At 41.1% G+C, this 104,378-nt stretch overlaps 13 protein-coding genes across 13 annotated transcripts; 10 read left to right on the top strand and 3 right to left on the bottom strand.

Annotated features, from left to right (window-relative positions):
* Window positions 1-6,706: 6,706 nt before the first annotated feature.
* Window positions 6,707-7,672, top strand: LOC117057901 (olfactory receptor 10A7-like). Its single transcript, XM_033168742.1, has one exon. The coding sequence runs from the start codon at window positions 6,707-6,709 to the stop codon at window positions 7,670-7,672; it is 966 nt and encodes a 321-aa protein (XP_033024633.1).
* Window positions 7,673-12,169: 4,497 nt separating this feature from the next.
* On the top strand, window positions 12,170-13,141 carry LOC117057900 (olfactory receptor 10A6-like). The gene has a single exon (XM_033168740.1). It carries the CDS (start codon window positions 12,170-12,172, stop codon window positions 13,139-13,141), a length of 972 nt encoding a protein of 323 aa, XP_033024631.1.
* A 2,217-nt stretch (window positions 13,142-15,358) lies between these two features.
* Window positions 15,359-16,348, top strand: LOC117057899 (olfactory receptor 5B21-like). The gene has a single exon (XM_033168739.1). The coding sequence runs from the start codon at window positions 15,359-15,361 to the stop codon at window positions 16,346-16,348; it is 990 nt and encodes a 329-aa protein (XP_033024630.1).
* Window positions 16,349-26,090: 9,742 nt separating this feature from the next.
* Window positions 26,091-27,035, top strand: LOC117058520 (olfactory receptor 10A4-like). Its single transcript, XM_033169719.1, has one exon. The coding sequence runs from the start codon at window positions 26,091-26,093 to the stop codon at window positions 27,033-27,035; it is 945 nt and encodes a 314-aa protein (XP_033025610.1).
* A 9,038-nt stretch (window positions 27,036-36,073) lies between these two features.
* Window positions 36,074-37,057, top strand: LOC117057898 (olfactory receptor 1-like). The gene has a single exon (XM_033168738.1). The coding sequence runs from the start codon at window positions 36,074-36,076 to the stop codon at window positions 37,055-37,057; it is 984 nt and encodes a 327-aa protein (XP_033024629.1).
* Window positions 37,058-42,032: 4,975 nt separating this feature from the next.
* LOC117057897 (olfactory receptor 10AG1-like) lies at window positions 42,033-43,007 on the top strand. Its single transcript, XM_033168737.1, has one exon. It carries the CDS (start codon window positions 42,054-42,056, stop codon window positions 43,005-43,007), a length of 954 nt encoding a protein of 317 aa, XP_033024628.1. The 5' UTR covers window positions 42,033-42,053.
* Window positions 43,008-46,360: 3,353 nt separating this feature from the next.
* Window positions 46,361-47,290, top strand: LOC117058712 (olfactory receptor 10AG1-like). The gene has a single exon (XM_033170054.1). The coding sequence runs from the start codon at window positions 46,361-46,363 to the stop codon at window positions 47,288-47,290; it is 930 nt and encodes a 309-aa protein (XP_033025945.1).
* A 4,644-nt stretch (window positions 47,291-51,934) lies between these two features.
* LOC117057896 (olfactory receptor 10A2-like) lies at window positions 51,935-53,993 on the bottom strand. Its single transcript, XM_033168736.1, has 2 exons — window positions 53,854-53,993; window positions 51,935-52,889 (listed from the first exon to the last, which is right to left on the bottom strand). The coding sequence occupies exons 1-2, from the start codon at window positions 53,991-53,993 to the stop codon at window positions 51,935-51,937; spliced, it is 1,095 nt and encodes a 364-aa protein (XP_033024627.1).
* Window positions 53,994-56,985: 2,992 nt separating this feature from the next.
* On the bottom strand, window positions 56,986-57,939 carry LOC117059244 (olfactory receptor 10A7-like). The gene has a single exon (XM_033170848.1). The coding sequence runs from the start codon at window positions 57,937-57,939 to the stop codon at window positions 56,986-56,988; it is 954 nt and encodes a 317-aa protein (XP_033026739.1).
* A 2,728-nt stretch (window positions 57,940-60,667) lies between these two features.
* Window positions 60,668-61,621, bottom strand: LOC117059339 (olfactory receptor 10A2-like). Its single transcript, XM_033170999.1, has one exon. It carries the CDS (start codon window positions 61,619-61,621, stop codon window positions 60,668-60,670), a length of 954 nt encoding a protein of 317 aa, XP_033026890.1.
* Window positions 61,622-72,023: 10,402 nt separating this feature from the next.
* LOC117057895 (olfactory receptor 10A7-like) lies at window positions 72,024-72,989 on the top strand. The gene has a single exon (XM_033168735.1). The coding sequence runs from the start codon at window positions 72,108-72,110 to the stop codon at window positions 72,987-72,989; it is 882 nt and encodes a 293-aa protein (XP_033024626.1). The 5' UTR covers window positions 72,024-72,107.
* Window positions 72,990-78,184: 5,195 nt separating this feature from the next.
* On the top strand, window positions 78,185-89,720 carry LOC117057894 (vomeronasal type-2 receptor 26-like). The gene is made up of 6 exons (XM_033168734.1): window positions 78,185-78,195; window positions 80,931-81,219; window positions 83,041-83,925; window positions 85,926-86,153; window positions 87,538-87,664; window positions 88,804-89,720. The coding sequence occupies exons 1-6, from the start codon at window positions 78,185-78,187 to the stop codon at window positions 89,718-89,720; spliced, it is 2,457 nt and encodes an 818-aa protein (XP_033024625.1).
* Window positions 89,721-94,487: 4,767 nt separating this feature from the next.
* On the top strand, window positions 94,488-103,257 carry LOC117057893 (vomeronasal type-2 receptor 26-like). Its single transcript, XM_033168732.1, has 5 exons — window positions 94,488-94,880; window positions 96,206-97,096; window positions 99,034-99,261; window positions 100,698-100,824; window positions 102,353-103,257. The coding sequence occupies exons 1-5, from the start codon at window positions 94,488-94,490 to the stop codon at window positions 103,255-103,257; spliced, it is 2,544 nt and encodes an 847-aa protein (XP_033024623.1).
* Window positions 103,258-104,378: the final 1,121 nt, after the last annotated feature.

The raw sequence follows: 104,378 nt of genomic DNA, 5'->3' as shown, positions 1-104,378 counted from the left end.
CAGGGGAAGTCACCTAGTAAAGATTCGAACTAGAAAAGTTTTTTTTTTTTATAAACAAGAAGAATTGTTGGTGTATTTTATATATGTTTGATTATGTTTGGATTGTGGGGTTGGGTTTGGTCTGTGTTTGTGTATGTGTTGTGTTGTTCTTCGTTTTGTAAAAACCAATAAATTCTTTATAAAAAAAAATTTAAAAAATGGTTTAGACGAAGGATATGTTGCATCTCTCACCTTAGCCCTCTCGACTGTATGTGTAATTAGGGCTTTAAAACCCCCCACTAAGCATTAGTTGCACCACAGTTGTCTCCAGGGACATATCTGGGGTCGGGCTCGTGGTCCCTGGTTTGGCCCATGCTGGATCAACACATTCTGCGGTCCTGTGTTAGACTGGGGGGCTGTGCACAGCTCTGTTTGCTGCTGAAACCTGCAATGAGGACCCAGTCACGAGAACACTCTCACCTCCTGCTGTTTCCAGCAACTGATATATTCAGAAGCATTACTGTCTCCAGCTGTGGCAGTGAAGCATAGCCATCATGTCTGGTAGCCTCAATAGCCTTTTCCTCCTTGAATTTGTCTAATCCTCTTTTCAACCATCCAAGCTGGTGTCCATCCCTGCCTCCTGTGAGAGCAAGTTATATGCACGATAAAGAGAAATCAGATATGGAACCTGAAATTAAGTGGAACCATCTTTTTCAACATCATCAACAACAATAATAATAACTGTCCTTGTGTCTCCCCTATGTGCTCATATCCCAAAGGAAGTGGTTGAGGGGAAAGGGGCTCTATTCCTATTGGAAAAAACTTGCTTCTTTAAGTGCATTTCTTCCACCCACATGTAAAAGGCTCATTATCATAAATGTCTGGGGACACTTTCAACTTCATGATGCGGAATATAAACAATTATATAGAGATGGCCACCTTATTGTGGATTAATGTAGGCCTTGGCATCAGTAAAACAATAACAGAACTCTTTTGATGGGTCAGAGAGAGGTAAGAAAATTTCTGTTAGAAGAAGCTCTAAATGCTGGAGGGGGAAAGATGAAGCAGGAACATGTATTTCAAAACCTTTTTTGCAGATCAATATAAAATAGCTCTTTTTAAAAACAGTGGAAAACTTTACTTTGATAAGATAAAGCAAAATAGATCCAATTACAGATAGATCTAAGCAAAATATGAAGCCATCCTTGTGAATCCAAAACGACCCTTATGAATATGTAGTTATTGTTTGTCAGGAACCTTTTTTCTTTACCAATGGGACTCCTGTGTTATATATATATATATATATATATATATATATATATATATATATCCCTTCTAAGCAACATTAGTTGTGTGAAGTGTGAATGAGATGTGTGAATAAGACATAATAGTAGTAGTAGTAGTAGTAGTAGTAGTAATGTCTGACTAGGAAATGGTCAAATAAAAAAGCTATTCATTATATAGGTAAGTTACTTCAATGTGAGACTCTTTTAAGTTTACTTTAAAACAGTGAAGCCATTAACTTTACTCTCTGTGCTATCTTCTCTAGATGCAGCACACATGGCAAAGAAAGTATGGGAAAATCAAACAACTATTTCTGAATTCATATTCCTGGGATTTGGAGATCAACTTAAACTACAAATTATTCTCTTCCTGCTCTTCTTATTCTGTTATTTGGTGACCATGGCTGGGAACCTCCTCATTGTTGTGCTGGTTGTGACCGATCGACATCTTCACACCCCCATGTACTTCTTCCTAGGGAACCTCTCCTTCTTGGAATCCTGCAGCAGCTCAACCATCCTGCCTAAAATGTTGTCATGCATGCTGACTGGGAAAAAAAGCATATCTATTCAAGCCTGCTTCCTGCAGTTTTTCATCTTTTCTTGCCTGGGTGGTGCTGAATGCTACCTCCTTGCTATGATGTCTTATGACAGGTACTTGGCAATTTGTAAGCCACTCCACTATGCTACTCTAATGAATGGCAGAGTGAGCCTCCAGTTATCCGTTGTGTCTTGGGCAAGTGGAGTTTTGGTTAGCACAAGCTTAACCTTATCACTCTCATGGTTATCCTTTTGTGGTCCCAAGGAAATTGATGATTATTTTTGTGATGTTAGCTCTAGCATACGACATATTTCTTGTAGTGACACTCATTTATTTGAACTATCAGGTTTCATATTTACCTGTATTTTCACCCTACCTCCCTTCCTCCTCACCCTAACCTCCTATATTAACATCATAGCCACAATCCTTAGAATCCCATCCACCACTGGAAGGACAAAGGCCTTCTCCACCTGTTCCTCTCACCTCACAGTGGTTGCCTTGTATTATGGAAGTCTGATGCTTGTCTATATGCTCCCTCGGTCAAAGGATTTGATACATATGAAGAAAGTCTTCTCTCTCTTCTACACAGTCTTGACCCCCATGATCAATCCCCTCATATACAGCCTGAGAAACATGGAAGTGAAGAAGTCCCTGAAAATGTGCTTCAGGAAGGTTCTATTCTACATTACAGCATGACACTGAAACACACACACACACACTATGCATATGCTCACTCAATTAAATTATGAGACAATTATGAGAATTATTTCTTGCTCTTTGCTAATTGTTTTACACATAACGGATACCTTTATCAAATGCTTAGGAAATGGATATATTATGGCTAGGGATTCTTAGGAGAAAGGACTTAAAATAAAACTGCCAGAATTATAATGCCATTACACAAATCAATAGTGTGACTGCATTTGGAATATGATGCATAGTTCTGGTGGCCTCGCCTTACAAAAGGTAGAGTTGAAAAAGGTTCAGAAAAATGGGTAACCAAAATGATCATGGGGCTGGATCAACTCTCCTATTAAGAATGGTTGAAGCATTTGGGAGTGTTTAGTTTTGATAAAAGGTAAGAGGTGACATGATAGACATTTATAAAATTATGCATAACATGGAGAAAGTGGATAGATGATAATTTTTTATCCCCCATTAATAACAATAGAACTCATTGCCATCCAATAAAGCTGAATGTTGGAAGACTTAGGATAGATAAAATACAGTGCTTCTTTAGGCAACCCCTAGTTAAACTATGGAACTCACTCCTGCAGGAGACAGCGATGGTTATCAGCTTGGATGGCTATAGAGGAGGATTGGACAAATTCATGGAGGGCAAGACTTTCAATGTCTATGCTCTATCTCCATGGCAGGAGGCATTATGCTTCTGAACACCAGTTGCTGGAAACTCCGGGAGGGGCGAGAGCTGTTGTACTTGGGTCTGCTTGCTGATTTCCCACAGGCATCTGATTAGATGAGCTAAATGGGCCACTGGCATGATCACACAGGCTCTTCTTGTGAACAAAGTAGACTCATGAAAATTTATATACCTAAGATAGTCATGATTCCAACTTTGAGGTTTTGAAGAGGAAAGGGGTGTGTGTGTGTGTGTTCTGTAATAAAAGGTGTCTAAGTCCTGGTGTTTGCTGTAGCCTATGTATTCTGTATTTTCTAGCAACTCTAAGAAGCAGTATCAACTTTTATTAGTTTCTCACTTTTAATTCCACATTAGCTTCTCTCTTGACTCTATATAGGTGGGCAGACCAGTGCACTGAAGCCTTTCTTTATAGTGAGATTCAACAGCAAAGTGATAACAACACTCCAGCGCCAAGCTCTAGAATAAAAATAATTAGTCTTGTGAAACGATGGTTATTTTGCTATTGTCTAATGGCCCAAACTCTTTCCAAATGTTATGATGACTACATGTAATTGTTAATCACCCCTGTTATCATTTCTTCCATCACCTACATTTATTCAGCATAATTTCTGGAACAACGTACATTCATTATATTTAGGCTCCATATGTGTGACAAGTGCCCAGTTGTGCAAATGGACCAATGTACAAACAATTTAAACATGCTGGGCTTTTGTTCAGAAGCTACAGTGAATGCAGTGGGTGCAAAAGCCCCCATCCCATATGTCAATTTTAACATGTGTGGCAGAAAAATGTCACCAAGTTCCTTTCTTTTGACAGGGCATTTTAAAGCTGCAGAGCAAGTATTTTAATAGTATTGTCCACTGCGCTATAAGATATTTTTGTCCACACTCAGAAGGAAAATGAAATGTACTTTTAATCCAATATACAGTATATCAAATTGTCAACATTAACCTTGGGTATTTAAGTGGATTTCATTGAAAAGAGTAAAGATATATGAGTATAATTAATAAATAGGCAGAATTAATTGAAATACACAGAAACAAGAACAGAATTACAGTGGTACCTCGGGTTACATACACTTCAGGTTACATACGCTTCGGGTTACATACTCCGCTAACCCAGAAATAATGTTTCAGGTTAAGAACTTTGCTTCAGGATAAGAACAGAAATCATGCTCTGGCGGCACAGCTGCAGTGAGAGGTCCCATTAGCTAAAGTGCTGCTTCAGGTTAAGAACAGTTTCAGGTTAAGAACAACCTCTGGAATGGTACAGAGGTACCACTGTATAACCACCCCTTTCAATCTTGTCTTTGTGAAATAATAATAATAATAATAATAATAATAATAATAATAATAATAATATTTATACCCCATCCATCTGGCTGGGTTTCCCCAGCCACTCTGGGCAGCTTACAGCATATATAAAACATAGCAAAACATCAAACATTAAAAACTTCCCAATACAGGGCTGCCTTCATATGACTTCTAAAAGTTATGTAGTTATTTCCTTGACATCTGAAGGGGGAGGGTGCCACCAGCGGTGGAGCAAGCCGATCGGCCGCCTAGGGCAGCACATGTGGCCTGCGCCCAGGGGCAGCGTGAGCCGGGGCAGGATGCTCCGCGGGGCCTCCGAGGAGTCTGCCTGCCTCCTCCCACTCAGCCGCCTTACAGCTGGGGGAGAGGCACTGGGCGGACCATTTGGGGCAGCACGGAGCCTGCGGGCACCCAAGCCACTGCATCACTCCCAGGAGAGCACTCCCAGGAGAGACGCGTGGCTCAGGCGCACTGCAGGCCTCACAGTGAGTGCCACCCGGCCTTTTGTCACCCCTCTCAGTGGTGACACCAGGGACAGCCCACCTCCACCACACTCCCCTTCCTCCACCCCTAGGTGCCACTAACGATATGTATTACTGCCCAAATCATGGAGGTTTCTGTTGTCGAGGGAACATAGATTTACTCTTCTCTGAAACTCTTGATTCCTTTTGTTTCTTTGCTTTATCCATGCATTAATATCACTTGTTATCAGAACTGCCAAGGGACTTTTTCTACCTTGCTGGGTAGATTATAAATAAAAATTCTATAGAGATCATCTCATTATGGACTGATGAATTTGCAAGCAACAAGGCAGGACTCTTTGAAAGAAGCAGCAGGGTAAGAAGGCTTCTAACAGAGGGATAGAGACAGGACATAGAGTAAGTGATTCAAAAAATTTGTGCAATTCCAGAATGCAATAGCTGTTTTCTAGGATGGTCATCATGCCATATACCTGTAAGATCTTAGAACTAAATAAATCAGAGGAATCAGTTGAAAAGTGGATATTAAGTGGATTTTCTTCTTTCTGCCCATTCTGGCACTGACCTTTGCTATGAATGCTTTTTGCCTTAGTTATCTGCAGCAAAAAAGTGGGAGATTACATGAACACATTATATGTGAATAGATTAATAAATTACTTTGCAATGTGCATTGTTTAGAAAGGCATTGATGTGTAATTCCGTGTTCTGATGGGCATCTCATGGCTTTGCTTTTTTCTAAAGTGTTTGTTGATTTTGTTCCAGTTACAGGTGGGTAGCCGTGTTGGTCTGCCATAATTTTCTATTTTGTTGATTTTTTGTGGCTAGATGCCACCTGCATGCAATAAGGCTGCAATTCTAACCATGTTTACTCTAAAGTATATGGGACTTACTCTCAGGTAAGTGGGTGCGGATTGTGGCCTTAATTTTCTTTCTACTTTCCATTAAAAACCAATAAAACACATCATTAATTATCATTGTTTTCAATCACTTTTGTTACCTATAGATTTTATCTTGGCTCCTCGGTTAAAGTCTATGACTGCATTCATTTAAAGCCCATTGCCCACTCAAAACACAAAAACTGGAAACTGCTTGTCAAGGGTGCTGGGAATTGTAGCTGTGTTCCGTAAGCAACAATAGCAGTTAGCCTGTCATTTCTTGGGGAAAGGTACAACAGCAACTTAAAGTCGGAAATAATACTTAGAACAAGTTCATGATGCATATTAAAGTATCTAGTCCAATAAGTCTCTCCAGATGTTTCCGTGGGTCTGCGTGTACTTTAAATATATGCAATGTATGTAGCCCCCCCTATCTCCATGTTGCAACCAAGAAATTAACACAATAAGTCAAAACACAAATTTGCCTCACTCATTATGCAGAAAAGTAGAGATTAACTCAAAGCCAGTCAGAGAACAGCCAAACATTTTCTACTCAACCCTGTGAAAGGTGGCTGCATATGAAAGGCGAGCTGGGAGGGATGCTGTGCTGGCCTGAAATAAGCTATGTGGTGACAGGGATTTTAAAGGCTTTCATCCTGCCCCCCCTTATTGGTCAAGTTCCCAGAGTCAACATGTCCCCATCTTCCTTTGTCCAAAATGAGGTGAGGAAGTGCAAAACCACTTCTACCAAAAGGATGAGTGAACAGTGTTGTGGAGAGTTTCCTCTGGTTTAAAAGGTTGATTTGCAAGACAACACACCAACTTGCAGTTGTAAGTGGTGCATTCTGTTTTCTCCAGATGCAGCATGTGGCAAGCAGAGAGGGACAAAATCAAACAACTGTTTCTGAATTCATACTCTTGGGATTTGGAGATCTCCTCAATCTGCAGGTTGTTCTCTTTGTGCTCTTCTTAACAATCTACCTGGCCACCATGGCTGGGAATCTCCTCATTGTATTTTTGGTTATGGCTGTTCAACATCTCCACACTCCCATGTACTTCTTCCTAGGGAACCTCTCCTTTCTTGAATCCTGCTACAGCTCGACAATTCTGCCCAAGATGTTGACTGTACTTCTGACCGGTGAAAGAACTATATCTATAAAAGCCTGCTTCACACAATTTTTTATATTTTCTTGCTTGGGAGGTTCTGAATGCTACCTCTTGTCTGTGATGTCTTATGACAGGTACTTAGCAGTGTGCAGACCATTACATTATGCCAGTCTCATGAACAGTAGGCTGTGCCTGCAGTTGGCAGCTGGATCCTGGGTAAGTGGACTCCTGGTTGGCACAGGCATAACTGTTAGGGTATCACAGTTAACTTTCTGTGGCCCCAACATCATTGATCATTACTTCTGTGATGTCATACCAGACATAAAACAGATTTCTTGCACCGACACATACTTAGTAGAATTATCTGCCTTCATATTTGTTTGCATTTTCACCCTGCCACCCTTTGTTCTCACAATGGCCTCCTATGCTTACATCATCGCTACAATCCTCAAAATCCCATCTACCACTGGAAGACAAAAGGCCTTCTCCACCTGCTCATCTCACCTCACAGTGGTGGCCCTCTTTTATGGAACGCTGATGCTAGTTTATATGCTCCCAGGATCAAGGAAACTCAGATACACGAAGAAAATATTTTCTCTCTTCTATACTGTCCTAACTCCCATGGTCAATCCCTTGATATACAGCTTGAGAAACAAAGAGGTGAAGGAGGCACTGCAAAGAGTTATTAGGAAGTTCATAGCCTATTCAACGTTTTAGAACACCATGTTTTAAGTTACAGGTAGGTAGCCATGTTGGTCTGCCATAGTCAAAACAAAATAAAAAATAAAAAAATTCCTTCCAGTAGCACCTTAGAGCAGTGTTTTTCAACCTTTTTTGGGCAAAGGCACACTTGTTTCATGAAAAAAATCACGAGGCACACCACCATTAGAAAATGTTAAAAAAATTAACTCTGTGCCTATATTGACTATATATAAAGTAATTCTCTTGAATTTTTCAATTTTTCCCACGGCACACCAGGCAACACCTCGCGGCACACTAGTGTGCCGCGGAACAGTGGTTGAAAAACACTGCCTTAGAGACCAACTAATTTTGTTCTTGGTATGAGCTTTCGTGTGCATGCACACTTCTTCAGATGTTTTAAGTTGTAATGGAACTGGAGAATCAATTACGGTGTGAATAATTTGTATCCATTGGACAGATGTTTCCACTTTTTCATATTTGATATCCCTGTAATTGATTTCTGCAACGTGCAGACACATCTAATTCCTGTTTGCCTTCCCCCCACTGCAACCATCTATTAAAATTTATGACTAAAATGAATACCTTATTTGCTCTTTTATTGATGGATTTGTTTATGGGGAAGTGGCCCAAGGGTTAATATTTCTCTTCATTACCTTCATATTTTTGTATCTCATTTTTTGTTGGAAGCCGCCCAGAGTGGCTGGGGAAATCCAGCCAGATGGGTGGGGTATTAATAATAATAATAATAATAATAATAATAATAATAATAATAATAGTTTAACATAGACAGAGTGCTCAGGGGTGAGATATTCTCTTCACTGAAGGACAAAGGTGATTTTGTAGTTCAAAAACAGGCAACTTGAACTGTTCTTAGAATCATTTGGTAACCTGGGAGGCTGCATGCAATTAGTTGTATATGTTCCCACATTTCACATCACCTAAGAGGTGGGCCACAGCACCCACTTGGAGCCAGATGTTACAAAAGTAGGTGCATGTCCCACCCCCTTAAAAATGATTCTAGCTCATGTATCAAACAAAACTGATAAATAATACACCAAAATGCCAAAAGTAACACCAGATCCATGAGGACAGAATCCTCAGTTTCACTCTAAATTCCACATTAGCTGCTATCTTAATTCAATAAAGGTGGGAAGACCAATGAACTGAAGCCTTTCTTCATAGTTAGATTCATCATTTAAATTAAGCAAGCTTCCAAAGGGCCCTGTCTCAAACCACTGACAACTACCGAAGGAGATCACATCACCTGAGAATATTTATATAATGGAAACTGGGGGGAATAAAAGATTCCATTTTTTCCTATGGTTTTTCTTTTCTTTTTCTTTTCTTTTGTTTACAGCGGTTGGGTCCCCATTTGTTTCTATAGTGTTTTGGAGTATCACATATATTACACATGCATCTCTGTCTCAGATAATGAAAATATTATCCTCTGTAGACTGATATACCTATTAACAGAATAGTCAAGGGATATTCTTTTGCTGTGTGGTCCATAAATAACCACCCAGTGGAGACATTCAACATATTGTGACACTACATAGACATCACAGCTACCAAAGCAAAACTCTTCAGAATAGTGTGGGAAGACAGAAGGGGGAAGGAATGTTAAGGACTATATCAGAATCAATTTACAGTATATATTATTGGGCTCATATACTGGGGTGATATGAAAGATAATGACTGCAGCCCTGGAAGTAAGTTCCGCTGAATCAATGAAGATTAATTTCGAGCAAGATCAACCAAGTCATGAGTATTTCTATAGAGAACAGAAGAATACAATGCAGCCTTGAGTTACAGAATAAATCCTTCTGTCATGATATAAATTCAACATTAAGGTAAAAAAAAAAGTTTCATATGTGGGCACTTCTCTTACACTTTCCCTGACTAACTAGGGGAACCTCAAGCCTGGAGGATAAATGCAGCCCTCCAGAGATTTCCATCTAGCCCTTAACCTTGCTTCAGGCCATATCATCTCTCTCTAGGCTGTACATGTTGTTGTTGTTCAGTCGTTCAGTCGTGTCCGACTCTTCGTGACCCCATGGACCAGAGCACGCCAGGCACGCCTATCCTTCACTGCCTCTCGCAGTTTGGCCAAACTCATGTTAGTAGCTTTGAGAACACTGTCCAACCATCTCATCCTCTGTCATCCCCTTCTTCTTGTGCCCTCCATCTTTCCCAACATCAGGGTCTTTTCTAGGGAGTCTTCTCTTCTCATGAGGTGGCCAAAGTACTGGAGCCTCAACTTCAGGATCTGTCCTTCTAGTGAGCACTCAGGGCTGATTTCTTTGAGAATGGATAGGTTTGATCTTCTGTACATAGCTTAGAATAAAACCAGTTGTACAAAGAAAAAAGACACATCTGCTGTCCTCCCTACTTTTGCCATTTGTATGTGGAGAAAATATGACCAGGCTGAAAGAGGTTCCCCTTCCTTGTTCTACAAGAATTTGCTTGATGTCTTTTTAAAGCCACCTAAGTAAGTGGCCATCAACATATATTGTAGCAGCATATTCCATGAATTAATAATGTGTTTTCTGCAGAGCAGCTTTTTTTGTCTGTCTACTAATGTACTGCTAATCAATTTAATTAGATGACCCTGAATTTTAATGCTGTGTGTGTGTGTGTGTGTGTGTGTAAAAATCGAACTATTTTCTCTCCAGATTAGTTTTGCATGTGTTTAGTCATGCATCCATTCCATCCTGTTTCCATATCAATGTTGTCAACTGCATAAAATTTCACATTTTAAAGTATTTCCCCATAAAATATGCATTTCTGAACACACTGTATCCTAAAAGACATATTTTGTACATATTTTAATTTTAGATAGGTATTTTGTATGCATTTTGAGCCAAGATGTGTATCGCAAAATTCAGAGAAATGTGAAAACTGATGAATAACTGAGTTCTAATCTGTTCATTAGTCAAAAAAAGTGAAAATCAGCTTGGTTCACTTTAAAATTGTGGAATTTAATCCTTTAGAGATAAAGTGAGGAAATATTCTGTCTATTTTTTTTTCTCTGTACCATTCGCAGTTTGTCTATACCTCCAAACTAATCCTAATTTTATCATCCCGGTCCAAGCCCTCTGCTTCTCCCCTGCCCCCAAATATTACATTCAATACCTTTAATCTCTCTTTTTTTGGCAGGGAACATGCTCAAAACTATTTACTATTTCAGTGATTGTTTTCAAAACATTTCTATGATGTACCTTATGTGATAAGATAACTTAACCAGAACTTTGCAGTTTTCCTTACAATGACTGTACCATAGATTTATACATTATTATTCTGGCTGTTGTAGCTGTTGTGGTGTTACACACCACAATATAGTGATTTTTGAGTTCAGGTCCTTATTTAGCCAACCTGGTTTCACTTATACAGAGGGAAGGATCAGCAGGCTTGTAGGAGTCTGAAAATTCATGGAAATACAAAACAACACTGTAGGAAGGGAGTGAAGACCCTGAATGAGAAGACCTTAAACAGACCAAAAAACAAAAACACAAAACCCAAGGATGGTTAGTGGTCCTGAAATAGTACACCATGGGGGAGTGAGCATCAAATCAAATAACCTGGAAGAGTGCAGCATTCCAACCAACCACCCAACAATATATGAAAACAGCACTGCAACATTTCATTTCATAGTCACTTTGATTCCTAATAATTTCCACAAACTGAACCTACCATTCACAACACCACAACACTGAGTTGATGTTGTATTGGGGGCTTCTTGGACTGGAAGCCTACAAAGGGAAATTTGTTTACAGAATTGCACATGCAACATCCATTGCTTTCTGTGTTTCTAGCAGCAGCAGGGATATAGCTGGATAAGTCAGTCTACATTTTGTCTCTGTCAGTTTTACACGTGCTCTCCTATATTAATAGCCACATGAAAATTGCATTTAATATGTATTTTCAAATGTGTTTTCTCTATAAATACGTATTTAATAGATGTCGGCACACTTTTCAAATGAGTTGAACATTCAGGAAGTATGAAACCAAGTGGATTACTAAACCCCAGCAAATAAATTAGTCTGGGCTGTGTGGATCTGCTTAGTTTTTTAATCAGAATTCACAAAAGTTGCATTTGTCAAGCATCCCCAGGCAGCAGTTCCCTGTGCTCTTGAAGAGATAATCTATTTGATGATAAAGACTGATATAATGAAAACAAAGAGCCTGGTTCTCCTCTATATTCACACTTCCCACTGTAAGATCTCTGCTAATATCAGCAAAATTGGATTTTCTCCCATCTGTAGTGAGGTTTCACAGGACATGTCAATGGCAGCAGATAGCAGAAGGCAATCAATCAATCAATCAATCAAAACTTTAGTTTTCAAAATACTGAAAGCTCACAGTGACTTGTCATTAACATTTTACTACTGAGTAAAGAAAAGGTCTTGATGTTCAATCTTTGGAGAGATAATAGCTTCAGAGTTTAAGCATATGAGAACGAGTCTGGTATAATGATATAATGTTAAATATATTGTGTTTGATTTTCTCCAGATGATGCCATTGGCAAAGAGAGAGAAGCAAAATCAAACAACTATTGCTGAGTTCATACTCTTAGGATTTGGAGACCTTAATAAATTGGAATTTCTTCTTTTCCTACTCTTCCTAGTGATCTACTTGGTGACCATGGCTGGAAACCTTCTCATCGTTTTGTTGGTTGTGACTGATCGACAGCTTCACACCCCCATGTATTTCTTTCTAGGGAACCTCTCTTTCTTGGAATGTTGCTACAGCTCAGCAATCCTGCCTAGAATATTATCAAGTCTCTTGACTGGGGGGAAAAGTATATCCATAAAAGCCTGCTTTGTGCAGTTTTATATATTTGCTTGCCTCGGAGGTGCTGAATGCTACTTCCTGTCTGTAATGTCTTACGATAGGTACCTAGCTGTATGTAAACCATTACACTATGCCAGTCTCATGAATGGTAGGTTATGTCTACAGTTGGCAGCCGTGTCTTGGGCAAGTGGAGTTCTGGTGAGCACAAGTACAACACTTTCAGTGTCTTCATTGTCCTTCTGTGGCCCTAATGAAATTGATCATTACCTCTGTGATTTGTCCCCAGTCATCAAAGAAATATCATGCAGCGACACATATGTTGTAGAAATGACCGCATTCATCTTTGCCTGTGCCTTCACACTGCCTCCATTTCTACTCACATTAACATCTTACATTTTCATCATTGTCACAATCCTACAAATCCCTTCCACTACTGGGAGGCAAAAGGCCTTCTCCACCTGCTCATCCCACCTCACTGTAGTGGCTCTCTTTTATGGAACTCTGATGCTGGTCTATATGCTCCCACGGTCCAGCGATCTCAGATATGTGAAGAAAATCTTCTCTCTTTGCTATACAGTCCTGACCCCCATGGTCAATCCCCTCATATACAGCCTGAGAAATAAGGAAGTGAAGGAAGCCATGTGGAAAGGTTTTAGGAAGTTCACCAGCTTCATGACAGATCCAGTTTTTTAACGATCAGAAGAAATGAAAATATTTGTCAATTGAATGTGCATCATTTTGAACAGTGGTAAACTGAATGTGTAAGCCACCATTTTGTTCTACTTAAAAATCCACCTCAAATTTGATACAGTTTATGTATTTAAAATGCTTCTATATGTACTTGGAGACCTTTGGGTAACAAGCAATTGACAAGTCAAATAAATAAATGAAGGAAGGAAGGAAGATAAAGGAACACCAACTTTGCTTCAATTGTACAATGTTAAATTGCTGGTTTGTGATTGAAATGCACTCACAAAATAGGGACAGTGGAAGTAACCTTCCCCATGTGTAGCCCTCATGGGACCACTATGTATTCAGGAATTCTAGTAATGCTTAGGAATGCTTACCTTTAATAATGTGTCCTAAAACTATTCTTTACACAATGGGAGCAGTTTAAGAGAGGAATCATAACTTGAACATGCACCTTGTATGCTAAAGTTCCCATCCATGTGCTATCCCTGGAATGTCCACTTAAAAGAATTTCAGGAATTGTATATGTGAAATTAAGATATATATTTTTTTTGCCCCAACATGTACCATTTTATATTTGTTTACAATGAACATCCTAAACAATTGGAATTTGCTTTAGAATCTATATAAAATGTTTATTGATTGAGCAAGAAAAGGAAAAGAAAAATATTTTGGGTATACAGGCAACTCCCAATTTGTGTGAGGGTTGTTTTCCAGGTAATTGTGTGCTTGTGTGAAACTGCTTGCAATTGAAACACCCTGCTCTATGCCACCCTTGCTCCACATCTACTCTGGCAACCTAAAACATGGGTTGTCTGTACTGGACTCCACAATGCCCCTACAAGATTGTCTAACTCATATAGATGCTGGAGTTGTAATGCTGGAAATACCATATTGAGGCTTTTGACCTGGGAAAACAAGATTTGAATCCCCACTCAGCCATAAAGCTCATTGGGTGACCTTGTGCCAATCCCTGTCTCTCAGCATAACCTATCTCACAGGGTTTTTGTGGGTACTAAATGAGGAGTTGGGAAATGATGTGTGCCATTTTGAGCTCCTTGGAGAAAAAAATATTATTAATAATAATTCCTTTGTTATTGTTGTCCATGTCAGTTTTGTATTGGTGAAATCATTGCTATTTGAGGATGTTCATGAATTTTAGAACTTTATTCCTATATTATCTATAGTGCCTCAGGCTTATACTCTGAACCCAGAAGGATAAATACTCGTCTTCTATTATGCAATGGTCTGAAGAACTGAACAACCTTACTATATTTGAATGTACTTTGTTTAAACACCAACTTTAGATTCCTGTTGAGACATTTGGATGGCATGCATCAATCTGTATGTTTGAATTAAGAGGGATGACTTGATGCTTCTTGTATTGTTAATGTTAAGTTGACACCCCCCTTTTATTCCTTGCATTTTTTTCTTTTGCTGTGCTTTTGCTGCTTTTCTTTGTTTAAAAATTTGCAACAGAAAACACCATTTAACAACATGTGTTATATTTTTCTATCTCTGTAATTAGCAGTGATAATTACAGTGCTTCTGCTAATTATACTGCAGAAGTATTGTAAAGGGAGTTTCTTCATTCTGCTTGCTGTAGATCGGAATGGGCTCATTTATTTAAGTAGTTCCCTCCCAACATTAGAGCATATTGTAGCACAACCAGAGACAGTGTCAGCCTTAAATTGCTTGGTTTCAATGGGAACTGCAGGCAGCAGATTGAGTAGATTAAGGGTGATTTAAAAGAGAACATCCTACAGGAAAACCAAGATGCATGTCAACAACTAGTTTTCCAGAAAACTGCAGTACAGGGATTTTGACAGCATAACAGCTTTTATTAAACACTTGTAATTAAGGTAAAGTGCTTTTCTTTTCTCTTATTAGTGAACTGGTTCTTTTTTTAGTGACTGGGTTTCACACGGTATGAGGGCACTGCAAGGTTGACCATAAAGCCCACAGGAAAGGCCCACTGTCCCTGGTTAAGGGGACAGATATGGGCACTGGGACTGTGTTTAAAAAACAAAACAAAAACAAAAAAACGTTGTTGGGCAGAGACATGTCCCACTGTGAGGCAAATCTCTCTATGCACTTTCTGCAGCAGCTGAAGGAGACTGATAAAATTGAGCTTCCATTGTCTTAGCTTTGTTGATTAAATTGTTGCTCCTTCTCAAAGAGATCTGATGGTTTATTTCATCCCCACACAGAAAGAAACCTATGGGAAGAGCAGGATGGAGAAATCAAACAACTGTCACAGAATTTATCCTGCTAGGATTTGAGGATCTCCCTAAACTGCAAGGTCTTTTTTTCCTGGTATTTCTGATTATTTACTTGGTGACCCTGTGTGGGAACCTTCTCATCACCGTGCTCATTGTGACTGACCGATGCCTTCACACTCCAATGTACTTCTTCTTGGGGAATCTGTCTTGCTTGGAGATCTGCTATAGTTCAGCTGTTCTCCCAAGAATGCTGGCTAGTTTCTTGACCGGCTTGAAAGAGATTTCATTTGCAGGCTGTTTAGTGCAGTATTACGTATTTGCTTGCCTAGCAGGAACTGAATGTTATCTCCTTTCTGCAATGTCTTATGACAGGTACTTAGCAGTTTGTAAACCGCTGCATTATGCATCCCTCATGAATGGCCAGTTGTGCTTCCAGCTCTCAGCTGGGTCTTGGGTATGTGGATTTTTGGTCAGCACCATTACAACCATTTCAATGTCATGGCTATTCTTCTGTGGCCCCAATGAAATAGATCATTATATATGTGACTTAAAAGCCATGCTAAAGCTCTCCTGCAGTGACACCTATTGGGTGGAGCTCATATATATTGTTTTTGCCTGCACATTCACTTTACCTCCTTTCCTGCTCACCATGACCTCATACATTTATATCATAGCCACAATCCTAAGAATCTCATCTACTACTGGAAGGAAAAAAACATTTTCCACCTGCTCTTCTCACCTGTTGGTGGTCAGCCTGTTCTATGGAACACTCATAATGGTCTATATGGTCCCGAGAGTCAGCATCCTAAGGCATCTTCGCAAAGTGTTTTCTCTCTTTTACACTGTCCTCACTCCAATGGTCAACCCCCTCATATACAGCCTAAGGAACAAAGATGTAAATGAAGCCTTGGGGAGAATCCTTGGAAGATGCCCACCTTTCACAATGCCTTTGAAAATCCAATTTGGAAAACTGAAACCATTTAGTTGATAAATTAGATGTGGTTGCGATAACCTCTCATATTTAATGTTTTGCTTTTGTTTCTTGGGATAAAATGTTCTGCTGTCAGATTTGGAAAAGATGTATCAATGGGATCTGTACGTGTTCCTATGAGACTAATGAGGTGCATTAGAATTGTGTAGGGGACCACCCATAGATACGGTGCCAGTGCTGATGTATATGGGAACATTCGCAGCTGGTTGCTATACCTGGTTATTTAATGTAGAAAACATACATATCAAGCAGGACCAAAGAATTTAGCCCAGCATTCCCCCCCCCCAGCAATTTCAGGAATATGGGTATGAAGGAAGCCTTTTTTGTGGAGGCGAATACAGTAAATTTTGAAGATTAACTTGTTAATATAATACAGTGAATGGTACCATTTTCTCTTTACATTAAAAAAAAATTGTTTCCCTGTTATTGGCGGAAAGTTAATAAAGAAGAGGCGAATTCCAAACCTTTTTCTGTATCATTGATTCCCTGCTTTCTCCACTTACTTGGCCCATTTAATAACTTATGAAGATTGCTTATCCCAGTGGCATGAAACCAGAGGTTTATACAGAAATGAGACAGCGCCTGTGAAATTGGCTTGTCTGCAATCTATTAAACTTTCAGAAGCTGGGGAACAATTTCATTTTATCTCCTAAAAACATGTTAAGTGCAAGTATTAATTCTGGGGATAGATATCAAATGTAGTATATTTATTTATAATTATACATATTTATTTATTAAATTTGCGTACCACCTTTCATCTGAAGATCACAGGCGGTTCACAATATAAAAATAAAAAACGAGAACACAAAACAAAGGACAGAAACAGTAACAAACTAATAACCCACCTCCCAAAAAAAACACATTTAAAAGGACATAGAATGTTAATCAGACAAAGCCAAATGCTTGGTTAAAGAGAAGTGTTTTTGCCTGTCTCCTGAAGATATGTAATGAAGGTTGCAGGCAAACCTCCCTGGAGAGAGCATAACACAAAAGAGAAGCCACTGCCGAAAAGATCCATTTTGTGTTGCCACCCTCTGGACCTCCTGTGCAGTGGGCACTTGAAAAAAAGCATCGGATGATGGTCTCAGGGTCCAGGTTTGTTCCTACAGGGAGAGGCGGGCCTTAAGGTATTGCCATCCCGAGCCATTTAAGGCTTTATAGGTCAAAACCAGCACTTTGAATTGGGCCTGGAAACTAATTGTTAGCCAGTGCAGTTGGGTCCTCAGGATTGGTGTACTATTCTCAAACTGTCTTGCCCTGGCGAGCAACCTGGCCACCAAATTCTGCACCAGATGAAGTTTCCAAACCATCTTCAGAAGCAGCCCTGTGTAAAATGCATTGCAGTAACCTAACCTATAGACTACCAGAGCATAGGCGATAGAAGTTAGGCTATTTCTGTACAGACAGGGGTGCAGCTGGGCCACCAGCCAAAGCTGATGGAAAACACTCTGTGCCACCGAGGCCACCTAAGCCTCAAGCAACAGCAATAGATCCAGAAGTAGCTCTAAGCTGTGTATCTACTTGTCCATTTGTGCGAGCAAGATGCCTATTTCTCAGATTCTTTTTTAAATGGTACCTTAGAATAGTTGAGACTTGGAACAAGGAGTTTTCTCCACTCATAATGTACAAATAATGTTAAAGGATTGTATCTACACTTATTCATACGCAGGCCCATTGAAATTAACAAACATGACAACTGGTCCATCCATTTCAGTAGGACTACTATGAGTAGAATTCAATAATAATAATAATAATAATAATAATAATAATAATAATAATAATAATAATAATTTATTTATACCCCGCCCTCCCCGGCCAAGACCGGGCTCAGGGTGGCTAATATCAGGTATAAAAACAATTGATTAAAATACAACTTAAAAACAGGGGGGGGGGGGAAATACAACTTAAAATGCAGCCTCATTTCAGTGGAAGCCCAGATGAAAAACTGTTTGGGGGGAGAAAACGTCAAATCTTCACCAAGGCAAACTTACGTTTCCAATTAATTCATATCATTTCATACTGTTCTAATAACATTTCATTAATTTGTATTAATTTAATGTATTTATATTAAGTAAAATATGCCCCCCGGTGTTTCTGCTATTCCCTAACTATCCATAATGAAGTGGACTTCAATAGCTCCATGTTGACTCTCAGTTTTTACTGGCATGAAACTGAGGCAATCCAAGGGACCATCCCTGGATCTCAAGAAAGTGGTGAGCATCTTGACAGCAGTGATAACCCCTGTCCTCAACCCTTTTATCTACACCCTGAGAAATGAAAAAGGTGAAAGAGGCCCTGAGAGACTTAATCAAAGGAAGGTTACATTCAAATGTACATATGAAAATAAATAAATGATGGAAGGAATACATGTTTTCCATATCTTTTTCAAGATGTAGCTGAAACAATCTCATGAATCCATAACATGGGGTGGGCAGGACAGAGTGGTGGTGCTACTGTTCTGGCAGTGCAGTGGCAGTGATTTCTCCAGGATCTGGATGGAGTTGTGTTGTGGAGAAATCAGGGGAACTCCAGCTTTGTAGTAACATCCTATAGGTATGTGCATACATGTGGGACGTCACCAATCTAGAGTTGCCCATCCTTTGCCCCTATTTCACCTAATCCCAATACCATGCTGACATCAAAAAGGTGTAACTCCACTTCTCACTCACTGGTGATGAGATTAAAGAAAGTTCACATGAAGCATTGGCAAAGACTGTGGGACTTCACTGCACTTCCTTTTTATTTTCCAAAATGAAGTTTTATAACAACTTTAGAAAGTAATAAAGCAATCACAAACTGATTCAGAAATGGAGAGAAATAAAGACTGCCAAATGAGAAACTGAACAAACATGAAATATCTTCCCTAACCCATACTGGATGATTGATGATGATGATGATGCCATTAGATTCCCCCATCTTTTCTCAAATTCTACACAGCTTGATATTTTGCAAATTTTCAGTTGGTCTTAATACATGATTTCCTCATTTTTTAAATGTGATTTTATTTAACAAGACTTGTATACTGCTTGGTCAAAAACCAACAATCTCAAGCCCGTTTAAATAAAATGCTATCTGAAGCATCAAAAGGTCTAACATGGCTGGAAACATTTTGGGTTGTATCCAAACTTAGTCATGCTTACAACAGATCCACTAAACCTAAGGATATTTAAGTTAATCATTATTTCTGTGGGTCTGTTCTAAGCACAGCTACATCTGGACCTAACCCTTTACAAATAGACCAATGGCGTAATCCTATGGCAATATTTGAAGAACTGGACAAGAGATACATAGATAAATAAGTTCCCATAAATATCAAACATAATATACAAATTTGATTCTTTTTTTTCTTTCATAGTAATGGGATTGAAACCTGGACTGCCCCACACCCTGGATATCTGGGTACCAATAAATTGTGTCCTCCTTACCCCCAAACGTTGGCCCTGTAGATATAAAACATGAGGAATGGGTGTATGTATTGGGGGGCTATAACTCTAGGACTTCATTAACTATGCCTTTGAGCAATCTGCTATTAGTTTCTTTAATTAGACCATGTTTCCAATTGGGGAGTTGGCGTAGATGTTTATTAAAGACTGAAAATTGGAATTACAGTTTCTTTACAATTAAAATAAACATTGGAGAACTGTTACAGCAATATATGTTTTCATAAAGTAAGAGGACAATATTTAGTTATTTGGAAAAAGTTTACACATGAAACAAATGTTTGTAAGATTAGCTGCCCCTTCTCATTACAGGACAAATCCTCATCATACTAAGTAATTGGCAAACCTCCCTTTAATTGTAAACTCTCCCAATGGTATTCCAGTCTTCAAATTCAGCTGTTTATTATGAGTCCAGTGTGGCCTGTTGAAGTTTGTGCCTTGGGGCTTTATTTGACAAAGTCTCTCTGAGGTTATGGGCCTTGTGTGTTTGTGGCAACATAAAGTTGTTACCTTCTGACTTAATTAATCCTTAATTGCTCTCTTCTTATTTAATTGGCTGATTAGGACATAGGTTGTGTCTCCTGCACAAAGGTAGTAGATTTCTTCTTAGGTTTACATAGAACAGAATTGTTTGTTTTTCCTTTAAACATATTAACATGCTATGAATAAATGTATTCTGAATGAAACTGGAAGAAACGATAAAATTATTTTCCAGGTCATCCATCCATCCATCCATCCATAAATACATACATAAGAAAGAAGTTGATTTCATCAGTGGTTTAACTGTAAATTTTTGAAGCACAAAATCTTGACATAACAGCCCCCCATCCACATCCCCAAGGGGAATTTAAAATGCAGGCAACTATGATGATCCACATGCTTGTGTGTGTGTGTGTGTGTGTGTGTGTGTGTGTCCTAAGGAGCAGCTGTACATCACACAATGTGTCCAGCTTGTTAGGGTCAGCTAACAGATACAGAACAGTGATCTGGAAAATGATTGTATGACTTTGTACGTTGGACTTTGGCTAGAGAAAAACCTGAATTCCTATCCTAAATTGGCCATAAAGTTTACTGGTCTGACATTTTCACTGTCTGGATGTAGCCTGTTGCAGATGGTTATTATGAGAAATCCCAATATGCTGACCACTTCTGTGGTCAAGGTGCTTTGGATGTCCTGTGTGGTGAGTCTCCAGTAGTTGAAGGCCTCATGGGATTCCCTGGGAGTCTCCACAGTATCATTGGACTTCTGGGAAATGTGGGGCAGCCTGGCCTAGAAAAGGTGGTCCAATTTACAATAGTAGCCCTAATCGAATCAAGAATTCCACGTTCACCCTCCCTTGGGGTTAGGTCTTTTGTCAGGGATGGATGTTTTTTTCTTTTTTTACCCACACCTGATTGGCCTTGGGAGATGAAGATTTTGTGAAATAGGTGTATTGATTGGTTGTCTTTGACACTTATGCAGCTTCATTGGTCACTGTTAGAATTTTGCTTTATAGTCCCTGAGGTGGAGTAACTCGGACATAGGTTTGTACGTGCAAATGCAGACCTTCCCAGTGACCAGTTTACATGGTTGAGCTGGTAATTAGTTCCGCCTCTTGAGCTGCCATTTTGCACCTAGCTCCTGAAGGTAACCTGAAGTTTGCTTAGCTCTTATATGGTACACATGTTGTCATCCGACAGGCTGGGAGGGCTCATTTTGAATGGTTCATATTAAATTATAGGCAGTGCTACAAGTTAATCTTCAAAAGAGGTGCCAGAACTCACCAGGAACACCTCCCTCATTCTCTGAGAATGGCAATGGCACCCACCTGAGAGGTGCCAGAACTGAGTCTCAGTAAGTTCTGGCTAATGAAAGCCAGTCTGTTGCTTTCTAACACATATTTAATGCAAAGAACAGATACCTGCAGGCCCTTTAAAACAGTGAAGAACTTTGGCCACAAGATTGAGTTTGACAGATAGGTTAGTGTGGGGAGTTGAATGAGCTTTGATGGGATGGAGGTTGAAGGGGGTGGAGAGGTTGAGGGCATGGAAAGAACAGTGAGGGTGGGGGAGCTGAAGGAGCTGCAAGAGGTGGGGATTGATGGAACTGCAAGGGTATCAGAGGGTTGACAGAGGTGTGGGGAGATGGCGGCTGAAGGGGGGAAAGGTAAAGGTAAAGGACCCCTGGACAGTTAAGTCCAGTCAAAGGCAACTATGGGGTATAGCAATCATCTCGCTTTCAGGTCGACGGAGCCGGTGTTTGTCCACAGACAGCTTTCCAGGTCATGTGGCCAGCATGACTAAACTACTTCTGGCACAACAGAACATTGTGACCGAAACCGAGTGTATGGAAACACTGTTCACCTTCCTGACGCAGCAGTACCTATTTATCTACTTGCACTGGCATACTTTCGAACTGCTAGGTTGGCAGAAGCTGGGACAGAGCAATTGCAGCTCAATCCGTTGCGGGGATTCGAATTGCCAACCTTCTGATTGGCAAGCCCAAGAGGCTCAGTGTTTTAGACCACAGCGCCACCTGATCAGTGAGGGGATGGTGTATTTTGGCAAGGTGTAAAGAAAGGGGCTTTGATGATGGTGGGGGCAGGCCAGGTTGGCAAGCAATGCGAGCAAGGGTGGTAGCCCCCAGTAGTGTCTATATCAACAATGCACACATTTCTTCACATAGTAACATTGAATATAGCTAAAGGATCATATGGTGGAAACAATGAACAGAACAAGTGACTGTTTGATCATACATGAATAAATATTAAGTAGTATCTGCTGTAAACAGTACTAATAATACTTAGTTGTTTAACAATTATGGTGAATAGTAGTAAGCAACTATAAGAACAGGATGGAGCCTCTAGTGTCCATTGTAGCCATTTGAAGATTTGAATGTGGCAGATGATTAATTATTTTTTTCAACCCATCAAAGAAATATATATGTATGATTTTTCTTGGAGATCCTAAACAATTAATCACAGTTCAACTCTCTAGAGGGTCAATCTCAACAGATGCAAGAAAGGTTGAAAAGCGACTATGGGAAAGGATATGGTGATGATTCTTCCAAACAGCCTGCTTTCCCTGATAAAGGAAAGGTAGAAATCCTCACACTAGGGTGTATTTTAAATAACCTTACCCTTCTAGATTTTTACTAGTAGGTTTCCTGACCACATTTGCCTTAGTTTTGTACCACAGATATCATCGATTTTTGAATAGCGAGGAACAGATGGAGCACAGAAAGCTTTGTGCATTTATAAAGGTGTTTTTGTTTTGTTTTTTGAAGACAACATGGGGTGTTAATTTTGGGTTGTAGATGACATAGGATATTCTACTGCAATGACTTCAGTTGTGTAGCATAGACTTTTAATAAAATGTAGATGTCTGTACTGGTAGATTAAATGGGAAATACACCATTTGTTTCATTCTTCATATGTCACTAATCCCCAAATAATTAAGTCAAGTGTCTTACTATTTGTGTTTCTCCCACAGCTCATCTTGGAACATCCACTTGGGACATCCACTAGCATACTAGTGGAAAAAGGTAACACAGGAGTACTGCAGGAGACTGTATGGCTTGGACATAGGCTAATGCTGTAGTCTGATACCCTCTTACCTGTGAGCATAGATAACCATGGGATTTCAGTGTTAGTGAGTCCCTCAAGCCTTGATATAAATTATATGGATTAAGTGTTTCTGAGACGGAATGCACATCTACATAGTTCCTGGAAATAGCCAGCATTTCTGCTACATGTACTAGAATACATAGTGGTTTCTGCTTCGGAACACATTTGACTGAACTGTGATTGTTTTGTCCTTCACTCCTCTGCCTAATTACTCTTGGTGGATTTACACTGTGGTAAGTATTTTCTAGTCATCATGATGTCAGGTAGTGAAATAACTAATATTGGTTATTTATGTATTTATTATTTATCCAAATTCTATACCGTCCTTCATCTGAGGATCACAGGGTGATTTACAATATAAGAACACAAAATATATACCATAGTATCAAACAAAAAAATACCCCCCTTTAATATGCCATAGATTATTTAAATAGCCAGGTGAGCCTTCCTGGGAGAGTTATGGACATGAGGCATATGACACATGCTGGTTTTAATGTATGTATTGTTGTGAACTTGGAGGGTTAGCCTGCATGGTGCCTGAGTCCCTTCTAGTTTCTGGTGTCCTGGGTCCTGCAAGTGTTAAAAATTTAATGGAGAATTGGACTGTTGAATCAGCCACGCAAGATTCTTGTTGAGTTATTGGCCATAAGTATGGTCATTAGTATAACAAATGAAGTGGCTCTGCGCTAGAGAGTACATGGGTGGACCCCCATGGGCCTCCCTCTCTCACCTAACTGGTAGTGAGGAAAAACAAAGACCAGAGCAGTTGAGTGTGTATGAGATGGGCAAGAAGCAGACAAAAGCCAGAGGGTGAGAGCCATGTTTGTTTCCTGTTTGATCCCAAGGCTGTGAATATGGGAGAAACATGACCTTCTGGGGTGCTTAGGCTCAGGTTGTATATATGTGAAAATAAACCATATATCATGCAGCAGCCACCATCTCTGCTGTCCCTCATTCCAAGGAAACCAAATCCTGGGTAAGTGCCTCAAACTCCTGGAGTCTCACACCTTTCAGAGATTGGGGTAGCATGCGACAATATGCATTGGGGGTTTTGTGTGTGTGCCTAAAATACTGTAAATTGTTTTGAGTTGTCATGGCAAAAAGCAACTAATAAATGTAAATAATCATGATTCAATTGAAACTCCAAAAATCACATTACTTTCATATTTTCTAAATGGGGAGCAGGGGTTTGTATCTTGTTTTTCTTAGCTTAAAATAATTAGGAAGCACCAAGTGATATGTATTCTTGCTTGCACATTTCTAAAACATTAGCTGCTTCACATGACCAGCTTAGCTTTCTTGTCCTTGCCTGTGTCTGGAGTGAAGGAAAGTCTTCCATTAGGACTGGTAAGGTGAGCTTACACAGAATATTGCCTGTGCTGCAAAGTTGCATGTTTAGACCTTTTAACCACCCCCCAGAAATCAATTCAGCCAAGACTCAAATTTTGGTGTGGTTTTTGGCAGAATTTAGTCCACAACTTTAATGATTACAATCAAGTGAGTGGTTGCAGAGGCTCTGGTTCGACTAGCTAGCTGCACCCTTGCAGACAGCGCTGACCCAGAGCTCTGTCATAGGTCAGCCAAGGGTGAACACCAGGAACAGCGAAAAGCGGGACCCCGCCAGTCTCCCACCCGGATGTCCCCCTGGACTCTGGCGTGGGCACAAACCCTCTCAGGTTTGACCAAACCATTGAGTCCCTGGATTCCTTTACCGGAATACCCTTCACATAGGAGTGGCCAGACCCTTCTGCCACCCCTATCACCTGAACCAGAGCCTATCCGCAACCTTACAAGTTGTGACAATTTGCTACGTGGCAGGTGAAACCCAAGTGGCTACAGCCAATCAGCCAAGTGGGGAAAATTCCTGCTGTTCCCCTGTCGCAATGACAGGTGACACATGACGGCATAGCAAGGTCAAGTGCAAGCCCTAAATGCAGGGAGAGGTGGGCAGGTGTTCCAATGCACTAGACCCAAGGGGAAGCTCAGGTAGACGTGCATGGGCTTAAATAGGTCCCTCAATGCTCTTTACTTGTGTCCCATTGGTCAGATTGCTCCCAGCATTGAGGGACCTACCAATAGGGTGTTGTGGCTATCCAAACGATCCCACCCACAACACAGGGTTTGGTTGCCAGGTCGCACCGCAACACATGCCCTCTTTAAGGGAGGACCTGATCTCTTGAGAATTCCTACACCTAGCCCTTTCTTTCTTTCTTTTTTCTTAAAAATGAAGCATTTAGCTTTCTAATAAGATCCTGCTGCTCTGTTTTAACAGCAATATCTGCAGGCAACGTTTTGTACTGCTTTATTTTTGCCAAAGCCCACGGACATAGGGAAAAAGAACTAAAAGGTGCAAAATAAAACAGAAACTGCAGAACAGCAAAGTGATGTGAGACTTTGTGGGAGACCTGATCTGACTCGGACACTTTATTGGTATCAGACTTCAGTTTGAAGAGGAGTAAAGTGCCCTCAAACACCCAACTTTGCTTCATTTTTCAGCCCCTTCCAAGTGCTGCTGCATACCCCTACTAGGTACAATGTTTACTGTCATTATTCACTATTAACATGCATTTGGGTACCGTTTATTTACATTTTTTCTTATTTAAATTATCTAGATGCAACCTGCTGCAGGGGGGAAAAAAGAGTTTTTCTGCATTGAGGGAAAAGATCTTGATTATAATGCTTTGAACTCTCAACATGGATGGTAGGAACCAGTCGTCTGTGTCTCAGTTCATTTTTGAGCCGTTAACTGATGTACATTCTATAAAGATCATCCTATTCCTGCTGGTGCTGACTTTGTACCTTATGATATTGATGGGAAACACTTTCATCATTGTTGCTACTTTAACCAATTCTGCTCTTCATTCCCCCATGTATTTCTTCCTTCGGAATTTATCTTTCTTGGAGATTGGTTACACCTCGACAATAATCCCCAAATTGCTCTCAAATCTTCTGTCAGAAGACATGAGCATCTCATTCATTGGCTGTGCCACACAAATGTATTTCTTTAGTTCCCTTGGAATAGCAGAATGTTGCTTGTTGGCTGCCATGGCATATGATCGCTACGTGGCCATATGTCACCCTTTGCATTACACAGTAATTATGAACAAGACCATTTGTCTGAAGATTTCTGTGGCCTGCTGGCTCATTGGAGTGCTGGTGGTTTTGGTACCAGTAACATTCATATTCACTCTACCTTTCTGTGGGCCCAACAGGATCAACCACTTCTTCTGTGACCTTCCACCACTTCTGAGTCTTGCCTGTTCAGACACTTTTAAGAATGAGATCATAATGTTCACTGTCACTGTAGTCTTCATAATGCTACCCTTTATGCTTATTCTCATCTCCTACACCCATATCCTCCTTACTATCATGAAGATGTCCTCTGCCACCAGCAGAAGCAAAGCCTTCTCTACTTGTTCTTCTCACATCACAGTGGTAACTCTGTTCTATGGAGCTGGAGTTTTAACATATTTAAGACCTAAGTCTGATTCTTCAATGGAAACTGGCAGAGTGCTCTCATTTTTTTACACTGTTGTGTGCCCTATGATGAACCCTTTAATCTATAGCCTCAGGAACAAAGAAGTGAAAGATTATCTGAAGAGGCTGATGGTCAGAAAAAATATTTTTTCTAGATTGTAAAGTTAATTCTACACTTTCCTTACTATTCTAAGTCATACCTGCCAAAGTATTGCAGGTCCTCAGTATCTGTATGTATACAGAATTATACACGTTGTAGAAAGAAAGGAAAGGAAAGGAAAGGAAAGGGGGAAACAAACAAACAAAACAATGCTAAAAGCAATGATAGAATCCAGGTGGAGAAAGTTTTTCAAATATAAAATGATTTCAGCCAGAGAATTACACAGGTCTCTGGTTTGTTTTTGTTTTGGGGGGTTACGTCATTTAAATAAATGAGACATAAACTTGATTTGGTTTAGCTGGAGTATGCTCTAAATGAAATATACAACTCTCTTGCTACAACAGCTCCACTGGTCTGTTTCTGAGGATGCTTCGGGAACTTCAGTTGGTGCAGAATTCAGTGACCAGGTTGCTCACTGGAGCAACATGGGTTGAGCATTGCACACCAATCCTGCCCTAACTGCAGTGACTGCCGTTTAGTTTCGGGGTCCAATTCAAAGTGCTGGTTTAGACCCATAAAGCCTCAAATGGCTCAGAACTGCAAGACCTCAAAGACCACCTCTCGTGTAAACCAACCCAGTCATCATCTGAAGCCCTTCTCCACGTGCCTGCTCCATTTGAGGTCCAGAGGGTGGCAACACGAGAATGGACCTTTTCTGCGGTGGCTCCCCATTTGCGGAACACTCTCTCCAGTGATGTTCAGCTGGCACCTTTATTATGTATCTTTAGGCACCAAGCAAATTTTTTTCTCTTCCATCAGATCTTTGGCTGACTAACTATGTCCTTTTAAATGTGTTTGGGAAAGAGGGCGTTACTTTGCTTTGCTTTTGCTCTTGTTTTTATTATGTAATTTGTAGTTTTAGTCTGTATTTTTATGCTGTGAACCACCCTGAGATCTTTGGATGAAAGGCAGTATACAAATTTAATAAATGAAATAAAAAAGTAAACATGTATTTATTTCATAAAGTTTATATGCTGCTTGATTGTAAAAATAGAAAGCCTCAAATGCATGTGTATCTTTGAAGTATTCAGAATAACCCTGTATGCCTCCAAATATGTTGTTTTTGTTTTGCTGCTCTCTCTCTGTACACATCTCTGCATTTTTGCATCTAGTTCCCATGTGAAATTTAGGTACTTAAACAACAAAGTGTGCAGGGATTTGGAACTAAACAAATGAATCTCCAGTGGCTGGTCTTGATATCAACAAATGATAAGGGATACAAAAACGCACCTTGATTCTTTTTTTCCTGCTAGAAGCTATAGAATAATAATATTCACTTTGCAGTGTACTTCTTTTCTTCCCATCTTAATCTCATATCTTTATATGACTTAAGGACTGAAGATGGGGAGAAAATTGGAATATGACATTTCTGCATAATTCAATCAAATTCAATGTGATTTGATGATTTGAATCCTCCGATTTCTCAATCTACTTCATGAGCTGTAAGTAATTAAGAGCACAGTGGAAGACATCAATGAAATATTGTTTTCTATTTCTGATTGGGAGAGAGAACATTTTGGAAAGTATTCCTGAAACAATAGTGAACAATTTTTTATCCTTTCTAAAGCTGAGCTTATGTCAGATTTAAGAAGGATTTTTTTTGGTGTGTGTGTGTTTTATGCTATGCATGTTTGCCTCTGTCAGGTTTTCTGGGCATCATAGAGTTAATGATGCAAGAGGCGTTCTGATCCTGGGAGTTTAGCCTTGCCCACTGTGATACGGGCACTTTCCTTTGTCTAGAAAAAGGGGAGGTTTGGTTTCACTTTCCCCTTCGCCTCACTCTGTGTTCAGTGTATCGTTACTGCTGGATGTGAGTTTGTTAGTTTGCTGCAAGCATGCAGCTCAAGTCTGTAGGACTTGTGTGTGTGTGCTACTAAATAAAGCCTAGTTTAGTTTAGTAGCACTGGCGTCTGTCAAGTTATTTCACGACGCCACGGAGCAGACCTAAAAGCCATCACGACGCTGCGATTCAACTCTGCTAAACTCTGCAATTGAAGAACGCTCAGGGCGCAGCAGAAGTGTGCCTGGGCGCCATTGATGTCGGAGATGATCGTAAAGGTGATTGATTGCAGTGCCGGCCAGCAGCACTACTTGGGTCAAAGGTTTTATGACCCAATATCAACACTATTCAAAACAGGTTATGGCTTAATGGCTTAATTGCTTTATTGCCAAGAAGCTACGCTTTGATGGCGAGGCGTCCTGAGGAGATTGATTGCCAGGACGGGAGGTCTGCATGTCTGCGGGGCCGGCAGCCGATAGCCCAGCTGGAGGACTGTTTTGTGCCATGCTTTTGAGGCACAAAGCAGGGAAACCTCGCTGGTGAAGAGAAGCCGTTTTCCGGAGCTGGGAGCTGAGAGGCGAGTGCTGAGTTTGCAGCCACGTGAGTTACTTCAAGCCCCAGGGGGGAGATGGCGCAGTCCCATGAGAGTTTCGTGCCACCCTTTCCAAGGTTGGATGGGAGAAATTGGCAAGATTGGGCCAAGAAAATGGAGATTTTTCTGATTGCTAAAGACCTTTGGACTTGTGCTCAGAGCCCACCAGTTCAAGCCCCTGCTGCTGAAGCTGCTGCAGCACTTAAGAAAGACCAGAGGGCTACTGCTCACATAGTCATGGGCATAGAGGAAGAGCTGATGGTGCACATAGACGCTGCCACTAATGCCCACCAAATTTGGGAGTGTCTTAAGCGTGTGTTTCAAAGAACGTCAGCTGGTGCCAAACTTCATACAACTAGACAGCTGTTTGAGTTACGTTTGCAAGAAGGAGGCTGTGTGCGTCAACATGTGGCCAAAATGCTGGCACTCTTCAACAAGTTGAGACAGCTGAATGTTCCTTTCTCAGAGGAACAAAAGGTCTATATCCTTTTGAGCTCACTAGACCCCAGTTATGAGACTCTTTCCCTAACGCTGGAGTCCATGCCTGCAAGCCAGTTGAATCTGGACTATGTTACTGGGAGGCTGCAGGACGAACAGGACCGGAGGCAGAGAGAGAAAGGGAAAGCTGTTAAGGGGGGTTGCTTTTTGCCTAAGCCCAGGAGTGGAGAAAACGCTGAGAGCTCTGTTAAAGCTTTTGCAGCTAAGCGCTGTTATCTGTGCAATTCTGATAAACATCTTCAGGCAGACTGCGATCAGGCTGACTTCAAAGATGGTTTCCATGGCAACCGGGAGATGAAAGGAAGACCACGTCGTGGGAGAAGAGGACCTTCCAGAGCAAGCAGAGGAGGGGCTGGAGCCCACTGCAAAGCAGCTGCATATGCCTTGGTTGGAAAGACAGTTGCTACACCCAAGCTGCGTTGGTTAATAGACAGTGGTGCGGGGAGACATCTCGCGCCACCTAGCAGCCAGTTGCGGAACTGCAGGCCAATCCAAGATGCAACTGCAGTCACTCTGGCTGATTCAACCACAAGACCTGTTACCAAAACTGGTGTTATGTTCATGCCTTGTCTTAATGATGATATTGATGTGTATGTTTTAGATGGTATGAAATTTGGTTTACTTTCTGTTTCAGCTTTAGACAATGCAGGTTATCTGGTCAGTTTTGGGAACCAGGTATGCACCATCTCCAAAGATGGGAAACAATTGGTCCAGGTGAAAGGCCATGATGGGGTGTATATGCTGGAAACTGACAACAGCGCCACAGAGAGGGCGCAGGGTGCTGAAACAAGTAATGGCATCTCTGAGGAGACTCAAGCTCAGTATGCCAACTTACCCACGCATGATCAGTGTTTGCATTTATGGCATCGCAGATTCTCGCACGTGAATTGGAAATACGTGCGCAAGCAGGTAGAGTGCACTGATGGTTGTAAAATGAAGGAGTGCTCCAAGTTTCTAGACTGTAGAGCTTGTAAAAGAGCCAAAGTGCATTCTTGCAGCTACCCATCATCTGATAGGGTGACCAAGCAAGCTTTCGAGCTTGTGCATGCGGATCTCTGTGGTCCGATGGGGGTGCCAAGCATGGGTAATTCTCGTTATGTTCTTTGTCTCACTGATGATTTTAGTCGAGCAGGTTGGATTTTCACGCTCAAAGACAAGGGGCAAACAGCGAAGGAGATTATAGAATGGGTGAAAGCAGTAGAGGTGGAATTTGGAACCCGCGTGAAAGCGTTTCAGACAGACCGAGGCACAGAATTTACTGCATCTAAGCTGCAGGATTTCTTTCGTGCCAAAGGCATCAAGCATAGAAAAACTGCTCCTTATTCTCCTCAAGAGAATGGTGTTTCTGAGAGGCGGAATAGAACAATGCAGGAGGCAGTAGATGCTCTCTTGTTTGATTCAGGCTTGCCAAGATGCTATTGGGCTGAAGCCTGGAGAACTGTCTGCCACACTCTTAACAGGACATACAGTTCCGTGATAGGGACCACGCCCTACTTTCTACTTTATGGAAAGAAGCCCAAGGTCCACTATTTTCGGACTTTCGGGGCAGAAGCTTGGGTTCTTATCCCCAAACATTTACGTAGAAAGGGCAGTCCAAGGTCACAAAAGTTGATTTTCTGTGGCTACGAGACAGGTTCGAAAGCATGGAGATTTGCTTTCCCAGATGGCGATCGTTCACGAGTCATAATCAGCAGGAGCGCTGAGTTTTGTGAGCAGCAAGGCTGGAAAAGGATTCATGGAAATCCTGAGGTGCTCACAGATCCGTTCAGCGATCTTGACTATGAAGATCAGCCAGTTACACCTGCCAGTCGTGCAGAAGGTGGTCAACCTGCTGGTGTTTCGGGCCGCATTCCCGAACACGACCAGGGTGCAGTGTCAGAGGGGGCAATCCCAAAGAGACAGGTGAAGACAGAACCAAGGAGTGCACCCACATCTCCAGAAGTAGCTAGGAGAGGCAAGCGAGGTAGGTCTCCAAGGTCCCCAACTGGGAAGCCCAGTCCAGGGGACATAGCAAGCGCAGTAGGTCGCTTGGTGGTTCACCAGACGCCAGGGACTCCCAGGCTGAGTCTAGCACGTCTGGGTCAGGGGGCGAGTCACCGGTGGTGCCACGGCGTTCCAAGCGCACTACAAAGGGGAAACCTCCTGACAAGTTCCAAGCCACTAATGTTTGGGCCGGTTTTGCTCATTGCGAACCGGAAAGCTTCGCTGAGGTGCAGAGATTACCTCAGGCAGAATCCAGCAAGTGGCAACAAGCAATGGAGAAAGAACTTAGTGCCATGAAATCTCTTGGAGTTTTCACGCTGACCACTTTGCCAGCTGGACAGCAAGCTGTAAGCTGTCGCTGGGTCTATAGATTGAAACCCACCGCAAGTGGAGAGCCACAATATAAGGCTAGATTGGTGGCAAGAGGTTTCAGCCAGAGGCCAGGAGTGCATTACTCACAAGTCTATGCACCCACGTCCCGTAGTGAAACAATGAGATTGCTTCTTGCTGTAGCAGCGCAGAGAGGCGCAGAAGCTGCTCATTTTGACATTGATGTCGCCTACTTAAATGCACCGCTGCAGGAGGAAATCTATATGCTACCTCCTCCGGGTTTTGAGGGCGACAGGTCAGGTCTAGTAAATCTGCTGAGCCGAGAGGCAGCAAAGCCCAGTGTGATGAACAGCTCCAATGTTGGGTGGATGCTGATTGGGCTTGCGGCTCAGACAGGAAGTCAATTTCTGGAATGGTGGTAAAATTTGGAGGTTCGGTAATTGGCTGGAGGTCAAAAAAGCAGAGTTTAATTGCTCTGTCATCCACTGAGGCAGAGTTCAGTGCTCTTTCAGAAATGTGTCGAGAGCTTGAATTCTACAGGTGCCTAGTGCAAGAAGTGTGTGAGAAGTGTTACCTACCCATCACCATATGGGAGGATAACCAGCCATGCCTGAAGCTGGCTGAATCCGGCCAATTCAACGCTCGAACCAAACACCTGGATATTCGGTTCAAAAATGTGCATGAGAGCGTTAGGACAAATGTGGTCAAGCTGAAATACTGTCCTAGCGAAATGAATCTTGCCGATGGATTCACAAAGCCCTTGAGTTTCCAGAAGCACGAAGGTTTCTGTGATGGGTTAAATGTTGAATGAAATGCATATATGTTTACCCAGGATTGCGAACGAGAGGGGGTGTCAGGTTTTCTGGGCATCATAGAGTTAATGATGCAAGAGGCGTTCTGATCCTGGGAGTTTAGCCTTGCCCACTGTGATACGGGCACTTTCCTTTGTCTAGAAAAAGGGGAGGTTTGGTTTCACTTTCCCCTTCGCCTCACTCTGTGTTCAGTGTATCGTTACTGCTGGATGTGAGTTTGTTAGTTTGCTGCAAGCATGCAGCTCAAGTCTGTAGGACTTGTGTGTGTGTGCTACTAAATAAAGCCTAGTTTAGTTTAGTAGCACTGGCGTCTGTCAAGTTATTTCACGACGCCACGGAGCAGACCTAAAAGCCATCACGACGCTGCGATTCAACTCTGCTAAACTCTGCAATTGAAGAACGCTCAGGGCGCAGCAGAAGTGTGCCTGGGCGCCATTGATGTCGGAGATGATCGTAAAGGTGATTGATTGCAGTGCCGGCCAGCAGCACTACTTGGGTCAAAGGTTTTATGACCCAATATCAACACTATTCAAAACAGCCTCTCATTTAACTTAGTTAATTTAGGGGAAGGGACACAGTTCAGCATCTGCTTTGTTTTTTTTTTTTTTTATAAGAATTTATTGACATTTTTACTTATAACCACATACAACCTTAACCACACCTACATTTATACACATACAAAACAAATACAATTACACATCTAATACAAAAATTGCCATGATTTTCCTTCTTAATTAAACATCTCAAAAAAAAAAAAAAATTCCTTTTTCCAATCTTGACAGTTGACTTCCCCTGCCTTTTCACCTTCGAGTTTATATCCATAATCTACTTTTTAACCTCTTCATTTAAAAAATTAAACTTAATTATATATATAAAGAAGAACATTCATCGACTTTATTTATACTACATCCTCATAAATCCTCACAAATCATCCTCATCAAATCTATCTCTTCTGTTCTTTGAACTGCTGCTAATAACATAAAAACTTGAAATATCTCTTTTTATGTTCCAACAGATAATAAAACAAACTATTGTTGACAGTATTCACCCTCCAATTTCAAAGTACCATAACAGATTACTTTAGGTTTTGCTTAATACTTCACCCCACACCCCCTCTGTCCATTCTTCTTCTCCTGATGGCATCAGCACTGAACTTCCATGCAGCTTCCCTCTCCAAACGTCCACAGATCCAGGCATAGTCCAAAGCTCTCCTTGTCACGAGCTCCGAGGTGTCCAACTCTCCCTCTCTCAGCTTCTCCGGTTCTTTGTAGCATTCCTTTTCTTCTTGTAAATACCTTGATTCTCTGTCCCTGGCCCCCGAGCTCACACCTCGGGGACTGGATATAGCAAATCTTGACATCGCCTTGGGGCTGCCACCCCCAACAAGCGAATTTCTTCTCCGAAGTAGCTCATTCATTTCTTCCCATCTTTCCATCCATCCTCTCAGCTCTTTGACAAGATTTTCTTCCAAAGTGTCAAAAGTTTTGTTAGCCTCCTCTGTGGGCAGTTGGTTCCATTTCAGACCCCCACACAAGACTTTGACTTTTCTGTAAAGTAGTTCCACCTTCAAGGCAGTGAGCCTTTGTTCATCTGTTAGTCCAGAGTTCAATACCAGTTCAAGGACGAAACCCAGCATACTGGCAGAGGAGGAGGAAGTGGGTATCATATTTCTTCTCCTGTCTCTTTGTTCGTCGCCATTTTCCTAAGCTGGAGCGCAAACACCGCAACTTTAAATAGAGATATTTTCCGCTAGTTAGCTTCCCAAGAAAAAAGTTTGCCAGTCTCATGTATCGATTTTAAATACTTTATAACCAGTTCTGTGGCAGCAATCCCTCAAATTGGTTAATTTCTTAGGCTCGAAGGGAGGGAGGCAGGCTGCCTTTCTCCTTCCCCCCGGATCGTTCCAAAAACACGATTTCTGCCAAGATTATTTACTCACGACCACCGGGTTCCTTTAGCTCCATTCTTCACAGGTAGAACTTAGACGCTCACCGCGGGCTTTGCCGCCGCATTTGCATCCCGGTTGGGGCATATCCCCGTAAGCCCGGCTCCGTTGTCCCTTCACCCCCACTCCCCCTTTACAGGGGGGCAGGGGAAGGGTTCGGAGCCTCCGCGGGCGCAGCCGGGGAGCCCAGGGTGCGGGACGCTCTTCCCGCACCCCAACCGGAGCCGCGCGCTGCGGTAGCGCGGCTCCTAACCCCCGGGATGGACAAGGCGCTTCGGACCCGAAGCAGCCTTCGACCACCCGGCGATGGCGTCGCCGCCGGAAGTCAGTTCAGCATCTGCTTTGAATGAGAAGATCCCAGATTCAATTCTTGGCATCTCTAGATAGGGCTGGGAAAAACTTCTGCCTAAAATCCTAGTCAGTGTAGACAATACTTAGCTAGATGGACAATACTTAGCTAGATGAACCAATGTTCTGACTCAGTGTAAGACAGCTATTATCTATGCTCCTGATATCATGTTCCATGTTCTTTTTAATATAGTATTCAAGTGAAACTGGTTTGCTAATATGGTCAATGTTAGGAATGCTGAAAGGGTAAAGACTCTATGTATCAGGGATACATAGGGAAGTTGTGGCTCCCCGTATGTTGTTGGAATCCATATCCCATCAACCCCATACTGTGAAATCATTGGTCATACTGACTGGAGCTGATGGATTGTGAAGTCCAACAATATCTATAAATCCTACTGTAAACTTAGGGATTATTGAGGATTTTTGCAAATTCTGATCTGAACTGACATTAAACCACAAGTCCAGAACTAATATGAGGCTCAGAGCCTGGTTAGTAACGGGCTTTTGCCCTTGTGAAAAGTTCTAATGCAGGACTTGACATAAAAATATTATTATTATTAAGCATATTTTGAGAGATTTTTTGAGAATAGGCATTTTGAGGTTTTTTAAAATATATATACATTATTGTGCAGATTTCTCTTTTCATTGCACAGATTAGTGCAGAAATGGAACATTCACAAAAATTTAAGCCAGTGCTTCAAATCAGTGCATCCAAGTCTTTCTCTTTTTTGTTATGGCTTCTTTTAGATATGGAGGATGCTGAAGAATTTCAATGGGAAAATTACACAGAGATGAATGAATTTATACTTCAAGGATTTTCAGACTTCAGGGAATTTCAGCCTTTGCTCATTGCTGTAATATGGACCTTCTACTTAGTGTCTATAATGGGAAATGGTCTTATCTTTACTCTAATAGGAGCCTGTCCGACATTACATACACCTATGTATTTTCTTCTCCGAAATCTGTCCTTCCTAGAGGTCTGCTACACTTCAGTTACTGTGCCCAAGATGTTGGCTAACTTTATGTTGGACACCAGAAGCATCTCCTACCCTGGATGCCTTCTACAGATGTACTTCTTTGCTCTTTCAGGAACTGCTGAGTCCTTCCTTTTGACAGCCATGGCATATGATCGCTATGTAGCAATATGTTACCCCTTGCGTTACTTCCTAATGATGAGCCAGAGAGTGTGTATAGGACTAGTAGCTGGTTCATGGCTTGGTGGGACCATTGTAGCTTTCATACAGGCCATGTTGATGCTCAGGTTAACTTTCTGTCACTCCAACACAATTGACCACTTCTTCTGTGACATTGTGCCATTAATCAAGCTGGCCTGTGGGGACACCTCTGTGAATGAGGTTGAACTTTTGGTGGTTGCTACTTTTGTGGTGATGATCCTTTTCTTGCTGATCCTTATTTCATATATTAATATAATTTCTGCTATTCTTGCAATGCCTTCCGCCGAGGGCAGGCACAAAGCATTCTCCACTTGCTCGTCCCACCTGATGGTGGTCTCTCTGTTCTATGGAGCAGGTAGTGCAATGTATTTAGGGAACACTTCTTCCTCATCAAAAATGGGAAGTAGGAATAATAAATTAATCACCCTTCTCTATGCAGTGGTGACCCCAATGTTAAACCCTATTATCTATAGCCTGAGAAATAAGGAAGTGAAAGGAGCCCTTAAAATGATAATAGGCAGGCTAAGACATATCTTGCATATCAAGCATGAACGTTGATGAGGTTGCTTGTAATTTTGTTCCTTCTAACAGTTAGACATTGTAAATGCAAGATTTGTTTTAATGGTTTCTATCATTTCCTTAGACATTGGTTAAGAAACTATGACCCTTCAGATGTTGAATAACTGCCACCATCCATGACCATTAGCCATGCTGACTGAGGCTGAGCAGAACAGGTGGATGAATGACTAGACAAAATAAATAAGTGTTTTCTATCATGGCTTCCATAAAGAATCACAGGAACTGCACTTTGGTGAGAAAGCAACAGAGAACTTTTCTACTTGAAATTTCATTTCTTCTCACTGAACTAGAAATCCCATGGTCCTCTGAAAGAGAGAATGGCCTGTCAATCATTAGCACAATTCTGATGTGTCAGCCCTACAAATCTTGTGGTAAGCAAGAAGTGTTTTTGAGGGGTTTGCAGTGGTGTAACAACCCCCCCCTTTACCATTCTCCATCAATTAACGAGAACAGAAATTGCATTCAGACACAAGCAAAACTCAAACCTATGACTAGCTGGAATTAATTGCTTGCTGTAAATGTCTAGTGGGCTCACTCTTTGTCATCACTATCCTGCCTGCCCTTTCCACCTGCACAGTGCCTGGACTTTCTTGGGATGGAGGAATGTCAAAGATTGGAACAATTTCCAAGGGGGGAATGCGGGAAAAGCAAGAGCCCTCTCTCACACACAAATGGACATACAGGGGCACGCAGCTATAGAAAAGGCAAGCACTGAAAAAGGGGGGGAGGGGGAAAAAGACAATAATTTATGTTTCAGCTACTCTTACTTAAAAGCAAGGAACATTCCTGAGAAATCCAGAAGCCCACTCAACATGAAAGTCAACTCAATCCATTTATATTGCCCTTCCACATCCTTAATAACTCTCATTTCCCCTCTGCATTCATTTCCTCTAACACTGATCCTCAATTATATCACAGAGCACTTTGCTCACTACTAAGTACATTTCAGTTTTAATGTAAAAGCTGGCGTCACCTGCAGGATACAATATTTTGGTTTGTCCCAAGAACACTCCAGTGATGCATAATGCATTTGGTAGCTCATGTTTAAGTTCACCTCTCTTTGACAGCTGAAGCACCACACCTAATTATGGAGCTGTGTTAGTGGCTGAAGACAATGAGAGTTCACAAAGGGCAATGGGAAGTCTTTGAACATGAAAATAAACAGTGCCATTGAGGGTCATGCACACTGATTTTGGAGGGAAATAACCCAAAGGATCTTGGGGGAAATTACCCCCAAATAGCAGCAAGACACTCAAGGGTTATTGGAAACAATGTGGAAGTTAAAAACAACAAGGCTTGTTTTGCAAAAACTGGTTGACTTGCTGCTGTCAAGGGCAGACCTTGGTCTTTCAAATTCAGTGGCACCCTGTGCGAGGTTAAAATTTGGTCCCGCCCCTCCTTGCACCTCTCGCCTTCTGTTCTGCTCATTTCTCTTCATCATAGTTACAGCAGCCTGTGGCGCCCCCTAGGCTTGGCGCACAGTGCAGTTCAACTGGTCCCACTTCCCTAAATCCGCCACTGCTGCTTTAGTGGCTGCTGTAAAGTATCCAGAATGGAGGCGGGGGAGGTTTAGTCTCTGTGGGTCATGAAAACCTCCTGGTGGCCAAATATGGGCCACAGGTTAGCCATACCTGTTCTACATACAGATCACTAGCAGCTTGCAATAATTTTAAATCACAATGTGAATAAATATGTCTAATAAAGAATTAACAAACTTAGTTGGTCTCTAAGGTGCTACTGGAATAATTTTTATTATTTATTATTTTGTTTTGAAAGAATTAAGAGTTGTTTTCTTTGTTTACATGAGGGGATGGGGTATCACAGTTTGGGATGGATGCATCAGTGTCCTTGTATGGGGGGGGGAGATGCCTGGGTACATGTCAGCAGCCATGCCCCCCCCCCCGCATACAAATCCCCAGTAAGTCACTGCACATTATGACCACTATCAGGTGGTCACAGAGCTGTTCTTAATGATACACTGGTTGATTGTGATAATGAAGACCAGGGAAGACCTTAGAATGCCATACCACACAATTCTTTGTAAACAACAACACTTTGGGGATCACTTCCTTTACTATGATTCTATAGTCCAGAGGTTGTAATGCACATTTGGGGTGCTCAAACTTTTTTTTTTTTTAACGTCTCCCAGGACTCCACCAATTTGGTGCTGGTGGTAAAATCATTTGATGAGTGGAGTGCAGGCAATAGATCTTCCTTCTCAGTTGATTTGCATGGATCATCTTGTGAAGCAGAGACTGCGTTCTCTCCCTCTGTGTGTGTGTGCATACAAGTGTGTGTGAGAGAGTAGGAGTGGCTATCCTCCCATGGTAGAACCTAGTCTGCAATATTAGACTATGCTAGTGAAGGACTTTTTCTCAGTGCCCATGCTATGCAGGCAAAAGCTCCTAGGTTCAAACCACAGCATCTCCAGGTAGGGCTGGGGAAAGATTCCTATCTGAGACCCTGGAGAGTCCAACTTGGTGTGATGCAACTTCATCTGTTCCTATGTAAGTGAATCATATAGTAACTAGCATTCTAGAAGGAATGTCATTGAGTTTTTGACTAGGTAGACATTGGTGCATGGTGTGATGATTGCATAGCAAAGAAAGAAAGAAAGAAAGAAAGAAAGAAAGAAAGAAAGAAAGAGGTGATGTAACCAACAGATATACTCCTACTTCTAATTGGCATCTCCCATTTGATCTAGTAAACGTAGATATAATGAGAACAAACATAAACTGATTCTCTGTTTGCTCTCTTGCCTCCCTTCCACTGCAGAGCAGGAAAGCCCCCACTCTGACTACGGTAACTTTCTGCTCCCTTCAATTTGAGCAAAGCCACTTTTGATCCTTCCTGTAACAGGAAATGCTTGTGATGAGACGGGCCAGTGGAGATTGGAGACTCAAGAGAGACGGAACAAGTAAGCTTTGAACAAAACATCCATGTAGTTTAAGAAGTTTAAAGTAATTTCACTAGATCACTTTTGGGGGGGGGGGGAGGAAAATAGCTTTTTACAAAGTATATATGTAAGTGCTTATGCTCCTGGGATATGATGCGAAGCCACATGAGTCCACCACTTTGCTGAAGCAAGGCGGGTCTGGCCAGCAACTTTGTGAGTGGCCACCTGAACATTTTGCATGTATTGGCCAGTACACTTGAAGGAAGGAATAAGTTAATTTCCTAAGGAGTAATTGCCTGTCCACATGCTTTCCCTTAAATCTCCCAAAGTTAAAGGGCCAGAGACATAATTTTACAAATTAAAGCTAAGCATTCAGGGAGAGGGTCTGGAATATTTCTGAAAGGGTCAAGGCTGTTCTTGTAGCTACAACAACATTTCCTTCCCTGCTCCATTTCCAATACTTGATTGGACTTTGCCTCTCCAGACTCTCAGGTTTAAGAACTGGGATGTGGATCCTGGTGCCCCTCATCTCCCAGACTGCATTCTTGGGTCTTTGTTCATGTACTTCATTTTCACCTAGCTTTTCAGTTATTCAGTTCTTTATGCTTAAGCCAAGAAATTGTTTCTATAACTACATTTAGCACTAATAGATACATTAATGGCTCGAGACTACTGAGGAAGCCCAGAAAACTGTGCTCAGGGAGTAGGCTATCCACCAACCCCAACAAATTGGCCCTGTCGGGGGCGAAATAGCAGCTCTTAAACTTTATGGACTGCAAGGGCGAAACGGGGATAGAACGCTGGCACCCTGACTTACATCTGCACTTCACAGCTACTGGGAATATCATTGAACTTACCTACCTTTTTCTTGAACTTACTTAAAAACAAGAAAAAACAAAAATTGAGTCAAGCAGTTGTAAGAACTTAGTAAAATCTGATACTGCAAGTTCACTTTATTTTAGATAGCTTATAAGTTTTCATGGCACATTGTAAGTGGTTGTCTTATTCACACAAACTTGATAAATGGTGAAATTTGTTTTTGAACAAGAATATTTATTGTGTGAATAATTGTCGCCTATGTGCTGTACGGGTTGTACTATCATTATTAATGGCACAGGTTGTATTTCTTCAGCACCATCTCTCAGGGATTCTGCACTTGCATCCTTCATTGTGCATTCTACATTGTACCTCCTGCACTGAGCAGAAGGTTGAAACAAATGACCTCCAAGGTTACTTCCAAGGTCGCTCCTGACTATGATAATTCTATAGTTCTGTGATACTTTGATTTGATTGCGTCCTTGGCAGTGGCCAACCTAGCCAACCCCTAGGTATGCCCCTGACTCAGAGAATATGACCTTAACAGATAAAAGCATGACATTTCCAACATTCATTATTGGGCTACAGAAAAGCCTCTTACCACCATGGTGATCAAGGTGGGTAACAAAATTCACACATACAGTACAACAATTCTAAACGGATCAGTTAAATTCCCCAGAACATAAACAGCCAAGCAGATAACTAAAACAGAATCAGCATAAAATACCAAACTCAATGAAAAGCCCACCTGAACTACACTCTCTTCACTTAGCCGGGTAGTAGAAGGTAAATAAAAAAATAAAAAATAGGGCAGCGGGGAGGAGGAGATGAAAAACCAGGGAGTAGTTACAGAAAAGTCCTTCTCGTGGCTCCAAAACAATCCAGCACACACTTACATTAGGATGAGGAGAAGAGACTCTTCACCAGATTTTAGTGTGTGGGCATGGATTTTCTATATAGGTCTACATCATACAATAATAAATAAGTCTGCACACTCTAGCAAAGGAATGGGAAAGCTGCACACACACTCTCTTAATGCTGTTGGACTCCAGTTCCCATCTCCCTTGACATTTGCTCATAGTGGTTCATGCTGATAGGACTTGGAGTACAACAACATCTGAAGGGCCACAGGTACTGCATCCCTATGCTAGCAACTTTGAAGAAGACAATTTGTGAGTAGGGGAAGTATATAGAAATTTTGCTTGCACTGGTTAATGTGTCTTCTCTGTCTTGACTATCTCTCTAGACCAAAAGTAACTAAATATGGCACAAGAAAATCACACTGCATTTTCTGACTTCATTCTCCTTGGATACTCAGATCTCCCAGATCTCCAAGGTTTGCTCTTTCTGGTGTTCCTATTCATCTATACGGAAATCCTGATAGGAAATGGACTAATCATCTGCATTACTGTAACTGACCTTGCCCTTCACACCCCTATGTATTTCTTCTTGAAGAACCTGTCTTTTCTGGAGATCTGCTACACCTCAGTCACCCTTCCAAAGATGCTGGTCAATTTCATTGTGGAAAACAAGAGCATTTCGTTCCATGGCTGTGCTGCCCAGATCTATTTCTTGCTTTTACTAGGAGGCACTGAGTGCTTGCTTCTCGCTGCCATGGCTTATGACCGATATGTGGCCATCTGTAACCCTTTACATTATAAACTCATCATGAACAAGCAGTTCTGTTTAGGGCTCATTGCTGGAGCGTTGGCTGTCAATATGCCAATACACGTAGGGCAGACCTATCTAGTGTTCATTTTGCCCTTTTGTGACTCTCGTGAAATCAACAGCTTATTCTGCGATATTCCCCCATTGCTTGAGTTGGCTTGTGCTGACACCAACATTAATAAAGTGAGTGTGTTTGTAGCTGGCATGCTTTTTGTAATCATGCCCTTTTTCCTTATCCTTGCCTCTTATGTCAATATAATCTCTGCTATTCTGAAGATGCCTTCAGCAGAAAGTCGGAAGAAAGTGTTTTCTACTTGCTCCTCACACATCATTGTGGTATCTCTCTTTTATGGCTCAGCAACTATTGTATATTTGAGTCCTAGGTCAAAGGAGACAGAAGACATTAATAAGTTGTCTTCCTTGTTTTATACCATTTTAGTTCCTATGTTTAACCCAATCATATATAGCCTGAGAAACAGGGAAGTGAAGGCTTCCCTGGTGAAATTGCTGTGCAAAAAAAATGTGATACAATGTTTTGAATGTACTTGAAATATTGTGTTGTCGCCAAAACAGTTTCGGAAAATAGAATTTCCATCATCTGGGGCAGTACTGTATAATAGCATCCTAAATTTTAGAAAGCCATAATGGTATATTTCCCCCCAGAATGATAATAAGGAAGATTAGGGTTGCCACATGTCCTCTTTTTTCCAGGCCACATCCACTTTTTCATGAGTAGAGTTGTCATAGTGATCCATAGTTAAAAGTAGAAGTCGGCCAATGTGTCCTATTTCTTGCTCTTCAAAATATGGCAACCCTACCTGAAATTTATACTTCCTGGCCTCTGAACCCCCAAAAAGTGATAGGCAACAATTAAATTTGTTGAGCACTTTAGCAACAGTTTTTCACTCCCTAATCACTTGCACCCATTGCCTCTACCACTTCCCTGCTTCTGGCAATATGATTTGTGACCTTTCCATACCCATTGTTTCTCAATAAGCTATACAACAATGGCTTGTCTTTCCACTAAGGGTTCCTAAGGCAGCAAAGAACAATAACAAATAAAATTGTTGCTGATTAAAATATAAAGAGGAATTGCAATAAAACAGAGTTTGATGTGGACAGAAAAGGCCCTTTTAGTTTTCTCGTCCATCTCCTTTTGGTGGTTCACCAAACACCTCCTTCATTGAGACATTTTGGGGAGATTGATGGATGGATTTACTCAGTGATTTTTTCTATTTAAAAAAATGTTTAGGGGTACTCTCATTTTTGACTCAAGGAAATAGCATTTTATAGAAATAGACCTGTGGGAGGGGGAAAGAAAGAAAGAAGTTCCACTGAAGCTATTTCTAGGGTGGCCTTCTGCCTCCTGGAATAATTCTCACTGGACATTTTATGGTAAATGGTCCTGTGTGTTGTTGAGGGAGGGCAGTTTAGCTGGAAGAAGCTCTGAGGTGGTCATTGCCTGCCTCTTTCTCTCTCCTGGAATTATTCCCATGGGAAGTTGATGGGAGGGTGTTTGAATAGGTGAAGCACATTTCTTTTAAGGATATTTAATGTGCTTTGAAAATTGACATGATTACAAACGTATGTGTACCCTTACTTCTGGGTAACCTATATCAATGCTCCTATATCTCTCGCATCAGAGTAAGTTTTTTCAGGAAAAGTTGCCTAAAGAAACTGCTTCCTGTTGCCAGAATATTAATTAGACATTTTCTAATGAAAGTCCATTACAGTTGAGACAATTTCCCTAGATAACACCCACAACTGTATTTCGAAATATGTGTATGTATACAAATATATAATTGCATATCATTTTTAAGTGTCTTTCTTAAACCTATCCCTTTGGATTAACATAACTGTCAAATGTATTTGAAATATCTAAATGGTTGGTTTGTAATATGTACATTTAGAGTGAGTTGCTTTTCTCTTTGAAAACAAGAGGATACAAAAAGCAAAATGATGCATTCTTATGGACCCTCAAGGAAATAAAAAGTTGAAACTCTTTATTCACAACACAGGTAAGATTATATTTTTGTTCTGCTTAACTGTACATTTGCATCAGGGTTTCAGAAGTGTTGTCAATCACTTTGAGTCTTTTTCTTTTCTTTTCCCTTTTGCATACCTTATAGACAAGTAGATCCCTCCTGTTGTGTTCTTCAAGCTTCCAAACCTATGCACATTTCTCTGGGCGTAGAGCTCACAGAACTAAATATTTATTTATTTATCTGTCTATTTAAAACATTTATATGCTGCCCTTAAGTGAAAAGACATTCTTAAGGCATCTTCCATAGAACACCAATCTGCCACACAATCAGAAACAAATTAATAAAGCAGTCTCCCAGCAAATATTAAAAGAAAGAAACATCCAGTTCAGAATTAAACCAGAACTATAATTAAGACCGAACATAGCCAAAAGCATGATATTCCTTTTTAAAAAGTAGTTAAAACAATTTGTGTTTTGTAGCACCTGTAACAAAGCCAGTTGAGCAGATTGAAGCAGTTGATTAAAAAACTAGTTGTCACGATGCTTTATTTATTTTGACTTTATTATAAAAAATATGTCTGAAATATATAGACTGGGGTAGAAAAAAAAGAACAGCAGAATAGTAATTCAAGCAAGGATAAGTAACACCGCGCTTCTGTTCCCTCATTCTAAATGAATCACTTAGTATAATTACACTTCACTTGTCTATTTTTCCAATCTGGATATGGGTAGAAAAAAAGAGTCTTTTATATATCAATGCAAGCAAGAAAACATCGTGGTTCATTCCATAGTTGAAGGAAAGCTTGTGACATATTCAGCTGTTGTTCACACATTGGGATATAAGCCCTAAGTGAATGCCAGACCACATGAAAGTCCAGTAGCTTAGATTTCCCTTTGACTAGTTTCAGTGTAAAAATCAATTTCTTTGCTATTGTTTTATCTATTTGACCAAGCATCAGTTGTTTACACTTTCTCTAATTTCGAATTCTTAGCTACCTCCACCCAGGCTGCCACTCCAGTTATTTAAATATTTCTAAACCATACTTCCTTGGGAAATATAACAATGCCATAGCAATGTGGTGGACAGCATAAGCAGCGGAAGCGGATATTTTCCCTCCTCTTCTGTTAGAAGCTGATCTTCCTGTGATTGCATTCCCCCATCTTCCGATTCAGACCAGCCCCTGACACAGACAGGCCCAGCTTGGATCCAACTCCTGCAGCAACTCTTGTCAGGGCTGCAGATGCAGCCATGGCTCCATTAATCCCTGCCATCATGTAAAGCCCAACCAAGAAGCACCTGAAGTTTGTATGGTGACCTCAGGCTGGTCTGGTAAAATTTATTGTTGCATGTTGCCCCTTTTATTTTTAAGGGTGCATGAAATACTTGCATGCACAAGAGAAGAAGACATTGGAAAGCAGTGTAGGAGTGACAGTGGGGACGATAGAAAAAATATCATCTACAGACCTCCAGACATTGTTTTGGATGGCAAGTGACAGAATAGCAATGAATAATCAAAGGCATATATTCTGTTCTTAGGTCAAATGCCAATTAAAATAAATATTTGAAATATTTAAATTTATAAAGAGGAATGAAATATTAATAATGTTCATTTTGTAAACTCATAATTGAGCAATTTATCTTAGCACTGTCTGTGTGAAATTTTGTTCTGTTCTGGAGAATGGAACTTTTTTCTGTGTTTGTTAGAATATGGATGAATGCCCAAGACTGATAAAATGGGATTGTGTGGAAGCCAGTGTACAGAATGTGCACACAGAAAAATTGAATCTGCACAACCCATATGGACTTTGTAGTAGCTGAGGTTTTGATAAGGGGAACTATAAAACAAATCTGTTTGGGCTGACTGATTCTCTCTCTCCCCCTGTCATTATCATTTCTTCAGACTAAAGGGATCCAAGTATGGCACGAGATAATCACACTGCATTTTCTGACTTCATTCTCCTTGGATACTCAAATCTCCCAGATCTCCAAGGTTGGCTCTTTTCTGTGTTCCTGATCACATATTCCGGCATTCTAATAGGAAATGGACTAATCATTTACGTTACAATATCTGACCCTGCCCTTCACACTCCTATGTATTTCTTTTTGAGGAATCTGTCTTTCCTGGAGATCTGCTACACTTCAGTCACTGTGCCGAATATGGCAGCCAATTTAGTGGCAGAAAAGAGCAACATTTCATTCATTGGCTGTGCTGTCCAGATCTATTTCCTACTTATACTAGGAGGCACAGAGTGCTTCCTATTGACTGCCATGGCTTATGACCGATATGTGGCCATATGTAACCCCTTGTATTATAAGCTCATCATGACCAAGCAATTCTGTTTGGTACTCATCACTGGATCATTGGTTGTCAATATGTCCATACATGCAGGGCCAATATATCTAGTGTTCACCTTGCCCTTTTGTGACTCTCATGAAATCAATAACTTATTCTGTGATGTACCCCCGCTGCTTGATCTGGCCTGTGCGGACACCAACGTTAACCAGTTAATTGTATTTGCAGCTGCTGTAGTTTTCTTGATCATCCCTTTTTTCCTTATCTTTGCTTCTTATGTGAAAATAATTTCTGCTATTCTGAAGATGCCTTCAGCAGATGGTCGGAAGAAAGCGTTCTCCACTTGTTCCTCACACCTTATTGTCGTATGTCTCTTTTATGGCTCAGCAACTATTGTATATTTGAGTCCTAGGTCAAAGGAGACAGAAGACATTAATAAGTTGCTTTCCTTGTTCTATACCATTTTAGTTCCTATGTTTAACCCCATCATATATAGCCTGAGAAACAGAGAAGTGAAAGTGTCCCTGAGAAAATTGCTGGGTAGAAAAATGTGATACAACAAAATAGTAGTATTGCCTTCTCACACCAAAGACATTTCAATGGCAAGGAGAGATTACAGATATTGAAGGAGAAGAAACAAGTGGGGGCTCCAACATATGTGGGAGGGGGGGCCATGACAGATTACCCCTGAAGAAATGTCACTCTTGACAGAGAAAGCTATTCCCACCTCTAAGGTGAATCAAATTATAATGTATTAAGTTCAATGTGCTTAAATTTTCATGGTCACTGTAAAACAGCAATGTTCTGTGTTTTCTATGCAGCCATTCTTCATCTGTAATCCTTTGCAATTTTACCATACAATGCATATCTGCTTAGAAGTAGAACTCATTAGGGTCAGCAGACTTTAGAGTCCTGTGCATAGTTATGTTGGTAGAGCATGAGACTCTTAATCTCAGGATTGTGGCAGGTTCAAGTCCCACACTGGGGAAAAGATTCCTACATTGCAAGGAGTTGGACTGGATGACCCTCATGGTCCTTTCCAACTTTGCAGTTCTTTGAGTCTATGACTTATTCCCATATACTTTTTAAAAATAGGATTTCAGTCTAAATAAATAAATGTTTTGCCTTTTCATTAAAAACATACATGAAACTCCCTTGGCTGAAACCTGCAAGCACTCCCTTCAGTATTGAAAGCCACAGCAACTGGCAGACATTAAGCAAACCAACCTAAGGGTTGAGTGAAAGATGAACACACATGCACACTTTACATTCAGATACAAAATCTGAGGAATTCTGGATCTTCAATATCTTCTGAAAGAACAATGACAGCACAACAATATTTGGGATGCGTGCCCTAACGTAATGATTCTCAAACATAAAGCAAGATGTGCACCTGTACACTCTATAACACACCATTATGCAACAAGCCATGACTCGCAGTAAAATAACTTCTTTAGAAAGTATTGTGTTTGAGGTCATGCAAAAATTGCATCTCTGGTTGTCAAAGTAGGGTTGAGGGAAAAACGGTATCTTGAAGTTATTGATACTATTTGTGATTAGCGAAGAGGGTATTCACCAAATACCTGTACGATTAGTGGCCTTGACATTCTATAGTGATTTGTGTGGGGTGAAAGAAAACATTAGCAGCATACTCTTCTGAAAATGTTGGCTTTCTTAGGTTGCAGTCCAAGTATGAGAGGTAGGGTGGAGCTTGTTTACCTTATCCAATATCCTTCTGGACTCTTGCTGCAAAGATGAAAACGAAAGCGCCTTTCCTGATAAAGTGGTGCCTCGCAAGACGCAATTAATTCGTTCTGCGAGTGCCGTTGTATAGTGGAAATTTCGTCTTGTGAGGCATGGTCAGAGGAAGCGTGGCTTTATGGAAAAAAATCGCAAAACATTTTCGTTTTCATCTTGTGAGTCACCCTTTCACTAGCGAATGCCTTTTGTCTAGCATGTTTTTAGTCTAACGAGGCATTCGTCTAGCGAGGTACCACTGTATATAGTGGAGGATTTTAAAGGAAGTCTCCCTCTCATTGTATACAATGTGATGAAAATAAAAGGGAGCAAACTATGCCAGTTATTGAATGGACATCCCTGCATGACCAGGAGGCGACAGCCCCAGCCCCCAGGGATCATAAGGAAGGAATAAAGACTCTAACAACGTTATATGGAATTAAAATTAGGCCACAACTTTATTAAACTTCCAAATGCAGGAAGACCTTGGCTTAGGCCTTGGGCATGTATGCCTCCCAGCCCCCCAGCCAGGGGAACTGGGGCTCATCAGGGTAAATGGGATATGTTCTGTGGGACCTAAGTGTAGGCAGGCAGCCAAGCCCATATCCCCGCATGCTGACACATTTCAGTGTATGACCAGTCACACACACACACACACACACACACACACACACACACATATATATATATATATATATATATATATATATATATATATATATATATATATATAATCCCTTTAAAAGGGGGACCATGGAATCGCTGCCGCAGGGGGGGTGAGTCACCACTTCATGCCCCCCCCCATATAGGGAAGAAAAGACTAAAGAATTCCACCCAAGCCCATAACCTCCGAAGTTGTGACGAATTGCTACAGGGAAGACAAAGCCTGCCAATGCAGGAAAATTTCTTCCCGGTCCTTCAACAGCAACCAGACAAGGACTGTAGCAGCGCCTGCTAAATAGGAAGAAAAAGTTAACCTGAAAACAAGAAAAATTAAACAAAGGGAGGGTAGGGAGGGTGAATCTCCAGAGCTGACTGCCTGGCTATTGCTGGCTCCACCCCCCATTTATAAATGGGGCTGGTCCCACCTCCCAGTAAGGGGCCTCATTAATGAGGCTGGGCGTAAGCCTCTGAATAATAACACTGAGAAGCAAGTGTTTTACCACTAAGCTCCCTGGGAACTGTAGTCCCACGCGCGATTCCACAAAGGGCACCCACTAATGGAAGTGATGGATAGCAGACGTTTTGATGCAACATCAGCTACGCTCCCTGCAAACAAATCAGAATAACTGCTCATTAAATAGCCAGCATTGACTAAAGTTAAACCATTGGAGTGTTACAGCGCATGCTGTGACTGTAGAGAGCATTGACCAATATGAGGGAGACATGTTTTAAGGCATCTGGTTTTGCTGCTGCAAGTGCACCATGCCGGTTTTTCTTTTTGCGTTCCTCCCAGCCTTCATTCCTCCTCTGGTCACTTCTGTGGATCCATGACCTGAATGTTTCCAGGCACTGTGACCATCTGCAAGGGGTTCCCACATGGCAGGGTTAATGTTGCCAGCATTCATGTCATGTTTGCAGACATCTTTGTAATGCACAATTGGTCTTCCAACAGGTCTAGTATCTGAAGCCAGCTCCATGTAGAGCATGCCCTTGGGGATCATGCCATCTTCCATTCTGTGGACATGACCAATAGTGTAAATGTCACTGAGACAGAAGTGCAAACATGCTGGGAATGCTGGGTGGGGAGAGCATATCTTTGTTTAAGACTCTCTCCTGCCATGTGATGCCCAAAATCTTCCTGGCACCATGTATATGGAAGTCATTGAGGTGCCACTGCCGGTGGAAGTTGCCTATCATTCACTTCCATAAAGCAGTGTGCTCAACATGCAGGCCTTTGGATTCACCTTTGTATTTTACCTTTATATTGGACGTTAGCATCATATTCTCCCATACCCTTTTGGAGAGGTGAGCTATTGCTGTCTTGCCAATACACTTGCCAATACACAGAATCAATGGAAAAGTTGGTGGTTATTCTGGAGGCCAGGTAGATAAAATCGTCTACCATCTGCCTGGAGTACTGGTGACGATGTCCTGACCTAGGGTGTTCTTTGTCAGGTTGATAGAGAGGACAAACTACATGCAGGTTTGGGCAAAATGGTCAATGAGTCTCTGTAGAGCTTCTTTAGAGTTTGCCAGTCTTGGCGCAGAGACATGCCAGGTTGAACAGACCCCTTCACTCCTTAAATGGGATGGAATGGAAATACAGACTGTCTTCAGTGAAGCTGAAAGCATATGAAAACAACAAGGAGAAGAATATGCCAAAGAGAGTTGGGACAAGAAGACAGCCCTGTTTCACACCACTCTTTATAGGGAAAGCATCCAAGGATGAACCATCATACTGGATGTGCCAGACATATTTTCGTGGAAGGACATGATCATCTTGTGGACGTCCAGCTCTTCCAATATTGTCTTTGTGCCTTCATACATTTTGCAAATGTTGCTGCTGTCAGCAGCAAGTTGAATGAGCTGACACAACTTCAGCCAGTAGTCATTGACACACCTTCTGGGCATCACTCCTTGCCTTTCTCAAGACAGCATTTCCAAAAGGAAACACAGATCCTGTGTTACATGTCATCCCCAATCTCTCCAACAATGAGAGATTACAGGGAGTTCCCTGGAATATCACACTGCTGCAGAGATTGAGGGTGGTATATAACAATATGCTAAGTAAGTAAGTAAGTAAGTTGCATGAAAACAGTCCCTGGTTCAATCCCTCACTTCTCCAGTCAGAAGTATCATGGAGCAGATGATAGAAAAGATCTCTTCCTGAAAACTCACAAATCCACTGCTAGTCAGATAAGACCAACCCCCTTTTTTACTTTGAAGTTAATTTAAAGCCAGTCAACGTTTTAGGTGTGTAAGACAGACCATAGTAAAATATCTTCCCCCCCCTCTCTCATCTATCTGTCTGTCTGTCTATCTGTCTATCTGTCTATCTATATCTATATCTATATCTATATCTATATCTATATCTATCTATCTATCTATCTATCTAATCTATCATCTGTCTGTAGGAGGATTCCCCAGCCGAGCAGAGAGATATCTTGCGGGATTTCTGGTGGTTACAGCAAGAGAGGACCTCACATAATCCTCCTTCACAAAAATTTATTCAATAAAAACTTTTCTACTGTTGTTGTTGTTGTCATTATTTGCACCCCCTCCTCTGACTGGGTTGCCCCAGCAAGTCTGTTAGAGGAGATCCAGGCAAGGTTAGATGAATTAGTTTACCATTTAAATCAATGGGATTTAGATTAAAGCATAATTAAACTAATCCCATTAATTTTAAGGGGACCACAGTTCTACTAAATCATTCTGGATCCAAGCTAATGCTTTCAGAAATCAGTAGGTAAAAGTACAAAACTATTTTGGATCTCCTACAATATGTTGGTTCATTTTTATCACCCAAAAGGCTTTCTATCCCAGAATCTTTTAAAGGCACGTTTTACCTCTTTATTCCTCAAGCTGTATATGAGGGGGTTCAAAATGGGACCGATAACAGTATAGAAAAGTGAGAGATATTTGCCAGTGTTTGGTGAGTAAGTGGAATTGGGCTTCAAATATGTAATACAAGCAGAACCATAGAACAAGGTCACCACAATGAGGTGTGAAGAGCAGGTAGAGAAGGTCTTCTTCCGACCCTCAGAGGAGGTGATCTTCAAAATGGTGGTAATAATGCCAGCGTAAGACATCAAGATCAGGATAAAAGGCAAAGTCCCAAAAATCATAGCCCCCACGAAGACTCCAGTTTCAACCCTAGAGGTGTCCCCACAAGCCAATTTCAGCAAAGGAGGGATGTCACAAAAGAAGTGGTTGATCACATTGGAGCCACAGTAGGAGACAGTAAACACCATGCTGGTGTGACCAAAGGACATCAGAAACCCACTTAACCAAGACACCACAGCTAAAGTAGTATAAACTTTTCGACTCATCAGGATGGGGTAGTGCAAGGGCTTACAAATGGCAACATATCGATCATAGGCCATTGAGGCCAAAAGGAAACATTCTGACCCACCAAGGAAGAATATAAAGTAGGTCTGCAGAGCACATCCGATGAAGGAGATGGATTTGTTTCCAGAAAGGAGGTTGGCCAGCATCTTAGGGACATTGACTGATGTGTAGCAGATCTCCAGAAAAGACAGGTTTCTTAGGAAGAAATACATGGGAGTGTCGAGGACAGGGTCAACCAACGTCAGGAGAATGATGAGAAGGTTTCCTGTCAGAGTGATGATATAGAGTACCAGGAAAGTGAAGAATAATGCACTTTGCAGGTTGGGATCATCAGAAAGACCCAGGAGGATGAATTTAGCTGGTGTTGTACTGTTTTGTAGAATGTGTTCTTTTCTGTTCTGCATCCTGGAAAAAGAACATACATGAACATGAATTTAGGATATGTTAGTTTGGGTATACAGAATCTTTTTATATAGATTATATGTGGAACTCTGTTCAAGGACTGAATAGCTGATCAGGGAATGACCCAAAGGCACATAATGCGGTGTTTAACTTCATTGGAATCAATAGGATATATAAGTGATCTTATAATAAAAATTCTAAATTCTACCTATAGCTTCTGTGTCTTGTTCATATGTGGAGGTATTGTTTTAACCATCATTAAAGAGATTTCTCTGAAATTTCTATCTACATACTGTAATCCTCATTTTCTTTATTAAACATAGCAAGTGCTAACCTTCGGTAGGATTGTTCCTAAATAACATTATTAGAAGGCATCAAACTTGAAAAATAATCTTTGTCCAAGAAATAATTTTGTATCATTCACGAGAAAGAATGTACAAAGTGTGTTCCTTCAGAGTGAAACGTGACAAAGGCTTCAAATGAAAACAATCTGGTACTTACTGAAGCCCTGGAAGGTCACACCCAGCTCTCTGTTCCTGACGACCTAGTTGCACTAGAGATTTCTCAGCCACAGTTATCAAAGGCAGTGATCTTAGGCTGCTTTCAGTGCATTTGCCTCTTCACCATGTTTTATTCTGCCATATTCTTCCCTCTGGGAGCTGTGCTCCAAGACAGATCACAATGAATAATTGACTGAGCAGGCATATGCATTAATATAGGTATTCAGTTATCCATTGTGATATTTCCTTTGAATTAACTTTAAAGCCCTTCATCCTTTGTTCTATGGGGCATATGGCTGTGCAGACATAGAATTATAGGATTGTAGAGTTGGAAGGGACCCAAGGGTCATCTAGTCCAACCCCCTGGAAGGGGGGTTTGGGGAGGGGTAGTACCTCTGTTGGTAGACACCTGATTCTTCTGGGGTAGTTTGTTCCCCTTTGGTCCCCACCCTGCACTCAGCTGTTACCTGTGGTTCCTAGAAGCTGTGTTCTGGGACAACTCCTGCAGCTGAGCTGGTGCCAAATGTATTGCTGTTTTCCTCTTGACCACATCAGTGGGGTTGAGAAGTGGGTCTTGTAATATGGGCAGCCCAGAACATCCATTCATTTCTGCCAATTCAGTGGTTTGATTATATTTGATGCCAACAAATATAATGGGGAAACACTTTCTTGACCACATCGTATAACCTCCAGCAAACAAACAAGAATTAATGCTCAGTTCCCCATCATTTTCCAGGCACAAATCAGAGATTTAGATCTCTGTGTCCTTGGTCCCCCACCCCACCCCATGCCAGAGCTTTCCCCACGAAAACCCACTCTTTCAGGCAGAATCGGTGCAAATGCCAGTTTGGGTTTTCTGAAGTTTGACATTTGCTCCAACTAAATTTTAAAGAGTGGATTTTCATGAGGAAGCTCTGGAGGAGGTGGTCTGGTAGCATTCAGAAAGGAAGCTACAAAATGCAGAGCATGTCTGGAAAGTGTGGAGAAACAGTAAGTGTGGATGATGCCTAGCCTTGCCACAAATTTCGACAAAGAAATCAGTATGAATGGCCAATAAGCAGGTCATGTAGAACTAACCTTACTAGCAAGCTGGACCACTAAAATCCTTACTCCCCCCCCCAAGAGAGTGATGTGTTTGATGATACATAGATGATAGATAGATAGATAGATGATAGATAGATAGAGAGATAGAGATAGAGATAGAGATAGAGATAGAGATAGAGATAGAGATAGAGATAGAGATGATAGATAGATATGATAGATTTACATATTCTACTTTGGCAATTATAAGTCTTTGAAAGGGCTATAGGGGTGATTTTCATGAATGACTGAGACCAGGCTTGGTTTCACCAATAAAATTTGAAGTTGTCACCATGTAGCATACAAAGCAAAGTTGGTAAAAGGTATAGAGAGCCAGTGTGGTGTAGTGATTAAGAGCGGTAGTCTTGTAATCTGGGGAACCAGGTTCGTGTCTCCGCTCCTCCACATACAGCTGCTGGGTGACCTTGGGCTAGTCACACTTCTTTGAAGTCCCCTCCCCCACTTGCTTAATATGTCGTCCCCCCCCCCAATGGGTGATTTCAGAGGATCCAAGTCAGGCAACAAGGAAGGGATACACCAAGAACACATAGCTTCCCTGGATCTTCTCTGAGCCAAATGTAGCTTTCCCGTCTTTGGCAGATCCCAATCTTATCACATGCAGAATTGCTCCAAAATGTTGTAGACACATACCGGTAAGTGAAAAATTCCCTTTGGGTCCAGCAGAAACACCCATGTTAACTCACACAGTCATTTTTATGAAGTTTATTAAGAGCTAAGCAGAAAGGAAGAGGACAAATGGAAGACAGAAATTTGCTTCAACAAAATAAACAAAATGAAAAATCAACCCACAGGTTATCCCATGCCTGCCTATCATAGTATCATAGAATTTTAGAGTTGGAAAGGACCCTGAGGGTCAACTGGTTAAACCTCATGCAGTAGCTATCTTACTGCAGCTAGCCTTTGGGCCTCATTCTGTGCAAAGTAGCAGCATTGATTGCAGACCCTCCAATATGTCTTCAATGAAAAGAGGGACATCCGTTTGTTTGTTTGTTTGTTTTTATTGGTGTTGCTGCTGCTGCTGTCATTATCAATCCCCTGCCCATCTGACTTGGTTGCCCCAGCCACTCTGGTGGCTTCCAACATATATAAAAACTGAATAAAATGTTTAAAAACTTCCCTATACAGGGCAACCTTCAAATGTCTTCTAAAGGCTGTATCTCCTTGGCTCGGGGGTTGCCTAACTCCATACCTCCAACATTTCTCCAATGAAAATAGGGACATCCTAAGGAAAAGCAGGGCATTCTGGGATCAAATGAGAAACTGAGACAGCTTCTGTAAATCCAGGACTATCCATGTAAAAAAGGGAAACGTGGGGGGTCTGTGATGGTCAGGTAAGATGAGGGGCGTTGAGAGACTATGGGCTATATGACAACAGTTCACTTCTAAGAGGTTTGATCCAGGTAGCTCTTGATTGATATCTGGCACTGTCCAGACAATCACAAGACAGTCAGGAGCCAAGGGGATGCCAATCAGCACTAATTTAGTCTCTGCAAATGTTGGAAGTTAATGCAGATGAAAGTTGGGTTTGGGGTTCTTTGTACTGGCTGATACAGACAAATGGAAACACCTCTGGAACAGAAGCATGCTAAGAGAAATCCAAAGGGAGGGAATTATTGCATTTTGAGTTCATGTGACAAAATGTGGGCAGTATCCCTGCATATGATTCTTTCCTGCCATTTAAAATGTAATGCAGCGTGGTGGTATAGCAATTAAAAAAAAAAAAAAAACAGTTCTGGAATGCAGCAGCTATTGCAGTGCAAAAGGAATGTTAGAAATTGGGACAGAAGCACTAGCAACATGACCGGAAAAACTCATGCAATAAACCCTACATTTGAACATAGCTGCCAACTTTTATCTTTTTTTAAGGGAAATTCCCTTATTCCAAATAGGATTCCTTTCAAGAAAAGGGAAAAGTTGACAGCTATGCATCTGAATGCAGCTTGGCAGAAGTTCCCCAGGGTTTCAGGAAAATATTTCCCATCACTGCTTGGACAGAACACGGGATCTTTTGCATACAAAGCATGTGATCTACCCTTGGGCTCTGATGGTAGGGGATGAAGGGACAGGAAACTTTCTGTCAGAGAAGGACTTTCATGTTAAGTTATATTAGGTTCCAAGTTAAATTGAGGATGATTCTCACTTCCCCCAATAGTTTTCCATCCATTCCCCAACACAAGTTGTTTAGGAAGAATCCTCAACCCTCACAGAGATATCTGTTGGGGGATTTCTGGTGATTTCACTATTTCCTCACACAAATTTATTTACTATAAATTATCCCACTCTTTAAGTTGTTAGGTAGATATAGGCAAGGTTAGATGAATTAATTTCCCATTTAAATCAAGGATCATATATTAAAGCATAATTAACTTAATCCCATTAATTTTAAGGGGACCTTAGTTCAACTAAATCATTCTGGATCCAAGCTATTGCTTTCAGAAATTAGTAGGTACAAGTCCCTACCTATTTTGGAACTCCCAAAATATGTCAGTCCATTTTTATCACCCAAAGGGTCTTCTATCCCAAATTCTTCTAAAGGCAAGTTTTACCTCTTTATTCCTCAAGCTGTATATGAGGGGGTTCAAAATGGGACCGATAACAGTATAGAAAAGTGAGAGATATTTGTCAGTGTTTGGTGAGTAAGTGGAATTGGGCTTCAAATATGTAATACAAGCAGAACCATAGAACAAGGTCACCACAATGAGGTGTGAAGAGCAGGTAGAGAAGGTCTTCTTCCGACCCTCAGAGGAGGTGATCTTCAAAATGGTGGTAATAATGCCAGTGTAAGATATCAAGATCAGTATAAAAGGCAAAGTCCCAAAAATCATAGTCGCCACAAAGACTGCAATTTCAACCCTTGAGGTGTCCCCACAAGCCAATTTCAGCAAAGGAGGGATGTCACAAAAGAAGTGGTTGATCACATTGGAGCCACAGTAGGAAAGAGTAAACATCATGCTGGTGTGACCAAAGGACATCAGAAACCCACTTAACCAAGACACCACAGCTAAAGTAGTATAAACTTTTCGACTCATCAGGATGGGGTAGTGCAAGGGCTTACAAATGGCAACATATCGATCATAAGCCATTGAGGCCAAAAGGAAACATTCTGACCCACCAAGGAAGAATATAAAGTAGGTCTGCAGAGCACATCCGATGAAGGAGATGGATTTATTTCCAGAAAGGAGGTTTGCCAGCATCTTAGGGACGTTGACTGATGTGTAGCAGATCTCCAGAAAAGACAAGTTTCTTAGGAAGAAATACATGGGAGTGTGGAGGGCAGGGTCAACCAACGTCAGGAAAACGATGAGAAGGTTTCCTGTCAGAGTGATGATATAGAGTACCAGGAAAGTGGAGAATAATGCACTTTGCAGGTTGGGATCATCAGAAAGACCCAGGAGGAGGAATTTAGCTGGTGTTGTACTGTTTTGTAGAATGTGTTCTTTTCTATTCTGCATCCTGGAAAAAGAACATACGTGAACATGAATTTAGGATATGTTTCTTTGGGTATACAGAATCTTTTTATATAGATTATATGTGGAACTCTGTTCAAGGACTGAATAGCTGATCAGGGAACGATCCAAAGGCACATACTGCAGTGTTTAACTTCATTGGAATCAATAGGATATAGAAGTGATCTTATAATAAAAATTCTAAATTCTACCTATAGCTTCTGTGTCTTGTTCATATGTGGAGGTATTGTTTTAACCATCATTAAAGAGATTTCTCTGAAATTTCTATCTATATAATCCTCATTTTCTTTATTAAACATTGCAAGTGCTAACCTTCGGTTGGATTGTTCCTAAATAACATTATTAGAAGGCATCAAACTTGGAAAATAATCTTTGTCGAAGAAATAATTTCGTATCATTCACGAGAAAGAATGTACAAAGTGTGTTCCTTCAGAGTGAAACATGACAAAGGCTTCAAAAGAAAACAATCTGGTACTTACTGAAGCCCTGGAAGGTCATACCCAGCTCTCTGTTCCTGACGACCTAGTTGCACTAGAGATTTCTCAGCCACAGTTATCGAAGGCAGTGATCTTAGGCTGCTTTCAATGTATTTGCCTCTTCACCATGTTTTATTCTGCCATATTCTTCCCTCTGGGAGCTGTGCTCCAAGACAGATCACAATGAATAACTGACTGAGCAGGCAGATGCATTAATGTAGCTATTCAGGTATCCATTGCGATATTTCCTTTGAATTAACTTTAAAGCCCTTCATCCTTTGTTCTATGGGGCATATGGCTGTGCAGACAAAGAATTATAGGATTGTAGAGTTGGAAGGGACCCAAGGGTCATCTAGTCCAACCCCCTGCATGGGGTGTATGGGGAGGGGTAGTACCTCTGTTGGTAAACACCTGATTCATCTGGGGTAGTGTGTTCCCCTTTGGTCCCCACCCTGCACTCAGTTGTTACCTGTGGTTCCTAGAAGCTGTGTTCTGGGACAACTCCTGCAGCTGAGCTGGTGCCAAATGTATTGCTGTTTTCCTCTCGACCACATCAGTGGGGTTGAGAAGTGGGTTTTGTAATATGGGCAGCCCAGAACATCCAAACACACTGCTTAGGCTTGTGCCCTTGGGAGGTCACTTCAATGCTGCCAATTCAATGGTTTGATTATCTCCTGAGGCAGAGGCCAGCAAATATAATGAGAAAATACTTTCTTGACCATGTTGTAGAACCTCCTGCAAACAAACAATAATTAATGTTCAGTAAATAGCTGATGTTGTCTACGGGTTTATCTACAATTACCTTTTCCTTATCATTTTTCAGGCATAGGTCCAAGATCTAAATCTCTGCATCCTTGTGGGGTTCCCCCCCCCACACACACACACCAGGGCTTTCACCACGAACACCCACTCTTTCCAGCAGAATCAGAGCAAATGTCAATTTGAGTTTTCTGAGGTTTGAAATTTCCTCCAATTCAACTTTGAAGAGTGGGCTTTCATGAGGAAGCTCTGGGGAAGGTAATGTGGAAGCATTCAAAAAGGAAGCTTTAAACTTCCAACCATGTCTGGAAAGCATGGAGAAAGGATAAGTGTGGATGATGCCTAAACTTGCCACAAACTTTGTACCTGTACAAATAAATCAGTTTCAATGCTCAATAAACAGGTCATCTCGAACTGACCTTACTAGCAAGCTGGACCACTAAAATCCTTACTCCCCCCCCCCAAGAGAGTGATGTGTTTGATGATACATAGATGATAGATAGATATAGATTAGATAGATAGATAGATAGATAGATGATAGATAGATAGATAGATAGATAGATAGATAGATAGATAGATAGATATTCTACATTGGCCATTATAAGTTGTTGAAAAGGTTACAGGGGTGATTTTCATGAATGACTGAGACCAGGCTCGATTTCACCAATAAAAGTTGTAGTTACCACCATTTGGAATACAAAGCAAAGTTGGTAAAAGGAGTGGTGATTGGTGAGAACTTTTATTCCCTTCCTTCCACCTCTGTCAGTCTGGGTGCATGCCAGTTATTCCAGAACTAGCAAGTTAGCTGCCCCCCCCCACCTGCTTAACATGCTCTGCCCCCAAATGGGTGATTTCAGAAGATCCAAGCCAGGTAACAAGGAGGGGAGACACAGAGAGCACCTAGCCTTCCTGGATCTTCTCTTAGCCCAATGTAGCTTTCCCTTCTTCTGCAGACCTCAATCTTAACACATGTAGCATTGCTCCAAAATGTTGTAGACACGTAAGTGCAAAATTCCCTTTGGGTCCGCCAGAAATACACACAATAACACACAGTCATTCTTATGAAGTTTATTAAGAGCTAAGCAGAATGTAAGAGGTCAAATGGAAGACAGAAAGTTGCTTCAACAAAATAAACCCAATTTGTTCAGGAGGAATCCTCAACCCTCGCAGAGATAGCTTTTGAGGGATTTTCTGGTGATTTCAGTAGGAGGGAATCACAATCTTTCCTCACACAAATTTATTTACTATAAATAATCCCACTCTTTAAGTTGTTAGGTAGATACAGGCAAGGTTAGATGAATTAAACTCCCATTTAAATCAAGGATCATATATTAAAGCATAATTAACTTAACCCCATTAATTGTAAGGGGACCTCAGTTCAACTAAATCATTCTGGATCCAAGCTAATGCTTTCAGAAATTAGTAGGTACAAGTCCCAACCTATTTTGAAACTCCCACAATATGTCAGTTCATTTTAATCACCCAAAAGGCTTTCTATCCCAGATTCTTTTAAAGGCACATTTTACCTCTTTATTCCTCAAGCTGTATATGAGGGGGTTCAAAATGGGACCGATAACAGTATAGAAAAGTGAGAGATATTTGTCAGTGTTTGGTGAGTAAGTGGAATTGGGCTTCAAATATGTAATACAAGCAGAACCATAGAACAAGGTCACCACAATGAGGTGTGAAGAGCAGGTAGAGAAGGTCTTCTTCCGACCCTCAGAGGAGGAGATCTTCAAAATGGTGGTAATAATGCCAGCATAAGACATCAATATCAGGATAAAAGGCAAAGTCACAAAAATCATAGCCACCACAAAGACTGCAATTTCAACCCTTGAGGTGTCCCCACAAGCCAATTTCAGCAAAGGAGGGATGTCACAAAAGAAGTGGTTGATCACATTGGAGCCACAGTAGGAGAGAGTAAACACCATGCTGGTGTGACCAAAGGACATCAGAAACCCACTTAACCAAGACGCAACAGCTAAAGTAGTATAAACTTTTTGGCTCATCAGGATGGGGTAGTGCAAGGGCTTACAAATGGCAACATATCGATCATAGGCCATTGAGGCCAAGAGGAAACATTCTGACCCACCAAGGAAGAATATAAAGTAGGTCTGCAGAGCACATCCGATGAAGGAGATGGATTTATTTCCAGAAAGGAGGTTGGCCAGCATCTTAGGGACATTCACCGATGTGTAGCTGATCTCCAGAAAAGACAGGTTTCTTAGGAAGAAGTACATGGGGGTGTGTAGAGCAGGGTCAACCAATGTCAGAAGAATGATGAGAAGGTTTCCTGTCAGAGTGATGATATAGATTACCAGGAAAGTGAAGAATAATGCACTTTGCAAGTTTGGATCATCAGAAAGACCCCGGAGGATGAATTTAGCTGGTGTTGTACTGTTTTGTAGAATGTGTTCTTTTCTGTTCTGCATCCTGGAAAAAGAACATACATGAACTTGAATTTAGGATATAATTGTTTCTACAAAATCTTTTTATGTAGTGTATATGTGGAACTCTGTTATAAGAGTGCCTAGCAGATCAGGGAATGATCCAAGTCACATAGCATAGTTCTAAATAGAAGTTACTTAGGTTTGGTTCTAGCATTGCCTTTATGTTAAATCTTCTATGGATTATACTTAAGCTTTCATGAACTCTTTGAAGAATGAGTGGAATATAAGTAGATGAAGTGTTTTTAACTACTGATATCTCGTGTAAATTTTATATTATAAATAGGTCATCTAGCTACTGTACATCAGTTTTAAGCCCTATTTTTTAATGCTAGAATAGAATAAGGTATTTAACTGAAATCAATTGGATTTAGAAGTGATCTTATAATAAACATTCTAAATTATGCCTATAGCTTCCATGTCTTCTTAATATGGGAAAGTTTTATTTTAATCATCATTAAACGATTTCACTGAAAATGTCATTCATATAATCCTCATTTTCTTTATTAAAAACAGGATTTATATGTGCCAACCTTTGGTAGGATTGTTCCTCAATAAATGCATCAAACTTGAAAAATAATCATTGTCCAAGAAATAATTTAGTATCACTCATGAGAAGGAGTGTACTAAGTGTGAAACATGCCAAAGCCTTCAAAAGAAAATAATCTCGTACTTACGGAATACCTGGAAGGTCACACCCAGCTCTATGCTCTTGACTCACCAGTGGCACTAGTGATTTTTCAGCCAGTGATAGAAGGCAAGGATCTTAGGCTGTTTGCAATGTATTTGCCTCTTCACCAGCCACAATGCCCATGTTTTATTCTCCCATATTCCTCCCTCTGGGAGCTGTGCTCCAAAACAGATCACAATGAATGAAGGTTGGAGTGGCCACATGCATTATTAAAGTTATTCAGGTATCCATTGTGACAGTTCTTTTTAAATCCTTTGCTCGAAAGGACACACGACTGTATTGAAATGTACTGGTCTCTGTACACATTCGCAAGTTTGTTGCATGTCACCACTTTATTGCACGATTTGTTTGCTTCCATCCTTTATCCACCTACCTGAGCCTTTTTGATCTCAAGGGAATTTACTTCTGAGTAGAAATGTACTGGAATGCCATGTTAGTGTTTCTTCCCCCCTCCCCCTTTGCTTAATATTGACTTATAATATTTGCTTTTAATTTTCGCATACCATTTTGAGTGATCCATACAAACAAAATGGAAACCAGCAACAGCAATTGGATGTGAACCCAGCCCATTGTTAGGGGTGTTTCTTTCCTGATACCACATAGCAATATTTTGTTTTTCTTATTTCCAGCTCCTTTGTCTATTTCCACCAAACTCTAAGGAATTTTTCTTCTACTGTGTCTAAACCATTCGTGTATTTAAACTGAAGAATGATGAAGAAAAGAAAGCCTCGTTATTGGGCTCAGAGTACAGCCAGGAAGGTTAGGTCTTCCCTACTGACCTGCCTTGGGTCCTCCCTATCTGGGGAAAATCACCCCTATCTGGGGGCAGAGGATGTTAAGCAGGTGTGGTGGCAGCTTACTTGATAGCTCTGGCCTGACTGGGCTATCCAGACTGGCAGTTGTGGAAGGAAGGGAATTAAAGTTTTCCCCTGCTTCCATTGTACTTCTTACTGACTTTGCCTTATATGTCACATTGGGCCAATACAGCCTTTCTTGGTGAAACCAAGCCTGGTCTAAGTCATTTGTGAAAATTGCTCTTTCAAAGAGTTATAATGACCAATGTAGTCATTATATATGCAAACATATAATCTCCCAGACATGGAGATTATAAGAAATCTTTTGAAATAACAAAGTAAGGATTTAGGTGGTTCAGCTTGCTTGTAAGGTCACTTCTAGATGACCTGTTTACTGAGCATTCATCCTGACTTCTTTGTACAATATTTGTGGCCAGGTTAGGCAACACCAGCTATTTATTGAGTATTCATTCTGGACTGCTATATACATTGCCCATGCTTGCACCCTGGGGTTGTCAGGGATACCAACTTGAATAAAATATGGGGGGGCAGGTAAATCCTGCCCCACATCATTGATCGCATGGCACACACACACCATTTGAATGGCAATGCCTATCAACATTTTGGGGGGGGCCTCAAATATTTTATTGGGGAGGCTGAAGGGACCTCGGCCCCTATGAGCTGGCTGCTGAAATTTGGAACCCAAAGTCCACCAGTCCCTGGGGCAATCCAGGGCTGCCTTGATTCACTTTCCCAGATTGTCCTGATTCAGTTCAGGATTGTGGGTCTGTGTGGGCTGTATGCACAGACCTAATGAATAGCTGCTGGTGTTTCTAAAGGGAGAGAAAAACTTTATAGGCAATTTAATATATCATGTATTTTTTATTATTTAATTCATTTATTTAATAAAAGTTATACATCGCTTGATTGTAAAGACAAACTTCAAAGTCATTAACAAAGAGAATAAAACGATCAGGAAAAACAGTTAATATCAACTATTGAAAATATTAAAAAAATGAAATCAGCAGTAAACTAAGAACAGATGAGACATACACCAACACCCTAGATGTTTGGGTAGGCTTGTCTAAACGAAAATGTTTCTTAGCAGGCACAAAATAGATTACAATGAAGGTGCCTGCCTGATGTCAATAGGCAGGAAGTTCCAAAGTGTTGGTGCTGCCACACTAAAATATTGATTTTGATCTTTTATTTAGGCCCTTTTGTTACTTTTGTGGCATGATTGCTGCTTCTGTGTACCTCAGCTCCAATTGTAACTGCATGTTTCTGTCATGTAATTCTACTCAGTATTGATCCAGAGTAGAGTCCAATGTATAGTTAGCAGAGTAACCACTTAAACATGTTGCAGGGTTCCCAAAAAAATAGACAAGAGGCAATTGCAGAACTTTACTGCTACTGAAGGCGAATGAGCTTAATGGTCACAAATCCAATACATTCAGGATTGGCACTGTCCATAAGAAATCCAGTTGCAGCAGACTTAACTTAAACTTACAATAACTTATAAGTGTAAACCTTAACATAATAATAATAATAATAATAATAATAATAATAATAATAATAATAATAATAATTTATTTGTACCCCGCCTATCTGGCTGGGTCTCCCCAGCCACTCTGGGCGGCTTCCACCAAACATTAAAATACATTTAAAATATCACAGTTTTAAAACGTCCCTAAACAGGGCTGCCTTCAGGTATTTTCTGAATTTCAGGTAGTTGTTTATTCCCTTGACTTCTGATGGGAGGGCGTTCCACAGGGCGGGCGCCACTATCGAGAAGGCCCTCTGCCAGGTTCCCTGTAGTTTTGCTTCTCGCAGTGAGGGAACCGACAGAAGGCCCTCGGCGCTGGATCTCAGTTCTATACTATGTATAGAACACAACACCAAAAGAGATAGAAAAGAGACAGAAAAGAGATAGAAAGAGAAAGTGAAACCCAGGCTCCTTCGGGCCTTAGTTTTACACTCAGCATGACCATAGCTGTCAACCCTCCCTGCTGTTCCCCACTGCTATGTACATAGCTGTCAACCCTCCCTGCTGTTTCCCAATGCTATAATAAGGGAATTTCCCACAAAAAAGGGAAAGGTTGACAGCTATGAGCATAACCTTGACAGAAGAGATAAGAGAACCAGTTCAAACCAGCTGTACTCAGCTTCTCTGAAGGAATAACACAAATATCATGAAGTTTCTTTCATACAGAGAAGCTTCCAGAACTCTCTTGAATTAATTAGAATAGGAAAGATCTCTACACATCAGATCAATACTTTCTGCACTAAGAAATGCAGTCTCAACCTAGTGCAGGGGTGAGGAGTCTGTTGTCCTTTGGAAGTTGTTGGACTGCAGCTCCCATCGTTCCTAACCACTGAGGCCAACAGCAACCAGAGGACAAAAGATACCCTACCCCTGCTCTGGCAACACCCATTTCTGAAGGGATAAAGGACAATTGGGTCAGAAAAATAACCTAGAGATTTGGCCCTTAAGAGGTGCGTAGCCATTTCCAAAGAGATTGAATGTCTAATTAGTCAGACACCAAAATGAATGTTTCCTATGCCTACAAACTGTCTGCTTTTGGCCAACAAACTGCTAAGGGCATGTTTCATTTGTCTGTTCCTCAGGCTGTAGATAACAGGATTGAACATGGCTGGAGCCACAGTATAGGTGAGGGAGAGAAGCTTGTCTGTAAGAGCTGAATAACTAGAACTTGGCCTCAAGTATGTGAACACAGCTGTGCCAAAGAAGAGGGCCACAGAGAGCAAATGTGAGGAGCACGTACCAAGAGCCTTTTGCCTACCATCTGCTGCAGTGATTTTCAAAATGGCTAGAAATATGAGAATGTAGGAGACCAGGATAAATATGAATGGTGTGATGAGAACCAGGAAGACAGTTAGAATTCTCTCCACCTCGTTTATGTAGGAAGTTGGGCAGTGCAATCTCACTAATAGGCGGATATCACAGAAGAAGTGATTGATGATATCTGGGCCACAGAAAGGGAGGGAAAATACCAACCATGTCTCCATAAGCGATATGGACAACCCACTGAGCCAGCATCCAGAAACCAACAGGAAGCAAGCCCTCCTGGTCATGAGCCTCATATAATGCAAAGGGTGGCAGATGGCCAGGTAGCGGTCATATGCCATAATAGCCAGGAGGTAACACACAGCAGCTCCAAGGAAAACATAGAAGAACAGCTGCATGGCACAGCCAAAGAATGAGATAGTCTTTTTCTCTGACATTAGGTTCACAAGCATTTGAGGAAGAGTCACAGATGCATAGCAGATATCCAAAAGAGACAAATGTCTAAGGAAGAAGTACATGGGTGTATGCAGAGTGCGATTTGATATAGTGGCAGCCAAAACCAGCAGATTCCCCACCACTATGAACAGGTAGATTAGCAGAAAGGCAGCAAAGAGCACAGATTGCAAATCATATCTGTGTGAGATTCCCAGGAGCACAAATTCAAATGTGGTGGTGCTTATGTTCCTTTTTGTGGTTTCTTCTGCATGCTCCTCCTGCAAGGATTTTAAAAAAGCAACTGTGATATGTGAATTTCTTATATAAGGACATGCAAAGGAAAATGTTTCAACCCAACCTTAGTTTTGGAACTGATTATTTTCCACCTTTGTAACAAAAGAGAAAGAGACAGCTATAGGCGTTAAAATGTTGGACTAGTACTAAGCCATGAAGCTAACAGGATGACCTTGTATTGGTCATTTTCCCTCAGCCTAAGGGACTACCATATTTGTCCATGTAGAAGACACCCCCATGTATAAGACGACCCCTATTTTTGGGTGCCAAAAGATTGAAATCAATACTTTTTAGTTGTTGAGCTTTTGGGGGGATATCACAAAAAGATCCCCTGATTGATCCACCACCCTGGTTGATGGAAGTGATATCTTATTTCAGTGTCACTAAGATATGCATTTTTATGCACACTTTCTTTAAAGATTTTCTTCTTTATTTTTTTTTTGCTTCAGAATTATTTTTCAAATTTCAGAGAAATGCAAAGGATACCTGCATCTTGGTTTGTGATTGTTCTTGGAAACACAAATTAGATAGGTAACTGTGTGAGATCTGAACTGAATATCTCCCCCATCCATACCGAGCAGATGTAAAACTGAAACAGATTGTAAATAAGGCTGTTCCATCTATCTATAAGTGTAGGACGTTTATAGAAAATATATTCTCTGAAAGCCATGGATATAAGAATCAGAATATTTTCAGTCTCTGCAAGAGAGATCAGAAGTACCCTCACTTGCATGCATTGTATTGTCTGGCACTTTAGTCTATCTCTAACCCAACTGTATAAAGAAAAGCTAGAGTCCAGGGAAGTTAACAAATTCTCTCTCTCTCTCTCTCTCTCTCTCTCTCTCTCTCTCTCTCTGTGTGTGTGTGTAAGAGACAAGTGGATCCCCAAAAGTAAAATTCTATATACCTGGGAAGAACTCCCATTGAAGTAAATAGAATTTAGTTCTGAGTAGAGATATCACATGACTGGGTAAAACACTGTTGGATTTAGTACCAAAAGAGCAGGCATAGAGTTATGTTGCACACCTCTCTCATTAAACCATTGGAACATCGATTGGAAAGGCCATCATTCAGCAGCGGAGTATTGGCTTTCCATGAAGATGCTCTCATGTTCAATCCCTGGCATCTCCAGGTAGGACTGGGAAGAGATAATATTGAGCTAGATGAAGCATTGATCTGACTCGCCATAAGGCAACTTCCTGTGTTCCTTTTTTCTTTTTTTAAAGAAAGTGTTTTGCATTCTGTCATACAGTATATCATGAATTGTATCTAGCACACTGTGCTAATTCTAATATATGGTTCATCCCTTGGCATTTCCAGTTAAAAGGCCTAGGCAGCAATTGATGGGAAATAGACCTCTTTCACTGTTACTTCAGAGTGACAAAGTCGGGAAGATTTGATGGGTATATTGTCCAAAGCGATAAGTTGTAAAGTATAAAAAACTAATAGGTTTGCCAGTTGTCTGAGCTTGGCTTGTTCCTGTGCCTGTTACAGTCTCTGACAGCTGTTTATTCTGCACAAATCACATTTACAAAGTATTAGCCTTTGAATGACAAGAACATATTTGCCTGGCCAAAACTATTATGCAAGTAGAAAGTTATCATTGCAAACATCCAAATAAGGGTGGAGAAGAAATTTGGTTCAGCTCTCATTATAATGCAAAACCACCCAATTTACACTTCCCAGGACATTGTGTGAACCAAAAGGCACCCCTACATCCAAATATTGTATCAGTAATATTGCAATTCATAGTTGTGGATATCCAGCCAACAAGTTGCAGTTTTAGAAATAATAATTCCACACTTACCTGTGGAAAGCCAAACATGATGTGAATGTTGTATGTGAATTCCGGAAGCCCTGCAGTCTAGACAGTTATGAGTAGAATGGTAGGTAATTGATTTCTGTAACCAGCTTAGATTGTTTCCAGCAATATATAGAAGAAAGAAAAGAACTGGAATCAACAGTATGCTTATTTGAATAGCAAATCATCTTGACACATTCCAATTAATTACCAGCTAGGGCATTAAAGCCTTGATTCATGAAAGGAGTGCTGAAGTCCTCATAAACTTTCATAACTAACACATTTGTACATATGCTTTTACAGTTCTATCTGCCCATTTGTCTATTTAAGCTTTGACCCCACTGTTCAGCCCAAAACAGAGCAGTCTTCTTCTTCTTCTTCTTCTTCTTCTTCTTCTTCTTCTTCTTCTTCTTCTTCTTCTTCTTCTTCTTCAGATGGCACCTGTTGCCAGGTTTATAATTACAAAAAAGCAACACAAAACAAAAAATGGTTGGGAATGGAAGAGCAAATTCAACAAGCATCAGTTCTTAAAGCTGTCAAGTCCTTATAAGCACCAGCTAGAATGGAAACAGATTAGGGAGAGGTGGGGCCAAAATATGCTGGTCCCTCATCAGAGCTAATGTGGTAGCTCTGCTACGAAATACTCTCAGTTCTGCAGCCTGGTGGAATGATAGTCACTTAGTGTCAGTTAAGGAAGAGGAAAAGTCACAGGTAGCTTAGCCTCTCAGCAAAGCCAATTGAGTGACCCTTCTCTTCTCTCCTACTACAGTGATGCCAACTGGATTTCCTGGGCCTGGTACATTGTCTCCAAAACCCTGGCAATCTATTGGCAGAAACTGCAGTTTATGAACCTATATTAACATAATCTAGCCTACCTCACAGGTTTAAGGGTGGGCTAGAACAAAAATAAAAATTGTGATTAAAAACAGTTTTAAAAATAAATTACAATTACAGTGGTACCTCGGGTTAAAAACTTAGTTCGTTCCAGAGGTCCGTTCTTAACCTGAAACTGTTCTTAACCTAAGATACCACTTTAGCTAATGGGATCTCCTGCTGCCGCCGCACCGCCAGCGTGTGATTTCTGTTCTCATCCTGAAGCAAAGTTCTTAACCTGAGGTACTATTTCTGGGTTAGCAGAGTCTGTAACCTGGAGCTTCTGTAACCCGAGGTACCACTGTGCAGGAACAGGGTGAATTCCAGTGCTTTGTTTTTTAAAAAAAATGTTTAGGGGTACTGCTCATTTTGACTCAAGAAAATCACCATTTTATAGTTCAAATCGGGAAAAATAAATACAGTAAATGGACAAAAGTACAATGATTCACAAAATGCTTGGGGGTATGCGTACCCCTGCACCCCCTCAGAAAAAAAACACTGGTGAATCCCATTACAATGACAGAAGTGGCACACAGCTTTGATGTCCTGAATGGAACAGCAAGATACAAATATGTCATTTACAGTAGTATCTTGCTTTAACTGCAACATTTCATAGTCCAGACATTTAAATCAAAATATCAAAATCAAGAAGAGGAAGAAGAAGTAGCAGTATTCCAACTCTTGTCGTTGTAACTTGTGCAAGTGTACAGTGTTTGCTGATTCATTTTGTAGTTGGTATTTTTGTTTATGGTTAATATATACTAATAAATAAGAGAGGTGGCAAGAAGACCAGTAGTGGCTGTATGGGTGACATTGGAAACCTGCTCAATTACCGGTACAACAGCACTGTTTTTTCAATGTAGCAAAGGAGAACTCACAAATGTGAGGAAGGAAGGATAATATCTAATATATACTCTCCTAACATTTAATCACATCCCAACAAATTGGTTCCCTCCTTTTCCCACCTCTCCACACTACTGGGACTATTTTGATTGACAACTGAAGGAGTGTGACTGACTCCTACCCAGGTGCAGAGGCGGAACAAGGTGGGTGCAGTGGGTGCCTGGGTGTTATCCCTGAGGGAGGTTGACATCGCCGCCCCACCCCTCAGGACACTCGCGGTGGGTGGAACACACCTCCAGGACACTCACCACAGTCAGCGCCCCCCTGGGATGCTTGCCCCTCCCCCTGGGACATTCGCCCTGCCTCCCTGGGATGCTCAAGATGATCATCCCACCCCCACGGGTGGATAGCCCTGCCCCCAGATGCATGCCACTCTGGGTGCCAGAGCAGCTAGCTCCTCGTCTGCCTAGGTGAGGAAGTGAAAAATAAAATTGTAGCCAAATTAGGGTATTATTGGGTTTAGGACACCTTTTAGGAATATGTCAGAACTTTATGGTGAATGATGGACAGTGGGTTATGGGTGTACATGCTGGGGTTTTCATCCAAGGCTCCCATAGCAGGGAGGGAGTCATTTCCTCTCCATCCTTTGCTGCATGCACAGGGGCCTAGAGGGACGTTTCTCTGCCAGAGTTAAATTATATCCTCCCCTGTCTATACTTTCTGAATTTAGTTAATTTATTGGCACTTCATCAATTTTTTGTTATATTTCAAAAAATATAACCTTCATCCCAGAGTTTGGTCCCATGAGTCATTTTTATGGCTGTCCAGTTGTTATGCACATTAACTGCTCAAATTATATCCCCCTTATGAGAACTTAGCATCTGTTAAGAAACAGATATAGTCATACAGTATTACGATTCTCTTAAACGAGTCACACAATTGGCCCATCTAGTTCAGTATTGTTGACACCAGCTCTCTGGGTTTTCAAACATGAATCTTTCCCAAACCCACCCATTTGAGACACAAAGGAATGTACCCGGGGGCTTCTGCACACAAAGCACTGAACCCTGGGCCTTCCCCATATAAAATACAATGGAGAACAACACTGACAACACATATAATGTTATCTCTATAGACAAGAAACAATTAACCAGTGGCCTGTTCTGTAGAGTGCTTCGTCCCCATTGGCATGCTTTCAGACCACCCATGTGTATAACTAATCTCTTAACCACCAGAGTCTACAGGGGACACCTCCATAGAATCTCTCCATGCATTGTGTGATATAGCACTGTCTCATGCATAGAAGCATCTGCTTCAGGAACCTGGCACAGATATTTGTTCTCATCTCAGAGGTAAGTCTTTCTTTTCTTTTGAAATGCTCACTAAACCTCACTGTGGTGGGTTCTTTCACAAGACAAAGGCACACTGGTATAGGAGGAACGAAGAGTACTTGACTTGATCACATGGAGCAAATGACCAAAAAGCATGCCTTTCACAAGTATTTTTAAAACCGTAATCCTATATATTTCTATACCAACCTTCAATGATATCCCCAGAACAGTTTATAAGAACTGAGGGGGAAACTGTAGGGATTGCCAGTAGAGAAGGATGAGTGAACTCCCCCCCCCCATGTTGAACTGCAGTTCCCATCAACCCCAAACAGCATAACGAGTGGTCAGGGATGATGGAAGCAGTAGTGCAACGACACCCAGACCACTGCAAGTTCCCCATCTCTATGTTAAGGTGATCCGTATAATTATAAATAAACTGAATTGTCTGGAAAGTAATTTTTGTTTCTCCATTTCCTTTTTTAGATGACTTATATTCTGGAATACAAACTGGTAAATCATACCCTGACACCTGATTTCATTTTCATTGAATTCTCTAATAGCTCTGGAACACAAGTGTTATTCTGTGTTGGGTTCCTTGCTATGTATACCCTGACACTTTTGGGAAATGGCCTGATTATCACCCTCACCTTGGTTGACTCAGCCCTTCACACACCCATGTATTTCTTCTTAAGGAACTTGTCCTTCTTAGAGATTTGCTACACCTCGGTGACCCTCCCCAAGATGGTGGTCAATTTTATGTCTGAGTCTAAGAGCATCTCCTTTGCTGGGTGTGCTGCTCAGATGTATTTTCTTCTCTCGCTTGGAACAGTTGAGTGCTATCTGTTGGCTGCCATGGCCTATGACCGCTACATGGCCATCTGTTCCCCACTGCATTATCCACTGATTATGAACCAAAAAGCTTGTGCTCAGATGACAGTGGCCTCCTGGCTATGTGGCATTGTGATGCCTCTTGGCAACGTAGTTTGGATATTCACCTTGCCCTACTGTGGTCCCAATAAGATTAACCACTTCTTCTGTGATGTGCCACCAGTGCTGAAGATGGCTTGCACTGATACCACAAGGAATGAGATGTCAATTCTTGCATTCAGTGTGTTAATCACATTATCTCCGTTCCTGCTGGTGCTGGTTTCCTACATTCGAATCCTTTTCACTGTACTGAACATGCCATCAGCTGAAAGTAGGCACAAAGCCTTCTCTACTTGCTCATCACATCTCATAGTGGTTACCTTGTTCTACGGTTCTGCCAGTGCCATGTACCTGCGTCCCAAATCCAGTCACATTGAGGACATAGACAGGCTAGTTGCTCTATTCTATTCCATTGTCACACCCATGCTGAATCCTATGATCTATAGTCTGAGGAACAAGGAAGTGAAAGATGCCCTGTGGAGGTTGAGAGGGAAGAACATGCTTCTCTGTAAACTCGGTAAATATATTTGTTGGAAAAGAAGTTGTAAAAAATGAATAATTCATTTCTTATTTTGTTTTCTTTTGCTTTTGTTTCTCTGGGACCCCTACAGTAGCTCTTTTTCCCAAATGTGCCCTGACCTACTTCCCAGACCTGCTTTTTCTTCCTGGTCCTTCATATATTTTAATTCTCTGCACAATATTTCTATTTGCTTGAGTGTATATTTAATGTAGCACAATGTAGTACATATTTAATGTCAGAAGAACCTCTAAACATAGGACCTCAGGTGATGAGTGGTTAGTCTTAATTAATTGTCAGGGTTGAATTAAGATTGTCTAGGGCAGGCATTGGCAACCTTCGGCTCTCCAGATGTTTCGGACTACAATTCCCATCATCCCTGACCACCGGTCCTGTTAGTTAGGGATCATGGGAGTTGTAGGCCAAACCATCTGGAGAGCCGAAGGTTGCCTATGCCTGGCTAGGGTTTTTTTTTAATATATGCTAGTGGGGAACATAGGTGTTGGGAGCAAAGCAACAACACTTGAAATAGGTTACCTTAACCAGGGGTGGCCTATAGACAGAAATGAAACCTTCCTTCTCACTGATTCCTTCTCTTCTAGGAACTAATGTTGGTAAAGTGGATTACTTCATTTCATGCTTTTATTTCCTTCTTGCTTATTCTCCAAGTTTAGTGAGTTCGAGCCAGTTACAGTATGATTTAGCATGTGCTAGTGTTAGCTCCATCTTGGTGACATGTAAAATCTATACTTACTATAGAATGGCTTTGTTTGCCTTGAGTAATAAACCTCAAGTGTTCTTTATTCTTTCAACTAGCAGTCATACCAGACTAGCTCTTTCTGCACACTGCTTCAATATGTTTACCAAACTCCAGCAACAGGAAGCTCCCTTACCTTGAGTCAAACTATTAGTCTGTTTAGCTCACTGACTGGCAGTGACTCTCCAGGGTTTCAGGTAGGAGTCCTTCCCAGCCCTACCTGAAGATGCCAGTGATTAAACCTAAGACCTTCCACTTTACCAATGAACTGCAGCCCTTTCACATAATAGCTAAAATTTAGCAAACCATTACAATGTCAAACTGCTCCTTTACACAATTGTCCATAGCAATTCTATTGCACTTTAAGCATTAGAACTTCACTTTTCATAAATGAGTATAATTAATATTATAGACATTAGCTGGGTAGTACCAATTTACATCCCAGAGGGTATGACTCTGATAATTTAGTTTGCTCACATGGGAATCCTAAAAGATCTCATTTAATGGTTGCCGTCAAACAAACCCTTTCAGTTAAAACTGCCCTCCAGAAAGACATGTGTACAGTTTCCTCATGATATGGACCAAATACTGTGCAGGTAAAAATGGTCAACTTTCAATAAATAATATTATAAATTCTCCTACATTTTAACAAGTCCCTTGGTGACTAGTCAGTTCGCATTTTGGAAATACCGTCTTTTAAATAAAGCCCCTGGGGCGTATTAAAACCCTCATAATTACACTTCATGAATAGATGGGCTTCTGAATAAATCAAACAATATAATTCCATTGAGGATTTTTTCCCAAAAATGTACCGTATTTCTTCGTTTTGATCTCAAAATGAGATGTTTCAGTGATGCAGAACAATTTCTTAACCCTAACAAAATCAAAGGGGCTTCAAATTTCCCATTAATTTCTATTATGGAAGTTCCTATAAAGTTAATTATCCCAAATACATGGTATCGCAGTTGGTTTGCAAACCTACTACTTGAATACTATGCATGTTGCCATAATATGAGGAATGGTTGCAGATGAAATTTTGTCTCTTTCACACATCATATCAAGAAAACAGTCAATTGCTCAATTTCAGTTTTTGGACTGTACTAGCAAGCAGTAGGGGCAATCAATATCACACGTGATGTAAGACGTGGCATGTTGCCATCACCCTCGCAAGCTGTTGCCTCTGGCCATGGATGAGATCCAGGCACTCTTGGAGGAAATTGATTTTCATCATCTGAAGCCCTTCTTCTTGTGCCCCTCCATGAGACGTCTGGAGGGAGGCGACCTGAGAATGGGTTTTTTTCTGTGTTGGCTCCATGTTTGGGGAATGTTCTCCTCAGGGAGACTTGCCTGGCATCTTCATTGTGTATATTTAAGTGTCAGGAGAAAGCATTCTTCTTCTCCCATGCCTTTGACTAATTAAATAATCTATGGACTTTTAAACTGTGTGTGTATGGGTGTGTGTGTTGTGTATTTTGGTGTTTTCTACTGTAAAGCACCCTGTGATCCTTGAATGAAGGGCAATATATAAATATAATAAATGGATAAGAAATAAATACTGGTATTTTAGGTGAGAAAATGCTAATTGTTAAAGATGTTGAAAATTAAATGATGAGATGCAAGTAAAAAAGGACAGGGAATTGGAATTCAGAATGGGGGTGGGGGAAAGTCCACATTGTATTTGGTATTTTGGAAATGCATTGAATATTTGGGAAATTGTAAATATAAAAACTTGAAAATAAAATTTATAAAAAAGAAAAGAAAATGCTAATTGTCTGTGATCTCATGAAACAGCAGGCCCATATTAAAATAATGAGCATTCACACTTTAAAATGTGGGTGCCCTTTGTGGGATTGCGAGCGGTGCTATAGTTCCCAGGGAACTTACTAGTAGAGAGGGGACTGGCTTGCCTCTCAGTGTTATTATTTGGAGGTTCATGCCCAGCCTCAGTAATCAAAATTCTTGCTGGGAGGTGGGGCCAGCCCCATTTATAATTAGGGGGTGGAGCCGACAATAGCCAGGCAGTCGGATCTGGAGATTCACCCTCCCTACCCTTCCTTTTCTGTTTCTGACCAAACTGCAGGAAGCAGTGGAAGAGAGGAGTGCCTGGCGTGCTCTGGTCCATGGGGTCACAAAGAGTCGGACACGACTAAACGACTAAATAACAACAACCCTCCCTTTGTTTTATGTTTCTTGTTTGCAGGTTAACTTTTTCTTCCTGTTTAGTAGGCGCTGCTACGGTCTTTGAATGGTTGCTGTTGAAGGACCAGGAATAAATTTTCCTGCATTGGCAGGTTTTGTCTTCCTTGTGTAGCAATTTGTCACAACTTTGGTGGTTATAGCCTTGGGTGGAATCCTTTAGTCTTTTCTTCCCTATATGGGTGGGGTGGGGTGTGTGAAGTGGTGATTCACCCCCCTGCGGCAGCGATTCCAGGCTCCCCCTCTTAAAGGGGTTATATAATGGGTGTCACTGGCCATACACCGAAAGGCTGTCAGTGAACTACACTACCTGTGGGGATATAGGCTGGGCTGCCTGCTACATGTACATCTCGCAGTGCACCCCATTTCCCATTTACGCTGATGTTTCCCAGTACCCCCACCTGGGGGGCTGGGAGGGGTACACGCCCAAGGCCTAAGCCAAGGTCTTCCTACATTCGGAAGTTTAATAAAGTTGTGTCCTAATTTTTAATTCCATAACATTGTCAGAGTCCTTATTTCTTTCTTATGATCCCTGGGGGCTGGGGCTGTCGTGCCTGGTCACTCAAAATAAATACAAAAGCATTTCCTTCCATGTTTAATGTGTGAGTCTTAAATAAGTTAATTTTCATCTGTAAGTATAAATGCACAGAATAACGATTCCACTGATATTAGATCTATTCTCCTCTACAACTACTGGCCTGCCTTATTTGTGTTACCCTGTTTTGTCCTGTGGGCATCTAAGGACAGGACAGCTCCTGGTGAGCGTGCAACAAGGTTGGGTCTTAGAAACATTTCCTCCCAACATAAATGGTAAGTGGAAAATAGGTTGCAATGTCCCGACCCCCCCCCACCAGAGGAAAATAAAATGACACATGACACAATATATAAGGTTAATGGGTAGAAAAGGCCACAACTTTATTGGTTACAGATGATGAGCGGTATTGGCTTATTGGATCTAACCGATTATATCCAACTCCAGCCTGTGTGCTGGAAGTCTGGGAAGGGATTACCACCAGCAGAGGGAGTCCTGCTGATGCACATTAACTAGGTACTCGACCTCAGGTCACCGATAGCAGTCATTATGTGTAAATTGCCTTCAGATGGTGGTTTAGTAGGTGATTCATAAATTAATGGCAATAATAATAATAATAATAATATTAAAAAATACAGAGATAGACATGTCAATGTAATGTGTGAAACACACACAGAGTGGTGGTGAACAAGAAGGAGAGAGTGTGTGAATTTGTGGCATGTGAGAAATGTATGTGTTGACAGACTCAGGCAGAGTTCTCATACAGCTTCAACAAGCTTCTTTCCCCCCCTGTTGAATCTTTTGATTAAAGATCCTCCTTTCCCTTTTAAATCCAGTTCTCAAATCCAGCTATACATTGTATTGGTGATACCATGATATATGAATTTACATTGCCTACTCATTGACTTTCATATTTGATAATGGAGTGCTATTTGGTGGCCGCCTGTATTTATAGTAACAATTATCTTTAAAATATATATAATAAGGGAATGGAAATTATAATACATAGTTATCAAAAATAAAGCTGATCTGAATACCTTCGAAATTATAAAATAAAAATAAAAATGGAGCATTACAATACTGAAATGGAGCATATTATGAATTCAGAAACATTCTAAATTATCAGTAAATAGTTTGCATGAAAGAAAATTGAGAAATAAAGTACCGGTAGTTTCAATAAGCTTAGCAAGTGTGAAAAATTATTAAAAAGAAATGAAATAAAATATTGAAAAATAATTAATATTTTAATTCAAATTCATATTCTTCACCCCAATTTAAATTTTTAACAAAAGCAGAAGCTTGGGAAAATCAAGAAGAAAGTCATATTGAATATTTGCAAATACCCATTTCCCTTGAAAAAGTCAAACAAGTTAATAAAGCCTGAAGGTGAGGAGAGGGTATAGCCTCCACAGTCAGGGCGTCCTTGTACCAGTTTTGACTACATTATCTGGGTTTTTTTTCAACAAGATGGGCTTATTCCTGACTATTGGAAATTATCCAAATATGTTTTATTACCTAAACCCAACATTGATACTGCAATTCTTGAATCATAAAGGGCATTCTCTTTTATTCATGTGAATCTTAAATTATTTACCATTGTTCTAGAAAACTGCTTATCAAACCTGACTCCAAAATATTTAAAAGTAGATCAGATTTAAAATGATTAATTTTGGATCCCAAACATAGACTATTTACTTTGATTTACTACACTAAACCAAAGGGTATTTAGTTGGCACTGGTGTCACGTGATGCCACAAAGGTATTTGGCAAATTGGAATGGACTTATCTATTCAAAATTAACCTTTTATTAAGTGGCTGTGTGCTTCCATATCACTTCTTAACATACCGGTAGATTGGACCGAAAACTATTCCTTTCATCATTTCAACCATTTTTGCTTCCAAACCTTAGTAAGAAAAGATGGAACGCAAGTAGGAGTTGAGCTGTTCCCCCTTTGCCATCATCTCTGTTCCATAAAATGTCCTTGTATTTCCCCTCTTGCCAAACGTTTGTCTATTTCTTACCATCCCACTCTTAATGGAATTTTTTTTAAAAAAATAGTTTAGAGTAGAGATCAATTAGAGATATGCAAAGATATCTGAAGAGGACATGGAAGAAGAATCAAGGCAATGGTCCATAGGAATATTTCCAATGCCTACTCATTGACTTACATATTTGATAATGGGGCGGGGACTATTTGTGAGTCCTTGCTTGACCTAGCAGTCTCTTTTCAGGTTTGGATCCCTTTAACTTTAAACTTAGGTGACACGCACTGAAAGGTGATTCTGCCAAAAACGTGTTTTCTTCCCTAGAATAGCAGAGGAGGGGAAAATCAAATTATTTTATCATACATGACAATCCCTATGATGAATAAAACCCATTTTCTGCTAGGCTCCAGACAAGCCTCTTTAATTGTTGCTCTTGCTTTTGGCCTTAATTATCAAAATCACATGCAGGTATTATTTCTCTTAAGATATAACAATTACGTGTTCTTCTTCAAGAATTGCTCAGAGGATACACAATAGAGTACTTGCAATTAGCGAGAGGACTGTAATGGAGAAATTCTCCTAGGAATTCCAGTGGCCAATAAGAAAATAAATCACATACATTGTGAAGGATGGCATAAATATACCTCTTATTCAACACCAGGACTAGGGAGTAGAGAACAACAAGTGTATGTCAGATTGATTTCTGTCTATGGTTGTTGGGCTTGGGTAGATCTGCAAATTCGTCATTCAAGTCAGGCGGTTGCTATCACAGAGATTCTAAGCCTACAGCTGTAGATACAAATAGAGGGATGTGTGAGCTGAGGTTAGATTTGTACACAGAATGTTGACATTAGTCATTTTGAAGATAGAAACAGATCAACTGAATTTAGATTTGCATTGAGAATGATGATATTAGTAATTTTGTTGTTGTTGTTATTGCTGCTGCCTCACATAGCATGCAAGGCTCAAGATGTTCAGTGTAGAAAGTGGCGTTCCACACCGATTCATCCCAGGTTTCATCAACGTGGAGATTTCACCTATGGAGCTATCGTTTATCAGAGTGGTGTTTCTCTGTCTCCAATTACCTTGAACAGACATCCTGAATGGGAACAATTACCGAAAATGTTTGTATAAGGAATCATTTCTCCTTCCTACTTTGTCTCTCTTATGTTACATTCCACAGCAGAAAATAAAGAGACTGAGCTTTGGTTCTTTGCAACCCTGATTCTAAAACAGAAACTTTGAAAAGACTAGACTAGGGAGAGATAGTGGAACGTCCACAGAAATCTTAAGTTTTAATCTTCCAGACATTGACATGTTCTTTTGTGCAATAGCAAAATCAATTAATTAATTATAGGAATTTTTTATTCCATCTCCCCGTATGCAAATATCCACTGAATATGAACTGGGGCTTTGAAATGTCACCTGACTTTTATAGCATTGTTTTCTTGACTCATGTGCATTTCCATCCTCTTTCCTTCTGTATCTCTCCATCACCATGTTGTCTTCCAAAGCATGATTTTCATGCTGTTGAAGAGTGATGACAGCAGTCCCCAGTTAAGTTATGATATTGAATTTTTATATCATTTTTATAATTAGTTAGTTCTTATTCTGATTTATATGAAAATTATTTCATTTAGGCTGCATACTTTTTGAAGTATTCTAATTGTTCATTATGACTTTTGTCATGTTTCTAATTCTGTAAATTTGTCATGATATAAGAGCAAGCCAAGAGATTCCTGTAGAGTAGATTACACAAGAGGTCCCTTCCTACTCTTCTAGGATTCTATGTTGTAAGCTGCTTTGAGCATGGCTTTAACTATGGAAAGGCATACAAATAAAATGGTGGTGGTGAAGTTGATATGGTATCTTTGGCTCACTCTTGTGTTCTGGAGTAAATAATATATAGTAATGAAGAACAATAACTAAAAAAAATTGGGGGACATTCCTATGCACAATAAACTGGATGAGAGCAGGCCAGTGTGGATTAAGCTGAGGTAAAGATACACCACATCCAAGCCACATTTAACAGCAGAGCTGCTGCTGCTGCTCCTCAGCCTAAGCCTGGCCAGTGGTGGATTTGGGAGTCTCAGATTTCATGGGTTCCCTCTGCCTCTCACCTTCCATTCTACTTCATAGTTGCGGCACACCCTCTGGCTCCGTGTGCAGTTCGAGCGAACAAGTTGAGATGCCCAAAATCTGCCTCTAGGCTGGCAGTAGGAACATAAGAGTTTAGCATATTTTTTTATGTTGGCTTGCCAGGTAATGTGTCTTAGTGGAATATCCTTACTCACCCCCACTTTGGTCCTGCCCTCCCATTCCTCTGGAACGACCATTTTTCCAGCTTCAGCTCAACAACCCTCAGCTCAGCCAGCTAAGACTCAGAGATCTGTTGCATTCTAAGATGCTCATCCAAGGGGATCTTGCTATAGGATTGCCACTGTAGAAAATAGGAGCTTCAGAAAGAGCAGAATATACTTGTGACACAATTTGCAACTCTCTTTGTAGAGGAGTGACAGAGTACTATCAGCGTCTTCTGGCTTTGGCTTTTGCTGTAAAGGAGGTTAATGAAAATCCAAAGATTTTACCCAATATTTCACTGGGATTCAATATCTATGATAACACTTTACTAGCTAGGTGGACGACTCCTGCTGCGATGCAATTTATTTCACCAAAGGACAGACTTCTCCCCAACTTTTTGTGTGGGGTCCATGAAAATTTATTGACAATCACTGCAGATGTTACTAATTCCTACTTTCCTATACCACAAATATTTGCTATCTACAAGATTCCTCAGGTAAGAGTGTATGTGTGTAAGGATACAAAACAAATATTTACAATGTGAATACTGCTTTTCATTTCAGAAGTTGTTTTGGATCCATGCAAATTAGTTTTTTTAATTTTTTTATTAAATTTCAATTAAAACAATTAAAATTATTCAAACAGGATTTGGTGACAATACAATGGAACTTCGGTTGTCCCAACTTAATGTGTTCTGGAAGTCCATTTGGCTTCGGAGGCACAACTTCTGATTGGCTGTTCCAATGGCAAGAGCCAATCGGAAGCAACTTGCCTGCCACATCAGATGTTCGGCTTCCAAAAAAGACTTGTGGCTACAGAAGCGTTCAACAACCAAGGTTTGACTGCATAAGTAATGCATATATATTTTAAAATATTCTGTTTTTAAAAAATCAAATAAAAAAGAAAATCATGCAAAAATGTATAAAATACTGAGTTATCAAACAAGATGTGATGACGGTGTAAGTAATCCCTATACAATTATAGATGACTGATGAACATAGCAGACATAAAATAAACCAAATCAGGGCTTTGAATGGATTGAAGGTAGCAGTTAGAGCTTTTCATAGAATAGACATAATGGCTAACTAAGGCAGAATTACAAAAGGTAGACTCTATTTTGCAAAGGGAAGGTGATTAAAATATTCAGATGCCCTGACTCAATTTATCAACAACATTCATTGAAATTAACGGGACTGATGTTTTATCAAGGTGCCTTTTCAACCCTCTTTAAAGCTGCTAGGAGGGTGGAACAGGACGGTGACTTTCTCATTCCTCCCCCTGTTGATCAAAAGGAGGGGGTAATTCCCTGGGTTGTTCTTTTGCAAGAAAGCCAAGCAGAAGACAGGACTGGTGCAAGCACAGAAAAGCTGCTACATAGAGAGACAGGAGAGTGGACACAGTGTGCTCCCACCTTTTCCTAAAAGGCACAACCGGCAATCAGGAATTATTATTATTATTATTATTATTATTATTATTATTATTATTAGCCATTCAACTGATTGGTTTGCCCCAGTTACTCTGTGCGGCTTCCAGAATATTATGAAACTACAGTACAATGCCACACATTGAAGTATTCCTTATACAGGACTGATTTCAGGTGTATTCTAAAATTCAGATAGTTTTCTAGTTCCTTGACATTTGACAGGAGGGTGTTACACAGGGCGGGCACCACTACCAAGAAGGCACTCCCTGGTTCCCTGGAACCTCACTTTCCACAATGAGGGAACTACTAGAAGGCCCTTGCAGCTGCAACTCAGTATCCTAACAATGGGGGTGGAGACGCTTTGCCTGGTGTATATAATAGAGGCCATGTATGAAAGCCAAGAATTTTTTGGTGTCATACAACTTGCAGGAATATGTGGTTGCCTTTACCTGATTTGTCCAACTCCTGCGTCCTTCCAAATATGCCTTATTTGCCTTGGAAATTCAGCTTCTGGTGAATCTTATGTAAATCCCTAATGTATCTCATCATGAGTATCTTAAATATCTTAATCCTAATTGATTTGCAAGTTTGCTTCTAATGCGACTTCAATTAATAAGACAGTGGAGTGAATTGAGATTTTCTGGATAACATGTGAGATTTAAAATTGTATTTGATGTAAAACTGGAGAATTTACTGAACCTTGATAAACCTAAAGAAAAAAATACATTACAAAGTATGAATGATCATTCAGATATATACATGGTGTTTTATTAAGAAATACAACACTGTACAAATGTGTTTGCAATCCCTGAAGCCTTCCCCCCTCCCCATAGAAGCACCACCAATGTAAACTAAAAAATCTTTTTTTTTCCCACACCCGCAATATATGTTTAGCTCATATATGATTCTGCTTCAATCATACTGGAGAACACTGAACTCCCTTCCTTCTACAAAATGGTCCCAAAGAGACTTGATCAGTTCAGGGGGATTCTCAAATTACTTGACCACTTCCAATGGAGATGGATTGGATTATTTGCTACAGATGGAGTGACTTTACAATGGTTCATACAGAAGATGGTTCCAGAATTTTCCAACCATAGCATTTGTTTTGCATTCCTTGACTCATTCGCTAGTTTTGAATATGATGTTGAGAAAGGAAACTTTGACAGAAGTGCAATGTATTTGTCTGATAAGATCATAAACAGCGAAGCCAACATTTTGGTCTTCCATGGAGAGGCTACAAATATGATCTTTTTGACATATTTTCTGTCCAAAGGAATCAAGCCCCAAATACAAAATCCAAAAGGAAAAGTCTTCATTCTGACAATCGGGATGGAGTTAAAAACCTACCTCTGGAATTATGACTATGACATCCGAGATTTCTCTGGTGCTTTATCATTTGCACTTCAGTCTAATGAACTTCAAGGATTCCAACACTTTATTCAGAACAGAAACCCTTCTAATGCTGAAGGAGATACTTTTATTAAAGATTTCTGGACAGATCAATTTCACTGTATATCCCAAGATATTGTTCTGGACCGTTTTGTATTGGGTAATTACTCTGGAAGAGCTTATTCTTCTCCGTGCACTGGAGAGGAGAAACTAGAGAGCCTTCCTGAGCATGTCTTCCCAAAGAGTGTAACAGGCCACAGCTACAGCTTTTACAATAGTGTCTATATTGTGGCTCATGCCTTACATGCCATGATTGCATCCAGATCCAGAAGCAAAGCAGGGATGAAGAGAGAAAGAAGGAGCCTTCATAATCATCAGCCATGGCAGGTGACAGAGTCCAAACTTGAATCAAGGGCTGTTTGTTCTACTTTTTTTTTATTAATTTCTGTGATATTTAATTGTACATCTGAATTGTTTGTTAAGGGGGGTTTGGACTGGATGGCCCTTGTGGTCTCTTCCAACTCTATGATTCTAAGAAAAAATTGTTTGTTAGGAAGGTTTTCTTATTCAGGTTCTTAGATTCGCTATTTTGCTGACAGAATCCCCCAGTATCTTTGCTTCTTTGTTGCCCACTGCCCATGTGGAGATGTGGATGGGAACTTGCATTGCTCTGTGTAGTGAGTTCCCCCCCCCCTACTTTCTGGAAGAGGGAATGATAGGGACCATTCCATCCATACAGCTAATTTCTATATACCACATTTGGAGCAGTTGGCCTGAATGTTTTCTTCCATTCAGCAGCTTTTCTGAATGGTTGTATGAATGCTCAAATATGGACTGTGTGTGTGTGTGTGTGTGTGTGTGTGTGTTGATGTGATTATGTGCATGATTGGGTGAGATTCATTTGAGCAGAGAGAGTGTGATAGGTGCAAGTGTGGTGTGTGAAGGAGAAATGAAGAGAGGGAAATGTAAAAGGGCATATGAGAAAGAGTGGTGTGCTTGAGAGATGTACATGGTGTGTGGTTCCAGACTCAGACAGAGCTCTAATGTTGCATCAAGAAGAAACAAATGGAGAATAGGTCCTATATACTAGCATCAGCTTCATTTGAGTACGAGAGTATTAACAACACTTTATTTTTTATCATTTACTAGTGGTTTAAGCCCATTAAAATAACAGGCGCTAGAACATACTGGTATGTGGTCACATTTTTAGGGAGGCAGGATGAGCTCCTTCAACCCTCCACCCCACCCCGCAGATGGTGGAGTGGTGGCATCCAGTTCACCTCCTCTCCAGCCACCACAATTCCTTTCTCCCCACACAAAGGGATGGGTGGGTCTCTCTCCCATAGGAGACACCCCATACCATCTCTTCCACCCCCTCACCCCATCCTTCACTCCACTTCCCCCAACACACCCCTCACCCACCAAGCCTTTCTCCTCACAGGCCGCCATGATGCGTAGAGGGGGGAGGCGAAGGGGACGGGGCACACGGGGACACCGGAAGCGGACTGAACAGCGTACGTGGTGGCGGTGGCACCGGGAGACCGCGGAAGGCGGGGTTTGCGTGTGAGGGGAAGCGGGGAGCATGCGCCCCCGCGCACTGAGAGGCAGGCGCGTGAGCGAGAGAGAGAGAGCGTGCAAGAGGGGGAGGGGGAGCCGTTGTGGAAGCCCCCGGTTCCTGCGCAGTGGTGTCCGCCGCTGTTGGCCGGTTGCGCCGCGCCTCCGCCAACGCCTGGCCGGTGGGTGTTTCTCTCACGGAGAGAGAGAGAGAGGGAAAAGAGCGTGAGGCGCCACGGGCGGGTGCCGCCGGAGGGCGTCCGTCGCAAGGGGGTGGTGTGCGGTGAGGTGGAGAAGAGAGGGGAGGGGGCGGGCTGCTCTGGGCCGCTCCCGGGCCGCTAGTCTTCGAGGCTCGGCTTTCAGCGGTGAAAGCGGCAGCATGGCCTCCCTTCTCGGCCTCCCCTCAGCCTCTGGAGTGCCGGCGTTCAGATTCAACCGCCCCGCTTGAACTGCCGACGCTGCTCCCGGCCCGATCTCTCTGCTCCAATCCCTGTGTCCGCGAGGCACATGCGCAGTAGCGCAAACCCAGAGACACAGGGACTGGATGCAGAGACACTTGAGTTTTATATATATATATATAGATTTTTGTTCCTTCCTTCAGTTTTTATTAATTTTCTGTTCAATTTTTAAAAAGATATATTCCTCTCCCAACTCTAACACTGTTTCAAATCTAGCTTTATTAACATTATCTCCATCAAGAGGGCATTATCCTCCACAGTGGCCTTCATTGAAGTGATTTGTGTTTTTTTGGTTGTTTTTTTGGTTGTTTTTTGTTTGTTTTTGTCTGGCTGTGCCATTCTCTTAAATAGCTCCCTTTTCTGCTTTTGTTCCAGCTCTACCGTTTTTTGAAAGCTGTGTCATTTAACAACAGTGTTGAGGAGAAGATTTCCTTTGACCAGAATGGGGAGCTCATTCAAAAGTATGACATTATCAATTTGGTCACATATCCAAACCAATCTTTCAAGAGAGTGAAAGTTGGAAGGATGGATCCCCGAGCTCCTCCTGGTGAACTTTTGAGCATCAATGAGGATGTCATAGTTTGGAACAGCTGGTTTAATCAGGTATGACATCAATGCAGATATTTGGGAAAGTGTTCCAGTTCTTGATGAGGGTGAGTCCTTTGATCAAAGCCCAACCCTGAACTCAATTTTTTCCTCCACCACAACCCTCTGAGGAGAGATTTCATGGAAGATTCCCCATTGCATGAAAATGTTACTCTCATTCAAGCAAAAATAAAAAGCAGCCCTAAGCAGACTTTATCCACTGAGTAAGAGGGCGTAGTGTGTGCTTCAAAATGTATATATTTGTAAAATGAACTATATTGACAGATGTCAGGAGCTGGCTGGCTGCCAGCTTGAGAAACAGCATGCAAGCAGTAATTTAATGAAAGTTTTATTGCTTACAAGCAATTAGCCTTCAACCGCTCTCTCCGAGCAACCATACATCACAATCAAGTTGATCCTTCTGAAGAATCCTTCTGGCTTCTGCAGAATATCCAGAATCTCCGACCCTTACGTTTCAGGAGTTGATTTTTTGTCTTGGACTTATCCCATCTGTCTAGCCCTGTGGCTGATGGGGTCATCTACCTCCTCTTCCGTTGAGGAACTGCTCTCCCTCCCGTGTGCCATGAGTGACTGTGATTCTTGAGAAAGCTGGCTTCCCTCCAGCCCACTTTCCCTGAGCTGATAAACTGCATTCCTGCCAGCTTCAGAGGGGGAGTTGTCAGCCCACTGGTTCCAGCTGTCTGAGAAGTCTGCAAGTCTCTCTGTTCCTCTGCTGCCTATCTGCCTTCTATGCCAAGCTGTAATTCTTGGCTTTGGGCTGGCGTGTTCATGACAACAGAAACTACTTTGCAAAAATGTCTATATTATGCTGATGTCAGGGAGTTTCAGAAAACTGACGAGTGTGCACTAGGGGAAGTAGGGATGGAGTCTGACTGGGAAGGACAGGCAGCCATGAGGAAAGAGGCAGGGGAAGCCGCAGAACTGGTGAGTGAATGAGTCAAGGAAGTGGAGGAAGAAGTAGGTCAGGAAAGTGAAGAGTCAGGTGCTTCACTACTCTCTCCTGTATCACTTTCGCTCAGAACCAGGAGAGAATCGAAGCTGGAAGAGCAGAAACAGCCACCATGCAAGTGTAGTCTCCAGCTGTGTGCATACAGCCCATAAATGGAAGTTTCAGAAGCTGGTGAAGGGAGTGAGGCCACCTGTTGCTGCTATTGAGCCATCAACAAGGCGTATTTGGGTATTGTAAGTCTCAGCTTAGACTAGTACCATCTGCACTTGTTAGACGGGGCCTTCAACATTCATTCCACAAGTAAACAATTCAAAATATTGTTTATTTTTCTTTGGTAGCTAGACCACTGTATAGCATATTCTCTCCTGAACCATCATGATTCCAAGATGATTCTCCTGAAGATTAATATCTCCCCCTTTCATTTGCTGATAGACACAACCTGTTGCTTTGTGTAATCCCAAGTGCCCAACCGGTTATAGAAAGAAAAGAAAGGAGGGGGAGTCCTTCTGCTGCTATGATTGCATTGTATGCCCCAAAGGGTGGATATCAGATCATGAAGGTGAGAGTTTCAGCATACAGATGCAAGAAGAATGTTTATAATTCACAGCTAAATACAAGGAAGAATAGCAGGCATATTATGTGAATATAATTAATGAGTACTATGTGTGCAATGCCACTTTATGCGTCCAGCTCTGCAATTTTAGGTGCCTTCCATTTTTCAAATGAAATTTGGTAGTGTCTATGAATCTGTGTGTCTGTGAACCTTTGCATCTAGAGCTATCTAGCACAGCAGCCCACTCTATGAGCTACAGGGAGCCCTGGCTAATGATGTGTGGCAGCTCCAACTAGAAAAGTGTCAAGGAGAGTGAAGCAAACCTGCCAGCAACAGAATGAGGAAGCCAGTTGACCCCAGCTTTCCGGCTCATGTGGCCAGCATGACTAAACTGTTTCTGGTGCAACGGGACACTGAGAGGGAAACGGGAGACCACGGAAACACTATTTGCATTACAACTACCAGAGATTTTGCCCCTGTGCCTTGGGAGTGGTTGAGTCAACTGAACATATTCTTCTGATATCCCCATTTTATGTAGACCTTAGACAAAAATTTGTATTTCCACTGCTATCCCAACTTAGTCCTGTAGACAGAGAAAAACAGGTTTTCTTTTCGCTGAATAACTTTACTGGACCAACAGCATCCTTGGTGGCCAAATTCCTTTTTTTGGCCCTTAAGCGCCGTAAGGTTAAAATTGACAGCATTGACATGGGTCTAAATGTATACCCTACTTTTATTGCTGGCTTAAGTGTCATGTTCCTTTAGATGCTTAGTCGTTCTAATTTTTGTATGGATAAATCCTTGTTTTTTGACTGACGGTCGAATAAAATTTTGATAATGCTTACCACTACAGCAGTACCTATTAATCTACTTACTCTGGCATGCTTTCAAACTGCTAGATTGACAGGAGCTAGTACAAAGCAACGGGAGCTCATCTGGTTGTGTGGATTCAAACTGCGAATCTTGCCATCATCAAGCCCAAGTGGCTTGTTGGTTTAGACCACAGTGCCACCTGCAGTGTAGATGATTGAGAGCAACAGCTATACCAAATTTGTGTGACTTATTCATTATTATGTTCTTGTTACCGCAGAAGCAAAAGGTTAAAAATAATTCTAACTTGGTATTTTCTGTGTCTTCTATTTCAGATATGCCTGTCTGTTCCAAATGTCCAGATGATCAATATGCAAACAAGGGCCAGAATGCATGTATTCCCAAGACTATAACATTCTTATCTTATGAAGAACCTTTGGGTATCAGTTTAACTATTTCTACTGTTTCATTTTCCATTATCACAGTTTTGATGCTAAGAATATTTTTGAAGCACCATGATACTCCCCTAGTTAAAGCCAACAACAGGGATCTTACCTACACTCTCCTCATTTCCCTCCTGCTCTGCTTCCTTTCTGCACTCCTATTTATCGGCAGACCTGACAAGGTGACATGTTTTCTACGCCAGACTGCCTTTGGCCTTGTATTCACAATGGCTGTGTCTTCTGTGCTGGCCAAAACCATCACTGTGGTTCTCGTTTTCATGGCCACACAACCTGGATCCAGGATGAAGAAGTGGGTGGGGAAAAACCTGGCCAGCTCCATTGTCCTTTCTTGCTCCATTCTCCAAGGAGTCATCTGCCTGGTGTGGCTTTCCACCTCTCCTCCATTCCCAGATAGTGACGCCCAGTCAATGACTGAGGAGATTGTACTGCAATGTAACGAGTCATCCCCAATCATGTTTTACTGTGTCCTGAGCTACATGGGCTTGCTAGCCATGGCCAGCTTCACTGTAGCTTTCTTTGCCCGGAACTTGCCTGACAGTTTCAACGAAGCCAAGTTCATCACTTTCAGCATGTTGGTGTTTTGCAGTGTGTGGTTATCCTTTGTTCCAACTTACTTGAGCACCAAAGGGAAATACGTGGTGGCTGTGGAGATCTTCTCCATCTTAGCCTCCAGTGCTGGGTTGCTGACTTGCATCTTCTTCCCCAAATGCTACATTATCTTGTTGAGGCCTGAGCTGAACAAAAGGGAGCAGTTAATTAGGAGAGGAAAAAACTCAAGAACAATGTAATTCACAAAAGCTACTTCTTCTTCTTCTTCTTCTTCTTCTTCTTCTTCTTCTTCTTCTTCTTCCTCCTCCTCCTCCTCCTCCTCTTTCTTCTGCTTCTTCTTCTTCTTCGCTCATTCAAAGCTTTTCTAACTTAAGTATAAATTATAATGTGGATTTCATTGTACAAGGAATATCTTAAAATGATATAATTGTGAATGTTCTTTCCCTCCCGTTATTCACTTTCTATGATACCATTCATCTAGATAAAGTAAGGCAGAATTCATTGATTTTTCTCTCCATGTTACCATCTCAGCAACACTCTTAGGTATGTTATGTTGAATGATAGCAAATGAGCTTAGTTTTATTTTAAGGTGGGTCTCCTTCTTTTGAGTACAATGCCGTAATAACAATACCATGCTGACTTTAAGAAGCTTTGGGGAAACGGGTGAAAGATAAGCATTCATGAATTGGGGAAAATATGTAATTCCTTACAGACAGCATCCTTGAGTGACACTCTCAGGTAATGCAATTGCGAGAGCTGTTTACTTCCCCTCCACTTGTCTGTTCCCTTAGTTGTGTGATGACAATCTGGGATGGAGGCCTCTGGAGGCCTCCATATACCTCCCCGGAGCGGAGCCTAATGATTTATTTATTTATTTATTTATTTATTTATTTATACATACCCTGACCATTTGGCTGGGTTTCAAAGCCACTCTGGGCGGCTTAAAAATATGTATACTAAAAATACAACAAAACATCAGACATTAAAAACATTAAAAACTGGCTGCCTTCAGATGTCTTCTATAGTCAGAAAGTTGTTTATTTCCTTGACATCTGATGGGAGGGCGTTCAGTGTCCGGGCTGAATGATGGGGGTGGAGATGCTCCTTCAGGTATACTGGACCGAGGCCGTTTAGGGCTTTAAAGGTCAGCAAGTATCGCTGAAGCAACCCCCCCCCCCCGCCGTGGCCATACATATACAATGTAGAAGAATAGAAGCATAACCACGCAACCGCACCCCTCTTACCATTTCCTCTCGCCCTCTTTCCTTTCTAACTTAACACAGTCTGTAACACTAATGTCTCACAACAAAGGAAACTGATCTGCAGAAAACAAAACTTGAAAAAAGAGACAACACATGTATTTTTGTAAACTATGAAATATTTAATAAAAGTATATATAAATTAAATGAGTCTCTTCAGGTGGTAGCGATTGCTATCAGGTAGGTAAAAACCTGCAAGCCAGCCAATTGGCTTGCAGGAGAAAATTCCTCCATGGCCACAAAATGGCAACCTAGTAAACCATAGCAAGGTAAAAATGCAACACACCTGCTCTCCACTGGGCAGGCCCTTCAAAAACTGGGTGGGAAATCCCTTGAAGGTCAGCCAAGAGGGCAACCCGCCCCCATCCCCTGGCCCATTTTTTAGTTGAAATTGGTAAAAATAAATACAGTAAATGGGCAAAAGCACAGAGATTCACAAAATGTTTAGGGGTACCCCTGCATACCCCAGAAAAAAAGCACTGGGAGAGGGCATAGCTCCAACATTCAGGGCCTCCGTATACCAGTTTTGAATACATGAGATGCGGATTTTCAACAAGATGGGCTTATTCCTGACTCTTGGAAATTATCCAAACTTGTTTTATTACTATACCCAACATTTATACAGAACTTCTTGAATCATAAAGGATATTCTCTTTTATTAATGTGAATCCTCATTTTTTTACAATTGTTCTAGTAAACTGCTTAGCATGTTACACAATCAGAGAAAATTTGATGAAAATGATGTACCAATGATACTTAACTCTGGTAAAATTGGCAAAAATTTATACATTAAAATCAAATACCTGCTGGAGATGCAAGATAGAAATAGGAACAATGTTTCACATGTGGTGGGAATGCCAAACTATTAATTCTGGAAAGAAATATTTGAAGAAATCAAAAAGATGTTTAAAATATATTTTAGTAAAAAACCAGAGGAATTCATTCTGGGTATAATTACAAACAATACCCCAGGCAATCAAAGGAAAGTATTCCTCTATGCCAGTGTTTTTCAACCTTTTTGGGGCAAAGGCACACTTGTTTCATGAAAAAAATCACAAGGCACACCACCATTAGAAAATGTTAAAAAATTTAATTCTGTGCCTATATTTACTATATATAAAGTAATTTTTCATTTTTTCCCACGGCACACCAGGCAACATCTCGCGGCACACTAGTTGAAAAACACTGCTCTATGCGAAAACAGCTGCCAGGATGCTCGTAGCAAAAAACTGGAAAGGGCAGGGGGAATCCCATCAATACAAGAATGGCAAATTAAACTTTGTGAATATATAAACTTGGCAAGATTTACAGCATTCTTAAGGGGACAATCGGACCAAAAAATAGCGAAAAAATGGGATTGTGCCAAAGAATACATAAAAAACATTGTTCTGGAATAAACGTATTGGTATGTAACCAATGAAACTTTGTAGTGTTAAGGAAACTTGGGTGGTGGTGCAAAAGATATAAAGATAGAGGTAATTTATATTAGACACAACAATTCAGATAGATTAAAAATTCTGAGGTCTCAAAATGGAGGAAGGAAGTCAATATGTATGTGCATATGTATGTAAAGTTTGTTATGATGGTATAGTTTTCTTGGTAGTTTTGTTTTATGTTCTTTTTGTTTTGTGATTTCTTTTTGGATTCTATGTTTGTAATTTTTGTCGTAATTTCACATTGGGAAAAATAAATAAACAAACAAAAATTAATGTGTTTTCTTTCCTAGAATAGCAGAAGTGGGGAAATCGCATTATATTATCAGACATGACAATCCCAATGATGAATGAAACCCATTTTCTGCCAGGCTCCAGACAAGCCTTTTTAATTGTTGCTCTTGCTTTTGGCCATTATTATCCAAATCACATGCAGGTATTATTTCTCTTAAGATGTAACAAGTACCTATTTTTCAAGAAATGCTCAGAGGATACACAATAGAGTACCTGCAATTACCCAGAACTAGGGAATAGAGAACAAGCCTATGTTAGACTGATTTCTGTCAATTCATGTTTTTTTGGTTGTTGGCCTTGGGCAGATCTGCAAATTATTCATTAAAGTTAGACTGTTGTAATCATGGAGATTCTAATTATGCAGCGGTAGATACAAATAGAAGGATCTGTGTGCTGAAGTTAGATTTCTACACAGAATGGTGACATTATTAATTTTGTAGATATAAATAGATCAGTTGAATTTAGATTTGCATTGAGAATGGTGATATTAGTAATTTTGTTGTTGTTGTTGTTGCTGCTGCCTCACATAGCATGCGAGGCTCAAGATGTTCAGTGTAGAAGGTGGCGTTCCGGACTGATTCATCCCAGGTTTTATCAACGTGGAGATTTCACCTATGGAGCCATCGTTTTTCAGAGTCTTGTTTCTCTATCTCCAATTACCTTGAAGAGAAATCCTGATTGGGAACAAGTACCTAAAATGTTTGTATAAGGAATCATTTCTGCTTCATACTTTGTCTCTGTCTATATTACATTCCGCAGCAGGAAATAAACAGATTGAACTTTGGTATATTGCAACCTTGATTCTAAAACAGAAACTTTGAAAACCCTAGACAAGGGTGAACTGCTGGAAGGTCCACAGGAATCTTAAGTTTTCAGGCTCCAGACATGTTAGTTTGTGCAACAGGAAAATCAGTTAATTAATTATAGGAATTTTTTACCCCACCTCCCCATATAAAAATAGCCCCTGGATATATAATGGCACTTTGGAATGTCATCTGATGTTTATAGCACTGTTTTCTTGACTCATGTGCATTTCCATCCTCTTTCCATTTGTATCTTTCCTCCATTCTAAAGCAGGATTCTCATGTTGTTGAAGAGTGATGGACAGTAGTACCAAGTTATTATATTCAATTCTGCTTCACAAACCAATCTACTACCTCCACCAAATTAAGATTCGATACAGCTCAACTTTAGCACCACGTATAGCATGAGGAGTATCTGTCTCCCCAGCTCTCAAAACAATCATATATCTCATTGGGTATGTTTGTAATTATTCAATATAGGAATTAAATATGTCATTGCCTGGACAACATCTTAGTTGTTAACCAGGTTGTAGGTGGTCTGAGCCCACCCAGAGATGGTTGTGGTCAGAATTCCTGCACTGCAGGGGGTTGGAATAGATTACACATAAAATGATGGCAGTGGTGTTGATATTGTAGCTTTCCCTCACTCTTGTGTAAGCACATAATATAAAGTAATAAAGATCAATATCTAAGAAGATTTTGGGAATACTCCTATACACAATAAACTGGATTAGAGCAAGCCAGTGTGAATTCAGCTGAAATAAAGATACACCACATCCAATCCACATTCAGTAGCAGAGCTGCTGCTGCTCCTCTGCCTAAGCCTGGCCAGTGGTGGATTATGGGGTCTCAGATTTCATGGGCAGCCTCTGCCTCTCACCTTCCATTCTACTTCATAGTTGCGGCACAACTTCTGGCTCCGTGTGCAGTACGAGCGAACCGGTTGAGATGACAAAAATCTGCCTCTAGCCTTGCAGTGGGAACATAAGAGTTTAGCATATTTTTGTATGTTGGCTTGCCAGGCAATGTGTAATATCCTAACTGACCCCCACTTTGGTTCTGTCCTCATGCCTCTGGAACGACCATTTTTTCAGCTAAAGCTCAGAGACCCTCAACTCAGGCAGCTTCAACTCGTCTACCTTAGCCAAGGCTCGGCTAGGATGAGCCAGCTAAGACAGGAAGCAGCCCTCTGACTCAGAGATCTGTTGCATTCTAAGATGCTCATCCAAGGGGATCTTGCTATAGGATTGCTACTTTTGAAAACAGCAGCTTCAGAAAGAGCAGAATATACTTGTGACACAATTTGCAACTCTCTTTGTAGTGTATTGACAGAGAACTATCAGCATCTTCTGGCTTTGGCTTTTGCGGTAATGGAGGTTAACGAAAATCCACAGATTTTACCCAATATTTCACTGGGATTCAATATTTATGATAACACTTTGGAAGCTAGGTGGACCTCTCCTGCTGCGATGCAATTTATTTCACCAAAGGACAGACTTCTCCCCAACTTTATGTGTGGTAGCCATGAAAATTTATTGACTGTTACTGAGGATGTTACTTACTCTTACTTTCCCATACCACAAATATTTGCTATCTATAAGATTCCTCAGGTAAGAGTGTATGTGTGTAAGAAAGCAGAACAAATATTTATTATTTGAATACTGCTTTCCATTTCAGTTGTGGTTTTGGATGCAATCCCAAACTAGTTTTTTTTAATTATTATTAAATTTCAAATGAAAAAAATAAATTTATGCAAAAATATATAAAATACAGAGTTATCAAACAAGATGTGATGACAGTATAAGAAATCCAAATACAATTATAGATGACTGATAAAATAAACCAAATCAGGGTTTTGAATGCATTGAAGGTAGCAGCTAGAGCTTTTCATACAACAGACATACAGTAATGAATTACAAAAGATAACTCTATTATGGAAGGGGAAGCTGATTAAGGTATTTAGATGCCCTGACTGAATTTATCAACCACATTCATTTTAATTAATGGGGATAATGTTTTATCAAATGGTTTTTTCCCAACCCTTATTAAACATACTGATGGGAAAGCAGAAGAGGAAGGTGGGTTTCTTATTCCTCCCCCAGTTGATCGGAAGGAAGGGTGTTCTTTTGCAAGAATGCCAAGCAGCAGACGGGACAGGTGCAAGCACAGAAAAGCTTCCTTGCTAGTGCAAGCAGGATGGAGAGTTGGCACAGTATGCTCCTACCTTCTCCTGAAAGACATTTAAAAAAAAAATCCTTCCAGTAGCAGCTTAGAGACCAACTAAATTTGTTCTTGGTATGAGCTTTCGTGTGCATTCACAATTCTTCAGATGCACATGAAAGTTCATACCAAAAACAAAGTTAGTTGGTCTCTAAGGTGCTACTGGAAGGATTTTATTTTTATTTTTTATTTTGTTTCAACTACGGCAGACCAACATGGCTACCTACCTGTAACTAGGAATCAGGGTAGGTTTTACAGTTTTCAAAAGGCTTTCCTTCCCAGTGCTTGCTTTTCTTCATGTATTATGCCCCACCACATGAATTATTATTATTATTATTATTATTATTATTATTATTATTATTATACTGCCCATCTGACTGGTTTACCCCACTACTCTGTGCGGCATTCACCAAATTATAAAACCACAGTAAAATGCCACACATTGCAGCATTCTGTATAAAGGACTGCATTCAGATGTATTCTAAAAGTCAGATAGTTGTTTATTTCCTTGACACTTGACTGGAGAGTGTTACACAGGGGGGTGCCACTACCAAGAAAGCCCTCCCTCGTTCACAATGAGGGAATCATTTGAAGGCCCTTGGAGCTGGATCTCAGTATCTAGGCAAAGGGGGAAGAGATGCTCCTTCTTGTATACAGGGCCGAAGCACCACCAATGTAAACTAAAAAACTTTCTACACCCACAATATATGTTTAGCTCATATATGATTCTGCTTCAATCATATCGGAGGATACTGAACTCCCTTCCTTCTACAAAATGTTTCCAAAAAGACTTGATCAGTTCAGGGGGATTCTCAAATTACTTGACCACTTCCAATGGAGATGGATTGGATTATTTGCCACAGATGGAATGACTTTACAATGGTTTATACAGAATATGGTTCCAGAATTTTCCAATTACAGCATTTGTTTTGCATTCCTTGACTCATTCACCAGTTTTGAATATGATGTTGAGAAAGCAAATTTTGAAAGAAGTTCAAGGTTTTTGTGTGATAAGATCATGAACAGCAAAGTCAGCATTTTGGTCTTCCATGGAGAGGCTACAAATATGATCATTTTGAGAAATCTTCTACGCTCAGGAATCAATCCCCAAATGCCAAATCCAAAAGGAAAAGTCTTCATTCTGACAGTCGGGATGGAGTTAAAAACTTACCTCTTCAAAGGTATCTTTGATATGCAAGATTTCTCTGGTGCTTTATCATTTGCACTTCAGTCTAATGAACTTCAAGGATTCCAACATTTTACTAAGAACAGAAACCCTTCTAATGCTGAAGGAGATACTTTTATTAAAGATTTCTGGACAGATCAATTTCGCTGTGTATCCCAGGATACTGTTATGGGAAGTATGAGTTTATTACAGGGTAATTCCTCTGGGAGAGCTTATTCTTCTCCCTGCACTGGAGAGGAGAAACTAGAGAGCCTTCCTGAGCACATCTTCCCAAGAAGTGTAACAGGCCACAGCTACAGCTTTTACAATAGTGTCTATATTGTGGCTCATGCCTTACATGCCATGATTTCATCCAGATCCAGAAGCAAAGCAGGGATGAAGAGAGAAAGAAGGAGCCTTCATAATCATCAGCCATGGCAGGTGACAGAGTCCAAACTTGAATCAGGGACTGTTTGTTCTATTTTTATTATCAATTCCGTGATATTTAACTGTACATCTTATTGCAAATAGTTTGTTAGGATGGTGTTTTTTAGGTTCTTGGATTCCCTTTTTTGCTGACAGAAGGACCCAGTCTCTTTGATTCTTTGTTGCCGACTACCCATGTGGAGATGTTCAAGGGAACTTGCTTTGCCCTGTGTAGAGAGCCCCCCCCCATATTTGGGGAAGATGGAATGATAGGGACCGTTCCATCCATACAGCTAATTTCTACATACCACATTTGGAGCAGTTGGCCAGCATGTTTTCTTCCATTCATGTTTGAATGCTCAAGTATGGTCTTTGTGTGTGTTATGGTGTGAGCATGTGCATTTGTGATTGGGTGAGATTCATTTGGGTAGAGAGAGAGAGAGATGTGCAAGTGTGGTTTGTATAGGAGAAATAAAGAGAGGGAAATGTAAAAGGGAATATGAGAAAGAGTGATATGTTTGAGAGATGTACATGGTATATGTTTACAGACTCAGGCGAAGTTCTAATGTTGCCTCAGCATGAAACAAATGGATGTTCCTGTTGTTATTCAGTCATTCAGTCATGTCCGACTCATCATGACCCCATGGACCAGAGCACGCCAGGCACACCTATCTTTCACTGCCTCCCGCAGTTTGGCCAAACTCTTGCTAGTTGCTTCGAGAACACTGTCCAACCATCTCATCCTCTGCCATCCCCTTCTTCTTGTGCCCTCCATCTTTCCCAACATCAGGGTCTTTTCTAGGGAGTCTTCTCTTCTCATGAGGTGGCCAAAGTACTGTAGCCTCAACTTCAGGATTTGTCCTTCCAGTGAGCACTCAGGGCTGATTTCTTTAAAGATGGATAAGTTTGATCTTTTTGCAGTCCATGGGACTCTCAAGAGTCTCCTCCAGCACCATAATTCAAATACATCTATTCTTCGGCGATCAGTCTTCTTCATGGTCCAGCTCTCACTTCCATACATTACTACTGGGAAAACCATAGCTTTAACTATTGGATAATAAGTTCTATATAGTAGCATCAGCTTTATCCACATTGTGAGGTGCTGCTTCAATAAAGGACAGCCAGCTGTATCCCTCAGCTTCATACTCTGATGGAGAAGGAGAGCCCTGGTCTGACCAATAACAGCAATATTACATCTCCAGGTCAAGGTAGAAGCAACAATGATTCAACAGATGGACACTTTTTAACATTGATCCAGTGCAATCTTCAGCTCTTGGTTTGCCTTCCTGAGAGAGAGAGAGAGAGAGAGAGAGAGAGAGAGAAGTGTGTATGTGTGGAAGAGAAATGGAGAGAGGAAAGTATAAAAGGGTATGTGTGAAATATGTATATGGTGTGACTTATCTCTGAGAGAATTAACGACACTTTATTTTTATTATTTATTTTTGTTCCTTCCTTCCATTTTTATTAATTTTCTGTTCAATTTTTTTTTTTAAATGATTTCTCTCCTGCCCTACCACTGTTTCAAATCTAGCTGGACATGATGATGCCCTTTTTGAATTTATTATTTACTTTGTTCCTTTTTTACTCATTGTTTTTTATCCTTCATTCAAATTTGTATAATTTTATATTGTATACATATTATTGTATATATAGCTGCCTTGAGTCCCTCCAGGGAAAAAGGCTTGTATATAAAATAAGCAAATAAAGAACAATAATTTGAGTCTCTGTTTTTATCCTTGTAACTTGTTTTGAACATTAAGGGCTGTTTGAATTTTTTTCAGAAGCTTTTGGCCATAAATAATAAAAGTCTGAAATACATCTCACTTTATTAACATTATGTCGATCAAGAGGAAATTGTCCACCACAGTGGCCTTCATAGAAGGGAGGGTTGTGTGTTTTATGTTCTGGCTGAACCATTTTCTTAAATAGCTCCTTTTTCTGTTTTGTTCCAGCTCTACCATTTTTTGAAAGCTGTGTCATTTAACAACAGTGTTGAGGAGAAGGTTTCCTTTGACCAGAATGGGGAGCTCATTCAAAAGTATGACATTATCAATTTGGTCACATATCCAAACCAATCTTTCAAGAGAGTGAAAGTTGGAAGGATGGATCCCCGAGCTCCTCCTGAAGAACTCTTGAGCATCAATGAGGATGCCATAGTGTGGCCCAGCAGGTTCAATCAGGTAGGACTTCAATGCAGATATTTGGCGAATTGCCCCAGTTTTCCATGAGGGTGAGTCTTTTGTTCGATGCCCAACCCTCTGCACAATTTTGTGCTTGCCTATGCTGATTCTCCAACCCTCTGAGGAGAGATTTCATGGAGGATTCTCCATTCCATGAAATTTTTACTCTCATGTAAGCAAAAATGAAAAGCAGTCCTGTGCAGACTTAACCCATTGAGTAAGAGGGCATAGTGTGTGCTTCAAAATGTTTATATTTGTAAAATGCATTATATTGACAGAAATTTCATTCCAAAAATGTATATATTAAGCTGATGTCAGGGAGTTTCAGGACACTGATGAATGTGCACTGGGGCAAGTGTGGCTGGAGTCTGAGTGGGAAGAACAGGCAGCAAGGAGGCAAGAGGTAGAGGAAGCTGGAGAGTTTGAGGGTGAACGATTTAAGGAAATGGAGGAAGAAGCAGGTCAGGGAAGTGAAGAGCCAGGGGCTTCCCTACCCTCTCCTGAATCACTGTCTCCCAGAACCAGGAGAGAATTGAAGCAGGAAGAGCAGCTAATATGCAAGTTACAGAAGCTGGTGAAGAGGGTGAGGCCCTCTGTTGCAGCAATTGAGCCATCAACATGCTTACACAAGTGAGGGAAATGTAAAAGGCATATGAGAAAGAGTGGTATGTTTGAGAGATGTACAAGGTATATGTTTTCAGACTCAGGCAGAGCTCTAATGTTGTTCCAGGAAGAAACAATTGGACAATAAATATATATTTATCCAAAATGTTGGTCTCACCTACATTGTGAGGTACTGTTTTAATTAAGCAGACCTAGCTGTGTCCCTCAGTTTCACACCAGGTTCAGCTCAACATGGTCGGGGGCCAGGGCCACGCAAGAGCCCCTTGGAGCATTTGGAGAGAGGTGCGGGTCAGACCCCCGGCTCCCATTCTCTCCCCAAAGTGTTTTCCCCTTACTGACGAATGTCAGTTCTGTCCCCAGTGGGACACATACTCTGAACCAATGCCTAAGCAACCACTCACATAATTTGTATTTCAATAAAGTTGTGGCCAAAATAATGCCATAAACCTTTAACTTAAAGGTTTGAAGTGTGATTTATTTGAGGGGTGGTTTTGGGACCTCGACGCACAAATAATACGATCAGTTGAATACCCTCACTCCTATGCTATGATGAATGTGGGATTTTATGTGAAAGAGCAGAAGCCCAAAGTGGGTTGGACTCCTGTCCCCTGATAGAAAGATGACTGAGCACACTCTAAGGTAGGTATGATCTTGAAGAGAACATCACACCCCTCTCTGTTTAAAGGGACTTTATCTAAACCATGTGTTGCTTAGGAAGCTAGACCACTGTTTAGCATATTCTCTCCTGAACCTTCATGATTACAAGATGATTCTCCTGAGGATTAATATCTCCCCCTTTCACTTGCTGATAGACACAGCCTGTTGCTTTGTGTAATCCAAAGTGCCCAACCGGTTATCGGAAGAAAAGCAAGGAGGGGGAGTCTTTCTGCTGCTATGATTGCATTGTATGCCCCAAAGGGTGGATATCAGATCATGAAGGTGAGAGTTTCAGCATACAGATGCAAGAAAAATATCTACACAGCCAAATACAAGGAAGAATATTGGGCACATTATGCAAATATAATTAAACAGTACTATGTGTGCAATACCATTTTTTTGCATCCAGCTCCGAAATGTTAGCTGCCTTCCATATTTCAAATGAGATTTGGTAGTGTCTATGAATCCGTGTGTCTGTGGACCTTTGCATCTAGAGCCATCTAGCACAGCAACCCACTCTTTGAGCTAGACAGAGCCCTGGCTGATGATGTGTGTCAGCACCAACTGGAAAAGTATCAAGAAGAGTGAAGCAAATCTGTCATCAGGGGCGTAGGGAGCCGTTTTGCCGTCCGGGGCAGCAAAGCGGGTGCTCCCCCCTGGTGGCAGGGTGTGCACTGTGACGTGTGCACTGTGACGTGTGCACTCCCTAGCGCGTGTGCACTGTGACGTCACGGCGTGCGCACAGCATCCCAAGTAGACTGCGCCATCTTGGGTGGGTGTGAGCAACCGGCACCCCTTCCAACTATGCAGTGGCAGCACGGAAAGCTTTAAGGCTGCAGCGGGCAATTTTAAGGCTGCAATGCGCTGCAGCCTTAAAACTTGCTGCGCCACCGCCGCCGCACGGTCAAAAGAGGTACCGGCCGCTCACGTCCGCCATCTTGGGTGGACTGCACATGTCCACCCAAGATGGCAGGCGCAAGCGGCTGGCACCCCTTCCATGCAGCGGCACGGCAAGTTTTAAAGCTGCAGCGGGCAAACAGCTGCACAGATGCTGTGCTGCTGTTAACGCGCTGCAGCCTTAAAAGTTGTCGGGCGCCAGCAGCACCAATTGTGGGGGCGGGGCGCTGCCCCAAGTGTCAACCCCCCAGGGCGGTACCCAGGGTGGCCCCCCCTCCTCCCGTATGCCGCCCCTGTCTGTCAGTAGCAGATTGAAGAAGAAAGGTGACCCCAGTCATGCTTGTCATGTGGCCAGCATGGCTAAACTGTTTCTGGTGCAATGGAACACCAAGACGGAAGCCAGAGAACACCAAAACGCTGTTTACCTTCCCGCTATAGCAATACCTATTAATCTACTTACACTGGTATGCTTTCAAACTGCTAGGTGGACAAAGCAATGGGAGCTCATCTGGTTGTGCAGATCCGAACTGCCAAACAGTTTAGACCACAGTGCCACCTGCAGTGTAGATGACTGAGAGTAACAGTTATACCAAATTGGTGTGACTTATTCATTATTGTGTTCCGGTCACCTCAGCAGCAGAAAGTAAAAAATAATTGTAACCTGGTATTTTTTGTGTTCTTGTTTGTGGAGGAGAAGCCTCGGGTAAAGAATTTTACTGCGGCACGGCGGCAGTGGGAGGGCCCATTACCTAAAGTGGTACCACAGGTTAAGAAGAGTTTCAGGTTAAGAACGGACCTCCAGAACGAATTAAGTTCTTAACCCGAGTTACCACTGAATTGTATTCCTGTCACCTCAGAAGCAAAGGGTTAAAAAATAATTCTAATCTGGTATTTTCTGTGTCTTCTATTTCAGATATGCCTGTCTGTTGCAAATGTCCAGATGATCAATATGCAAACAAGGGCCAGAATGCATGTATTCCCAAGAGTATAACCTACTTATCCTATGAAGAACCTTTGGGTATCAGTTTAACAATTTCTGCTGTTTCATCTTCCATTATCACAGTTTTGATGCTAAGAATATTTTTGAAGCATCATGAGACTCCTATAGTTAAAGCCAACAACAGGGACCTGACCTACACTCTCCTCATCTCCCTTCTGCTCTGCTTCCTTTCTGCACTCCTATTCATAGGCAGACCTGAAAAGGTGACATGTTTTCTGCGCCAAACTGCCTTTGGCCTTGTGTTCACAATGGCTGTGTCTTCTGTGCTGGCCAAAACCATCACTGTGGTTCTCGTTTTCATGGCCACACAGCCTGGATCCAGGTTGAAGAAGTGGGTAGGTAAAAGCCTGGCCAGCTCCATTGTCCTTTCTTGCTCTATTCTCCAAGGAGTCATCTGCTTGGTGTGGCTTTCCACCTCTCCTCCATTCCCAGATAGTGACGCCCAGTCAATGACTGAGGAGATTGTACTGCAATGTAACGATTCATCCCCAATCATGTTTTACTGTGTCCTGAGCTACATGGGCTTGCTAGCCATGGCCAGCTTCACTGTAGCTTTCTTTGCCCGGAACTTGCCTGACACTTTCAATGAAGCCAAGTTCATCACTTTCAGCATGTTGGTGTTTTGCAGTGTTTGGTTGTCCTTTGTTCCAACCTACTTGAGCACCAAAGGGAAATACGTGGTGGCTGTAGAGATCTTCTCCATCTTAGCCTCCAGTGCTGGGTTGCTGACTTGCATCTTCTTCCCCAAATGCTACATTATCTTGTTCAGGCCGGAGCTGAACAAAAGGGAGCAGTTAATTAGGACAGGAAAACATTGAAAAACATTGTTATTCTCAAAAGCTGCCTGTTTTTTGTTGTTGTTGTTGTTGTTGTTGTTGTTGTTGTTGTTGACACCTCATTCAACTTTTCTGTCTTAAGTATAAATTAGGATGTGGAATTCATTGTACAATGAACATCTTAAAATGACATAAATGTGAATGTTCTCCCCCCCTCTCCTGTTATTCACTCTCGATCCATATCATTCATCTCGACAGAGTAAGGCAGAATTCATTGATTTTTCTCTCCATGTTACCATCTCAACAACATTGTTAAGTATGTTATGTTGAATGATAGCAAATGAGCTTAGTTTTATTTTAAGGTGAGTCTCCTTCATTGGAGTACAATGCTGTAATAAAAATGTCATACTGTCTTTTAGGAGCTTTGAGAAACAAGTGAAGGATAACCATTCATGAATTTTGAAAAATATGTAATTCCTTACAGACAGCATCCTTGAGTGACACTCTCAGGTAAATACGAGTGCATAGGTGGTCACATATCTTCTTTGTATTAATCTATTTTTTAATCCAGTCCTTATGGTTCTCTTAGAGTAAATGGCAGCTTGGGTTCTCTTTGAGTTCTTATTTGGTAATGGAGTTGTGGGAGAAGTTAATTTCCCCATCTACTTGTCTGTTCCCTAAGTTGAGGATGACAAACTGGGATGGAGGCTGTTGAGGCCTCCATTTACTTCCCTGGTTGCAGACCCAAGTGACACTCATTGGCTGTTTCGGTCCACCACCTGTGGAATTCCGGCACCTAAGCCTGTCCACTATTGGCCAATCCCCAGGCAGGATGTCCCCACCAGGCATCAGATTGTGGATGTGGCCATGCCTAGGCTGCAATACCGTTAATGGTAAGCATATTTAGCATAAAAAGGCTTTGCAGTTAATTTGGCAATGTGTTTTGTTGGGCATTTGGCTGTTACCTGGTGCAGCTGTTTGTGGGTTTTCCACTATTACTTTATAGGATTTTAATTTATCAGGGAACTACAAGAGGCTACCTACTTCAAAAAGGACACCACAGGTGATAGTTTAATCCCTCTGGTCATCAAAAGAACCCCATACATACACTAAGTAGAATAATAGAAGCATAACCACCCAATCCCACCCCACTTACCATTCCC

Source organism: Lacerta agilis, chromosome 14 (genome assembly GCF_009819535.1).
Source record: "Lacerta agilis isolate rLacAgi1 chromosome 14, rLacAgi1.pri, whole genome shotgun sequence".
NCBI classification, from domain to species: domain Eukaryota; kingdom Metazoa; phylum Chordata; class Lepidosauria; order Squamata; family Lacertidae; genus Lacerta; species Lacerta agilis.
This window is presented reverse-complemented; position numbering and strand designations above follow the sequence as displayed.

Excerpts from the sequence above, each read along its gene's own strand:
- LOC117057897 (XM_033168737.1), top strand. The coding sequence starts at position 42,054 with ATGGCACAAGAAAATCACACTGCATTTTCTGACTTCATTCTCCTTGGA.
- LOC117059244 (XM_033170848.1), bottom strand. The coding sequence starts at position 57,939 with ATGCAGAATAGAAAAGAACACATTCTACAAAACAGTACAACACCAGCT.
- LOC117057899 (XM_033168739.1), top strand. The coding sequence starts at position 15,359 with ATGGGAAGAGCAGGATGGAGAAATCAAACAACTGTCACAGAATTTATC.
- LOC117059339 (XM_033170999.1), bottom strand. The coding sequence starts at position 61,621 with ATGCAGAACAGAAAAGAACACATTCTACAAAACAGTACAACACCAGCT.
- LOC117057896 (XM_033168736.1), bottom strand. The coding sequence starts at position 53,993 with ATGAATGGATGTTCTGGGCTGCCCATATTACAAGACCCACTTCTCAAC. Across the intron at positions 52,890-53,853 it reads ACAGCTTCTAGGAACCACAG|GATGCAGAACAGAAAAGAAC; the intron begins GTAACAGCTGAG and ends TTCTTTTTCCAG.
- LOC117057898 (XM_033168738.1), top strand. The coding sequence starts at position 36,074 with ATGGAGGATGCTGAAGAATTTCAATGGGAAAATTACACAGAGATGAAT.
- LOC117057901 (XM_033168742.1), top strand. The coding sequence starts at position 6,707 with ATGCAGCATGTGGCAAGCAGAGAGGGACAAAATCAAACAACTGTTTCT.
- LOC117057900 (XM_033168740.1), top strand. The coding sequence starts at position 12,170 with ATGCCATTGGCAAAGAGAGAGAAGCAAAATCAAACAACTATTGCTGAG.
- LOC117057894 (XM_033168734.1), top strand. Across the intron at positions 81,220-83,040 it reads CTATCTACAAGATTCCTCAG|CTCATATATGATTCTGCTTC; the intron begins GTAAGAGTGTAT and ends ATATATGTTTAG. Across the intron at positions 87,665-88,803 it reads GTGGATATCAGATCATGAAG|ATATGCCTGTCTGTTCCAAA; the intron begins GTGAGAGTTTCA and ends CTTCTATTTCAG.
- LOC117057895 (XM_033168735.1), top strand. The coding sequence starts at position 72,108 with ATGTATACCCTGACACTTTTGGGAAATGGCCTGATTATCACCCTCACC.
- LOC117058712 (XM_033170054.1), top strand. The coding sequence starts at position 46,361 with ATGGCACGAGATAATCACACTGCATTTTCTGACTTCATTCTCCTTGGA.
- LOC117058520 (XM_033169719.1), top strand. The coding sequence starts at position 26,091 with ATGGATGGTAGGAACCAGTCGTCTGTGTCTCAGTTCATTTTTGAGCCG.
- LOC117057893 (XM_033168732.1), top strand. The coding sequence starts at position 94,488 with ATGCTCATCCAAGGGGATCTTGCTATAGGATTGCTACTTTTGAAAACA. Across the intron at positions 94,881-96,205 it reads CTATCTATAAGATTCCTCAG|CTCATATATGATTCTGCTTC; the intron begins GTAAGAGTGTAT and ends ATATATGTTTAG. Across the intron at positions 99,262-100,697 it reads GGCCCAGCAGGTTCAATCAG|ACACAGCCTGTTGCTTTGTG; the intron begins GTAGGACTTCAA and ends ACTTGCTGATAG.